Raw genomic sequence first — 144,179 nt, forward strand, 5'->3', positions numbered from 1 at the left:
ACATGCCATGGTACAGAGCCCGATTTTGGAGATGGATACTAAGACTACTGGGGACTTCCAAATCTCAGTGAAAGACGTGTTAAACCTGATATTAGGGGAAATAAGAGAGATGAAGCAATTTCAAAAGGCTGAATTGGCAGTAATTAGCAATCGGTTGGATAAAATAGAAGATTCAATGACTTCTTTTTCAACTCGATTTCACGAATCCGAGACTAGAATTTCAGGGTTGGAGGTTAATATGACTACTATGCAGAAGGAGGTGTCTACTATTTGCAAATCTTCAAAAGCCTTTAAAATTAAATTGGATGAGCTAGAAAATTACAATAGAAGGTCAAACCTTCGAGTGGTGGGCGTGCCAGAGAATATTGAAGGCTCGGATAAGATGCAATGGATTACTTCCTTCTTTTCTCGAGAGGTAATACCTGAGTTTAAGGGAGATCTAAAAATCACACGTGTGCACCGAGTTCCAGCACGTCCATTTCTTAACTCTCCATTTCCTCGGACAATTATTGTTAACTTTGCTGATGTACGTGTCAAAGAGACAATTCTATCGCAGGCCTTTAAGAAAAGACAATTTCATGTTAATCCCACTACTAAATGCAGGATTTTCTCCGACATGTCGGCCGCTGCTGCTAAACGGAGAAAAGAATTTGTAAAGATTCTGCAATTGTTTAAAGATAAGGGTGTTCAAGCTTCAATGGCCCAACAGGCAAAGTTAAAAGATTTGATAAAAGGCAAATTCCACTTATTCACTGATGTAGATGAGGCCCGTGAGATGCTTAACCTGTTGCCGCAGAATTAAGCCCAAATAAGACATTGTAGATATGATTGTGGGGAGGAGGGTAAGTGAGGAACAGGGGGATCACAGGGTTAGAGGCGCAACAACAAGGCGCCTTCATGAGGGGGGTGAGTGTCAGGTGGCCAGCGTGGGGAGGAGGTGAAGGTGTAGTGCAGGGCCACAGGGCTAGGAGCTGGAGGGGTGCACCTGAGGTGGGGAATGGGGTGGGGGAAGGGGAAAAAAGGAAAAAAAAATTGAAGTTCTTGTTGGATTTTGATGGAAAAATAAGTTGGCAAGATGTGTCTCTTAATATTAATGATTTATATAGATGTCTATGGTGGGGCTTAGAGTGATCTCTTTCAACGTTAATGGGCTGAATAATCGGAAAAAAATGCGAGCAATCGAACTTTGGACTAAGTCTGAGGGACCAGCTGTCGTATTGCTCCAAGAAACTCATATTTCTACTGCCAAAATTAACTCCTTTTCTATGTTCAAAACCTGGTTGTCATATAGAGGGTTTTCATGCGCACAAGAATCTAAAAGTGGGGTCGCTATTTTTCTGAATCAGGATCTAGATGCAGAAATTATTCAGTTCGAAGATGGAGGGGCAAGGCGGTGGTGCTGGGTCACGTGCTTAATAAAAAATAGGAGAAGACCAATTACTTTTGTCAGTTTTTACGCCCCAGTAGAAGATCGCGCCCCAATCTATGATGAGTTATTTGAATCTTTGTTGTTAGTTAGGGGGGACATAGTGATAGGTGGTGATTTTAATATCCTTATGGATGTAAAATTAGATTCTACCGGTATGTCGAGGAAACACTCTAAACCAAAATCAAGAAGGTCCATCTTGCAGTATATATCTTTGTTAGATTTAGGTGACCCATGGCGTACCAAATTCCCACAGAAAAAAGAATTCGGTTGTTGGTCTGGGAGACACAGATCCTCGTCTCGATTAGATTTTTTTTTGGCTTCAAGGCTATTAAATTTTACTTATCAAAAATCTTTCCATAATGGTTTTTCAGACCACGCAATGTTGTTAATTGAATTTGAAGTAGGCGAAGAAATTAAGTCTTCTAAAAGATGGATATTTAATAAAATGTATCTGCAGGATAATAATTGGATCTCTTTCTTAAACATTGAAATTGCCGAGTTCATAACACGTAACTTAGATACAGCCCCACTACATATTGTGTGGGACTCATTAAAAGCTTTTATTCGTGGTATTATAATCAGTAAAGACGCAGAAGAATGGCGTACTATTAAACAAACTAAGACCTCACTTTACCAAAAAATTAATTCCCTTACTCTAATGCGTCAAGTTAATCCTTCTAGTGATGTTCAAAAAAGACTAAATGAGGCTAAACGTGAACGCAGCAATTCTCGATTAAATCCCAGAGGATCTACGAGGAGAGTAATTTTTCTGGTAAACTTCTCGCATGGCAGGCAAAAGAACAGGCTGCCACAAATTTAATTCACTCTTTAAAGTGCCCTGTCACTCAGGCTGAAGTATCACAGACGGACGCTATTGGCACTATTATGCTGTCCCATTATAAACAGATTTATAGTCAACAGCAAATAATAGATCACTCAAGGCTTTCAAATTTTTTATCCAGATATAATATGCCTTCTTTAACTCCGGTAGATAGTGATTCAATGAGGCGTTTATTTTCTAAATTAGAACTAGAATTAGTGGTTAACAATTTACCAATCGGTAAAGCATGTGGCCCGGATGGTCTTCCGGCTGAATTTTTTAAGATTTTCTTTAGTGCTTTTTCTGATTTATTATTACAATTACTTAATTATATGTTAATGGGGGGTCAAGTCCCGGATTCTTTTGGGGAGGGGACTGTCGTTAGCTTTCCAAAGAAAGGTAAAAATGTAAAAGACCCTAACTCGAACAGGCCTATCACATTACTTAATACCGATTATAAGATCCTTACTCAATTACTTGCAATACGTTTTAACTCGATCGCAGCGGATCTTATTCACTTAGATCAGAATGGTTTTGTGGCAGGCCACAGTTAGCTACCAATACCCATTTTCTCACGGAAGCGCTAGATTATTTTCAGGTTAAAAAAATCCCAGCCTTAATTTTATTATTAGATGCTGAGAAAGCTTTTGATTTAGTGGTGTGGAGAACTTTATTTGTTATTTTAAAACACTTAGGTATCCCGTCACAAATTATTAGTTTAATCCAAAATTTATACACGGGTGCCAGAGCTAATATAGTTATTAATTATGTTATGGTAGGCACAGTATCGGTCTAATGGGGCACCACACAGGGTTGCCCCTTATCCCCTTATCCCCTATTCTTTTTGCTTTTTTTATTGAACCGTTAGCCACAACAATTCGCGAATATGTAAATATCCCTCCACCGATCGTATCTATGGCCAAAATTAAACTTTATGCCGATGATACCATGTTGATAATTAAGACGGATATCCAATCTCAGACTGCTGTTTTACAGCTTTTTGAAGAATTCGAGGCCTTAGGAGGTTACCGAATTAATAAAAACAAACTGAAATACTAGTGTGTGGTGGGGGGAGGTGGATTTACATGCGGATTTAGTTGGTTGTATTAATTTACGACCAAAGCGGTATTTAGGGGTTATGTTCTCTAATTTGGTATCCGATTTAGTTAAGCTGAATTTTTACCCACTTTTACGGAAGGTGCAATCCTTATTTACTAGATGGGATCCATTGCCATTCACTGTTATGGGACGGGTGGCACTTATAAAGATGTCTATACTTCCACTTTTTAATTTCTTATTCTCAGCTATTCCGTGCTACTTACCTAGTAGCTTTTTTTCTAAAGTAGAATCACTATTTTCAAGTTTTATATGGGCTAAAAAACGCCCCAGGATAGCAATGAAGACACTCTATGTGGACATCGAATTGGGAGGCTTATCTGTTCCCAACCTTAGAGATTATGATAGTGGATATTTCGCCCAATACTTAGAACGATTTAAATTAGGATCGCAAAATCCAAAATTATTTTTAATTTCTTTTTTGACCAAATTAGTCAAGAGGCTCAAACCCCAGATCCTCTGCATATCCCTAAATCGCCAAAACTTACCCAGTATAAAATGATGTATTGGTTTTTTAAACGGCGCAATGTTTTTCTAAAAAGGTATTCTCTCCCGCAGTTATCACCCCACACGTCCTCCCCTCAGAAGACTACATTCTACTGGGAGACCTCAACTTCCACCTCGAAAAGAGCAACGACAGCAACACCACCACCCTACTGGACAATCTCGCCAACCTCGGACTCAAACAACTAGTAAACATCCCCACCCACTACGCAGGACACACACTCGACCCCATCTTCACCTCCAGCAATCACATCTCCTTCAGTCACACCACAACTCTCCATTGGACGGACCACAGCTGCGTTCACTTTGAATACAAAAAAAACACAACCCAATGCCTCCCTCAACCCACTCTAAGAAGAAATTGGAACAAAATCACCATCGACCAGATCTCCACATCGCTTCTTCAAAACCCCCCTGCCTTTTCAGCAAACCCTAACCAAGCAGCCATTAACCTCACACAATGGCTCACCAACAGCGCCGACAACCTAGCACCCTTGAAAACACGTCAAATCAAACTAGGCAGAAAAAACGCCCCCTGGTTCAACGATGACCTTAAGAAATCAAAGAAACTCTGTTGCTCCCTTGAGAAGACCTGGAAAAAAGACCCAAACACTAGCACCAAGGAGGCCTTCAAAAACGCCACCCGTATACACCACCAACTGATCCGGACAGCCAAGAAATCCGCATTCAAAGACAGACTCGACAACAACACCCATAACAGCAAGGAATTATTTAACATCGTCAAAGAGTTCACCAACCCCACTGCTAACTCCAATGACATCACTCCCTCCCAAACCCTTTGCGACTCCTTAGCCTCGTTCTTCCACGACAAAATCGCTAACATCCACAACAGCTTCGACAACCAACCCGGAGACCAACCCACCCAACCTTCTGCCGCGCCTTCTCCCCCCTTGAACATCCTTCATGACTGGAACCCAATCTCCACTGAGGACACCATTCGCCTGATGAACTCCATCCACTCAGGATCCCCCACAGACCCTTGTCCTCATCACATCTTCAACAAAGCAGACTCCATCATAGCACCACACCTCCGTGACGTCATCAACTCCTCCCTCAACTCCGCCACATTCCCGGAAAGCTGGAAACATGCCGAACTCACAGCACTCCTGAAAAAACCCACAGCTGACCCCACCAAACTCAAAAACTACCGACCCATCTCGCTCCTACCATTCCCGGCCAAAGTCATCGAGAAAGCTGTCAACAACCAGCTCGCCTCCTTCCTCGAATACAACAAATCCCTCGACCCATCACAGTCCGGCTTCCGAGCCAAACATAGCACTGAGACCGCCCTTATCACAGCAACAGATGACATCCGAACTTTACTGGACAATGGAGACACAGTCGCCCTTATCCTTCTTGACCTCTCCGCAGCCTTCGACGCGGTCTGCCACAGCACACTTATACAACGCCTCAACAACATCGGAATCCAAGGAAAAGCTCTGGACTGGATCACCTCGTTTCTTTCCGGAAGAACTCAGAGAGTCCGCCTGCCTCCGTTCAAGTCAGAAGCCACCGAAGTCATCTACGGCGTACCACAAGGATCCTCTCTTAGCCCCACCCTATTCAACGTATACATGAGTCCCTTCGCGACCATCGCACGCCAACACAACCTCAACATCATCTCATACGCTGATGACACCCAACTGATCCTTTCACTCACCAAAGACCCTAACACCGCCAAAACAAACCTACATGAAGGAATGAAAGAAGTAGCAGAGTGGATGAAGCACAGCCGTCTGAAACTGAATTCAGACAAAACAGAAGTCCTCATCTTAGGTACCTCCCCCTCCGCCTGGGACGATTCTTGGTGGCCAGCCGCCCTAGGAAAAGCACCCATCCCAACGGACCACGCACGAAACCTGGGCGTCATCCTCGACTCCTCACTCTCGATGAACAAACAAGTCAACGCTGTCTCATCATCTTGCTTCAACATTCTTCGCATGCTCAAAAAAACATTTCGATGGATCCCCACCGAAACCAGAAAAACGGTCACCCACGCACTGATTACAAGTCGACTAGACTATGGTAACACCCTATACGCCGGCACCACCGCAAAACTACAGAAAAAACTCCAACGCATCCAAAACGCTTCAGCCAGACTTATACTAGACATCCCACGCAAAGACCACATTTCTGATCACCTGAGAGACCTCCACTGGCTCCCCATCAACAAGAGAATAACATTCCGCCTCCTCACCCACGCACACAAAGCACTTTACAAACTTGGACCCGATTGCCTCAACACACGACTCTCCTTCTACACCCCCACACGCCAGCTACGCTCTTCCAACCAAGCCCTTGCTGCTGTCCCTCGCATCAATAAAACCACCATGGGAGGAAGATCCTTCTCCTATCTTGCGGCAAAAACCTGGAACTCCCTTCCCATTCACCTCCGCCTCACGCAAAATCACCTTGCCTTCAGAAAACAACTCAAAACCTGGATATTTGACAAATAACTCCCCACCCTTCTTCAAGCGCCTTGAGACCCTCTGGGTATGTGACTTGACTTGACTTGAATTCTAGAACCCCTCTAAGGAATGCTCTCATTTTTATGGGAATTAAAATCGGAGCAGATATTGTTTCTCAATGGGAACAGGCAGGGTTTGGTACTCTATCAGATTTCTTAAGAGAAGGGGCCTGCCTGGCTGTTACCAGAAGAGATGCAGCAATTAATCTCAGGGAACTTTATGTTATTAAATTCTTATGTTTCAATGTTTAAAATACTGGGACAAGTTGAGCCAAGAATGATTGACTCTCCTTCTCAGTTGAGGGACGATTTGTTTTTGATTCCTCAGAGTAAGAAGCCAGGAGCATGGAAACAATGTTTAGCTCAACATATTGAAATAGATCTCAGTATAAGAGTCATTAAAAAATGGCACGATCAAGAAAATCATGTGCTTACTATGAATACCTGGAAATGTATAAATAAGATGAATGTTGGTGTTCTTCGAGGTTCTAATTGGAGGAGAATGTTTTTTTTAGCAAATGGCTCCTATATCGAACTCCTGCCGTCATTTCTAAAATGTTTGTGAATGTTAGTGACATCTGTTTTAGATGTCAGCAATATAGTCCTGCTAACTGGTCTCACACTATAGCTCACTGTGTTAAAATTGTGCCCTTTTGGAATGAAATTTTCGAATATTTATAAAAGTATTGTGGGATTCAGATTGTTTATAACGTTAGATTAATACTTTACGGATATGATTCTGATCTTGGATTGTTAGAACAGATGGGTAAATTATTATTTATTGTGATGGCAGTAGCGCGATCTCTGGTGCTCCAGAATTGGAAATTAACACAAGCTCCTTCGTTTAATACCTGGCTGCAGAAAATGAGGAATGTTAGAATTAGTGAATTTCGTTATGCACAGCGAATTGGGGGGATAAGGAAATTTGACAAAATTTGGAAATCGTATTTTGAGTAATATTGGAAAATGTATTCTGTAAACTATGATTTTGTACTCTTTGGTTGTTAATGTACGTATTATCCTTTTATTAACCGAACATGATACAAGAACTTCAATAATAAAAAGTAAAAAAAATAAAAATGAGTGGCTGAATGGATGAGTAATTTTTTGTCTGAGTACCTGTACGGGGGTCTGAGTGTCTGTGTGGATGGGTGAGGGTGTGTGTAACTGTATGGATGAGTGAGGAGGTGAGTCAGTGGCTGTATGGTTAGTGATTGCATGTCTGAAGGGCTGTATGGATGAGTGACTGTGTGTATAGCTGTACGAGTGCATGCGTGGGTGTGTCCGTATTATATGGGTGAGTAACTTTGTATGTAAAAGCAAGTATAGGTGAGTGATGGGGTATACAAGTAACTGTGTGGGTGAGTGAATGAATGTGAGATTGGCTGTATGGGTGAGAGGGTGCTTGTGTCAGTCACTGTATAGGTAAGTGAGTACATGTTAGTATTTGTATGAGTAAATAAGTGGGTGTTTACGTAACTGAATGGGTGAGAAAGAGGCTGTGTGAATGACTGAATGGTTGAGTGAGTAGGTGTGTGAGTAGCTCTATGGGTGACTAACTCAGTATGTGAGGGGCTTTATGGGTATATGAGTGGATATGTCAGTGACTGTATTAGAGAGTTGATGGGTGTATAAGTGACTTTATAGGTGAGGGAATAGATGTGTATGTAGATCTATGAATCAGTGAGTGGATATGGAAGTACTGGAATGGGTCTGTTCATGGGTTTGTGAATGGTTGAGTGGCTGTATGAAAGTTTCTATGGAGTGTGAGCGGGTGTGTCAGTTATTTTCTGGATAATGTCATCAGTGATGTCATTTGAAATGTCATCAGTGATGCCACCAGTGATGTAACTGGTCATGGCTAATGTAATATGTGAGGTCATAAGAAGTGCATTGTGGGGGCATGAGTTATAGTTAGCTCACTAACTGTAAAGGAAAGGTGGTAGAGTTGAAACACCCTAATCCCTAGGCCTGCTCAGGGGGTCCCCCCCCGGCCCAAAAAAAGCTTTTTCTTATAGAAAAAATTGGCAATGTTGCATTGGGTGCACAAATCCCACCAAACAAAATTACACATTTATCTCCCGCACTTTGTTTTCTTTAAGCCTCCGGAAGGGCCAGGTCCCGGGGGCAATCATGAAAAAGCATGCAGGGTCCTGTGTGGGCCCCTGTAGCCCCGGGGACCACCACCTCCTCAGGGCTTTATTTTTTTTAATGCATGGAGGGCTCCTGCCCCCTCAGAGCCCCAGGAACCACCACCTCCCCGGGGCTATCTTTAAAAATTAAGTGTGGGGGGGGGTTGACCACCACCTCCCCGGGACTATGCAGAAGATGGGAGGAGGCATGCAGCCCCACTCCAGAAGCCCTCAATGGCCCTGGGGACTGCCAACCCCCAGGGCCAGTTCTAACAATGTATTGGGTTTTTACCACCCCCGGGACATTGCATTTTGCTATGGCATGGCGGATGCACTGCTTCCACCATGCCATAGCAATCTCTGCTTTGCTTCATGGAAGCGAGAGCATGGAAAATGCTCTTGCTTCCAAGAAGGGAAGCAGAATTGCTTTTGGGCCGAGGGAGCCGCATGTTAGCAACACACTCTGCCCAAAAGCAATGCCGGCTCCTGCAGGAGGTGAGGAGCCAGCAGGGACCACAGGGGCCTTGGGGCTCCCCTCGCAGTCCCCAATGAGAGGTCAAGCCCCAGGATATGGGGTCCCTGGGGCCAAATATTGCCCAGGAGGAGGGCCACTCAGCCTCCATCCATTTTTTTATTTAAAAAAAATGGCCGGGGCCCTGGAATGAGGTCCCTGGGGCCCCCTTCTTTAAAATAAATTACTTAAAAAAAGAAAAGAAATGGTCAAGCCCTGGGTGATTGGGTCCTCCGGGCTGAAAATGGCCTGGGGGAGGGGGGCCACTAAGCCCCCCTCCCCTAAGAAAAATGTAAATAAAAGAATTGGTCCAGCCCTGGGGGATGGGGCCCCCGGGCATATAACGGCCTGGGGGGGACACACCACCACCCTCCCTTTTACATTAAATACATTTTAAAAATGGGTCAAGCCCAAAAGCGCCAAGGGAATAGGGGCAACACAGCCCCCTTTCCTAAAGAAAAAACAGATATAGGAACCGGCAACTCGTCGGAGGTCCCGCCCCTTTCTCCACTACTCTGCAAACACACCTCCTGGGGCACTTTTGGTTGGGGGAGGAAGTCCCCGTTGCTGCTCAGGGTCCTTAGGGACCAATTAGCCCACCAGGTACCTCTAGTAAGCCCTACACAGTGGGATTGCTGAGAGGTGGTCAAAGACCACACCCCTTTTTGCAAAATTTCTTGGTGCACTGCTGGTGGGGGATGAGGTCCCCTTGTGTCCTTAGAGCCTCAGGACTAAAGTGGACTTCAACCTCCAAGCAGCAGTGTACCAGGAGGCATGTTTGCAGATTGGTGGATAAAGGGTGTGTGGCCTATGACCACCTCTCAGCAATCCAGCTGTGTGGGGCTTAGTGGAGGTAACAGAAGGGCTAGTTGGCCCCCAGGGATCCTCAAGTGGCAAGGGGACTTCACCTGTATGCAAGAATGTGCCAGGAGATGCGTTTGCAGAGTGGTGGAGAAAGGGGGCATGGTCAGCGACCACTTCTCATCAATCCCACTGTGTGGGGCTTACTGGAGGTAACAAGTTGGCTATTTGGCCCCTAGGACCACTAGCAGTGAAGGCGTCTTAATCCCTCAGCCAAGAGCATGCCAGGAAGTGCATTTGCAGAGTGGTGGACAAAGGGAGCATGGCCTGCTATCAGAACTCCTGCTGTGTGGGGCTTACTGGAGGTAATAGGAGGAGTAATAGGCCCTCAAGGACATCCTTGGGGGCCAACTTCCCATGCTGTTACCTCCAGTAAGTCTCACACAGTGAGATTGCTAAAATGTCTTTGGAGGCCTCACCTTCTTTTTTCACAACCTAGTGCACTACTGGTTGGGGGAGAAGTCCACTTTATTCCTTAGAGGCCTTGGGGCCTAAGAAGCCCTCCTGGTAGCAACTGCATTTCCTATGCAGCAGAATTCCTGAGCACTGGTTGGATGCCCAGCCCCCTTTCTCCACCACTCTGCAAATGCGACTTCTAGTTAAAAATAGGCCTGGGCAGTGAACTCCGCTCCACTCGTGGAGTTTGCAGAGTTTTACCGCAGATTGCGGAGTTCCCAAAAACTTTGTTTCGCGCAGTGTAGCCAAATTCGCGAGCGAGGAAAATCAACTTACCGGCGAGATTTTTCCTCATTCAAGATCGTGAACATCAAGTTGGCTAGCAGGAGCGTGGTAAATAAACCTCCCAGCAAGATTTCTCAACGCGGGGGGGGGGGGTCAGGTTTCGCATTGCGAGTGGGCATGCATGCTCACAACTGCTCGCGTGGAGAAACTGCCTGTTTGCGTTGAGAAAGCTGCAGCTCGAGTAAAAAATCTGCTCGAGCAGAAGAAAAGGAAAGCCTGCCTGCGCTGTTCCTGTTGGTTTGTTCTCTTTTTTGTTTGCCCTGCACTAATAGTTTTACACCGATTTTAACTTTCACGTCCTCAGGTAAGGGTGGGCCTTATTTATGTCAGGTTGACCACCGAATAAAGTTTTTATGTGGGACACAACCAAGACATTTTTAAACACTACTTTTTCACACAACTCTCACAAAACCAGCTCCGCAGTATCCTGGCATTGAAGCACACCGGGGAGGCTTCTTCTGGTGGGCCCGATGATGAAGAATGTCATCGCCCAGGGCGGTGAGTGAGGGCTTCTTGAGCAAATCCAAGGAGTTTTGTTTCTTTTCACCTCTCTCCTTTTGCGTGCTTATACACACCAAAGGTAAGCCAGTCTGCACCTGTCCATGCCTGTCTGTGTCCCGACCAGCGCCAGGGACCCTGGCCCTCCAGCCACTCATGGCTACAAATCAGCTGACCTCCTCGCACTCAGCCCCGGAAAGAACAACAGCTACCATCTCTCTTCTACAAGCACCACCCATGGCCAGTTCTCCTGCCAACACTACCGGCAATCCTTCACAATCCTCCACACCCCCATGACAGCCCCACCCACACTAGAGGTTAGCACCACCGGAGACCTGAAGTGCATCCTCCTCAACGCGTGCTTGCTGTACAGCCATGCTGTAGAGATCTGGGACCTCCTCGACACCCTCTCGCCAGATGTCACCTAGACCAATGCCTCCTCTGCCCCCACCATCGCCACTGCCATTCCTAACAGATACAAGATCCAGAGGAAGGACTGCCCAAACCACCCAGGAGGAGGACTGGCCATCGCACACTAGCGCTCCCTCTGACCCTCCACCTCCAGCACAATCATCTTTCCTTCCCCCACCGAACACCTCCACTTCCAGATCTAGACCAGCCCCAGAACTACGCTTCATGGCACTCTTGTCTATGGATCCCCTCAGGCCTCGCGCTTCGTTCACCACCGGCATCACCGACCTCATCGCACCCCACGCCATCGCCACCATGGACTATATTATCATGAGAGACCTGAATTTCCACCTCGACAACCTCAGCGACCCCAACTCCACCGCCCTCCTGGACAACCTCGCTAACATCAGACTGAAACAGCTCAACACCAGCCCCACCCACAAGGCAGGACACACCCTCTACCCCAACTTTGCAGGAGGGAACAATATCTGCTTCAGCCACACCACACAGCCTCTCTGGACAGACCACCACTGCATACACTTCTATTTCAACACAAGCACCGCTCACAAACCCACTCCACGCCTCCAACAAATGAACTGGAGCAAGGTCACAGAGGAGCACCTCAAATCCACCCTCATCCATGACCCACCCCGCCTTGATGGACACAAACTCTGCCGCCAAGGAGAAAAGCTTGCATTCTTCCACAATCCAGACAGACGCCCATTGAAGGCCACCTGGTTCACCACCGACCTCCAAGAATCCAGACGCATCTGCAGATGGCTCAAAAAACAATGGAGGCACAGCAAAAGCACAGAAGATCAGACCACCTACAAGAACGCCCTGACAGAAAACCACCAACTCATAAGATCCATGAAAAAGACTTTCATCCGGAACAAAATCCTCAGTAACTCCAACAGCTCAAAGGAACTCTTCAGCATCATCCAGCAACTCACCAAATCCCTCAGCGAAGCCATGGACGTCAAATCCTCTAAGCATGGGCGGAAAATCCGTTCCGCTCGCGGATTTTGCGGATTTTCGGTAAATTCGCAATCCGCGAGATTCGTGAATTTCCCGCAAAATCCGCGAGCGGAACGGATTGGGTCAAAAGTTCAAGCTGACTTTTGTAACTCTTTTAGAATGGCGCCGGCAAGCTGCCAGAGCCATTCAAAATAGTTACAAAAGTCAGCTTCAACAGGAAGCTCTAATAGATAAAGTAAAGCAGGTGCTCGAGTTGAAGGTCAAATTCAGTTACACGATCATTATTCACCCCAAACTTAGGGTGAATAATGATTGTGTAACTTAATTTGACCTTCAACTCGAGCACCTGCTTTACTTTATCTATTAGTGCTTCCTGTTGAAGCTCTTTGTAGCTATTTTAGAATGGCGCTGGCAGCTTGCCGGCGCCATTCTAAGTGGGGCTGAGGGCAGAAGGGCACAAAAGTAGGACAGAAGGCAGAAGGGGACACTCGTTTCAGTGCCCTTCTGAGTGGTACAGAGGGCAGAAGGGCATAAAAAACGAGAGGGTGGCAGTGATTAACCAGGCAAAAAAAAAATAACGCGAACACGCAAAGCGCCCCGCGAACACCCACCAACACGCAAAGCGCCCCGCGAACACCCGCGAACACGCAAAAACTAAAAAATCTGCAAATTCTCACAAATTCGTGAATTTTGCGGATTGCGAATTCGCAAATCCGCAAATTCGCGGATCGCGAATTCGCAAAATTCGCCCATGCTTAAAATCCTCCCAGGACCTCTGCAACAAACTTGGCTCCTACTTCCACCTGAAAATCAAGGCCCGCTATGACAACTTCAGCGGACAGACTCCTGAAACCTCCCTTCACACCAGCAATGACAGCCAGCCCACCATCACAGCCTAGACCCCGGTCACTACCGAAGATAAAACAACAACTATGAAGTGCACCCACTCAGAAGGCCCCACATATCATCCACAGAGCAGCCTACCCCATAGCACCTGTGCTATATTGCACCATCTACGCTACCTTTGAATCCAGCACTTTCCCCGATGACTGGAAATGCGCAGAAGTCAAGGACCTCCTCAAGAAGCCCTCGGCAAATCTGACGGACCTGAAAAACTACTGACCCATCTCTCTCCTTCCCTTCGCAGCCAAAGTCACTGAGAAGATCATCAATTCCCAGCTGACAAACTCTATTGAGGAGAACGTCATCCTCGACTCCTCCCAATCCGGATTCTACAGAAACCTTAGCACCGAGACCACCCACCTCGCTGCCACAGATGACATCCACACCCTCCTAGACCAAGACCACACCACCGCCCTCATCCTTCTAGACCTCTCCGCAGCCTTCAATACCATCACCCACCGCACTCTCGCAGCCAGACTCCACAACGCCGCAGGGAACCGCTATCGACCGGATCCGCTCCTTCGTTGCCAAAAGAACCCAAAGGATAAGACTCCCACCTTTCCTCTCTGAACCCACAGAGATCAACTGCAGAGTTCCCCAAGGAACATCACTCAGTCTCCCTCTCTTGAAAATCCACCTTCCTCGCCACCATCGTCAGACAGCATCGACTGGGCATAGTATCCTACACCAACAACACTCAGCTCATCCTCTCGCTCACGAAGAATACCAAAGACACAAGGCTCAGCTTCCAGGAAGGAATGAAAGACGCCACAGCTGGGTTGTGGTACAAAAGGGGGTGGTGATGGACAGAGCATCTGAACCAATCAAACACTCACACCCAGTCAACAGATCTGGGTTTAATCCATCACCGTTCTTTAGCCCACTCTGCCACCCCAGTTCAGATATGACCATATGCAAATCAGTCTGACCCTGTGCCTCATGGGAACAGTCCAGCACGAACTGCCAAGCCATGCCTTCCCTGGACCAGAATCAAGCTTCCTAGGACCGGTTTCTGGCATTTCAGCCATCTTCAGCCAGGCTTGCTTGAATCCAGTGGCAAAGTGAGCAAGGGACTCAACGTCTGAGCACACCCTGCCAACTTATGGCGAACAAAGCGCTACAAAATGGTGTGGTGATGGACTTTGCTCCAGTAGGTGATGGCCCCTGGGTCTCAGGGGTGTCCGTGAGGCCCCACACATGAAAAATAATAAGCCCCAAAGAGATGATGGTCCCCGGAGCAGGCACGGTCCACAAGGCTGCCCCATAATATTGGCATGAGTCCCGGGAGGTGGCGGTCCCTAGGGTTTTGACAATCCTTAGGAGAGGGGCTACTAATGCCCTCCTAATATATTTATCATATCCAGTCCACGAAAGGAACCAACCTTGATCCCAACAAGCTGCACAGCCTAACATCATTTGAATCAAATAAATCAAATGTATATGTATATTTCTGTATTTTACTCCTTTTTCTTTTCATCCATTATTCTTGTCTATTTTTTCGATTCATTTAACTCAATTTCTGTTCAACATTCAAACAGGCACAGGAGTCGACAATGGGTTCCACCTGCCATGCTTTATTATCCACATCCCAATGCATTTCGGGAACATTTTCCCTTCGTCAGGGGCATCTATAAGTGCAAACATAATTATATCTTTATATTAACCATCCTGAATGACATTAGGTGATTTCAAATGTAAATATTAAAAACATTGGCTCAACATCCCCATGACCTGGACCCACCCGGGGGTTATTTAAAAGCAAAAAGTTGCCACACATTTTTGATGCTGTATCGGGGTTATATGGGCACCCCAAGACCATGGTATTCCTACTCTGACCTTTTCTTTATTTTCACTTATTTTTGGGGGACTCGGTGAAGTCTAGTCCCAAAATGGCTGTCAACACTTCCTGGTTGAAGTATTGACAGTCAATCACAGTGGTGCATTTCCCTGCACACGCTTGTCTTTTTTCGCAAAGGCTTTGCAACCAAAGATATATCTATCTTTTTCTTCTTAAATTTCTCAACAACTACAGAACAGATTTGCACCAAATAACAACAAAGCATAACAACATCTACCTTTCTGTCAAATTGTGTTTAATTCTGTCCAGCAGTTCAGCCTTTAGGTTCGACAACGTGTTCCTTTGGGAAATAACATTACAAATCAACCCTTATTTTGTGCCCCTATTTCTCGGTGCCCACTGCATGACTCACCCCCAAACTTTCCATGACACATAGAAGCTACCTTGAAGATTTCTTTCAAAAATGCATGAACATTGGGTAAACCACGCCAAAGTTATAGGCATGTCAAAATATGCTTTTCCAATGGAAACTAGGCCCTAACTATACAATGCCAGTAGGTAATGTATCTATATGACATTACCTCGTTTTGCAAGTATGCCGCGGTACCTAGTTCTGCATGAGTTGTCAGTTTCAAAATGATCTCTGGTGTGTGCATATTGACAGTGCCTCCAAACATTTGCATGCCTCAACACTGAGGCATTATGGGAGCAGAAGTCCCGGCCGATTGATTTGGACACTTATGATCAAACTGACTATGAGGCGTCTAGTGAAATATGTGTGGTGCTGCCATTTTACATGTACTATGTTTGGTAATTGACGTGAGTCCAATCCCGATATTGTATTCCATTTTCCGATTTTTCCATAATTTCATTTAGAGTTTAGAGAAACAGCCATACGTGACTTTATGAAAGTCTGTTCATGGGGCTTGTTTACACAACATAATGAATTGGTGATATATTACAGATTGTCTCCTTTAGACTTTCATTTTAATTTAATACCACGTGATGAGTTATATACATGTACCATTTTAATTGTGCAACCAGTGCTATGGTTTGATTTATTATAGAGAACAGTGGTCCCTGGTATTTGGAGGATCAGAAGAATATTAGACATACACTAAATAGTAAGTATGTCCTTTGTCCAGCCAGACAGGAGTTTATTTTGCAGGTATAGGCAAGAACACATGGATTTTCCAAAATGACAAGTGGGCATGACCCGTGACCCACAGTGAACAAGACAAAACAACGAACGTTTTAGGAAAAGGCGAACAAGGCGGTCGCCAGTAGGTAGTTATAGTTAGGACCTAGTTTCCATAGGAAATCTGCAACACTCTATTGGGAATAACTTTGGCGCCGGTGGATGAATCTTCGTGAATTTCTCAAAAAAGATGGCCCGCTTCGCTCCTTCCCTGAAGGTTTTGTGGTGATTCGTCAAGTGGGGGCTGAGAAAAAAGGGGGGACCCAAAACGTGTTTTCCCCATGTTATTTTGCATAGGACGATTAGACACGGCTACAGCCCGAACAGCTGAACGGAATTACAAGAAATTTGGCAAAATGTTAGAGTCTGATTCGCAGATCGCCTTTTTGTTTAAATGGTGTAAATCCCTCCAGTAGTTGTTGAGAAAATCGAATTTGAAAAATGTATATATCTATAAGCGCGCACCGTGCGCGCAGCCATGCGCGCACCATTGAGCGCGAGCAGAATTCTGATTTGCTGTTAGACGTCTGTCAACATTCGAATCGGTGGAAACTTGGAAGTGTTGCCCGCCATTTTGTCAGTGCGAGGCAGCAAAGAGGGCAAAATAAAGGTGAAGAACTTGAAAATGGGACAAGGTAGAGAGTCCCTGACCCCCTAGGCTTTCTCAGGGGGTCCCTGTAGGACCCCAAAGGCCCCAAATTTTATTATTAATTTTTTTTTTTAATCGCGAGGTGCGCGCACGGTGCTCGCACCTCCCGAGGCAAAACAGAGTGAAAATTAAAAGTGGAGAACGTGAAAAGGGGGTTGGGTAGAGTCTCCCTGACCCTCTAGGCCTTCTCAGGGGGTCCGTAAAGGACCACGGGACCAGGAAGGGCAAAAAAAACATTTTTTTTTTAAAATCGCAAGGTGCGCGCACGGTGCTCGCACCCTTTATCCGCTATTTTGTGTATGAGGCAGAAGAGAGTGGAAAAACAAAAGTCGAGAACGTGAAAAGGGGGCAGGGTAGATTCTCCCTGACCCCCTAGGCCTTCTCAGGGGGTCCCTAAAGGACCCCGAAGGGCAAAAGTTAAAATAATTTTTTTTTAAATCGCGAGGTGCGCGCACAGTGCGCGCACGTTGACAAAACCCCCCCCCAAAAAATACAGTTAAATAAAAAGCTTGAGTGTTTAGATGTTGGGTGGCTCTAAAAAGAGCTGTTGTATTCATTGAGTGTTTTTTGTACCTACAAGTAAGTACCAATGCAGAGTCTAAAGTTTAAAAGGAAGACTCTGTTCCCGTCATCTGTGAAATGTACACCATCTCTCGTATAGATGCCTTGCATGTTGTAACACAAGTTGTTGTGATATATAGAACCCATACCATAGTCTCTGAGGAAAGCAGAAACAGACTTATTCACATGTTTCCTTGCTTTCTCAATCTGCGGACAATATTGGTTGACCAGTTCCATTTTTGCCTTTGGCATATATTAGAATATATCAAGGCAGTTTGTGGAAAAAGTGACATCAATTGCCCAAAGGTGTCCTTTAACCCCTTGCCCGTGGCCGGAATTCCGCTCCTGTGCTGGACATTCCGATCGCGGGCGTGGTCATGACGGCCCCCAGCCGTCATCAGCACACGAGCACTGTGTGCCATGATGGCTGGGGGCCGTCATCAGCATGGAAGGGGTTAAAAGCATTTCCAGACCTACCCCAGTCAAAGTGCCTAGGTCATTTCCACCACAGTGCACAATTATGAGGTCAGGGCGTGGGAGATGCAAAAAGGATTTTACCAATGGCATCAATTGGTGACATCTCAATCCTCTCTGGCCAATCCACATAATATCCACATTTGGTAAATCAAGGTTGAGAAAGCATCTATTTGCTGCATACCTTTCACTCCAGAAAATATAGCTATGTCCTACAATCCATACTCTAAGCATCTTGAAGGCAGATCTGGTTGTACTCAGATGGGCTCTGGAGATGAAATGGCAGTTTGAAAAATAAGTGTTTAGAAATAAATGTGGTTGAGATTCAGTGCACTTGAAAAACATGAAATGATTGGTGGTTTCTGATAATTTAACATTGAAAACTAGGGTGCATACTACTGTTTTTTAAAAGGAATAATACTATTGGTTTAGAAAAAGTCATTGAAAAGAACATTGCACAGGATAAGCTGGAATATTGAGAAGTCAAACACACTTGCTGCTTTGGTTTGCAACATTGAGAGATGAACTTTTCACCTTTTGAGTTCAGTTAGGTGTTGTATGGAGAGTTACCATGGTAACAGGCAGAGAGAGCACTGGGGGAAGGTTGATAGTGTTGAAATGTACAACCAATTAAAATGTGAGTTTGGTTTTGAATTTGTGTGGGAAGAAATGTAATTGGTTATGTACATGGATATGTGTAAAAAAAATGAGAGGGAATCAGGGCCATTTGGTGGCTGCAGTGTCTGAGATACATTTCAGAGATTCTTCTTAAGAAAATCTGGTGTGTGATTGACACTGCAAAAGATTTAACATGGTAGCGCTGTGTAATACACACCAGCAGCCATATCTTAATAGGCCTCTGCAGATGCACATGAGAGGGTGCAGGCAGTGGGAGAGGGTTGGTGCAGACAGAAAATTAGATAATGCAGGCAGAGACTAAACTGGTACAATCAGAGGATAGATGGTGCAGGACTGCAGGAAGAGGGACAGATGGCGCAGTCAGAGAAAAGATGGTGCAGAGAGAGGGTGAAATGGTTGAAGCAGAGACACAGATAGTGCAAGCAGACACAGACATGGTGCGAGACTACAAGCAGAGAAGCGAAAGATTTAACATGGTAGCGCTGTGTAATACACACCAGCAGCCATATCTTAATAGTCCTCTGCAGATGCACATGAGAGGGTGCAGGCAGTGGGAGAGGTTTGGTGCGGACAGAAAATGAGATAATGCAGGCAGAGAGTAAACTGGTACAATCAGAGGATAGATGTGCTGGGCTGCAAGCAGAGGGACAGATGGTGCAGTCAGAGAAAAGATGGTGCAGAGAGAGGGTGAAATGGTTGAAGCAGAGACACAGATAGTGCAAGCAGACACAGACATGGTGTGAGACTACAGGCAGAGAAGGGAAAGATTTAACATGGTAGCGCTGTGTAATACACACCAGCAGTCATATCTTAATAGGCCTCTGCAGATGCACATGAGAGGGTGCAGGCAGTGGGAGAGGGTTGGTGAAGACAGAAAATGAGATAATGCAGGCAGAGACTAAACTGGTAAAATTAGAGGATAGATGGTGCAGGGCTGTAGGGAGAGGGACAGATGGTGCAGTCAGAGAAAAGATGGTGCAGAGAGAGGGTGAAATAGTTCAAGCAGAGACACAGAGGTGATGTAGTTGTAGAAAGTCCTATGCAGTATGTGTTTCAGTCCTCTTAATTTTCAAATTATGTTTATGCTGTGCAATTTAGATGCTTGGTGTGCTGTTGAAATGCAAAAGCAACTGTGTCTGTAGCATGTAGTAATAATTTCAGTGAATTTCATTTGCACATTCTCAGTCCCACCTTGACTCACTACACTGCTTTAAGTTCACTTCATTGTCTAAACCCTGAAACTCCATTCCTAGAAAAATATTCTAAACTCTTGTAACACAACTGCAGTGTTGTAAAACCTGAAAGAATATTCCCAGCAAGATTCACTTTCATTGTAGTAATCATTTTACTGAATAGGAAGGGATAGTGTTATGTGTCTAAGATCACAGTGTGAGTCAGTTTTCATTTCAGAGGAATGTGGCAGAATAATTTGTGTAGAGAATACATGTACTTATGAAATTGATAAAGGTAGTTTTTTATTATCTATAAGTGAAAATGATATAATTAAGTGTTTATATTTTTTGCAAGGTGCAGCAAAATTGTCATATTGCTCAAATGGATCAGGATCAGGAGAACTTTGCTGAAAAATTTGACATCTCATATGAAGTAATAGAGGACCTAAATGGACCTTTTGGAGAGGATATTAATGAAGAAAATTCTGATTTCTTTGATGAAAGTTTGGGTATTGAATTATTAGAAGCGGTGGAAGATATTGAATTTCAAGATGAAAATTTTGAAATTGAGGACAATGTTAATGAAATACCGGATGAAGTGATGTTGGAGGTTTTATTGGAGTATGAAATGTTTGATGAATACATTTATAATTTATAATTAAAAATTATTTGAGTGAGTCTTGTAATAATTTGATTCGTTGATGTGTTTAAAAGATATGGGAATACATGTTCTGATGAAGTAAGTCAGGGTTTAGGATATGTAGTACTAGAAACTGTTATGCAGTATGTCTGTCAGGCCTCTTAATTTGTAAATAGTCTCCATGCTGTGTACTCAAGATCCTGGCTGTGCTGTAGAAATACCATACCAACTCATTCTGTAACATGTAGTAATCAATTCAGTGAATTTCAAGGCCTAATTCTATCTTTTTTCATTTAGAATGCAAGTGAGTGTGTTTTTAAATATTGTGTCAGAATCACTTGCTCGGTGTATGTGTTTTAAGACATGGAAATACATGTACTCATGGAGTGAGTTAGACTTTAGGACATGCACTGCTTTTTACTCATAGCACTTGCCTGATACCATACACTGCGTACACACAACTGTATTGCTCTAAAGACAGAAACATCAATCCCACCATGACTCCCTACACTATCTAAACACCACTGCACTGTTCTGAACCCTGAAACACCATTCTCAGCAAAATCCCCTATAATGTTGAAACAGCACTGCACTGCCATGAAGTCAGAAACAGCACTCACTGCATGATTTCCTACTCTGTTCAGACACTGTTGCTGTACCTTAAACTTACTTATGCAGTGAACCAGTGTTTATATCATATAGTTGTTCTAATTGCTATGTAGTATGTTAGTAGTGGTCTATAACATGTTTTTTTTTCTTCACAATAGATTGTTATTATCTACAGAAAGAAAAACCAACATGCCTACAAAGGATGCCAAAAGAAGAAAATATAAACAGGCTTTCTTTTCCAAGAAAACACAATTACAAGATGTATCTAAACAACATTGTACAGAGAAGAAGAAGAATGCTCCTGGTAAGACAACAAAGGATTTTATAAGGAAATTAACTGTAAAAAAAACCAATGTGGACAAAGTGGAAAAGATAAAAAAATATCTGTAAGGATAAAGAAAAAGGAGTTAAAAAGAAAAATGTTGGAAAAGTGTGTGGCGATCAAATTCTCTATAGTAATAGACGAAAAAATCAGTTTGTTGAAATTCACAAGAGAATGTTTTATAACAGAGTTGTATTAAATTTATTGAAAAGTGGAAAGACTTCTAAAACGAAAACATTTTTTTATAAGCAAAAAAAAAGAATAGAAAGTTTTGTTGAAAAGGCGTTTGAATTAAAAAAGAAATTATTCATTTTAGTAATCAATAGACTTCGTACACTAGACAAGGCAATTAATCTTTTGAAAGCGAAAAGTAAGTGGAAAAGACTTATTAATAGAACTCATTTTTGTAATGTTTTTTCTGGAGAATGGAAGCATAGTTCAAGTTCTGAGCCATTTTTTAATGAAGAGACTTACTTTCAGACTAATGATTTGTTGCATGCAGTTGACACCAGTGGTCGAGCATATGAGGTGAAGGACGGTTGTCCGATTGAAAAAGAGAAAATTGTCCGAAGAAATACAGAAGAGGTGTTCGCTGATGAAGTTTTAGGGAGACGTCCTAAGGCTCCAGTGTACACTTGGAATTGTAGTAGTATTTGTAGTGTACGACAGGATTCAATTGATTTTTTCCACAATTTCTTACGTAAGTATACTAAGAAAAGCATTAAACAGAAGATTAAGATGTTGCAAGAATTAGACCCCTGCTGAGTGAGAGAAAAAACGGGTTTGCAAGGTCATTCTCTGGCTCGTCTTTCTAAAAAAGTATGCCAGAGTGTTTTTCACCATTTTAGGATGTTAGCAGTGCATCATACTGAAGTGAGGAAATTAGTGAGAAGGATGTATTATTCAAAAAGTCCAGCACTTAAGCTAAAACAGTTAAACAGTGCTCTTTTACATGGATCTGTATTAGATGTAAAGAACATTTGTGAAGAAATTGAGGTTATTCACTTTTGTGAAAAAGAGGACAGTGCAGAAACTGAAACAGTAATAGGAGAAAATGTGGAAGAAAATGTACAACATTTTAGTACAGAAAATTTTGACCAAGAAATTACAAGGTTTAAGGTCATTTCAGGAGAAAGGCCCAATTTTTCTGGTGTTTGTTGTAGAAGAATTCATTATAAAAATCAGACCAGGTTAGTTGATCTATGTTTAAAAAGTCAAAAGGAGAATAATAATGAGTGGAAGGAATTTGCAACTTATTTGTTGGTTGAGAATTGTTTTGATTTGGGTTCTGATCAACGTATTTGTAAATATTGTTATAATAAATTAAATGAAAACAAAATGCCAGGTAGAGCTGTACATAATAATCTTGAGTTGGTAAATATTCCTTCTGAACCGATGGATTTAAATACTTATGAGTCTATTCTGATTCAATGTGTGCATCCATTTCAGGCTATTGTTCGTATGGAGCCTAAAACAGGGAAATTGCCTCCTTCTGATTTACAGAGATGATTAAAGGGAAGCGTTGTATATTTTCCTCTAGATTTAAAGAAAAATATTGAAACAATTGGTTTTGAAAATGTGGAAGAGGAACTTCTAGTTATTCTAGTTAATGGCGTTCCTACAAAGAGTAAGAAAATCTGGCAAGAATTAGTGGATGTTAGGAAAGTCAAAAAGACAACTTTGTATTTGGTAAAAAACAATCAATACTACAAAAATGTATATGTAGGAGAAGAGGAAACAACTGTAGAAGAAGACAGTGATTTGTCAGCTGAACAAATTGAAAAAGTGGATGTGTATAGAAGTGAACACATTTATGAACAGTATAGTGTTCATCCACTGCATTCCAAAGAAGTAATGGGGAATGCTATTGAGTTATTCCAAATGAAAGAAGCAAAAGGAAGTCCCATTAGTGTATGGGAAGAAAGCTTGGAAGCCCGTTGTTTTCCTCAGTTATTTCCAACAGGTCAAGGTGGACGCTATGATGACCGACCTGTGCAGATACCAGCATCTGAATACCGGACATCAAGATTATATGCAGAAGATCCAAGGTTTCGTCAATGTATTCCATATTTGTTTCATCTTCTGTTTGAGAGTGACTTGTCTGGACTTTCTTATGCAGTGAACCACATACTAAAATGTGGAGTACATCTGCAGAATATTTCGGCAAGGGATTTTATGACTAAAGTCCAACAGAAAGACACTGTTTTGAAATCTCAGCTAATTAATCTCATGGCATGTCAGCGTGGTACTAACAAGTATTGGTACAGTCGTCATGGGGATTTGAAATGTATGCTAAGAAACTTAGGAACTCCTACATGGTTCCTTACTCTAAGCCTTGCTGAGTATGCTAGGGAAGATTTACTTCAATTTCTTCGAGAGGCAAATGCAAACATAGAAAATATAGAATACAAGACACCTATAGAATTGTGCTCTTTGAATCCAGTTAATGTATGCAGGTATTTCAATCATAGATTTGAAGCTATGGTGTCTTTTATCACAAACAAAAAAAATCCTCCTCTTGGAGAGGTTCTGGATTTCTTTTGGAAAAAGGAGTATCAAGCAAGAGGTGCTCCTCACATACATATGCTGCTATGGATCAAAGATGCCCCCAAATTTGGAACAGATTCGGATGACACAGTGATGAGTTTTATTGAACAGTAATCTACATGTGCTGTTCCTAAAAATACAGAACAAAAGAATTTAAAACATCAAGTCTTGCGCTTTCAAACCCATCGTTGTGGAAAATACTGTTGTCGAAAGTACAAATCAAAGGACAAGTTCTAAACCAAATGTCGTTTTGCATTTCCACGACCAGTAACATCAAAAGGAAGAGTGAACAATTTTATGTCATCTTTGCGACATACTGTGACACGAAAATCACCGAAAAATACCTATAACTTAAGAAGAAATGAAGAGTCAAAGTACATAAATGACTATAACCCAGTCATTTTGTCCATGTGGAATGCAAACATGGATATTCAATATGTTGCAGACAGCTCCATTGTTGTGGCTCGATATGTAACTTCTTACATTACGAAATCTGAAAAGACAGAACTAAAAGAAATGTGGGAAGAAATTTCTCATGAAAAGAACCTGAGCAAGAAATTGTACAGCTACAGTTTGAAGATGTTGTCTCATCGAGAAATCGGAGCATATGAATGTTCAGATCGCTTATCATCTGCAAGTCTATATGCCAAATCTAGAACAATCATTTGGGTGAGTTTAGATCTTGCAAGAACACGAAACCGAGTTTTGAAATCTGTACAAGAAATTGAGTATTTAGCAGAGAAAGAACCAAACAGTACAGATATTTTGAAGACAAATATGTTGGATACATACTATCCAAATAGAAGTAATCATCTTGAGAACGTTTGTCTCAATGAAATACTGCAAAGCTATACTTTTAAGAAGAACATTACAGAAGATATCAGTAAAGGAGTATATGCTGTGATGGGATCTGAAGGATGTCTGATGAAACAAAGAAAAGGAAATTTATTTAATCATCGAAAACTGAGTTGCGAAACTTCTGACAAAAGGGAATTTTACTATTTAGCTCTTTTGCAACTCTTTAAGCCATGGTGTACAGAACAGGAACTACTTGGAGATGTTCTCAGTTATGAAGATTCATTCAACACATCTAAAAATACTATAGAATGTCCTGTTTTTACTAATTATCTCCAAATGTTGAACGAGGAAATACAGCAAGAAGCTGCAATTGCAGCAGAGATTGCTAGAGACAGTTCTCAAGACAGTCAAAGTTCTGCTTCGTTGAGTCAGGATCCACTAGGAGGACCAATTATCCAAAATGAAGCAGCCACTGCCATGGATGAGGTGGAAAGAGCAATGGAACAAGCTCAGGAGGATGTAATAAACTTAGAAGAATTGGAAAAATAACTAAATGTTGAGCAAAAACAAACATACGATTAAGTGGCAGAGCAGATTGAGCATGGTTTATTTCATCAGAAAAAAGAGTGCTCATGTACATCATTTAAACCTGTCCGACAGAACGTGAGTGGAGAAGCAGGAACTGGAAAAAGTTTTCTAATTAAAGCAATTACAACTTATCTACAGAAAAGAACTGAATCGTCACTCTCTTGTGTTGTTACCGCTCCAACTGGGTTGGCAGCACATAACATTAAATGGATTACTTTACATCGTTTATTGATGCTGCCAGTAGAGCACGAAAATAAATTAGAATACCACAAGCTATTTGGAGAAGCTTGTTTTGAAGTTTCTAGAGTCCTGAAAAAAATGAAACTTCTCTTTATTGATGAGGTAAGCATGGTATCAAATTTAATGCTTGCCTTTGTGCATTTAAGAATGCAACAAATTCCTAAAACAGAGTATGATGTGTTATTTGGAGGCAAACACATCATCGTTTTTGGAGATCTACTACACCTAACTCCTGTGAAAGGACAACCAGTGTTTAAAACCGTTACACATGAAGATACCAGAAAGTGCCTGGGAAGCATTGGAAATATTAATATATGGTTTTATTTCAAATATACAGAACTCACTCAAAATATGCGACAGGCAAAGAATGCTGATTATAAAAGTATCCTTGAAGATATAAGAATTGGAAAAGTGAGTGAACATGGCAAAGAAGCTTTACAGGCACGATTACTTTCAAATTTGTTTCCAAAGGAAAATGTTGGTGCAGAGAATATAATCGAAAAATTGCAGAAAATAAATCAGTGATATGTTTAATGCCAACTAAGCAAGAATGTGCAATCTTCAATGAAAACATTTTGAAGTTAGAAAATCAAGAAATTATAAAATTGGAAGCTGTTGATAGAATAGAGCATGAAGGAGCTGCTATTATTTTGTCAGAAAAGTTAAAGTCAAAATTGGATTCTTCAGACAAATCAATATCTAAAACGGCTGGTTTAGAAAAGAATCTATATGTATGTTTAAATTGTCGGATAATTTTACGACATAATTTAGATGTGGATAGAGGTTTAGTAAATGGAGCAATGGGTCATGTTGTTGATTTTGTGAATTACCCGAATAGAGATGATATTGAAATTATTAAAATCAAATTTGATGAAATTGAAGAAGCACAACAATTGTGTCGTTGTTCAACTCGATTTTTGCTTGTAAAAGATTTATATGTCCGCCGAAAACAGTTTCCTGTTTGTTTGGCATATGCAGTGACTATTCATAAATCTCAAGGTTTAAGTGTAGATAGTGCTTTGGTAAATATTGGAAGTACTATGTTCAAGGAGGGTATGGCATATGTTGCTTTATCTCGAGTCAGAACTTTATCTGGATTATATTTGATTGATTTTGATGAGACAAAGATTAGTGCAGATCTAAATTGTGTGAAAGAGTATAATAGGTTAAGAAGAGAATATGCTCCAAATTTACCTCAATATCCTTTATTTGAAAAGGTTGTGGTAGGTCGAAAAAGAAGATTTGAGATAAATTGTAGTGAGGTTGTAGAGTAATTGCAATCAAAAAGAAAAAGGATAGTATTGAAGAGGTTGTTGGATTTCAGTTTGAAAACAGTTCTGGTGTCAACTGCTATGCTAATGTAGTGGTTAATGTTGTTTTTTTCCTTCAAACTTTACAGCAACAGATTGTTGAAAATCAGGATCAAAGATTTTGTTGTTTGTTGAATTCTGTCTTTAAGAAATGTAGCAGTGATAAAACAAAAATAGAAAGTGTTTCTGATATTCGAAATGTTTTAGACATATGTTCTGAAGTAAATCAATTTTCGCAGAATATTCAGCAAATTATTTTGTATTTTGTATTGTGAAATATATATTTATTCTCTTCCATAGATATTATATTTATAAGGTAAGTACGACAAACAAAAAATACTTATTCATCAATGTCTTACTTCTCTTTCTTTCTATCATTTCTTCACACTCTCTCTTACTCCTTTACCTTTCCTCATCTTACTCCCCTTCATTCACCTTTATACTCCTTCTCTCACCATCAGTACTCTTCCTTCACCCTCACTCATCTTGTCCAACTCCCTCTTTCCCCTTTCTGTCCCTCACTTGTCTTTTCTATCTTCCTCCATCACTACCCTTGTCTTGCTGTATCAATCAGTCTTTTCTCACTGCCCCCTTACTCTCTTTCCTTCACATCATTCCTCAGTGACCTTCATTCACTTCAATTCTTTCACTTCGTCACTCCCTTTCAGTGACTCCCCTTTCTTCCATCCGTCTCTAAGTCTGTTCCTCCGTGTCAGTCATTATAACTGATTTACTCCCTTACAGTCCGTCACTCTCCCTCTGTTTCTCTCTTTTACTAGCTCCCTCTCTCTCCGACAGTCTTCTCTCTCTTTCCATAAATCCTTCTCTCTCACTTACTTCTTTTTTCTTTCTCTTAATATGCTTCTTTTTCCTTCACTTATCTTCCCTCACCCTTACATCCCTTCACTCACTGTCACTGCCCTTCATTCAATCTAAGTCCTATTCCCCCACTTCATGTTCTCCTCACTGTGCATCAGTCCTATTCCCTTTCTCTTGCTTCTATACTCTCACTCACCCTCACTTTCTTTCACTTACTCCATCCGACAATATCCTTCCCTTATTCCCCTTTCACTCAGTCTAACCACTTCACTCCCTGTTAGTTATTCGTTCTCCCTCTCTTTCTCTCTTACTCTCTCCCTCTCTCTCTCTCTTTCACCCTTCCTTTCTTTCCCTTTCTGTTTCCTTCACTCCTACTTTCTTGTGTATTGTGAAATATTTATTATAACTCCATTTTTGTATTGTCTTCCACTGATACTATATTTTTTTTAAAAAGATTTAAAATCTTGTCATTATTTAAAAGGTAAGTTTGACAAACAAAAAATACCTTTTCATTACTCTACTATTTCTCTTTCTCTCATTCCCTTTCTTCACTCTCTCTCTTACTCACCTTCCTTTTCTTCATGTTCCTCCCCTTCCCTCATTCTCCTTACTCCCCTTCATTCACCTTTACACACCTTCTCTCACCGTCAGTGCTCTTCCTTCATCCTCACTCACCTTGTCCAACTCCCTCTTTCCCCTCTCTGTCCCTCACTTCTGTTTCCTATCTTCCTTCATCACTACCCATGTGTTGCTGTATCGCCCAGTCTCTTCTCACTCTCCCCTTACTCTCTTTCTTTCACATCATCCCTCACTCTCTTTCACTCACTCCACTTGCCTCACTCCCCCTCACTCTTTTTCCCTCACTCCATCTGTCAGTCCCCTTCCCTTACTCCCCTTTCCGCATTCACTTTTGCTAACTCCCATTCCTTTAGACCCACACTCCCCTTTACTCCATTTCTCTCTCCCTCTCTCCCTCTGTCTCACTCAGTCTAACCACCTCACTCCCTGTCGGTCACTTGCTCGCCCTCTCTTCCTCTCTCACTATCTCTCTCTGAATTTCCCTCACTCTTTCTGTCTTTCCCTTTCTGTTTCCTTCACTCCTACTTTATCCCTCAGTCCCCTTTCCTTTCTCTTAATCTCCTTCCTTCTCTCTCATCCCCCTTTCATCACTCATATACTCATTCTCTCACTGTTAGTGCCTTTCACTCACCCTCAGTATTTTTCCCTCACTCCCCTTCCCTCACTCTCCTTCCTTCACTCCTCTTTTCTCACTCCTTCACTCAATTTCATTTACTCCCCTTCGCTTATTCCTTCCCTCACTTTTTTTCTTCCATGTTTCTCTCCCTGTCTCCCTTTCTCTCACTCATTCTAACTGCCTCACTCCTTCTCAGTTGCTTGCTCTCCCTTTCTCTCATTGTGTCTAACTGTCACTGCCCTTCATTCACCATCACTCCCCTTCCCCCACTCCACTTTCTTCTGTCTGTAATTCTCACCCTTTCACTCCCCCTCGCGCTCCTTCTCCTTCTCTCACTCCCATTTTCTAACTCCCTCTATCCCCTCACTCTACTTCTCTCTCCCTCACTCCACATCTCTCACTTTCTCGTACCCCCCTTTTCTCAAACTCATACCCCTTCTCTCCCATTCCTTTAGTCTCTCACTCGTCTTCTGTACATTTTTCTCTCCCTCTCTCCCTGTGTCTCACTCAGTCTAACCGCTGCACTCCCTGTCAGTCACTCGTTCTACCTCTTTTTCTCTCTACTGTCTTCGTCTTTCTCTCTTTCACTCATTCTACCTCTCTTTCCTTTTATGTTTCCTTCACTCCTCCTTTATCTCTCAGTCTCTTTTCCACTCTTTAAATCTCTTTCTTTTTCTGTCATTTCACTTTCATCACCCTCAAACCCTTTCTCTCACTGTTACTGCCTTTCACTATTCTTCACTCCCTCACTCCTTTTTCATGACTCCCTCACTCCATCTCACTTACTCCGTTTCGTTCACTCCTTCTCTCTCTTTTTTTCTGTATGTTTCTCTTCCTTTCTCCCTCTGTCACATTTATTCCAACTGCCTTACTCTTTCTCAGTCCCTTGGTCTCCCTCTCTGTTACTCTTTCCCTCTCTCTTCTTTACTCTTAATCTCCTTTCCTCTGTTTTCTACCATTCCCCTACTCTCTCTCACTCACTTTCCTTCTCTCTTAATTTTATTTTTTCTCCCTCATTCTCCTTCCCTCATCCTCACACCCCTTCTCTAACTGTCACTGCCCTTCACTCATCATCACTCCCCTTCCCCCACTACATTTCCTCCTATCTGTATCTCACCCCTCTTGTCTTTTCTGCTCTCTTTCCCTCACTCTCCCTCACTCTCCTTCACTCATTTAAATCCTCAGTCCCCTTCCCTTACTACGCTTTCCAGAGTCCCTCCATTCCCTCACTCAATTTCTCTCTCCTTCACTCCCCACTTCTCACTTTCACTTACCTCCCTTTTATCATCCTCATACCCCTTCCCTCACCATCACTCCACTTCTCTTACCTTCACTCCCCTTACCCTACTTTATTTCCCCCTCTCCGTCCCTTACTCCCCTTCACTGTCTCCGCCCCCGCTCCACTTCTCTCACTCCCGCTCCCTCACTCTCATTTCCTTACTGCCCTTCCCTTACTTTTTCACTCCCCTTAACTCACTCCCCTACCCTTAGTCCCCTTCTTTCAGTCACTCTTTGACTCCCCTTTCCTCACTCACCATACTCCCCTTTCCTCACTCATTCCCTCAGTCCCTTCCTCCCCTTCACTCAGTCATTTCAGTCATTCATTTATACACTACACATTCATTAAAAAAATTAATGACACAGTGTGTAAGAAATACAGCTCTTTTTGGAGAAGTGAGTAAGTTCTGAAAAGAACTTTTTTTTGTTTTGTTGTTTTATATATTTTTTTGTTTTCTGAAAGTTTTATATATATATTTTTTCAAATAAATCGCGAGGTGCGTGCACGGTGCACGCACCACCAAAGCAAAAGTCACTCAAAAACAATAGTGGACAACATGAAAATGAGGCAGGTTAGAGACTTCCTGACCCCCTAGACCTTGTCAGGGGGTCCCTAAAGAACCCCGAAGGGCAAAAAAAAAAGTTTAAAAAAATTGCGAGGTGCGCGCACGTTTGAAAAAACACACAAAAAAAATAACAAATTTGACTGTTGCCATGTGGATTGAAGATGTAGAGTATACTTTTCAACTTTATGCAAATCATAAAAAATATATGTGCCGTTGCATATTGCATAATACAGTCAATGTATTACAATATACAAAGGCAGTTTGTTGAAAAATAAATTTATAAATAAATAATGATTTACAAATTAGCATTTTAAAAATATTGAAAATTCACTAGAAAATCATAGCTTTCACACATGTCATAGCTAAGAATTAGCATTTAAAAAATCTTTGAAATTCACTGAAAAAAACATAGGTTTAACACACGTTATAGTTAGGAATTAGCATTCAAAAAACCTTTGAAATTCACTGAAAAAACCATAGGTTTCACACACGTTATAGTTAGGAATTAGCATTTAAAAAACCTTTGAAATTCACAGAAAAACCATGGGGTAGATTTATGTTAACTGGCGCAACCCCAGGGATGCGCCAGTTAATGTGCGCCACAGTGCGCCACAGCTCCGCCACCCATGGTGCGCCGCATTTACAATGCAGCGCACCATGGGGCAAAAACGGCACAGATGCGTGACGCATCTGTGCCATAAAGGCGGCGCATTGCTGGAGTTGCGTCGCAAGCGCGACGCAGCTCCAGCAAGGCTCGGTGGGTGCCCTATCTGACCAATGCTGCATCAAGACCTACGCCTGCTTCAAGCAGGGCAGGCTTTTGACGCAGCATCGGCCTGAAAGTGACTGAGTGAAATCTTATAGATTTCACTCAGCCACTTTTGCGAGGCGCACCTGCCCCGGAACGCCCACCCTGCGCCGGAACGCCCACAAGCGGCGCAGGGCTTTACAACGTGACGCATCTGCCTAGATGCGTCACGTTGTAAATCGTTCGTAGGGATGCGCCACGTTTACGCCGCCTTGCGTGACGCAACAGCGGCATAAACGTGGCGCAAGGGCCTCATAAATCTGCCCCCATAGGTTTCACACCAGTTATAGTTAGCTGGACATTTCACTCATACAAAACAATAGAAATTCCCCCGTTATAGTTAGTTCAGCTAATTATAGCTCGCACGCCCGCAATGCACCGCTGATGACGTCACATATTACATAACTCATGACATGGTCAGTGACATCACTCATGACATCACTCATGACATCTCAAATGACATCACTGATTACATCATCCTTGTGAAAGAGTGGCAGACCTCCTCTCAGCGTAATATAACCTTTGATACACACATTCAAAAATAGAAACTAAAATGTTAAAAAAAATGGAGATACCAATACCAGTTACAACATTCTATTCAGTAATTCCACCATCTACAAACACATCCACTCATTCAACAACAGTTCTCTATAGTCACTCATACATGTACTCACTCATCATATGTACTCATACACCCATACATTCTGTTACACACCAACACTCATCCATAGAGTTACTCACACAGATACTCACACATGCAAATAAACTATCAAACATCCATTTATTTGCATATACAGCAGTACACACACCACTACACTTACTTTTACAGAAACATACACATACTTACTCTCTTAAACAATCACTTATAGAAACACATACTTAGTTATACAGGAACTCTTCCAATCTCTCACTCTCACATATAATCACTTATATACATCAATACTCACATATAGTAGATTAAAACTAGGTCCATCCGTGTAGCACAGCAAGCCCGGCTTACTAAAGACATTGCCTCAACGAACTTGGAAAATTAATTGAAATGCTTTTACACAAACCTGGCAACTGAAGCCCACTGTGGCTAATTAACTGTTTCTCTTCTAGGACCACATGTCCCTGCATACAGTTTGGCGCGTGAAGCGCGGCCCACAGGGGGCAACTAATTGAATATGCATAAACTAAGGAGAGTGTTCAGGTGCCAGGAATGAGAAGCCAGCCACTGACGAGAGGCGGACGGCCTCGAAATGCGTAGGGCTTACCAACAACACTCCAAGAAGCTGAGGCAGAGGTGAGCTGTTGAGTGACTCCTGAAAGCTTTGGGCACATTGGGATACAAATGACTAGCACAGTTGTTCGGCCGCGGAGGAGAGCACAATCTGAAGTGAGAGGCTACGGCTGGAAACTAGGTCCATCCGTGTAGTACAGTAAGCCTGACTTACTAAAGACATTGCCTCAACGAACTTGAAAAATCAATTGAAATGCTTTTACACAAACCTGACAACTGAAGTCCACTGTGGCTAATTAACTGTTTCTCTTCTAGGACCGCATGTCCCTGCATACAGTTCGGCGCGTGAAGCGCGGCCCACTGGGGGCAAGTAATTGAATATGCATAAATTAAGGAGAGTGTTCAGGCGCCAGGAATGAGAAGCCAGCCCCTGACGAGAGGCGGACAGCCTCGAAACGCATAGGGCTTACCAACGACACTCCAAGAAGCTGAGGCAGAGGTGAGCTGTTGAGTGACTCCTGAAAGCTTCGGGCGCATTGGGATACAAATGACTGGTGTGGTTGTTTGGCCGCGCAGGAGAACACCATCTGAAGTGAGAGGCTACGGCTGGAAACTAGGTCCATCCGTGTAGCACAGCAAGCCCGACTTCTAAAGACATTGCCTCAACGAATTCGGAAAATTAATTGAAATGCTTTTACACAAACTTGACAATTGAAGCCCACTGTGGCTAATTAACTGTTTCTCTTCTAGGACCACATGTCCCTGCATACAGTTCGGCGCGAGAAGCGTGGCCCACTGAGGGCAACTAATTGAATATGCATACATTAAGGAGAGTGTTCAGGCGCCAGGAATGAGAAGCCAGCCCCTGATGAGAGACGGACGGCCTCGAAACGCGTAGGGCTTACCAACGACACTCCAAGAAGCTGAGGCGGAGGTGAGCTGTTGAGTGACTCCTGAAAGCTTCGGGCGTATTGGGATACAAATGACTGGCGTGGTTGTTCGGCCGCGCAGGAGAGCACCATCTGAAGTGAGAGGATACGGCTGGAAACTAGGTCCATCCGTGTAGCACAGCAAGCCCAACTTACTAAAGACATTGCATCAACGAACTTGGAAAATTAATTGAAAAGCTTTCACACAAACATGGCAACTGAAGCCCACTGTGGCTAATTAACTGTTTCTCTTCTAGGACCACAAGTCCCTGCATACAGTTCGGTGCGTGAAGTGCGGTCCACTGGGGACAGCTAATTGAATATGCATAAATTAAGGAGAGTGTTCAGGCGCCAGGAATGAGAAGCCAGCCCCTGACGAGAGGCGGACGGCCTCGAAACGCGTAGGGCTTACCAACGACACTCCAAGAAGCTGAGGCAGAGGTGAGTTGTTGAGTGACTCCTGAAAGCTTCGGGCGCATTGGGATACACACACACACACACATATATATATATACATATATATATAGATATATATATATATATATATATATATATATTCCATTTTCCCCTTGCGGAGACTTGATTCCTCATGCACTCTTGTGTCCTTCAAAATACACCACACGTTTTATTCTCGATTATGCAGTTTATTTGCTTCAGCAAGCCAGCTACACCTTACGCGTTTCGGTCTCAACGGAGACCTTGCTCACAGGTAACTGAATCGACATTTTTTTGAAATTTAAATGAAGTGAAAAAGTGCTTATCTATTACATCACTTCCTGTCATATGTGCAGGATTTCTGGGACATGTAGTTTTGTAGAGAGCATTATTTTAATTTTTTCCTTTGTGTTACGAATCCTAAATGATATTTACATATTAACGCCCATTGGTGTTTTAACAAAAAAGGAACCAATTGTCAATCAATATACTGAAATTACAGCCCTCCAGTGGGCATTCCACGTATATTCAGAATACAGTTTAGCATCATATTTGTGCCCTTAATTTCTCATCTTTCATGTATCTCTGTTTCCCAATGCAGCCCTCTGGTGGGCTTTTCAATACATCTTATGGGTGTCAATATTGATCAAGAAAGTATCCATGACATACAATCTTTTACATGTCCTACAGTTTAAAGAGTCATTAGTGAAATTAACAGTGCAAGTTAAAATTATGTTCAAGGGAGGTAAGATTATTACTCATCATGATTTACTAGTCAATAATTCTTTAAAGATGGCAGTGTAATTCTTCGTCCTGGTTGAGCCCCAGAGGGCTCAAAGATCGGAAACTCATGATGTGTTTCGATTCTTTCTGTCTCATTATTTTTCCATGATCTCCCCCTCTTTGATTTGGTCCAACACTCTCAATTCCATAGAATTTTAGCTCTTTCCAATTTCCATTGTGTTCTTTTTCCATGTGTTTGGCCATTGCGTTGCTGCGATCTGAAATGATGGTGGCCCGGACATGTTCCAGGATGCGTAGTTTTAATTCCTTTTTGGTGCTTCCAATGTACTTTAAAGAGCACGGACATTCTAGAGCATAAATGACAAATTGAGTTTTGCAGTTAATTAATTGATAAATTTTCCATATTTTTTTGTTCGCCATGGTGAGTTCTATTGTATTTTTGGCAATGCAACAAACTTTACATCCAGAGCATTTGTAAAATCCCCTGGGTTTATACCAGCCTTCAGGTGTTTTTTGTTTTATTGGTTCTTGAAAGTGACTGCAGATCAATTTGTCCTTTAGGTTCTTGGCCCTCCGATAAGTCACATTGGGATGGTCCCCCACAATTTCCGCAACTTTTGTGTCCATATGTAAAATATGCCAATTTTTCTTTAAGATTTTAATTATTGATTGGTTGGAGTGAGTCGTGATAAATCGAATTTTTTGATCATCCGAGTTTGATGCTTGTTTTTCTTTGAGTAACTCAGTTCTTTTGATGCTGGAGGAGCGATTTAAGGCTATTTGTATACTTGCAGGATTGTATTTGCGTTTCTCAAATCTTTTGCTGGCTACGTTTTTGTTCATATTCCAGTCTTCTTCTTTGGAGCAAATTCTCTTTATTCGAAGGAATTCTCCGTATGGTATGTTTTGAATTAGGCTGGATTGGTGGAAACTTTGAGCATGTAGGACCGCGTTTGTTGCGGTACTCTTCCGATGCAATGTTGTTTGTATTGTATTATTTTCAATAAAGATTTCCGTATCCTAAAAAACTACCCTTGACTCGCTCATTGCATATGTAAATTTGAGACCGGAATCTGAGTTATTAAGGATTTTAAAGTAAGCTTCAAATTCCTGATTCGCTCCGTCCCAAATTAATAGTAGATCGTCTATATATCTTAGCCATGCTACGGTTTTTGATACTGCCTCATCATTTTCCGATCTCCATGCCCAGGTTTTCTCCCATTGTCCCATTGTCAGGCATGCATACGAAGGACTAAAAGAAAAGCCCATCGCTGTGCCTTTTGATTGACGGTAGATCTCTTGTCCAAACATAAATATATTTTGCTCAAGACACATTGAAATCATATCTAGAAGCATATCATTGTGATCTGCAAATTGGATACTTCTGTCCATTAGGAAGGACTTGCATGCCTCCAAACCAATTTTGTTTTTAATGTTAGAATACAATGATATGACATCCATTGTAATGAGTTTATACGAGGGTTGCCATGGATTGTCTTGCAATCTTCTCAACATGTCCCCCGTGTCTTTTACGTATGAAGTTAGCCCCTTGACATATGGTAGCAAAAAGACATCTAGGTAATTTGCAATGGGTTCTAGTAGGGCTCCTTTGGCTGAGATTATCGGTCTCCCTGGTGGTCTTGTGGGTTGTTTGTGGATTTTGGGCAGGAAATATATAGTGGCCATTTTTGGATGTGGCGTTTGAAGATATTTATGTTCATCACTGTCAATTAGATTTTGTTTAAACCACATATCTAGTTTTTGATCTAGTTCTTCTTTTAGCTTTGGCAGGGGATTCACTTTCAATTTTTCGTAATATTCCTTATTTCGAAGTTGAGAGTGTGCTTCTCGCATATATGCCTCCTTGTCCAGAACGATTACATTTCCACCTTTATCTGCCATTTTAATTTCAATGGTATCATCCTTCTTCAGTGTATTTAGCGCTTGACGTTCTTCTTTTGTTAAGTTGTCTTTTTTATGTGGAACTTTAAGTTTGTAAAGATCCTTTACTACACATTCATGGAAAAAGTCTATTTTGTTTCCTGGTGGGAGCTGTGTATAGAATTTGGATTGAGGTTTCATTTTGGAGATTCCTGCTCCTAATTGTACACAGTATGTTTGTACTTGTCTACCACTTTGTTGTGGTTCCTGACTTAGTTCCATGAGATTTACAAAATGTTCAGCATCTTGTATCAGTGTTTCCATTGTAGGTTGAGATATACTCCTTCTGTAATTGGCCATGTTAGGTTTGTCAATGAACAATTTTGCTAATTTTATCTTTCTGACGAACTTGTAAAGGTCTATATGTGTTTCTGCCAGATTCATTCCACTTGTTGGACAGAAGTTCATGCCCCGTTTGAGTAAATTAAGTTCCAAGTCATTGAGGGTTTTGGAGGATAGGTTGATTACTTGTAGTTCCTGGTCATTAGCTGTTATGTTTTGAACTTCACTTAATGGTTCCATTTCTTTCTCATATTGTGTGTCATGGTTCCTACGGGGTTTGCGCCAGAAACTTGTGCCGTACTTTCGCTTGCCTCTTCTGGTTTGTTTTGAGGCATACCTCCCCGTCCTTTTCCTCTCCCTCTCCCTCTTTGATTTTGGCTTCTCGGAGGGACCATTGTTTTTCCCCAAGTCTTTTGATTGAATGCTAGTTTCATTTCGTCTAAAAAAGAATTCCTTACTCTAGCTTCTCTTTGTTCTTCTTCCCCTCCACTGACGCTTGGTTCTGTTGATGCAAGAGAGGATACTGAGGACATACTTCCCATATTGCCGGACTCATTTTGTCTAAATTTCTCATATTTTCTAGCATATGTAAAGATACGACCATCCTCGTAATCCTCTTTGTCGCGTTGGAACTTTGTTTGTTTTCTCATACGTACACTTTCTTCGTGTTTCTCAATCTATTGTTCAAGTTCATCCTTAAATTTTTTCATTTCTGGATTTAATTCCATTGTGGCCAATTCTCTTTCCATTTCCTTGAGTTGTTTGGTGATTCTTTCTAAGGCAATCTCTATGTGTTTCACTAGGATCTCCATAAGCCCTAAAGATGATTTGAGGATAAATTCCCCCCATTCAGTCAATAATTCATTACTTGTGTCTTGATGACTTGGCATTAAACTAATGCATAAGCCTCGAGGTACACGTTTGACTTCTAAGTATTTCTTTAAGGCTGCCACTTCCCACCACTTGTTGATTTCTTTTTTTGATAGCTTTTCCCATGTGCGTAGTTTGTTTTTAAGATCTGTTTTTCGGGCCTCCCACTTTCTCCAGTGGCAGTTGTTTCCTCATCAAAACATGTCTGAATCAGAGTATTTCTTGATACCTCCCTTTTATCCATAGATGCGCTGGCAATGATGTGTTTTAAGCTGTATCTGAATTAAACAGTTTCCAACTGTGTGCGACGGGGCGTCACCTTTTTGTTATTTGTTTTGACACAACGCTGCTTGTATCCCTTTTGAAATTCAATAGTCAGGAAAAAAACAGTTCCTCGAGTATTGCTGTCACTCGTGAATTTATAATTACGTATTCAAGCATTTAGAGACCAACCGACAGATTGGCAATTGCACCTTCCGATATTGTATTGTTATTTTCAGATGCTGAGAAATATACTGATGTTGCTTACCAGCGCCAGGGTACTTCGGAGAAACCCGCTCCCTCCGGAACCGCTGCTTCCCGTTTCCAGCCTGTTGCCGATAAGTTTCCCTCAGTTTTCTCCACGGCACTCGTTATTCAGTGTCGATGCGATGTCGGCGTTCACCCGAGCCTGATTCAAAATTCTCCCGTTTGATCCAAGTTCAAGGCTTCCGGGTGCTCTGTGGCGGTGCAAGCGAGGCGCGGCAGGACCCGCCGCGTTTTTTTGTTAAAACACCAATGGGCGTTAATATGTAAATATCATTTAGGATTCGTAACACAAAGGTAAAACATGAATAGAATGCTCTCTACAAAACTACATGTCCCAGAAATCCTGCACATATGACAGGAAGTGATGTAATAGATAAGCACTTTTTCACTTTATTTAAATTTTAAAAAAATGTCGATTCAGTTATCTGTGAGCAAGGTCTCCGTTGAGACTGAAACGCGTAAGGTGTAGCTGGCTTGCTGAAGCAAATAAACTGCATAATCGAGAATTAAAACGTGTGGTGTATTTTGAAGGACACGAGAGTGCATGAGGAATCAAGTCTCCGCAAGGGGAAAACGGAATCAATTTCAAATGCGGCGGGTCCTGCTGCGCCTCGCTTGCACCGCCATAGAGCACCCGGAAGCCTTGAACTTGGATCAAACGGGAGAATATATATATATATATACATATATATATATATATATATGTATATATATTACCTACTGGTGGTCGCCAGTAGGTAGTTATAGTTAGGACCTATTTTCCATAAGAAATCTGCAACATTTTATTTGCAATAACTTTGACGCCAAATGACGAATCTTCACGAAATGTTCCAAACTCGTGGGGCGCTCCGGTCCGTTCATATCCTGAAAGATTGAGGGTGATTTGTCAAGCGGGGGCTGAGAAAAAAGGGAGGTCCTAAAATGTGTTTTGCCCATGCAATTTCCCATAGGAACATTTAGTCGCAGCTACAGCCCGAACTGCTGAACGGAATTACCCCAAATTTGGCAAAGAGGTAGCCCTTGGTTAAGACTCGTGCGTTTTTGTTAAATGGTGAAAATCTGTTCAGCTGTTTTTTAGATATTAAAGGAAAAAAGATATGTTTATCTGTGCAGGGCCTAACGACACACCTCATCGTGAGATCTGATTGGCTTTCAGCACTTCATCCAAGAATTGTTGTCAGCCATCTTGGGACCAATATACATCATAGCACCTCATTAAAGAACATTGCAGGTGATAGAAGGTTTAAAGACTTTAGTTACATTATACATCTTTTGTTGATGGTACCATACTCAGTTCAGGTGTGGTCTAAGGTGATTTTACCATGTGAAAAAGCCTTCTGCTGGGATATCATGAATCATGTTTGAGAGAAAACTATTTTCCCATACTTTTCCCACAGAGGTTTGGAAGGTGATCTATAGGCTAAACTGAGAGCATATTTTCTGTAAATTCACACTATCTTTCTCATTCATGTGAGAAGGAAGTCTGACATTCTCAGTAAAACATGTACATCCAACAAGGGCAGAGACTGTCAGTTGATACCTTTGTGTTCTACTGCAGCTTCTCAGACTGTTCTAAAGAACAACTAGAGTGCTAACAGCCTTACTTATGACAAATGTATAGCACAACTGAAGCCATCTTGATTGGAATAAAGTGGTAACTCTTAAAACATTTAATTTAAAAAGGAACAAAATGAGGGGGTTCATTTTGCCATAGAATGTATGATTAGTGCTGCAGAAAGAAAAATGAGGGCACATATTGAGTGACTTCTCAAATCCTCTTTTATTTCATTAAAATAAATTCTGACATGCAGACTGAAACATGCACTTTCAATACCAGCAGCAGACTTCCCTGGTGAGCAGTAGCTTTACTACAGTGATCTAATAAGCAACTAGAGTGCTAACATTCAGAATTCATGGCAAATGTGTGACACATCTGAATGCCTCCTTGATGGAATCAAAGTAAAAAAACTGAAAGTATTTCCTGCTCAGGAGACTGTAGTAAATGAGGAAATTAGGAAACTTCATAACAAATACGTCTCCCAAGATGGCCACCAGAGACAAAAGAGCCCAAATGTAGCACAAATATCACCCAGATGTAGCCCAAATATAGCCGAATGACAGAATGTCCCAGAGTGTTCTAAAGAACAACTAGAACGCTAACAGTCTTACTTATGACAAAAGTATGGCACACCTGAAGCCATCTTGATTGGAATAAAGTGGTAACACTTAAAACATTTAATTTGCAAAGGAACAAAATGAGGGGGTTCATTTTGCCACAGAAATTATGATTAGTGCTGCAGAAAGAAAAATTAGGGCACATTTTGACTTCTCAAATCCTCTTCTATGTCATTAAAAATTTTTGACATGCAGACTGAAACATGCACTTTGAATACCAGAAGCTGACTTCCCTGGTGAGCAGTATCTTTACTACAGTGATCTAATGAGCAACTAGAGTGCTAACATTCCAAATGTATGGCAAATGTGTGACACATCTGAATGCCTTCTTGATGGTACCAAAGTAATCAAGCGTTGAAACTGCAACAGGTTTCGCCCTCGTTTAAGTTAAAGCAATTCTGTTTGTAATTAGGTGGCTTTTTAGGTTTGCTTGTATTAGTGTTTTTCAAACTTTCATGTACATAACATGCATTTGTATGCGTATATGTATATGTAAGTAGATCAAATCAGGAGGGAGAAGGAAGATGTGATCCATTCAGCTTCCTATGTATCAAATCTCATAAATCAAATGGGGAAGGACCCAGGATCACTACTGCTTTTAACCAAGGTACAAACCTCCGGGTGGAGGTTGCATATCAACTAACCCAATGATTATTCACTCACGTGATTGAACTGCGGAGAACCAAGATATACCGCTCATCCAACCCACTCTACACGTGCATGAGGGTTTTTTATTTGGGACACATAAGTACGAGTCCTGTATACCCTGGTTATGCAGGACAAGTGATCCTTCCCCATTTGATTTATGAGATTTGATACACAGGAAGCTGAATGGATCACATCTTCCTTCTCCCTCCTGATTTGATCTACTAATGTTAAGCAGCGTGCAGCTGTCGGAGTTCCGATCAATTTATTCTGAAGAATTATTCAGAAGAGTCCCTCCACCAAAGATACCAAGAAAAAGGATAATCAAGGCAGACAATCTTGGCCTAAGTTATTCAACTGAGGAGATTGACGCAATACTTGCTAGACCGCCACTTTTAATGGACAGTGACCTCGCTCAAACCTTGGCGAACACCAACGAATGGGATGAACTGACAGAAATAAAAAGAGAACAGGTCAGGACAGCAGTCCACGGAATCATCATGACTGAATACCTAAGAGTTAACACGGCACCCAGAGGACTTTGGGTGACCAATGCACCTCGTATCTTCCTAAAAGACCTAGCATTCAGAAAAGACTGGTCAGCCATTTCAGGGAAATGTACCAGATACTATCTAGTCCTCATAATTAAGACGGCAACCAGATTAACAGATGAACTAACAATAAAAACTTACATTATAGAAACCAAACTCAATAACATGGTACATGTAACGGTCTACAAGAAGAGACTGGAAGAGATTAATAAAGAAATGAGTGAAACACAAGAATATCTCACTCAAACCAAGTTAAAAAAATTGGCAAAAGAACTCAAAAAATTCTCATTGGAACGCATTCATCCGAAAAGCAGCAAAGATTACAAAACAAATGACAATGCCTCTAATTATGGTTCCAACAGTGGATCATCAACAGACGGATCTGATTCGAGTAGAGATGAACTCCCTACTTACTTAACAGAAAAGGTAATCGCCGAGGATGCAACATGTGGAATGTACCACATTACCAAATGAATACACAAGGAATACCATTCCAGCAATTCAATCCACACTTTCAAGGTTGGGTGAACCCATATTTTCAAGAACCCCCACCAATGAATCCACATATGCAACATCAGCAAGGACAAAACTATCAACAAAGACTTCCCTTTTTTATGGAGAGGCCCGGTGACCCAGAGATCGAGACGGAGAGGAGTGACCTGGTCAGACCAGACATGACAAGTCCAGACCAGGAGTGTGACCAGAGCGAAGTCAGGGTCAAGCACAACGCCCTTGTCGTGAATCTCACAGACAAGATTTTGACAAAGAACCAAGAAAAATTCTGAATAAAGGCTTAGGATATGTTCCCACACCAAACCTCGACATTTTAAAAATAAAATGCGAGCTTGCAGAATTCTGCCGAAAATTAAAATTAAAATCCTTTTTCAAAAATCAAGAAATCCCCACCGCGGACGGAGACACTTCTCTAAGGAACAAGTCAAAATTCTGTCCTCTGAATTCGCAAGTGCCAATAGAGATTCTAACTTTCGAACAAGCGATCATGAAAGAGGTTGATGGATTGAGTAACATAACGAAAAAACCTTTCCAGAATGTGACCAAAGCAGAACAACAAGCCCTGAATGAGCTGAGGATTGATGGTCAGATTGTTATAAAACCGGCGGACAAAGGTGGAGGGATAGTCCTCCTGACAAAAGAAGGCTACGAGAAACAATGCATGGACCTCCTGTCTGATCATAAATTCTATCAAGTCATCACCACTGACCCAACAGCCCGACTACAGAGGACAATCACCCTCATGGTAGAGGAAGCAGAAACCAACAATTGGATCTCTAAGAAAGAAGCTGAATATATGGAAACAAGAACTCCCAATATACCTTACTTTTATTCCTTACGTAAAACCCATAAAGTACGTACCCCACCACCAGGACGATCCATTGTCTCTGGCAATGGGCCTGTATTAGAGCCACTCTCACAATTTACAGACCAGTATCTGAAACCCCTAACACACAGAACGCCTACCTATTTGAGAGACACAAGGGACCTTTTGAATCTCTTACAACATGTAGTCTACTCACAGGAAAGCATGTTCTTGGTAGGGCTAGATGTAGAAAGCCTCTACACTAGCCTACCTCAACAAAAAAACATGAACACCTTGGAAACACTGATCTTCAACATAGACTGGCATTACAAGACCCCAAGACATTTTGTACTTGAGTGTTGCAGACTTGCACTCACAGAAAACTACTTCCAATACAATGATACCCTGTACCGACAATGCCATGGAACATCGATGGGGAGTACATTCACCCCTAGTGTGACAGGATTATACGTCAGTAGCTTTGAAGAAACATATGTCTACAACATTGACAACCCCTATCAAAATAACATACTACTTTGGAAACGCCACATTGACGAAATTATCCTCATATGGGAAGGAGATATGGAAAGCTTTAAAGACTTCCACTCGTGGATCAACACCAGGGATGAGTGGCTTAAGTTCACTTACATGGCAGATAAACATAGTCTCGACTTTTTGGACATTACCATCTAGCGGAGGGCAACACTTTACAAACAAAAACGTTCTTCAAACCAACTGCAAAAAATAGTCTACAATCATTCCAGAGTTTCCACCCTCGTCCACTTAGGGAAAATCTCCCTTATAGTCAATTTTTGAGACTGCAAAGAAACTGCAGTGAAACCGAGGAGTATAAAACCCAAGCAAATGAGCTGTGCAAGAAACTGAAGGATCGGGACTACCCGAAAAAGGTGATCAATAAATGCAAAAGAAGAGCAAGGAATCAGAACAGAAGTGGCCTTTTGGAAACAATAGAAAAAGCTCCACAAGAGGATTTGATGACATGCGTCACCACCTACAGTGCTGTATCTAACGACATAAAGAAAATAATAAATAAGAACTGAAAGATTGTCACTTCTGCGATACTAACATGGCCAAAACCAAGGTTCGCTAATAAAAGAACACGCAACCTAAAAGATATACTTGTCCACACCAGACCACCACCAATGAAACAAAAAAAGACTGTCGGCCTATGGGAAAATCCACTATTGACAGGACATTTCCCTTGTGGTTCCTGTTCAGTCTGCGGACTGACGAAGAAAGTAAAAGAAATAGAACTCTTACCTAACCTAAAATGGACAATGAGAACACATACCAATTGTAACATCAGTCATGTAATTTACATGATCACTTGTCCTTGCGACATGCATTACACAGGTATGACCTGCAGAAAGGTCAAACAAAGGATCTGCGAGCACCGCAGCAATGTGAAGAGTCGAAAAAATACTACAAAAATGTCCAATCACTTCCTAGAGGCAGGCCATACAATTGATGACCTGAAATGGATTGTGCTAGAAACACTTCTCATCAAGGACCACAATGCGGAACGAATCCTTTTTGAAAAGGAACAAAGATGGGTGCACAGATTGAAAACAGATTCAGTGGGATTGAATGATAACATTCTGTGGCTGAGCATTAATAAATAATCTCCCTGCCAATACTAATCATCATGAGGTCACCAGACTCAGAATTGTCACATCTAAGGGGTCGGATTATTGCACCTATGTACATGTGATTTACCTACTTCTGAATCATAACACCTAAGAGGCTTGAATTACTAACCATTAGATGGACTTAGCGCGTAATTTCTTAATCATGGCTATTGTTAAATACACCAATATTTGCTATCTGACCACTAATATGCATTACAACACTAATGAGAGAAGATCTCGAAAATATAATTCGAACCAGTCTTTCTTCATGTCAAGCCTGACAACGTCCATGAGGCTTTAATTACTGACCATCAGATGGACGTAGCGCATGAACACTATATATATTTTTTACATCATTATATTTTTTTAATATTGACCTCTGCTGAATACATCAGTATTTGTAATCTGACCATTGACACGCATCGTAACACAAATGAGAAACGATCCCGAAAACAGAGTTCGAATTAGTCTTTCGTCATGTTATGACTGACAGGGTTAAAAACTTCCCCGCTGTATCACTTCTCCTAACCATGTCCAGAGAGGAAGTGTCAGCACAAGTCATGCACAAGGATCAAGCCGCAGGTAGCGGGATGAGAGGCTCCTCGCAGCGACAAAACCGTAAAGTACTACCTACCCCTGACAATTAATTTATAACTTTTCCTTGCAGTAGGCATCCCTGGCAACCCGCTGAAGCGTGAAAAATTTTCATAAGAGGTATGTGCTGAACCGCGCTATAAAATGTAATGGCGCTTAACACACGAGCACAAAAGGTATGCGTTACACCATGCTATTATATTTATGTTTTAGAAAACGTAACAGCGCTTAAGATATGAGCATTCTCGAGCCAGCTCCCCGTTGCGATACAAACTTAGTTAACCAAGGGATTCGAATGTTGAAATGAACACAAATATGCTGATTACAGGTCCTTTTAAAACTGTTAATCTATGCAAAATTGTAGATTTTCGCGCTTGGTACAACTAGTGAAAATCACAAAAGAAATGAAAGATATATCCCCACTCTATCAAAGTAAAATGAGTAGGGAAAGTTTGTCGCCACCCATTAAACCAAACTCTATGAATGAAAATGAGTAGGGAAAGTTTGTCAATTGGACTGGTGCCAAACGCCAATACCAGCGGCAAAAAGATGAACGGAAATGAGAGAGTGTTCATTGCCATGATTGTGTGTTGTTTGTAAAGTATTGCCATTTTCTAGTTGCAAGTAAAAGAGAATCTTTGAACGTAACTGTACTTAATTGTCAAATGTGTCCTTTGACCCATTCCCCCTCCCCCGTGTGTGTTTGTCCCAACAGGTACCACAAGACCCTTCTGATATACAGGGCTAATACGTCGCTTAATTCTCACTTCTCATTATATCAAGAAATTCTTCTATAGCGAGAATACCCACATTTAGATACCCACTGTCTTCACCTTCACTTCACCTCGGTCCTGAAGAAAGCCCACATGACCTGACAAGGCAACAAAGGGCTGAAACATGTCGACCTTTTTAAACCACGAAATTTTGAGTGCGTAAGAATCATAATCATTCACCACACGCACAACTTATAGTGTTGATGACAATTCACCCGAATCCAGACCCAATAAAGAAATAATCTGGCTGTCCGGGTATTTTAAAAAAACCTCACTCATCACTGATCACTACTGCTTTTATCCAAGGGTACAAACCTCCGGTGGAGTTTGCATATCAACTAACCCAATGATTATGCACTGACATGATTGAACAGCGGAGAACCAAGATATACCGCTCAACCGACCCACTCTACATGTGCATCAGGGTTTTTTATTTGGGACACATAAGTACGAGACCTGTATACCCTGGTTATGCAGGACAAGTGATCCTTCCCCATTTGATTTATGATATATATATATATATGTATGCATGCATTTATATTTGTATTTATATAGATATGCATTTTATATATATGTTTATATATGTTTCTATATATATATATATTCACTGAAAAAACCATAGGTTATAGACCATATATAGTTAGGAATTAGCATTTAAAAAACCTTATTTTACTCACACAAAACCATTGAAATTCCATATATAGTTAGTTGTACTAACTATATATCGCGCACCCGCAATCCACTGCTGATCATGTCACATATTACATCATTCATGACATGGTCAGTGACATCACTGATGACATCACTGATGACATCTCAAATGACATCACTGATGACATCACTGATGACATCTCAAATGACATCACTGATGACATCACTGATGACAACATCCAGTGACTGTATTTTTCTGTAAAGTTAAAATATGTCTTGAGTGGATGTATAAGTGTCTGGATGAAGGATTTAGTAGGTGCATGACTGACTGTATGAGTGAGTGATTAAATGTGTCTCACTGAGTGCATGGGTTAGTGACTAAACTGTCTTAATTTGTGCATCATTATGTCTGTTGTTCTGAAACTGCTGCATGTGTTGTTCAGTAGCTATATGAGTAACTATATGGGTTATTGATTGGTTGCCCAAGTATTTGTATGGGAGACTGAGTGTGTGTGTGGGTGGCTGGGAGGTGTATGACTCTGTGCATAGATGTGTGAGCAGTTGATTCACTAGATGTATGGGTTCAAAAGTGCATGTGGAAACAGCTGTATGGGCGGTTGACTGTGTGCATCAGTGTATTGGTGAGTGAATGGATATCTCAGTGCTACATGTCAAAGTAAGTACATATGTAAAACACAGTACATGTGAGACGTGACATATATAAATAACTGTGCATAAGAGCCAGTGAATGTGTGAGTGGCTGTATGCATCATTGTGAACTTGTATCCAGGATTGTATAAGAGAGTAAATATGTTTTAGTATATGTTTGAATAAGTAAGGTGTGTATAACTGTATAGTTGGGAAAATGGAGGTGTGATTGATTGTTTGCATGACTGACTAGGTGTGTGTGTAACTTCATGGATGAATGACAATCTGTGAGTCTGTGTTTACACTGAGTGTATCTAAGGTTATATTAGAGTCTGAAGAGGTTCATCGTATTATCACATGAATGATGTCATCAGTGATGTGATCAGTAATGTCAAATGAGATGTCATCAGTGATGTCATCAGTGATGTCATTTGAGATGTCATCAGTGATGTCATCAGTGATGTCATTTGAGATGTCATCAGTGATGTCATCAGTGATTTCATTTGAGATGTCATCAGTGATGTCATCAGTGATGTCACTGACCATGTCATGAATGATGTAATATGTGACATGATCAGCAGTGGATTGCGGGTGCGCGATATATAGTTAGTACAACTAAATATATATGGAATTTCAATGGTTTTGTGTGAGTAAAATAAGGTTTTTTAAATGCTAATTCCTAACTATATATGGTCTATAACCTATGGTTTTTTCAGTGAATTTTCAAGGTTTTGTAAATGCTAATTCCTAACTATATATGGTCTATAACCTATGGTTTTTTCAGTGAATTTCAATGGTTTTTTAATAGCAAATATCATAAGCTGTCGAATGTCAAGTACGTGGTAAGTAAAAATTTTTTCGTGTTTATGCACACTGATCTGCTTTGAATGCTGCCCCCCCTCCCCTCATTTCTATTAGGAGTACTCTCTCTTTGCAGATAGTGAAGGGTAGTTAACGCAGGCGTTTGCCCCCGTTGTAATCCGTCGTGCCTGCTTCTCTCTCCATTTCATTGATTGTTCTCTTTGGTTCATTCTCTATTTACAAACAAGCACAGAGTCGCAATACTCTGTTTAGTCTTTGCAGATAGCGAAAAATCGTGTAAAAAAACAAAAGGAATCGAGCAAAATCAGTAGGCAACTAATGGGATCTCTTTTTGACCTGGCTAAAATAGAAACATTAGGAACAACCTGTTGAAAATAGCAATGTGTATGTACATAAGCGGCGTTCATTTGTGTTCACAGTACCCCTTGTTGATTGTTTGAATCGAGCATTGAATTGTTCGAAGTTGGTTCTCTTAAGGATCTTCTCTGCCTGCAAACGAGGAAGAATAGGAATATTCTCTCTCCCTTTGCAGATAGTGAAAGGTAGGTAACGCAAACCTTTAACACGTCGTGCCTATTTCGTTCCTCATTGATTGATTGTTTGTCCGAACATTGACTGTTTGGGAATTGGTTCTTTTTGGAGGTATTCCCTGTTTGCAAATAAACGTAGGAAAATCTTTGCAAGTAGTGAAAGGGTAGGTAATGCGGACCTTTGTCCCCCGTTGTAATCTGTCATGCCTATCTACTCCCCACTGATTGATGCACCTGTTTCACCCGGACCATTTACTAGAGATAGGTCATCTGGCCCGACCAGAGAGCACCCCTAGTGAAAAGGACATATGCAATAATAACCAAGTGATCACTGTATCCTGTTAACAGAAACTTTAGCATGAAACAACCTGGAAAGAAAGGAATAGGAAAACGAAAATCAGTAGGCCACTGATGAACTTTTTATTAAATAACAAACAAAGAAACGATAACAATACGTAATGATAAAACCTATTATTGTCCTAGAAACAAGAAACGTTAGAAGTAAGCCCGTAATAAGAAACCTGAAAACAGTAAGAGAAACCAAGTGTGACATTGCAACGGCCACAAGGCAACGAGGCTTCATCGCCCCTCACTGCCCCAAAACGTGTCTGTCCCACCGCCTGCCACGCCCAAATAACGGCAAACTGGGAAAGATACAAGTCAGCAGACATCCGCCCCATTCTGGAAACTTCCAAAGTGCAACAGGTTTGCGGCTACGCCCAGCCGGAAGCAACACATATAAGGCGGGTCCTGCTGCCAACCGGCGGCCAGGAGATCATCACGTAGGGTGTAGCCGGAGGAGAGGCCGAGGCCAGCGGGACCCGGCCAGGGGGATTGACAACACTGGAGAGTTGCAGGGGGGGGAATGTCCGTGTCCTCGACCCTCCCCTCTCTCTCCCAGTCCGGCCACCATCAACCAGAGGCCGACGGGATCCGGCCGCGGTGGCGGTAACCCTGGAGAATTGCAGGTTAGACCCTCTCTCTCCCAGTCTGGGCCAGCATCCATGGAGGGCCTGGGAGTGGAGAGGCCACTGCACGAAAGGCCCAGGAGAGGCACCACATGCCAAGGCCTGCCCCACCGGATGAGCCAAGGAACCCGTTCATGGGGCCAGAGCAAAGGGCGTCCGGCCGCCATCCACCGGAGGTCCGGCCCAAAGACGGACGGGACATTTCTTCTTTCTTTTATAATGGCTGCGAAAACACTGGGGGGGGATGTCTTGCACATGCCTCCGACCCCCCCCCTCGTCTTCATCGCCTGGTCCGGCCATAACAAATGTCAAGCGAGACGCCGTGGGGTGCACTGGGTGGGAGAGACGGTGCGAACAGGCCTCTCCCGCCTCCCCAGGTGGAGGCTTCCCAGCTGCACCCTCAGCGCTCCAGGCGCCCGGAAAAGGGTTCTTCCACTGTGGCGATGCTGCAACGTCTCGCCCGGCAGGGTGGAGCCCGTCCGCTCATTTGACCCCGCGATCGCCAGTAGCTACCGAACTCTCAAAATGGTGGTCGACCTGGCAAGAGCTGGACCAGCATAAAGAAATGGCCCGGTCACTGGTTGACTCCACCACCATAGTCCTCCACGACCTTGAAGATTCTAGAGGAGCCGCGGGAGTCCCCGACCCCCGCAGACACCCCCGATGGGGAATGACTGCCATGATCGCCCGTGGAGTGACGAAACTGTTGCCGCGGGACGTCGGCGCTCCCATGCTGGCGCCAGCCTCAGTTTGAATGACTAGAAACCTGCAGACCTCAGTTCCGGTGAAAGCACAGTGTGACCCGGTAGGAAAAATTGTTGCACCCCCTCCCCTTTTTGACTGATGGTTCAAACCACCGATCCTTTCCTTTGCCCTTTTAACGGAACTTTGGACTGCCTCCCCCCCCCCCGCGGCGCCCCACGCCGTTATTTGCTGGGCGGCAACTTACTAGACATCACCTTCGTGCCATCCAGATTTCAGCGCGTTCTGCTGCCTTGGAACTATTCGCACAACAGACCGCTACTGACAACCCACCCCCCGGGACGCCCCACGCCGGATACCCAAATCAGTGCGGCACCCAGGCAACATCTTCTGAATTTTCATAATTTGAAAGAGCTAGTAACATGTCCTCATCAGGAATTTCCTCTTCAATCATCTCATCAGGAATCTCCTCATGAAAAGTCTGCAATGATGATTCTTGTAACTCTATGGTCTCCAAACATTCGATAAATTCGCCATCAAGAGATTGATCAAAAAAATCATTCAAGTCATCTCCTCCTTGTGAGAATATTTCATTATTGGTGCTGTCAATTTCATTAAATGTAGTGGATAATTCAAAAGAAATTGCCACGGTCTCTTCATTGTTTAAATGTTTTTACGGTTTTTGTTTTGTTGTATATATTTATAAGGTATTAAAGTTTTATATTCCTACTACTTTGTTGGAGTGCTATATATTTTTAATGTGACACATAATTGTAAAAACTTTGATGTACAAAGAGTCATCCCTGGAATCTTCCGCTTCAGGCTCGGTCCCCTCCCCAATCACAATACAGGATGGTTTTCAGATAGTAGGAACGCGTGTGGTTTGACGGATCTCATCGGGTGTGGGCCTTGATCTACTATAACTCCTTTGAAGAGGGGTGATTCTTTACAGCTGGGGCCATAAACTACATCTGCAGGGCTAGCTGATAGCCTGGACAATCGGACACAGAGGAAGAGGAGTGTCAGAGGGTGCGGTAGTGAATAGGGCGAAAGGGAGGTGTCGGGCGGGCACAGAGTGTGATTCTCAGGGAAGAGCAGCGCAGATGGGGGGAGGTTTATTGCCGATGCATAAGACAGAGAGCGGGGGTGACCAGTGCCTGGGGAAGATGCTTGCGAGGGTGGGGAGCCATGCTACGGATCAACAGCGTGCAGAGAGTGGGTCTGGTCAAGGCATCTAAAATGGCTGCCGTGCACGACAAAAGTGTGGCATTTCAAAAAAGGCAAGATGGCGCAGACAATGTTTTTCAACACTTCCTCATTTCCTTCGAATCGAACGTTAACAGACGTTGGTGCATATTACCAAAGTTAAGCGATATTTATCGCTAACGATGCTTAGCAACGAATTTTTTACCGCTAAGCATCGTCAGAAATTATCGCAGATAAACCTTGCTATTATCAAGGTTTATCGGAAATGCGATAAAAAACGGCCGCAATGCATGAATATCGCTAAAAAGTCAGCGATATTCATGCATTACCGAGCTAATGCTCTTAGCCATGTTATCCACCTCCCATTGGATAACATGGCTAAGAACTGCTCAGGGCAGGTGTTAGTTTTTGGAGATATTCGCGCTTAGCGCGAATATCTCCAAAAGTTGGTAATAGGAGATAGATATCTTGCATGTTGTAATGCAAGTTATTGTGGTATATGGAACTCATACCATAATCTCTCAGGAAAACAGAAACTGATCCTTTTGGGACCGCCTGAGAAGGCCTAGGGGGTGAGGGGTACTCTACTTTGCTCCCTTTTCACGTTCCGAACTATTTTATTTTACTCTCTTCTGTAATTACACAAAATGGCAGCGATAAGATGCATCAGACACAGACAGTGAGAGAAAGGAGGCCGGAGATGAAGAAGAGATGTCAAATACACATTGGAGATAATATTGTGGGAGAAGGAAAGTAAATATGAGTAAACGTACCATGTAACATAAAAATGTTGCACTCTATACTATAAGTCTCATTTTATACTACAATCACTTCGCTACAACCTCATAAATTAAAAATAAAAATGAATAATGTCTCAAACAATTTTTGATTTCTAAATATAAATTTATTCTTCTGAATTTTCAAAATTTGAAAGAACTAGTAACATGTCCTCATCAGGAATTTCCTCTTCAATCATCTCATCAGGAATCTCCTCATGAAAAGTCTGCAATGATGATTCTTGTAACTCTATGGTCTCCAAACATTCGATAAATTCGCCAGCAAGAGATTGATCAAAAAAATCATTCAAGTCATCTCCTCCTTGTGAGAATATTTCATTATTGGTGCTGTCAATTTCAATAAATGTAGTGGATAATTCAAAAGAAATTGCCACGGTCTCTTCATTGTGAGCCATTTTATTTTGAAATTGCTTGCTGTAAATTGCAGAAAAAAATAATCACTTTCATTTATCGTTTTTAGTAATACATAATATAAAACTAACTTTATCAAGTATTTAGTATAACAGAAGGACTGTAAATAAATAACAGAAAACATTTTTCAAATTATCTTAAAGTGTACAACATAGTTCCCCTTACAAATTAACAACTCACCTTTTTAAAAGTAGGAGAAGTGTTAGTACTGTGTAAATCAAACACCAGAAATTGAGCACCAAAAATTCCTCACAAATATACCTCAGACAGTAGTATCACAAAATGGCTGTGGTTTCCTCTCATTTTAGATATATACATAACCAATTAACTTTCATCACACACAAATACAAAACCAAAGTAACATTTTAATTGGTTCTAAATTTCAACACTTTCAAATGTGTTTTCCCCATGCAATTTTCCATAGGACATTTAGATACGTCTACAGCCTGAATGGCTGAACGGAATTACACCAAACTTGGCAAAATGGTACATCAAACCTAAGAGGTCAGGGAGGATCTACTATGCCCCCTTATGGTCATTTGCCCCTTCGCTTTGGCCTCCTCTTGTCTCTCGATCCTACCGAGAGACAAGATGGCGGCCGCTACGGACTGTTTGGAATGTTTACAGACGCCGGAGAACCAATCAGCTTCGCAAAGCTCCGTAACGCGAAAAGTACGCGTAGCGGAGCGCTGTTACAGATATCTATCTTTTTTTTAACGTTAATTTCTCAAAATCCACTGGAGCACATATATTGAGACCTAGCAAAGGCACATCGGGCTACCAGTCCCTAATATTTTGCCAAGTTTCGTGCAAATCCATTCAGCCGTTCGATTATTTTTTTTTAATTTTTTTTTGCCCTGCGGGGCCCTTTTAAAACCTCCACATCAAACCTAGGGGGTCAGGGAGGATCTACTATGCCCCCTTATGGTCATTTGCCCCTTCGCTTTGGCCTCCTCTTGTCTCTCGATCCTACCGAGAGACAAGATGGCGGCCGCTACGGACTGTTTGGAATGTTTACAGACGCCGGAGAACCAATCAGCTTCGCTTCACAAAGCTCCGTAACGCGAAAAGTACGCGAACTGGAGCGCTGCCCGGTCCGCTGTTACAGATATATATCTTTTTTTGAACGTTAATTTCTCAAAATCCACTGCAGCACATATATTGAGACCTAGCAAAGGCACATCGGGCTATCAGTCCCTACAATTTTGCCAAGTTTCGTGCAAATCCATTCAGCCGTTCGGGCTAAAAGTGAGGCCAACCGCCCTATGGAAAACTCAATGTTAAAAACACGTTTTGGGACCCCCCTTTTTTCTCAGCCCCCCCTTGACAAACCCCCCCCAAATTTTCAATGGCTGCTCAGAAACAAAATGTTCCATTTTCCTGAAAATTTCAGCCAATTCCGTCCACAAACGCCAAAGTTATTAGACATAGAATTTTCAAAAATCCCATAGAGAAAAAATCCTAACTATATATACCTACTGGCGACCGCCAGTAGGTAATATACACACATACATATATATAAATGCATATGCATATATATGTGCATATGTGTGCGTGTAGAGAGAGGTAGAGAGAGGTAGAGGGGTAGAGGTAGAGAGGTAGAGGTGTAGAGGTAGAGGTGTAGAGAGGTAGAGGTAGAGAGTAGTAGAGAGAGAGGTAAAGAGTAGAGAGTGAGTATTAGAGAGTAGAGAGTGAGTAGTAGAGAGTAGTAGAGAGTAGTAGAGAGAGTAGCAGAGAGTGAGTAGTAGAGAGTACTAGAGTGAGTATTAGAGTGAGTAGTAGAGACTAGTAGAAGAGAGTAGTAGAGAGTAAGTAGTAGAGAATGAGTAGTAGAATGAGTAGTAAAGTGAGTAGTAGAGAGTAGTAGAGAGAGAGTAGTAGAGAGTGAGTAGTAGAGAGTAGTAGAGAGTGAGTAGTAGAGAGAGTAGTAGAGAGTAGTAGAGTATTAGAGAATGAGTAGAAGAGAGTAGTGGAGTAGTAGAGAGTGAGCAGTAGAGAGTGAGTAGTAGAGTGAGTAGTAGTAAGTAGTAGAGAGTGAGTAATAGAGTTAGTAGTAGAGAGTAGTACAGAGCAAGTTGTAGAGTGTGTAGTAGAGTGTGAGTAGTAGAGAGTAGTAGAGAGAGAGTAGTAGAATGAGTAGTAGAGAGTGAGAAGTAGAGAGAGTAGTAGAGAGTGAGTAGTAGAGAGTAGAAGAGAGCGAGTAGTAGAGAGTGAGTAGTGTAGAGTGAGTAGCAGAGAGTAGTAGAGAGCGAGTAGTAGAGAGTGAGTAGTAGAGAGTGAGTAGTAGAGTAGTAGAGAGTGAGTGGTAGAAAGTAGTAGAGAGTGAGTAGTAGAGAGCTAGTAGTAGAGAGAAAGTAGTAGAGAGAGTAGTAGAGAGCAGTAGAGTAGTAGAGAGTGAGTAGTAGAGAGCGAGTAGTAGCGATTGAGTAGTGGAGAGTGAGTAGTAGAGACTAGTAGAGAGTGAGTAGTAGGGAGTGAATAGTAGAGAGTGAGTAGTAGAGAGTGGTAAAGAGAGTAGTAGAGAGTGAGTAGTAGAGAGAGTAGTAGAGAGTAGTAGAACATGAGTAGTAGAGTAGTAGAGGGTGTGTGGTAGAAAGTAGTAGAGAGTAGTAGTGAGTAGTAGAGAGTAGTAGAGAGTGAGTAGTAGAGAGTAGTAGAGAGTGAGTAGTAAAGAGTACTAGCGAGTGAGTAGTAGAGAGTAGTAAAGACTGAGTAGTAGAGCGTGAGTACTAGTGAGAGGGTAGTAGAAAGTAGTAGAGAGTGAGTAGTAGAGAGTAGTAGAGTAGTAGAGTAGTAGAGAGAGAGTACTAGAGAGTAGTAGAGAGTGAGTAGTAGAGAGTGAATAGTAGAGAGTAATAGAGAGAGAGTAGTAGACAGTGAGTAGTAGAGAGTGAGTAGTAGAGAGTGAGTAGTAGAAAGTAGTAAAGAATGAGTAGTAGAGAGTGAGTAGTAGAGATTAGTAGAGTAGTAGAGAGTGAGTAGTAGAGAGTGAGTAGTAGAAAGTAGTAAAGAATGAGTAGTGGAGAGTGAGTAGTAGAGATTAGTAGAGTAGTAGAGAGTGAGTAGTAGAGAGTGAGTAGTAGAGAGAGAGAGTAGTAGAGAGTGAGTAGTAGAGAGTAGTCAATCGGTGTCAGTCAGTTTCAGTCAGTCAGTGTCAGTGTCAGTCAGTCAGTAAGTGTCAGTCAATCAGTGTCAGTCAGTGTCAGTCAATCAGTGTCAGTCAGTGTCATTCAGTCAGTGTCAGTCACTCAGAGTCAGTCAGTCAGTGTCAGTCAGTCAGTGTCAGTCAATCAGTGTCAGTCAGTGTCAGTCAGTCAGTCAGTGTCAGCTAGAGCAGGTCTGCTGACCTGGTTCTCTGGCTCTAAAGCAGCTCTGCTGACCTCGTTCTCTGGCTCTAAAGCAGCTCTGCTGACCTGGTTCTCTCCCTCTAAAGCAGCTCTGCTGGCCTGGTTTCTCTGGCTCTACAGCAGGTCTGCTGACGTGGTTCTCTGGCTCTAGAGCAGCTCATCAGACCCAGTTCTTAGGCTACAGAGCAGCTCTGCTGATCTGGTTCTCTGGCTCTAAAGCAGCTCTGCTGACCTGGTTCTATGGCTCTAAAGCAGTTCTGCTGACATGGTTCTCTTGCTCTAGAGCAGCTCTGCTGACCTGGTTCTCTCCCTCTAGAGCAGCTCTGCTGACCTGTTTCTCTCCCTCTAAAGCAGCTCTACTGACCTGGTTCTCCGGCTCTAAAGCAGCTCTGCTGACCTGGTTCTCTGGCTCTAAAGCAGCTCTGCTGACTTGGTTCTCTGGCTCTAGAGCAGCTCTGATGACCTGGTTTGCTGGCTCTAAAGCAGCTCTGCTGACCTGGTTCTCCGGCTCTAAAGCAATTTTGCTGGCCAGGTTCTCTGGCTTTAAAGCAGCTCTGCTGACCTGGTTCTCAACTTCTAAATCAGCTCTGCTGACCTGGTTTCTCTGGCTCTACAACAGCTCTTCTGACCTGGTTCTCTGGCTCTAGAGCAGCTCTGCTGACCTAGTTCTTGGTCTCTAGAGCAGCTCTGCTGACCTGGTTCTCCGGCTCTAAAGCAGCTCTGCTGACCTGGTTCTCTGTCTCTAAAGCAGCTCTGCTGACTTGGTTCTCTGGCTCTAGAGCAGCTCTGCTGACCTGGTTTGCTGGCTCTAAAGCAGCTCTGCTGACCTGGTTCTCCGGCTCTAAAGCAGCTCTGCTGACCTGGTTCTCAACTTTTAAATCAGCCCTGCTGACCTGGTTTCTCTGGCTCTACAACAGCTATACTGACCTGGTTCTCTGGCTCTAGAGCAGCTCTGCTGACCTAGTTCTTAGTCTCTAGAGCAGCTCTGCTGACCTGGTTCTCTGGCTCTAAAGCAGCTCTGCTGACCTGGTTCTCTGGCTCTAAAGCAGTTCTGCTGAACTTGTTCTCTGGCTCTAGAGCAGCTCTGCTGACTTGGTCCCTTGGCTCTAGAGCAGCTCTGCTGACCTGGTTCTCTGGCTCTAAAGCAGCTCTGCTGACCTGGTTCTCTGGCTCTAAAGTAGTTCTGCTGAACTTGTTCTCTGGCTCTAGAGCAGCTCTGTTGACTTGGTCCCTTGGCTCTAAAGCCGCTCTGCTGACCTGGTTCTCTCCCTCTAAAGCAGATCTAATGACCTGGTTCTCTCGCTCTAAAGCAGCTCTACTGACCTGGTTTCTCTGGCTCTACAGCAGCTCTGCTGACCTGGTTCTCTGGCTCTAGAGCAGCTCTGCTGACCTGGTTCTAAGGCTCTAGAGCAGCTCTGCTGACCTGGTTCTCTGGCTCAAAAGCAGCTCTGCTGAACTGGTTCTATGGTTTTAGAGCAGCTCGGCTGGACTGGTTCTCTGGCTCTAGAGCAGTTCTGCTGACCTGGTTCTCTCCCTCTTAAGCAGCTCTGCTGACCTGGTTTCTCTGGCTCTACAGCAGCTCTGCTGAACTGGTTCTCGGCCTCTAGAGAAGCTCTGCTGACCTGGGTCTCTGGCTCTAGAGCAGATCTGCTGACCTGGGTCTCTTATTTTAGAGCAACTCTGCTGACCTGCTTCTTCGGCTCTAGAGCTGCTCTGCTGACCTGGTTCTCTGGCTCTACAGTGGCTCTGCTGACCTGGTTCCTCTGGCTCTACTGCAGCTCTGCTGACCTGTTTCTCTGCGCTCACGATGCACGCACCCGACTTCTCGAAAATATATTTAAAAATAATATTTAATTTTAAGTACAAATATATAATTTTTATGAATATCTTAGATAATCTCTTGCCCTAATATGTATATTAAAGACACATACATATAATTTTGGAACATAATTTTTTTTGCGGGAGTTGAGCACCCAGCGTGCCCCAGCACACATATGACATCACGCGGGACCCGCCATCGTGCAAGTGTCTCGTACCGTAATGCGCATGTGTCGCGAATGCGCGGGAGCAGGAGTCGCGGCTGGTCGCATACCAATCGCTCACATCACGTAATATTAAATGTATATGATGTAACTGAAAAACACGCAGCCTTCGCACACCGTACGTGGATCCATCACGACTTTTCTAAAATGGCGTCTAGAATCCATGCACCCACCGTGATGTATACGCTTTGAGTGCGCGACTTTTTTTTTTTAAGAAAATAATATAAATATATTAAATAAAAAATGAAAACAAAAAAATTAATCAATATTTCAGTTTGAATTTTTTTTAAATATTTTTTTGCAATTTTCAAAAAAATATATAATGTTATTTAATGAATAAAATATTTATAAATAAACAGCTAAAAAACTGTAGAAGATCAGTACACAAAATTGGTATAACTACTATCACACTTAAAAATTATCATTTAAAAAACCTTTGAAATTCACTGAAAAAAAATAGGTTTCAGAGACGTTATAGTTAGAAATTAGCATTTAAAAAACCTTAGAAAGTCACAGAAAAAAACATAGGTTTCACGGGTGTTATAGTTAGTTGGCCATTTCACTCGTACAAAACCATAGAAATTCCTCCGTTATAGTTAGTTCTGCTAACTATAACTTGTGCGCTCGCAATACACTGCTGATGATGTCACATATTGCATCATTTAAGACATGGTCAGTGACATCACTGATGACATCTCAAATGACATCACTGATGACATCATCCACGTGACAATCTGATACACCTCATCATACACAAGTATAGCCTTTCATCACTCACTGTAAAATATAGAGTACCATATTTGAAACCATTGACACACCAATACCAGTTTCTAAAAACCCACAAAGTGATTCCTACATCCACACACACACATCTAAACACTTACCTATAGATTCACTCATACATGCTGTCCATGATCAATAGAACACTATTAAATATACTAATACACCTACATCGACATTGCACACCAGCCTACATCCTATTCACTTATGCAGTCATTCTACTCACTTATGCAAACAATTGATCATACTTACATTTACTAAGCTACACACTTATACCAACACCACTTTATTTATTAGTATAGATAGTAACTCATACTTAGTGTGTTATAAAATTACTATTACAAGTGTTCAGTTTTTGATAGTCACTCATACAATCACTGAGTCTTATGTATACTTATTTATATACAACTGTCACATACACTGCCTTTTATATTTCTAGTTTGTTAGACATGTATCATTGAGAAATATATTTACTCATCACCATACCCATAAAGAGATTCACTAACCCAAACAACTCTTTCCACGTACAGTCTTAACCTCATATACCTAGTAAATCAACTATTTACACATCTTTGGACAGTCACACACCTCCCACTCAACCACACACACATTCACTATCCCATACAAATACTCACTTAACTAATTAATAACTAATATAGACTTTCACATAGCTAGTAACCAATGTATGTAGTAGTTTACACAACAAGAGATAGAGTGATACAGGTATTCACACAGTTTAATCACTATCCCATATATTTAGTGAAACACTTTAAATTAGTCACTTAAACAGTCAAACACATTGCTACTAAATCCTCCATTGAGGCACTTATACATCCACTCAGTCTTCAAGGCAGATTGATATATATATATATTCACTGAAAAAACCATAGGTTTCGCACACGTTATAGTTAGGAATTAGCATTTGAAAAATATTGCAAATTCACTGAAAAAACCATAGGTTTCACACACGTTATAGTTAGGAATTAAGCATTTACTTAGCGCATAGATGCATGAATGACTGACTCACTGTTTGTATGTGTTTTGAAGACAGCATGTGTGCAGGACTGTATGGGTGGATGAGTGTGTGTATGGGTGTGTAACTGAGTGAATGACTGTCTCAATAGTATCCTTATGAGTAAATACATATGTTTTAATATAGTATATGTGAGTATTGATGTATATAAGTGAGTATATGTGAGAGTTAGAGATTGGAAGAGTTCCTGTTTAAATAAGTATGTGTTTCTATAAGTGATTGTTTAAGAGAGTAAGTATGTGTAAGTTTCCGTGAAGTAAGTGTGGTAGTGTGTGTATAGCTGTATATGCAAATAAATGGATGTTTGATAGTTTATTTGCATGTGTGAGTACGTGTGTGAGTAACTCTATGGATGACTGTCGGTGTGTAACAGGATGTATAGGTGTATCAGTACATATGATGAGTGAGTACATCTATGAGTGACTATATAGAACTGTTGGTGAATGGGTGGATGTGTACATAGATGGTGGAATTACTAAATAGGTTGTTGTAACTGTTATTGGTATCTCCATTTTTTTGAAAATTTTAGTTTCTATTTTTGAATGTGTGTATCAAAGGTTATATTACGCTGAGAGGAGGTCTGCCACTCTTTCACAAGGATGGTGTCATCTGTGATGTCATCAGTGATGTCATTTGAGATGTCATCAGTGATGTCATGAGTGATGTCACTGACCATGTCATGAGTGATGTAATATGTGACGTTATCAGCAGTGCATTGCGGGCGCACGAGTTATAGTTAGCTGAACTAATTATAATGGGGGAATTTCAATGGTTTTGTATGAGTGAAATGTCCAGCTAACTATAACATGTGTGAAATCTATGGTTTTTCAATGAATATATATATATATATATATATATATATATATATATATATATATATATATATATATATATATATATATATATATTAAAACAGGGTTTCATCCCGGAGGAAAAAACAGTTGGTCACACCTGGAAGCCTCGTTTCAGTAGCTTTTAATGAGGTTCAAACAAGCAGCTTGTGGCTTATGTCCGACATGTTTCGTTCCGCCTGGAACTTTTTCAAGGTAAGCCTTTGCTCATGCGTCACACCACAGTCCGATTTTCAATGTCATTTTATTTGCCTCCAGTGGCATTCATTTGCGGAATCACTTCCTGTAAAAAATGCATTGTGGTACTTGTGGTCGTGCTCTGGTTACAGACCCTTCATTACATCGTCCGAGTTCTTCACAAATTGTTTTATTTGGTTTCGTGTCTCCCTCAGTGTTGTTTGTTGTCAGTTAATTGTTTTTTGACACGAGAGGTCGGACAGTGATTTGAAGAGCCTGTAGTTTATTTGAAAACCCTCCAGTGGGTTGAGCACTGCGCTGCTGTTCTAGCGACGCTTGCTTCAAAGTACCTCGGTAAAATGACCGGCTTCCTCGGGTCAGTCTGCATCAAGACTGACACCTCTCCAATGCCGAGATCCAGTCCTCGGTGGCGCCCTTCTCCCTTCTTCGGTTTTTCCGATTCAACAAGGTGGCTCAAGGCGGGAGAGAGCTGGCGCTCTTGTGGCGGTGTGAATCCATTCGGCTGAACCACGCCGATACGTATTAAAACAGGGTTTCATCCCGGAGGAAAAAACAGTTGGTCACACCTGGAAGCCTCGTTTCAGTAGCTTTTAATGAGGTTCAAACAAGCAGCTTGTGGCTTATGTCCGACATGTTTCGTTCCGCCTGGAACTTTTTCAAGGTAAGCCTTTGCTCATGCGTCACACCACAGTCCGATTTTCAATGTCATTTTATTTGCCTCCAGTGGCATTCATTTGCGGAATCACTTCCTGTAAAAAATGCATTGTGGTACTTGTGGTCGTGCTCTGGTTACAGACCCTTCATTACATCGTCCGAGTTCTTCACAAATTGTTTTATTTGGTTTCGTGTCTCCCTCAGTGTTGTTTGTTGTCAGTTAATTGTTTTTTGACACGAGAGGTCGGACAGTGATTTGAAGAGCCTGTAGTTTATTTGAAAACCCTCCAGTGGGTTGAGCACTGCGCTGCTGTTCTAGCGACGCTTGCTTCAAAGTACCTCGGTAAAATGACCGGCTTCCTCGGGTCAGTCTGCATCAAGACTGACACCTCTCCAATGCCGAGATCCAGTCCTCGGTGGCGCCCTTCTCCCTTCTTCGGTTTTTCTGATTCAACAAGGTGGCTCAAGGCGGGAGAGAGCTGGCGCTCTTGTGGCGGTGTGAATCCATTCGGCTGAACCACGCCGATACGTATTAAAACAGGGTTTCATCCCGGAGGAAAAAACAGTTGGTCACACCTGGAAGCCTCGTTTCAGTAGCTTTTAATGAGGTTCAAACAAGCAGCTTGTGGCTTATGTCCGACATGTTTCGTTCCGCCTGGAACTTTTTCAAGGTAAGCCTTTGCTCATGCGTCACACCACAGTCCGATTTTCAATGTCATTTTATTTGCCTCCAGTGGCATTCATTTGCGGAATCACTTCCTGTAAAAAATGCATTGTGGTACTTGTGGTCGTGCTCTGGTTACAGACCCTTCATTACATCGTCCGAGTTCTTCACAAATTGTTTTATTTGGTTTCGTGTCTCCCTCAGTGTTGTTTGTTGTCAGTTAATTGTTTTTTGACACGAGAGGTCGGACAGTGATTTGAAGAGCCTGTAGTTTATTTGAAAACCCTCCAGTGGGTTGAGCACTGCGCTGCTGTTCTAGCGACGCTTGCTTCAAAGTACCTCGGTAAAATGACCGGCTTCCTCGGGTCAGTCTATATATAAATATTCACTGAAAAAACCATAGGTTATAGACCATATATAGTTAGGAATTTGCATTTACAAAACCTTGAAAATTCACTGAAAAAACCATAGGTTAGAGACCATATATAGTTAGCTGGACATTTTATTGACATAAAACCAATGAAATTCCATATATAGTTAGTTGCACTAACTATATATCGCGCACCCGCAATCCACTGCTGATGATGTCACATATTACATCATTCATGACATGGTCAGTGACATCACTGATAACATCACTGATGACATCTCAAATGACATCACTGATGACATCACTGATGACATCTCAAATGACATCACTGATGACATCATCTAGTGTCTGTGTGTTTTTGTAAAGTTTAAATATGTTTCACATATTGAAGAATGAGTGGATGTATGGAAGACTGAGTGTGTGTGTGGCTGGCTGGGAGGTGTGTGACTCTGTGCATATCAATGTGTACTTGTATCAGTGATTGTATAAGAGAGTAAGTATGTGTTAATATATGTGTGAAAAAGTATGGTGTTCTGTGTTTAACTGTATAGATGAGGAAATCAAAGTGTGATTGATTCTTCACAGGACTGACTAGGTGTATGAGTGCATATGATAGTGTTGTAATAATGAGTGACTGTATGTATGAGTGATTGTATGGGTGAATGAGTGAATGTGTGTGTAGACGTGAGAATCAGTGAGTGCGTATGTAGTAACTGGTATTGGTGTGTCATGATGTCATCAGTGATGTCATTTGAGATGTCATCAGTGATGTCATTTGAGATGTCGTCAGTGATGTCATCAGTGATGTCACTGAAGTATGGTGTTCTGTGTTTAACTGTATAGATGAGGAAATGGAAGTGTGATTGATTCTTTACAGGACTGACTAGGTGTGTGAGTAACTCCATGGATGAGTGGCAGTGTGTGAGTGTCTGCATAGGTGTATGAGTGCATATGATAGTGTTGTAATAATGAGTGACTGTATGTATGAGTGATTGTATGGGTGAATGAGTGAATGTGTGTGTAGACGTAGGAATCAGTGAGTGCGTATGTAGTAACTGGTATTGGTGTGTAATGATGTCATCAGTGATGTCATTTGAGATGTCATCAGTGATGTCATCAGTGATGTCATTTGAGATGTCATCAGTGATGTCATCAGTGATGTCACTGACCATGTCATGAATGATGTAATATGTGACATCATCAGCAGTGGATTGCGGGTGCACGATATATAGTTAGTGAAACTAACTATATATGGAATTTCATTGGTTTTATGTCAATAAAATGTCCAGCTAACTATATATGGTCTCTAACCTATGGTTTTTTCAGTGAATTTTCAAGGTTTTGTAAATGCAAATTCCTAACTATATATGGTCTATAACCTATGGTTTTTTCAGTGAATTTCATTGGTTTTTTAAAAGCTAATATCTATAGCTGTAAAATATATTCTTTATTACGTGACGTATCACGTAGCCACGTGAGACGCCTCATGACGCGTCGCATAACCGTGACGTATCGGCTCTGCAGCGCAAACAAAACCCGTAACGTAAGCGTGCCGGAGCACGCTTACAGATATATATATTTTTTTTAACCTTAATTAGACAAAATCCACACGTGCACATATCTTGAGGCCTTGCAAAGGCACATCAAACAAACAGTCCCTACAATTTTGGCAAGTTTGCTGGAAATCTATTCCCTTCATTTTTTTTTTACTGTTTCTCTTGGTTTTCCCCTTGTTACGCTTACCGGGAGGCTACCCGGTACGCGAACCGGACGCTCCAAAAACACAAGATGGCGGACTCCCGTTACGCTGCCGGTTAGCTGCCCGGTTCGCGTACCGGGAAGCGCCTCTACCGCGAAAAATCGCGGGGGACTTTAATATCCCCCTCATCAATCCTAGGGGGTCAGGAGGGGTTTACCTTGCCCCCTTTCCTTCATTTCCCCCTTCTTTTTTCACCACATCTTGTCTCTCGAACCTACCGAGAGACAAGATGGCGGCCGCTCCGGACTGTTTACAATGTTGACAGCTACGCTGCCGGTTAGCTGCTCGGTTAGCTGCCGGTGAGCTGCCCGGTTCGCGTACCGGGACGCGCCTCTACGGCGTAAAATCGCAAAAAAATATGTTTTTTTATTTTTTGCCCCGCGGGGCACTTTAATATCCCCCTCATCAATCCTAGGGGGTCAGGAGGGGTCTACCTTGCCCCCTTTCCTTCATTTCCCCCTTCGTTTTTCACCACATCTTGTCTCTCGATCCTACCGAGAGACAAGATGGCGGCCGCTCCGGACTGTTTAGAATGTTGACAGACACCGGAGAGCCAATCAGCTTCACTTCGCGAAGTTCCGTTACGCGTCAGGTACGCGAACCGGGGCGCTAACCGGAGCGCTGTCACAGATATATATATTTTTTTTAAACGTTAATTTCTCAAAATCCACTGGAGCACATATATTGAGACATAGCAAAGGCACGTCGGGCAAACCATATCTACAATTTTGCCAAGTTTCATGTAAATCTATTCAGCCGTTCGAGCTAAAAGTGAGTCCAACCGCCCTATGGAAAAATGAATGGGAAAAACGTGTTTTGGGACCCCCTTTTTTCTCGGCCCCCCCTTGATGAAACCCCCCCCAAATGTTTAGGGGCTGCTCAGAAACAAAATGTGCCATTTTCCTGAAAATTTCAGCCAATTCCGTCCACAAACGCCAAAGTTATTAGACATAGAAGTTTCAGAAATCCCATAGAGAAAAAATCCTAACTATATATACCCACTGGCTATCGCCAGTAGGTAATATACATATATAAACATATATAATCTGCATATCTATATAAATATAAATGCATGCATACATATACATATATGCATACATATGCATGTTATTTACATGAAAGTTTTAAAAACACTAATAAAAGCAAAGCTAAAAAGCCACCTCATTACAAACAGAATGGCTTTAACTTAAACGAGTGCGAGATCTATTGCATTTTCAATGCTTGTTTACTTTGGTTCTATCAAGAAGGCATTCAGATGTGTCACACATTTGCCATAAATTCTGTATGTTAGCACTCTAGTTGCTCATTAGATCACTGTAGTAAAGCTAGTGCTCACCAGGGAAGTCTGCTGCTAATCATGGTTTGCAGCCATTTTCCCGCATTTTTTATCCCGCAGACTTTCAGTCCGCATACCATTATCCCGCAAGGTCATTGACCTCGCATACCATTATCCCGCATTTTTTCAAAACGCATGTGCATTTATCGCGTGGCCCTTTACAAAGAATTACGTTTTAAAGGCATGTATGGTAAATGCATTTGCGTTGTGAAAACCACGATGACGAGAGAGGTAAGTGGGTTTGTGTTAATTTTTTCGTGGGTTAGTGATTGTGTAGTGTAGTGTTGTGTAGTGTAGTGTTGTGTTAGTGTAGTGTAGAGTTGTGGTGGTTGTTTAGTGTAGGGTCATGCTGGGGGTAGTGTTTTAGGGTTTAGGGTTGTGTTGTAGTGTTTGCGTAGTGTAGGGTCATGCTGGGGCTAGTGTTTTAGGGTTTAGGGTAGTGTTGTAGTGTTTGCGTAGTGTAGGGTCATGCTGGGGGTAGTGTTTTAGGGTGTAGGGTAGTGTTGTAGTGTTTGCGTAGTGTAGGGTCATGCTGGGGGTAGTGTTTTAGGGTTTTGGGTAGTGTTGTAGTGTTTGCGTAGTGTAGGGTCATGCTGGGGGTAGTGTTTTAGGGTTTAGGGTAGTGTTGTAGTGTTTGCGTAGTGTAGGGTCATGCTGGGGGGTAGTGTTTTAGGGTTTAGGGTAGTGTTGTAGTGTTTGCGTGGTGTAGGGTCATGCTGGGTGTAGTGTTTTAGGGTTTAGGGTAGTGTTGTAGTGTTTGCGTAGTGTAGGGTCATGCTGGGGGTAGTGTTTTAGGGTTTAGGGTAGTGTTGTAGTGTTTGCGTAGTGTAGGGTCATGCTGGGGTGTAGTGTTTTAGGGTTTAGGGTAGTGTTGTAGTGTTTGCGTAGTGTAGGGTCATGCTGGGGGTAGTGTTTTAGGGTTTAGGGTAGTGTTGTAGTGTTTGTGTAGTGTAGGGTCATGCTGGGGGTAGTGTTTTAGGGTTTAGGGTAGTGTTGTATTGTTTGCGTAGTGTAGGGTCATGCTGGGGGTTGTGTTTTAGGGTTTAGGGTAGTGTTGTAGTGTTTGCGTAGTGTAGGGTCATGCTGGGGGTAGTGTTTTAGGGTTTAGGGTAGTGTTGTAGTGTTTGCGTAGTGTAGGGTCATGCTGGAGGTAGTGTTTTAGGGTTTAGGGTAGTGTTGTAGTGTTTGCGTAGTGTAGGGTCATGCTGGGGTGTAGTGTTTTAGGGTTTTGGGTAGTGTTGTAGTGTTTGCGTAGTGTAGGGTCATGCTGGGGGTAGTGTTTTAGGGTTTAGGGTAGTGTTGTAGTGTTTGCGTAGTGTAGGGTCATGCTGGGGGTAGTGTTTTAGGGTTTAGGGTAGTGTTGTAGTGTTTGCGTAGTGTAGGGTCATGCTGGGGGTAGTGTTTTAGGGTTTAGGGTAGTGTTGTACTGTTTGCGTAGTGTAGGGTCATGCTGGGGTGTAGTGTTTTAGGGTTTTGGGTAGTGTTTGCGTAGTGTCGGGTCATGCTGGGGGTAGTGTTTTAGGGTTTAGGGTAGTGTTGTAATGTTTGCGTAGTGTAGGGTCATGCTGGGGGTAGTGTTTTAGGGTTTAGGGTAGTGTTGTAGTGTTTGCGTAGTGTAGGGTCATGCTGGGGTGTAGTGTTTTAGGGTTTTGGGTAGTGTTGTAGTGTTTGCGTAGTGTAGGGTCATGCTGGGGGTAGTGTTTTAGGGTTTAGGGTAGTGTTGTAGTGTTTGCGTAGTGTAGGGTCATGCTGGGGGTAGTGTTTTAGGGTTTAGGGTAGTGTTGTAGTGCTTGTGTAGTGTAGGGTCATACTGGGGGTAGTGTTTTAGGGTTTAGGGTAGTGTTGTAGTGTTTGCGTAGTGTAGGGTCATGCTGGGGTGTAGTGTTTTAGGGTTTTGCGTAGTGTTGTAGTGTTTGCGTAGTGTAGGGTCATGCTGGGGTAGTGTTTTAGGGTTTAGGGTAGTGTTGTAGTGTTTGCGTAGTGTAGGGTCATGCTGGGGTGTAGTGTTTTAGGGTTTAGGGTTGTGTTGTAGTGTTTGTGTAGTGTAGGGTCATGCTGGGGGGAGTGTTTTAGGGTTTAGGGTAGTGTTGTAGGGTTTGCGTAGTGTAGGGTCATGCTGGGGGTAGTGTTTTAGGGTTTAGGGTTGTGTTGTAGTGTTTGCGTAGTGTAGGGTCATGCTGGGGGTAGTGTTTTAGGGTTTAGGGTAGTGTTGTAGTGTTTGCGTAGTGTAGGGTCATGCTGGGGTGTAGTGTTTTAGGGTTTTGGGTAGTGTTGTAGTGTTTGCGTAGTGTAGGGTCATGCTGGGGGTAGTGTTTTAGGGTTTAGGGTAGTGTTGTAGTGTTTGCGTAGTGTAGGGTCATGCTGGGGGTAGTGTTTTAGGGTTTAGGGTAGTGTTGTACTGTTTGTGTAGTGTAGGGTCATGCTCGGGGTAGTGTTTTAGGGTTTAGGGTAGTTTAGTTGTTTAGTGTATGCTAAAGGCATATTCGTTCTAAAAGTTTTCGTTATTTTAATTTGCGGCCTAATAGTACATGCAGGATTTTTTTTGCGGACTGATGGTATGCGGGATTTCATCATATATTCGCTAATCATACTTTCTATAGCAAAATGAACCCCCTCATTTTGTTCCTTTTTAAATTAAATGTTTTAAGAGTTACCACTTTATTCCAATCAAGATGGCTTCAGGTGTGCCATACCTTTGTAATAAGTAGGACTGTTAGCACTCTAGTTGTTCTTTAGAACACTCTGGGACATTCTGTCATTGGGCTATAGTTGGGCTACATCTGGCTGATATTTGGGCTACATTTGTTTTTTTTTGTCTCTGGTGGCCATCTTTGGGCTACATTGGGCTACATTGGGCTACATTGGGCTACATTTGGGCTCCAACATATATATAGCCCAATGTAGCCCAATATATATTTTTCAAAGTTAATTTTCGTAAAAACCACTGGAGCCTATATCTTGAGACATAGCAAAGGCACATCGGGCTACCAGTCCCTACAATTTTGCCAAGTTTGGTGTAAATCCATTCAGCCGTTCGGGCTAAAAGTGAGGCCAACCGCCCTATGGAAAATTGCATGGGAAAAACACGTTTTGGGACCCCCCTTTTTTCTCGGCCCCCCCTTGACGAAACCCCCCCCAAATTTTCAGGGGCTGCTCAGAAACAAAATGTTCCATTTTCCTGAAAATTTCAGCCAATTCTGTCCTCAAACGCCAAAGTTATTCGACATAGAATTTTCAAAAATCCCATAGGAAAAAAATCCTAACTATATATACCTACTGGCTATCGCCAGTAGGTAATGTATGTATATATATATATATATATATATATATATATATATATATATATATATATATATATATATATATATTATATATATATATATATACACACACACACATACATTCACACATATATCTTTCAGTTGTCTGTGGTAAGGAGAGACATACTTTACGTCACTTTACAATACACTGGCATGTTTCAGTTCTCTTTCATTCCAACTTAAGTTCTGATGTGTCTTTCTCTAATAATTACGGTGAATGTAGGGAAAACAAAAATTCCAATAAAAGGTGTTTAGTTCCTCATCATTGAAGAATATTGAATGTAAGTTCCTTAACATGCTTGTTATTTTGTGTCAGGGCTGGATAACATATTGCAAACAAGTACCCTTCTGTGTTGTTCTCTCTTTTATAAAATGTTCTGTCTGTTGTGTTTTTGATGCATGATTCAATTTTCAGTCGGAATGTCTGACTGAGTGTCATTTTTGCCGGGAAATTGAAAGGGGTTTCACAAATGGTTGCTCAGGTTTTCCCGTCACACCTTATTGCCTGACTAAATAACGCAGACTGATTTCTTTGGTTCACGTAAGAGTTTATATGAAACAAACATTCACAGTTTGTGTACTGTAGGAAAGTGCCGTTTTGTTTCGTATCCCCCCCACATTTTGCTCCAATGCTGACGATTATGACTCTGATAGTACACTGGAGTCTGCCAGGACCCCAGTGCCACAGCTCTTTTCCTAAAACTGTTATATGTAAATTGGCATAAACAATTGAAAAGGACTTTGCCCCCCTTGGAAGTCCTTAACATATAGTTCCAGGGGTACACAGTGCACGGGTGGTAAAGGGATCTCCAGGGCCTGTAGCACAGTTTATGCCACTCTCAGTGACCTAAGTAAACTACTGACACAAGACTAGCCAATATATACTGCAGGAGCAGTGCCAAAATACTTGAGTTTGATTCTGCCCTCACCGTGTGGGGCTGGGTATATAATATATATCAGTCACCCCTAAGGAACTGCTCCTAACGCCCAGGTGGCATGGTGCAAAATATTAGAGGTGTAGGCACGTAACTGCAAGCTTATATATTCCTATATTGCATATATATTAAAGAAAACTATAAGTGATAGACACCCTTAGTATAGCATGGGCTAGCACCCAGATAAACCTGTGGTTGTCAGCTCCATTAAGGTATTGCCTAAATATGTCATGTTTGTTATCAAACAATGTGCCTTCCCACCCCTGACATGAATCCTGTGTCAAGGGGGATGTGGCATGCACCAAGGTGGCTTCTTTAGAGGTTTCCCACCTGCTTGCTACAGCTTCTCTGTGCTCTAGCTGGCAGCTCGCACTTGCTGCCATCAAGACAGGAATGTGCCATTCATTTTGATCACTCCCAAGAGTCAGGATCAAAGGCCTGGGCAGGAAGGAGGTCATACCTCCTCCCTCCCAGGATGGCTAGTGAAGTGGCACATCAAGGCAGTGAGCTTTAAAGACTGCACCGGGCTGACTCCCAGAGGAGGAAACAGCCCTCGCCCTGCCCCAAGCACATTTGCACCCAGACAGGAAATAAGTTAGATAGTCAAGGAGGTGTACTCCCTCAGAAGCCTAGCCACACCTCCAGGGTGCAGAGGCCGGTCCGTACACAGAATAAAATCTGCTGCCATTCTTTGAAGTGGCAGAATAGAGTGTGCTGGGTAGAAAAGGTGTCCCACCTGTTGTCAGCTCTAGGGCGAATTAGCCACTGGTGCAAACAGCCCATTGGCCACTTACAACCACACCACTAACACCCCTAGATCTAAGATTCAAGGGCTACCCCTGACACCAGAACATTAGTTTTGAACAAATCTGCATCGAAGAGGACAGAAGGAGAGACCCATGTCTGCGACAACAGGACTTGCACAAAACGAAAGAGGGATACTCTGCACCTGTGGCAAAGCTTGTGGAACTGCCTGATCGATACTCTTCCTAGGCTTTCTCTCGGTTCCCTCAGGCAGAGGGACCCCTATGGAAACCTGAATGACCTTCAGACTCCCAATAATCAAAGAGTATCCCTTCTAGAGACCAGACGCCTCCACAAGGAAAAGGAGGGGGTATTGTATTATGTGCCACACCTCTGCAATACTCCTACTGGAGTAGGGAAGAGAAAGAACCCCATTTTTTATATACAACCCTCACCCACTCTAATAGTGGCATGCTTCATCATCGGGTCACCCCTGGCTCCTAAAGGTCAGGGTGGGCTCAACCATATTTCAGGGAGCTCTTATGAAGATAGTTATTTAAGGGGATTAATATCTGAGATAACATGTTCTCTTCCACTCTAAAGGTATCCATTTGTTAGTGGGGTGAAAGGTTAAAACAAAGACTTTGTAGGGGTATTTAGGATGTAATGGTCCTATGACCCTAATTTGCAAACATGTTTTAGCCCTATCCTCATGACCTGAAAAGGTCCCAGGCTTTCTTCGGGGTGGGTTCGTAAATATGTCACTCCCCAAATGATGTGTCTAATGCGTTTTTATTGTGCGGCATGTAATAAATTCAAAGCATGCATATAGTGTGTAATACTTGCCAGTCAGTGTTGTACCTGTTAATAAAGAAAGTATGTTGAGGACCTCAACATATTTTCTATATATAGGATTGGGCTGAAACATGTTGATAAACTAGGGTCATAAGACTGTTGCATCCTAAATACCATTACATAGTCTTTGTTTTTAACCTTGCCTTCCATCCCACTAATGAAGGGATACCTTGGGAGTGGAAGAAGAAATGTTATCTGAAAATTTATAACTACAGTTGTATGTATGCTATTTCGTTCATTTTGGTGTCTAAATTAAAATGAAAATACACTCTATTTTAATAAATTGGTGTTGGACTTCTGTTGAGTCGTGTAAATTACTTATCGTCCATATTGGTACTTTGAAATGCTCAACACAGGTTACTCTAGTAAAGCTCTTTGCCACACTAGCAGAATTGGGCTAAGGATTTATTAGTGTGAATCCAAGGACCATCTTTGGGGTTTGTGACAGTATTGCGATGTGAAACCTAACCAGCATCACCACATAATATTCCATCTTACTACATATACAGAACCAAGTTACAAGAATATTCACTGTAGCATGCACTGAAGCATGTATATCACCCGACTTGCATAATTCTAACAGTTATTACTGAACACTTTGTTTTATTTTTCAATATTTCCGTTACCTTTCTTCAGACGACAGTCATTTTTCACTTTTCAAGTGTAAACCAAATTAAATTTAGCTACAACGCGCTGAACTGGATTAGTATTAATTTTTGACGGGAGAGTTGATCTGTGAAATATATGTCTGACACTGATAAAATCATTTTTTGGCTCAGCGCATCCACTAGCTCGATTGTAAACGTGTTTTCTCCCACTGAAATAAATCGTGTCCATTTCCGCTACTTTTCTTGTTTAAAATCTAATTTTGGATGTCATTTGAAGAAAAGGAATGTGTGACCTTCAGGTGGATGCATTGTGCCTCTATTACATTGCTTTTTTCCATTAATGCAACAATAGGTATCAAAACCAAGAGTATCTGGATTTTTAGACTGCATTTAAAATTGTTTTGCACTTTGATATGACCATCTAGAACGTGTCTATGCATAAGGTACATATGTGTTGTACATTATGCATATGTGCCACCTGTTCATAATACACTTATATAGCACTCAAATGCCTTTGAGGTGACGTGTACGTCATGACTGTTTACACTATGCCTGTGGTTTCCAGAAGTGCGTCATGATGCAGTACATAAAACAAGTAATCACGATATAAAATAAAACAAATTATTATTATAGTAGCTTATTGAAGCTTCCTCCGGCTACTGCTCCTTCGGAAAATGTTCTTCTGTTCTTATAGTATTTTCATTAGGATTTCAAAATGTATTTCTCTTTTTGATTTTGAAAAAAATATAGGCAAATTAGCTGGGTGCTATATAAGTAAAACTATTTAGAGGAGCACAACAGTTAACACACTGAAGATGTTAGTGCTTGTGCATCAAACATGATTGAGCACACAGCTAGTTCTAAGGGCACTGTGCCCAAGGGGGGCTTGGGGGTCAGATGAGCACAGGGAGGTCTGTCCCATGGGGATTTCGGGGAAGTGGAGCAGTCGGCCAACTCCTCAGGGTTTGTTTTGGACTACATACGAGGCCTAGGGGTATATATGCAGCCATTTTATGGTAATAACCACCATTTTAACTTGATGACACGTTGGCTAGTTCCTTCTAGGGAACAATTTTGTCAAGTAAAAGGAGCATTAATTGCTAGTCAAAGTTAGCATGTTTATTCAGGTTTAGGTAGCTTTAGGTGTACGTCTAACTTACCTATGGGGTGGAGACACTGGTGTGGCCAGGGAGGGCAAGCTAGCCCTGGTGCTGTGGCTGGTGGCAATGTGCAACATGGTTAAGGAGGGGGGGGGGGTTTAACAGCAAGCAAACACTGTACGACTGGGACTCTGTGGCCGATTGCATCTTATCACCTTTGTGCCGGCCCCCTGTAAGACAGTGTTTAAGGACGAGGGCGGGGCAGCTCTCGCACTCAGAGAGTGGCACGTGAGATCCGAGATGGCCTGTGGGGCACCCGTGATCAGGCAGGGCCGGCCTTTGGCAGCTAACCACCATAGGGTGCAGTCAGGGTGGAGAGCGAGGCTTCAAGCCCCAGCGCGTAGTGGGACCTCGGGGGCTGCATTGGGCGAATGCTATGCCTCTTACTTGCCTACCGACAAGCAGTGTCTGGTGTGGGCTGGGCCATGGGAGAAGCTCGCTCATCCATGGGAAAGGGCAGGGAAAAGGGAGGGAAAAGGGAGGGAGCGCTAAAGGCAGGTGCTGGGATGGGTCCCTATTGGGCTCTCCAATTTTGCCCTCACTTAGCCGTGTCTTGTAGTAGGTGTAATGTTACTTGTTGTACTATATCTGGATGCAGGGCCAACAGCAGCAAAATACCAATCTGGTGGTACACTATGCTAAGCACAGAACCGCAGTTTACATGCCTTTGAAGCTGTGCCCCTTAATTGCACCAGTCATGCCCCCTTTGGAAGACCCCCAGTTTTTCACGCCACTAAAGCTTGGGGAAGCACTAATATCAGAGGCCCTCACCTTTAGGGGGCATTGATATGGGGCTGGTGGTATAGGCAGCTAGTGGAACGTCCTTGACTCGGTTAGGGATAGCGTCCTTGTATGAGGGTCAGCTGGGTTCTGGGCCCCGGGGTAAGGCTGGGAGCTGGAGGGCTACTTTGACAGGGTTTTACGTAGTTGACATGGAGGGACTGGGAGGGGCCTGAAAGAGTATGTTGAGGGGGTGATTACTGGGGTTGGGTGTAGGGGGCTCATAAAGAAGGTGGGGTTGGTAGTACTAGCAAACTGAGGACAATGTAGTTGTAGGCATTCTGTTTAGGTGGTACCAGCACACCGGGCCTGTAATGGCTTTACACAGGTCAATAGGTAACTGCAGTGGCAGACTTGGGAGAGCTTAGTGCAGCTTAAGGCCCCGAGGGAAGGAGAAGGTACGGCTCGTACAGCCAGCTGTATGGCGATGGTGGACAACAAGATCATCATCCCAAGAAGGTCTTGCATGGCCTCGGCACGCTGGAGGGCCTAATGCAGGCCTCAGCCAAATGGCATACAGGAGGAAATCTCCCACATCATTAGATTGGTTTGGCTGGCATGGAAAAACCCCAATATAAGTTGGTTACATCAGTTTCTGGTGATGAAACATGATATATATGCATGCGAGTGCCTGAAGATGAGGTAGAGGAATTGAGAGGGAGGATGAGGTACAATAAGAGGTGCCAAGTGGGGGGGTACTATTAATCCGCAACCAGGGTATTTATTAGAGGCAGTGAAGGAGCCTCCTGTGAGTGGGGAGGCCCGCCTAAATGGTGCCAGGGGGATGCCTACCTTTGCTGGGGGGGAAGGAGCTTCATCTGAGCGGGAAGACCCACCATAGCGATATACGTGGGGAGACCCGCCTAAGCTGGTATTGGTGAAGGGAGTCCTGCCCGAGCGATACAAGTGGGGAGGCCCGAGAAAGCTGGCATTGGTATGCGCTGGGAGGCCCTTCTCAGGAGAGGTTGCTATAGGGCACATAATACAGACAGTTGTTTCACATCGGGGTCATGGGGACCTACATGAGGAGGTATTTAGGACCGTAGGGTAAGTGGAGTCAGTTTCAAAACTATCTGGGTGTTCATTCAGGTGGCAGACAGGAGTGCAAGTTCAGAGACTGGGGGTGGGGTACATGGGACCACGCTGTGGAGTCAGGGCAGACAGGCTAATCATAGTAGGGAGTTACTACCACTTATGGGACTTCCAAAGCCGTTACTCCACACACTTTGCTATTTAGGGGAAGACCAGAAAAAGGGTGTTAGAGGAGACTCTGAAACAATTAACTAGGGCGCTAAGGTCCAAGAAGGAGTCGTAAGAGGAATATTTTGAGCTGCACAAACAGAAAGGGGCAGCTGGGTATAGAGACGTAGACGGCAACATTTTATCTATGCTAGTGTACTTTAAAGTCCTGGGACAGTTGCACTAATTTCACAGGCAGACATAATCAGAAAGCCCAAAACAATTAGGGATGTCACGCTTAGGTGGGGCAAGTCGACAAACTCAAGGCTAGTATGGCCTGTTATCCAGTGGCACATTTGGGTGACACTGACTGGGTTAGGGTATCATAATATAGGACCAGCTTAGTTAGATAAAAGCTATTACGGCTCGAGGTACACTGTTCATATACTGGTCATTACAGGGGTACCCCAACCCAAGAGGACTAGGGGGTGTGGCTAAGGAGGGAGTGGCCACTTTGCAGCTCATGGGGATTGCAGTGAATGGGCCTTCATGACAGAGCATTATAATGTGTGATATGAGCGTTACAAATGCACAGTCAGACATGCAAGGGCACATGGCTGAAGGCCGGGGTCGGACCTCTGGTATAGCAAGCCATGGGCGGCTTTAGTTTTCCACAGGCGGGTAGGCGTGGCAGGGTCTGTGGGTATAGGCTCTTATGCCATTCATTTTTAACAGATTGGAACTGAAGCTGTTCTACTGTGAATGTAAGGACGACAGAAGGCTGTGGTTACAAGGTTTCCTGTAGATTTAGTTTGGGAGGAAGGCCAGAGAGTGCAACACTGGCTGCCTACCTTGCAATCACAGGCAGGTAGTGAGAGGCAAAATGGGCAAAGAGATTTGATAAGATTGGATGGTGGGGTTCCTTGAGGGGGGCAAGGAATGAGTTATCTGTGCCACTCCCATTTTTGGAGAGGTACTGAAGAGGAACTGGGGCAGTTTGGTTGCTCTAGTACCTTTCGTGGCCAGATGGAGGGTTAGTTTTGAATGTAGCAGGGATTTTAGGTTAAAGAGTGGGACAGGGGGCGCTTATGGTGAAGAGCGGCATTAAGTCTGCCTGCCGTTTGTAGCCAGTACACCCTGATGACTTTCAGCTGTGTGAGAATCAATACAGGACAGATACCAGGGAAGCAAACAGCATCTACGGGGATGCTTCTTTTTGGGTGCTCTCTTGTGGTGCTTCAGTCAGTTCTTACAAATGGGTTCAACATGGTGCACGGGTCACGGGTCACGGACACATAACCATTACTTGTTTGCCATAAAGGACAAAGGAAAATCCAGTGCTGCGGACTGCCAGCGCAGGCTGGTAAGTTCCAGGAGCTCATTGGTGATTGGGTTTGACAGTGGCAGCGGCAGGATGCAGTGGGACCCAACACAGTCATGTTTTTATTGGTATAGAGCTAATGCAAGGGCTATGGAAACCTGGTTGCTAGGGGACAGGAGAGTTACAAGTAGAGGTTTCTGGAGACAATGTTGGGGCAGATGAAAGTGATAGGCAGGAAGCGGCAGATCCTGTTGGGACATTGAGAACCTCACATGCAGGGAATGCGGACGGGGTGGGCTGGGGTCAAGAGGTTGGGATATCTCGCTTGGGTTACCGTTTCAGACTGGCTACATAGGTGGCAAGTCTTTCTACAACTCATTCATGGAATTCTCCAAGCAGTATTGACAGACAGGGATTTGGATACTGAGATCGGAGTAGGAGCGGGGTGGGATTTTGCTTTTGTACCTTCTTGGAAGGGAAATTTGTGGTGCTGAGGTGTGGCCACCGATGGGGATGTGGAGTGGCCGTAGCATGATCTTCTACAAAAGGTTTTCCTTTGGGGAAATGGGGGTTCTCGAGGGGATCATTTGACATACAGGAGTTCAGTTTAGAATTGATGCCAGGTCAGCGGTGTGGGTGGAGAATGGGTAATCAGCAAGGCAGCTTTAAGTGTTGCTCTAAAATACAGGCATCTTGATATCATGTTGGGATCCAGGAAGGAACCAGGGTGGGGACCCTGGCATTGTTGATGCTCTGGCTAGTACACAGTGGGAGAGGTGACATGGTTTTGCCAAGGAGGAGGACAAGGTCAGAACCGGGATGACTCAGGATCTCTAGTCATTAAGGGGAAATGGATGCTTTAATTGATAGCCATTTTATACAGCAGTGTAGACGGGGATGGCTTAGGCCCAGGCCTGGTCTATCTTTAGCCGGTAGGGCCGGGGGAGGTCAGAGGACTGGGGTAGGATACAAGACATAATGAGATTTGAGGCTCTGCAGATATTGCCTTCACAGGCAAGCTTTGGTGGTATTATGCACCCTCTACATGTGATTGGGAGGAGAATATTTAGAGGGCGGTAAGTTGGCTGGTGATCCTAAAATGAGCCCTTTGTCATTCTGCCTTTCAGTGTGGTGCACTTGTTTCTCCCTAGGGAGTGCAGGGGGAGTGTCAATGTGGTTTTTGTTCTAAGCCTTTATGGCCAAGGTGTTTTTTCCTGAGTGTTTCAGGTCCATGAACGTATGAGGGATAGGGGGAGTAATGCCATTCTCTAGGAAGTGGCTGGTTGGTCCTTAGTAGGCCTGTGTTTATGGATCTACATATCTACGGCAGAGGAAAGGAGTGCAGGCAGAAACTGGTGGCTGTATTTATGTCACATAGTTAGGTTTGCATGGTTCACTGTGGTGCCAGGCATTCAGTTCATTTAGTGCTGGGTCAGCGCCATTTCAGAAGGGGAGGAGGGGGTTTCTTGAAATAATGGTTCAGGTTATCAACTTTGTTTCAGTTTTTCCCGGTTTTGTTTCCGGGCCGCAGGCTACGTGTTAGAAGATATGGATTTGAGGGCCACTCGTACGTCAAGAGACTAAAGATCCAGCAGTCATAAGGCATTTTTGTAATGTAATTCATCAGCTGGTATGAAAAGGGGGTAGGAGGCGGAGGGGGCCTGCTCCTTTTGTAATTAGACTACTATGGTAGGGGTAAGTGTCCTGTCATACTGCTTATACATTTAGGTGAGAACGAATCAGTGTTTCAGCAGGGTTGGTCAGTGTTAGCCCCCTAAATGAGGGCCTCTGGAAGATGCATGAAATATGGGATGGTTTCCACACTTTGTGGATGGAGTTTTGTTCCTCGATAGGTTGGGTGTTGGGCTGACAAGACAGCAGCCATAATCAGTGTTAGGGGGAAGAAGTTCTAGGAAATGTGCCCCCTCCTTTTTTGCAAGGACATTGTCCTGGGCAGATTGGAGCATTTGGATCTTCACTATGAGGACGTGGTATTTGAGGAGTTTGGGTTTGGTTTTCCTCCATAGGCATTGAACCCTGCCTGTTGCAGCTACAGCTGGTGTTGGTACTTAACAAGCGATAGTTCAACACTCTTTCCCTACGGGGTGGGGGGGCAGAAAAAGGACGTACTAGTGGGTCTCCTTTTTCTGGGTAGTGGTTGGCAGAGAAGCTGCCATGGTTTACCGAAGTTTATTGTTGTTGTCAGCGGCAATTCAGGCTGAAATGAAACAGGATGGCAAGTTCACACCTGGACAAGCTAGGAAGTTTAAGGTCCTGTAGGAAGTTACATTGTATAAGAGGTTAATAGGTTTAGTAAAGAGGGAAGGGAGTTTAAAGGTCTCAGTTGTAGTTGACCAACTGGGGCATGTATGACATGGCTGGCATGTTGTGCTGGGGAGACATTTTAGTGGTGGGAGGTAGCTTAGCATAGCTGATTAACTTGGTATAGAGAGGTTGTAGTTTAGTAAGGCAAAGGCCAAGGTTGTTTTGTGATGTGCACCTGTGTCAATAAAGCAGCCTTTTTCACACAAACCTGGTGTCAGTGGTCTGCGCTGCTCCCCTCTTCCCTAAAGAGGAAAATGACATTGCAGCAACAGAGCAAAGAGGTTTTCCAAGCACAGCAAATGTGTCTGAGCTTCCTGACACATGCATAGTGACAGCTCTATAAACATTGGCACTGGCTAAGCCACCTTGTGGCCTTGCTAAAGTAAAAAAAAAGACATAGTGGCTCTTGTCATTTTGTGTACGAGAGTATTACTCATGCGCACCTACAACATGATGCAGGTGCTTTTTTCTTTCTTAATTAGTTACCAATTCAAGTTGGTTCAGCAACAAAAAAGAAATTAAAATGTGCAATGGGGAGTGCAAGCAACAAAGGGGAGGGTGGTGTGAACAGTGTAGCAACACAGGGAGAGATGGAGAGGCTATGAAAGCGATGGAGAGGGTAAAAGTGAATGCCACACAGGGGTTGGGGAAAAATCAACACAGAGAGTTCAGATGGTTACACAATGGGAAGAAGTGCACGGGTGACTGCAAGAGGTAAGGGGCAGGAAGAAACAGTCAAGCAACAGAGAACAACATAAAGTGCAGAGGGAGATATATACAGGAGGGAGACAGCTTGAAAACATGTGCACTCTGTGCAGTGCTTCAAACAAACGGAAAAAAGTAGTGCTTTAAAACCAAGAAGTGGAAGCAGCAATGCCAGACAATCAAAAAGAGGTTGTATAGAAGAAATGCTCCATGGGTTGAAGAAACTCAAGACTGAGCAAGGTAATAGCAGGTAAATGAGTGTAGCAAAGAACACCAACCAATGGTATGCAATGGGTGGTTCTGAGCCCCTCTATATGCTTGGTAATCCTCAATAACAGACAGCATGTGTGCCCTAAATATACCTTCACTAGTAGCACAGTTGATAGGAGGAGATCATGAAGAGAAATTGCATTAGGGAAACGTACAGTGGAATAAAAAGAAGTGACTGCAGAGAGAAATTGAAGAAGATGTTAAAGGAAGAAGCCAGCAGCAAATACAAGAGCCTGAAGTCATGGTGAGTTAGATACAGAAGGGGAGGTAAAAAGGCAGCTATTGGACTTGGCCCTCTCTGCAGGGTCATTATTGTTTGCCTTCACCTTCATGTTTTTTTTAACCCACTTTATTTTGCTTTTAGGAATTTTTGCACTTCACCACTGCTAACCAATGCTAAAGGGCTTCTGCTCTCTCCTTTAAACATGGGTACATTGGCTTACTCACAATCGGCACATTTGATTTACATGCAGGTTCCTAGTTGAATGATAATGCATGTACCCAGAGCCTGTAAATTAAATATTACTAGTAGGCCTGCAGAACTGAATTTGCCACCCACTTAAGTAGCCTTTTAAAACATGTACAGGGTGTTTCATTGCAGCCTATGGGTGCAATTTTAAACTGTCAGTTCGACCTGGCAAAATAAAACTTTTGCCAGGCTTTAACCTCCTGCTTAATAAATATAGGTCACCCCAGGGTAGGCTGAAAACAGCTCACAGGGAAGGGTGCAGTGTATTTAAAATTTAATTTATGTACTTTTAAAGTTTGCATGTCCTGATAGTAAAAAAAAAATCCTACATTCTAATTTCTCCACTGTGAGCCCTACCTCTCCTTAGGATAACATTGGAGTTACCAAATTACATTATTAGACTGTAAATTACAATTAGGAGCAGGTAAACAGGTCAAGTTTCCTCTCTAAATTATGGTAATCAAAAGCCCTTTTTGATGGAAAAGGGGCTTTTTTAATCACAATTTTGCAAATGCCACTTTTAAAACGTTCAAAAAGAACAATTGATGGACAGAATGCAGAGCAATGTCTGTCATACATTCACCACAGTATGGAGATCTGGGCCTAAATCCCTTGTTTTTTCACTCCCCATGCCATTCCAGTTTAGGCCCAGCCATTTGCAAATCAGTCTTGACCCTGCACCCAAGGGTAACAGTCTAGCCTGAACTGCCGGGCCAGGTCCTCCCTGGACTGGAAACAAGCATGCTAAGACCAGTTTTGGGCTTTCAGCCCTCATCAGGCAGGGTAACTTGACTCCAGTGGCATGGAGAGCACAGGACACACTTCTGGGCATACTAGTACCACCTCAAGTGGGACGGGTATGCCAAGACGTGAGTCCCGTGCTCTCCATGCCACTGGAGTCAAGCTATCCTGGCTGATGAGGGGTGAAACCCCGAAACCTGTCCTAGGATGCTTGTTTCCGGTCCAGGGAGGACCTGGTTTGGCAGTTCCGCCTGGACTGTTTCCATGGGGTACAGGGTCAAGACTGATTTGCATATGGCCAGGTCTAAACTGGGGTGGCATGGTGAGCTAAAGAATGAAGGATTTAACCCAGATCTCTTGACTGGGGGTGAATGTTTTGATTTGTTCTGCATTCCATCAATCAATTAAGTGTCTTTTGTTTTCTCGCCAGGTATGTCCAGACGTGGTCCTGGGCTCACTGTGCCACTGGAATCAAGCTATCCTGGCTGATGAGGGGTGAAACCCCGAAACCGGTCCTTGGGTGCTTGTTTCCGGTCCAGGGAGGACCTGGCTTGGCAGTTCGGGCTGGACTGTTCCCATGAGGCACAGGGTCAAGACTGATTTGAATATGGCCATGTCTAAACTGGGTGGCATGGTGAGAAAAGAATGAATTATTTAACCCAGATCTCTTGACTGGGGGTGAATGTTTAGATTTTTTCTGCATTGCGTCCATCAATTGTGTGTGTTATACTTTTAAATAGTTGGCATTTTCTTGTCCTAACCATTTGGGGCCTGCAGCCTTTATCCTGGGTCACAGGCCTAGGTGTTTCTGGCAGTTAGTCTTAGTGTATTGCTCCCAGACAGTTTGGCAAAGGGAATATAGGTGTTGGCCAAATGGGCCACTCTCAATTAACAAGGGGGAGGCGCTGTTACATACCTTACTTGCACATCACAATGGCTCTGCCTGAGCACTCTCACAAAGGGTTTGTCACTATTCTTTTTTTGCCCACTGCCAAGCGAGGCCAGGGCAGACAGGCAGGATATCCAAGACACCTCTGAAGGAGGGGGACTCTAGAAGCTTCTCCCACATAAAAAGTGGCCACCAGATATAAATATTCAGTACACTTCTGGACCTGTGGAAGACTTAGAAGAAGGACTTTTGTGCTCTGCTGAAAGAAGGACTGCTCTGTTGCCCTGCTGCTCTGCTGACTGAGTGGTCTTCTGATTAGGCCTTCACCTAGAACTCATGACCACCAGAATGACTAGATGGACTAGTTGGCTGGCCTCCTGATCAGAGCAACAGGGACAGAAAAAGGCTCCAACCATCTTGAACCCTGCACCTGCACTCTGCCTGCTGTGAGTCTTAACCCCTCAAGTGGTGCCCCTCCAGTTCTGGACCCTCGGAAATGGGGCCAAAGGTGCTCTGCCCACCCAGTTTGGTCTCATTAGGACTAAAGTAGCTCGAAGTAGACCCAACATAGCTCAATGCAGCACCTTATCGAAATCAATGCAGCACGATGAAGCCTTGGTGCAAGCCCATACCGCAGCCTGCACAGCTCATTGGAACAGTCACTGTGTGACGCATCCTCCATGTAGACCTCACAGCCTTTCCTTGGAACTGTCCTTGAAACTCATCAGAACCACTGTGGTGTGAAGCATCTTCAACACTCATCTCACATCACTTCTCAGGTGCACAGCTAGGTAACACAAAAGCTCAACAACTAGGATTTAAGGTACATTTCTCAGCGAGACTAACTTGGTCCCTGCATGTGGCCTATGCTCCATCATGTTTAGCCTGAGCTTGTGACTTGTCCTGGTCCGGTGGTACTAGAAAACAGCAGTTGGCACTTAGTGCTTCTGAGAACAATTTTTACCTAAACCTTTAAAAAAGCACATCTTTTATTAGATTTTTATTGTTTGGATGTGAAATAATTAATTAACTGGTCCATGCATCAAGCCACAAACCACTCGCAAAAAATAGTGAATTGGTAAAATAGACCCTTAGCGCCCGCAAAACACCAGTTTCCAATGTAGCATCCAAAATACCGAAAATGTCAAAAAATCGCTAAAATCCGGTCGCTAAATCCGCGAGAAACAAGATTGCGAATTTGCAAAAAGCGGAACATACAACAGCAACGGCTAATTACGAATAGCAATTCAAAGAATCGCTATCCAATGCATTTAAACGCGCATACAGTGATTTACCTGAAATTTGCTATTTAGCAAGTGCAGAATAAGGGGAATCACAATCAGGTGGTAAAGTAAAAAAAAACAACAAAAAAAAACACACAGGTGCTACTCATCTGAAACCCCTTAAAAATGACTCCGGAGACCCCTGAAGACCTTCACAATGGCAGCCCTCTACGTGCTGGCAACGAGGATGAGGATCAATGCAGCAGCGCAGGAGGAGGGTACAGGAGGGGATTTTTCGTGTGTGTATCACATTGCTTGGCCAAAATGAGGATGAAATATACGATAAGTACAGGCTGAACTGTGCAATGATCATGCACCTAATTGCAGAGCTGGAACCCCTATTGCAGTACCAGACCCGTAGGACCCATGCCATACCCGCACATGTACAGGTCCTATGTTGCCTGCACCTACTAGCGTCAGGCAGTTTCCAGGGGGTAGTAGCCACTGCCGGAGGGGTATCACAAAGCTACACTCATGCTTCTTCAAAAACTTTCTTGAAGCCATGATGACCCACCCCCACATCACCTTCCCCACAACCCCACAGGAGTTGAATAAGACAAAACTTGATTTCTACCACGTAGCACAATTCCCTCATGTGATCGGATGCATAGACTGTGCGCAAGTCCCTATCTGTCCCCAGCAGCCAACAAATACATCTTCAGGAATAGGAAATCCAATCACTCCATTAATGTGCAAGTTGTGTGCAACACTAAGCATATCATCACGGACATCGTGGCACAATTTCCGGGAAGCACCCATGATTCCTATATATTACAGCACAGTGGCATCCACAGGCGTCTGTTCAGGGGTGAATTTGGAAAAGGACATCTACTTGGTACACACATATACCTATTTGCTACATCAATCAAACAAATGTAATTGCATATCTGTGGCTAACCCTGGGCTTTCCACCCTGTAGGTGACAGCGCATATACCATGTGGGACTACATCCTGACACTGTACCTCAACCCAGCCACACCACAGGAGCAGAGGTACAATGCGGAAGACATAAGCACATAGAATGTGATAGAGCGCACCTTCGGGATACTGAAAAGTCATTTTTGCATTCTTCACAAGACTGGTGGAGCGCTTCAGTACAGGCCAGAGACCTGCTGCAGGATTGTGGCTGCATGTGCCATGTTGCACAACATTCCCAGCAGAAGAGGCATACACCTCGAGATGTCCGACACGGAGTCTAATGGGGACGACCAATCACCCGCACAACACCGACAGGTGCATGTGAAGAACTTAGCAGAAGGCCAGAGGAGACATGCACACATCACCCAACATTATTTCTGAGGTACCTAGTGCAAGGGTGCCTGCGATGAGGGGAATAGTGTTTATGTGCAGGAAGGTGTCCCTTCCTGCACATCAACAATATGAAATAGCTTTTTGAAACTTCCATGTGTACTACTTAATGCAGCACACATAGAAGTTGCACAACATAATTTTTTTATGACTGCTTATGTGCAGGACGGGACACCATCCTGTACATAAACAATCAATGGTGTTTTTCTGTTTCTATGTGTGATGCACAACGCAGTTCTTAGCCATGTTATCCAATGGGAGGTGGATAACATGGCTACGAGCATTAGCTCGGTAATGCATGAATATCGCTGACTTTTCAGCGATATTCATGCATTGCGGCCATTTTTTATCGCATTTGCGATAAACCTTGATAATAGCAAGGTTTATCTGCGATAATTTCTGACGATGCTTAGCGGTAAAAAATTCGTTGCTAAGCATCGTTAGCGATAAATATCGCTTAACGTTGGTAATATGCCCCTATGTTTCCACTTTAGAGTTGGCACTTTTTAACTTTTTAATGCGTATACCTATAAATAGCCTCCCTCCGATTCCTCAGCTTTTGTCATGTGTAACCACCCATGGTAAACTGTAGCCCATGTCTTTTTGGCCTATTCTGCTTATGCCCGTGGCCATGCCTCTTGGGTCCACAAATTTGGGAGAGATGCCCTTTTAATCAAAAGCGACAGTATCTAAAAGTTAATTAAAAAACAGAAAAGGATCCCTTTTAAGTCACTTACTCTCTGATTCACACCATTCATTACTGTAGATCTTATATAATTAAAGAGGAAATTCCCCTTCCTACTGCCATGTATAAACACTCTCTTGACACGGACCACTGTGTTATGGAAAAATATGTCCGGTTTATTACAGATTGAGCTATAAATACAATTAAAATATACTCTATACAATATTTTATTACAATAGATAAAAAATCCAAAGTCACACACTATCTATTATATGTAAAAACTCAACACAAATACATTTCAAAATAATTTTATACTTCTAAAAGCTGTGGGTGGCAGTAACACCAAACTCTTCAAATACAAAAATAATTATAATCAAATCACATAAAAATACAAAACTTTGCCTCAACTTGTCGATGCAGCTTTTAGGAGATTTTTTAGAATCGTTTATTTATTTATTTCATTTATTTAACATTTGTATGGTGCATTGTATCATCCCCGGGGGGGATCTCACGGTGCCTAGGCATGACAACAGACAGAGACCAAGAGCAATGCAGACCCCTAAAACATCCAGGTTTTTAGGCTTTTTTTTAAGTGTCCCAGAGAGGTACAACGACTTATCTCTACCGGCAGCCTGTTCCAGTGGAAGGGGACCATATAGGAAAATGCACGCCCTCCCACTCTGGATTCATTAATTTTACAAGGCACTAACAGGTTTTGATTACTTGACCTGAGGAGGCGACCGGGAACATAAAGCCTCGTCTTCTTCCTTAAGTAAGCTGACCCCAGTTCTCGAGTTACCTTAAACACCAGTGTGAGGAGTTTGAAGACTGCTCTTTTTTTTACAGGCAGCCAATGTAAGGCTTGAAGCAAGGGTCGCGAAGGGGAGCGTCTGAGTTTGTTCAAGACCATTCTTGCTGCTGTATTTTGCAGCACTTGGAGCCTAGTGAACAATTCTTCCTTGGCTCCGACCTATAGGGCATTACCGTAGTCCAACCTGCTTACAATAAGCGCCTGAATCAGGGTCTTTCTTGCACCCAGGGGAATCCAAGAAAATAACTTTCTCAACATCTTCAGAATTCCGAAGCAAGCGCCAGAAAGCGATTTTATGTGGTCTTCCGACGATAATTTGCTGTCCAATAGAACTCCCAGATTCCTGACCTGGTTTGTAGGGGAAGGGGTTCCCCCAGCTCTGTAAGCCATCAGTCCGGTGACCAAAGTCCCGCCTTCCCGAACAGGACAATCTCCGTTTTGCTGGCGTTCAATTGGAGAAAATTGTCCCCCATCCATTCAGCTATGTTCAACATGCAGTTCCTAAACTTGACTCTGGTCACAGCAGGGTCTGAATCAAAAGGAATAATCACCTGTGTGTCGTCTGCCTAACAGATGGTATCAAAGCCATGTGCTCTTATGATAGCGGACAACGGAACCACATATATGTTGAACAGAGTGGGGCTTAGGATGGAACCTTGAGCTACTCCCTTGTCACGTGAGGGAACTGATGACACAAAAGCATCTAGTTTAACATACTGAGATTTCTCTATCAGGAAGCTCTGGAGCCAGGCCTATACCAGACCTCCGACACCAATATCCTGTAATATGCATAGCAGGATGTTATGTGATATGGTGTGATATGGTGTCGAAAGCCGCTGAGAGATCGAGGAGCATTAGAATGGTGGGAATCCCTTAATCTAAGGACATCCTAATGCTGTCCGTGACTTCGATTAAGGCAGCCTCCGTGCTGTGACCTGCACGAAAGCCTGATTGGGCAGGATCCAGAAATCGGTGTTTTTCTAGATAATCAGTCAGTTGCTTATTGATCATCTTCTCCATGCCTTTCGAGCAACAGTGCAGCAGAGATATCGGCCTATCATTTTTCATTTCTGCTGAGTCTGCAGAATCGTTCACTCCTCCTTCTTCAGGACAAACAGTTATTTAAAATGTATAGGTTTATCTAAAAAGTGAAAGTACAATAGTCAAATATTCAATCCAATTTAAAAATTATAAGGCACGTTTTCATAAACAGGCTAAGTGTGTTGTTTCTTTCTGTTCTCTAATAGCAACCAATACATCCCCTCATCCATTTACATAATCATACTGTAATCACTCCTCACAATTAGTATTCAAAACTCGCTTGTCACTGATGGTCAATGCCTTTGCAAAATTCACTGTTCTTTGAGTCACATGGGTTCTGAGTCACTTTCTTTTTTATAAACTACTCTTCACATTCAATAATCTGGGGTTCACGTTCTATATATTCAAATCCTTTGGGGCTCCCTATTCTAAATCCCCATATATTATCCATACATTGCAGACATCAAACGTGTATTATGCCTACCTAAAAGGGGCTTACTTTCTACACTCTTTTTCTATTTGGTTGTATCCTCAATTAAGTCTCTAGAGAAAGAAATAGATCTATTAGGTGTGCTAATCATGTTAGGACTTTCAAGAACAAAGCCTGTAGGAAAATACACTTACTCAATATATAGTTATCCCCTGTCTGAATTACTGCATCCGGTAATCCGGTGACTGTCCTAGTTGTTTTTTACAGGATGTTCATATGCTTGGTTCCCTGTCAATCAATTTGATCACAAACCTATATGGTCCAAGGATCCTAATTACTCATTCATATCTGCTTAATACTACATTCATCTCATTCATCCTTAATTCAGTTTTCAATGCTGGGGTATAGTCTGCTGACAGTTCTCATTACTTCTTTATTTATAATTCTAAAGAAGCCTAATTTCCCTTTCATGCTCTTTTTTTTAGTTCACTATAAAGAGGGGATCTCAGTTAGTATTTTCCCTCACGATCCGTTAGGGTTGCAAAGACATGTGATAGTCACTATCCCTTCAGGTAGCTAATTGTACATTTCCTGTATTTTACTTCAATCATCCCAATTACTTCCCTTCTCACATTTTTATATATAAAATGTTCCCAACTACAATGTTCATAAAAGGTGTGTGCTTATTTGTTGCCACCTTTATGCAAAGTACTAGGTATGCGCAGTCACGCCACTAATATCATGGGCGTCCGCAGACATTTTTCCAGGTGGGGGCAAAATGTTAACGTCATCACCATCCTCCGACATGATGTGTGTCAGGTGGGGCACAAGAAACACTGGGGCGCAGAACTGGGATAGACTCAATTAAATGCCAGAAATCCATGATATGTGACTGACCCTGCCACAGGCCAACAAACACCACCTGTAGGGAAAACGCGAAACTTTCTGACAAGGTGCCTTATCTCTGTCTGCTAGGTGTGCAGACTTCCAGGTCCTCGATCCAACACCAATCAAGGCTGTCTTCAGCACGATTCGATTTCATCAGAACACTTAAAAAACAGCCGATGATTAAAGCACCAGATTAAATATACTGTATGCACAGTGTATGTTAGGGATTATTTGTAGCACACATATTTACCAATATTGGCTTCTTGGTGCTAGAATTCATGATAACTTTTATCCAAATTTAAAGCACAACGTCAAAATTAGTAATAAATAATGCATCAATCACACACCCTAGTGATTCGCCAATGGGTGCTCCCTTTACTAAAATTCCCCGGGCATTGCTAAATTTTACACACATTCAATTGATTTATACAAAATAAAATGTATAGGTCCAAATGTTTGCTATATTTTTTTTAAAGAAACTTAGAGTCCCTCTACGTGTAGTGAATGTCAAACTGACAACGTGCCCACGTTTAGGGATACAATAATGGCCAGCTCCCTTATGCGGAAGCCCGGCACAGTAAATGTGTGGCACATGCGGCGCCCGCAGCGGCGGCAAATCACAGGTCCAGGGATGCTGAGTCTTACACAGTGGTCAAAGTGGGGGAAAAAAGTAGGGGAACAGTGGGTGGAGAATCAAAGGGCGGGAATAACCCAAGGATTGGATCTGTGGGTGGAGCCAGAGGTGTGGCCAGAATGCGCAGACATCCCAATTTTTAGTATTTGTTTGGCATTTCACTGCCCAGTTTAATCAACCAATGGATACACATGATTATTTAAGGTTATAATGTGTTATTGACATTAAAATATATTCACAAATTAGGATATGCTTCTAATCACAGAATGTACCAAATACGATAAAATGTGGAAACACAAGCCATTTGTCTCCGAGCCATGGAGTTTCTGTCATCAGCACTACTCTCTTTTTCCACAACAGCAGTTCAAACATGAATGGCAAAATATCCTAGTTTGCAAATGTTTTCTCTAAAATTACGGCCATATTTGCTGCATGGTCTGACCATTTAAACTAATAAATTGTTTGTAGCTCAAACATATCAAAAGTTAATATAAAATGTGACTTGTGTTGCTGCGGAGTGGATAGCCTATTGTAAAGGTTGACTGGTCACCTTTCTAACTGCTGTGTTTGTATGTTACACTGGTACTACTAAGGCAAAATCTTTCCAGAGACTGTTAGCATGTGTACACACGTCAAAAAAATATCTGAAAATTAACTGAATTACGCGGCAGCCTTTTTTTATGCATAATTTAGTCAACACTACGGCATAATGTTGTCATCCTTTGCTGCATAATTATTTCCAGTGGCCCCACAGCAGGCAGCACATGTTAAAAGTGCTTGTGAATGAAGCCGGGTGACTGTAAGTTTGCAAACTTAGTTTGGAGTGCGTGCAAATCGTGCATTGCCAATCCCTGGTGAGTTGCACGTACTACTGATGAAACAAGGCCAATGGAGGTACCTATGGGTGAGGCAGACTGACCTCAAGGGCAGGGGCAGCCATAGCACTGGTGGTGTCCTGTGCATTAATGTTTGTTAGTGCCCCCCAATGACCACCTCTGCCATGGATCCCCTCACTACCACCCTTTAACTGTGCCCCCCCAAGTTTCCATAACCACTCTCTCAGTTGCCTTTAATTTGATTTACAGCGCCACTCATACCATTGTAGGGTGTCAGAGCACTTTACATCACACAAATTACACAGAGACAATCAATATCACTGTATAGAAAATGTAACATAAGACTAAGGACTACAAGGTGTAGGAGTCATATGACAACCATACTAGTAGCCCGTATAGTTTTATAGTGAATGGTCTGGAGAAACACAATACCCGAAATTTAAAACGTAATACCATGGTTGGGGGCTCTCCTTAATAATCAGAATTGATTTCTGTCCAAAAGAACACTTTTTGGGACATTAGGATAATCAAAGAGGGGGGGAGGGGCTAAGGAACATAACACTCTGATTTATACCATGCAGTTTCTATGCAGCTCTTAGATGACAGTTAATAGCTCACTGTTCTAAGTTAGGATTTTAACTTATAAACTGCAGGTAACAAAAGGATCTCTCTGACAAAAGCAGTAGCCCTCAGACCTATTTACATTATGTGCACTTTGTGATCTGCATGGCGCATGTTCTTTGCAGCCGGTACATTAACCCTCTGAGCTACCTTTCTATGAGTCAAAACTTCCACTAGGCAAAATTCTGATCTCTCTCTAGGAAGAACATTAATCACCAGAGTCATCATGACATTTTTATTGTTGCCAAAAATTGCTGGAGGCCAGGAAGGAGGCAGCAAGCGTTTTTAAAACCATAATATACTTGCAAACATGATGCCTCCACCTAAAGTCAGCACCCAGTGCGGTCACACTGGTTGCACCACCCTAGAGCTGGCCCTTCTCAAGGGTCCTGTGACCTCAGTGACTGTTGTTCTAGGGTGTGCTGCTTCATAGGCCTTCCCCCAAGACTGGAGGTGAACTTCAGTATGGATAGTGGTGGACAAGCCTTGAAGGTTAACCTACACTTGTCATGCTAGGGTCCACCTGCTGGTGCGAAGACACCAGGACTTCCAAGGTGTTGCGAAGCCTTCTAAGGTCTAGCATGTGATTGTGCTCTAGCAGGAGAGTGGTCTGGTGGGCTGGTTATTAAGGCTGAACCTGGGTCCCAGTTCCAAATTCAGCAGCTCTGACCATAGTGCCACATCCTCTCCCCCACTGAACACCGTACTGCCCCACTGAGAAAAATTCCCACTGGCTTCAACTACAACCCAATTGTTGCCCGCTATATACACCTGGATGCGGCTCAATTTAAATTACGCACTAGACAAGAGCAATATGCGGCCTACAAATAAAAAAGTAACAACATCCTGGAAAAAGCAAGCACTTATAGGGAATGCAAAATTTAGCAAACCATGGGAAATGTAAGCAGGAACAACATGGTTACCTTAATGCTTTTGCACTCACTATTCAGAAATCAGTGAGTGCTTTTGCCTGAAAAGTTAAGGACACGACTACAGGGCCCTGAATGGACCCATTTCAACGGCCATTGCTTATATCCTTACAAACGTTTGTCCAGTTTGCTAACACTCTGTCTTACTTTATTTAGTTATTTATCTATTTTTCATTTTCTTGGACTTTTATTCCCAATGCTGCACTTTGGAATTAAAATTTCAGAAAAATATGACATTTCCAGCAAAAACATCTTTCTTTTTTGGATCCATTTCACAGGGAAGCAAATAAAATAAAAGAGATGAAAGAGAGTGAAGTCACGGTTTTCATGGGCATCCGCAGGGGGGGCAAGGAGGGTCGCTCCAGGGGGGTGGCAATCGCCCCTCCTTGCCCCCCCTACGGACACACATGACTAATATCCGTATTCTTAGATCAGACTCGGAGAAAACAGTGTAATTTTTGTGGCTTTTTTATACAGTATTCTTGTATTGTATATTTGGTGATTAATTTTTTAAGTATGTATCATTCTCTAAAATGATTTGCAATTATATTTTTTAAATATTTTTTAAAGAGCGTATGTTTTAATTTTGTGAAAGGTTCAACATTTGGTATTTAAATTATGATAATACCAACAATTGAGGAGTACCCCCTGTGCAACAGTACAGAGAAAAGCCTCTGTTGTTTAGAGCTTAGTGCTCGGGTTAGCACAATGTGCCCCAACCTGTTACTGGACAGTGAATGTCCTTTATGAAGACCCCTCACTCTCCAACCTAGTTGGAGACATGCTTACTCATCGGGGTCCCACCCCGTAGGCCGAATGCCCGCAGGGTGTGCTGCGACACCTGACTACAGTGGAACGGGTTTTTTTCTTTTATATGTGCATAAGATTTACAGTGAAAATGTATTAAAAAGGGTGCCAAAACTACTCACTACAAGACTTTATTCTTGAGTGCTTGGACCCCTGGATAAAAACAGTGTGGCACCTGTGCCTAATTAGGTAGGCTTCAGTGTCTCAAGAAGTGTACTGGTTTAAAAATAGCGTAGTGTGCTATGTGAAAAAGAAAATAGGGTCTACATGTTTCAACCAAAATATAAGTGTAAGGTTTTCATCAGGACCGTGCTGATTGAACTGGGTGGTCCGCACACGCTAAGGTGCGCCCTAGCCCTCGCTCAATATTCAAGATCGCAAAAATGCGATCAGGTGTAAAAAGGTGTGTCTCTTCCTCATTCAGGAAAAAACCTGTAATAGAAAGTGGGGAACAGGGTTGGGATAACGTACAACGATGAACAAACAGGGTTGAACACTTAACATCCATTGTGCCTATCATGGTAGCCTAGGATAGGAAACTACATGGGATACCCATGCTCAAGTGTCGCATTAATCGAGGTGTCGCATTAATACGATCAAAATGTGCTCCAGTGTATTACCGGAACGAGACTAGGTATATTAACGCCCAGCGCCGTGATGAGGTGTCGGTCTGGCAAGGCGGCTGGGTATCTGGACGATGCAGATAGGTGTTTGGAGAGTGATCGCACACATGCTGCGAAATGCTGGGAGGATATAACCTATACTGATTCCAGGCTATACCCGCGTGGGCGGATAAGTAGAAGCTAGCCACCGGCGCCCTAATGGCCACAAAAGCGGCAAAAATACATAGCTTACACTCGAAGCGGGTACTACCGGCTTCATGGGCAACCAGGATTCCAAGACGGCAAATGTATGTCACCTACAATGGTTAATGTAAAAAACACACACGCTAAAGTTTGGCGGGTTTTGATCGGTGTGAGAACTTCTCACATACCAAATACGAGTGCTTACTGAGTTCGGAGACTCGTACACATACTCGCAACAGAATCACTTACTTGCTTGTTCTGTTCGTCTGGCCTTGAAACCTACTTGGTTACAGGTCTGGATGCCCCGTGGAATGATCGGCGGTATGCCCGGACTGGTAAAGTAAAGTAATCGTTACTTCCTGGTTTCCAGGGGGCGTGTGTCACGTGGGACGGGAAAGCCAATCAGTGGTTGCCCCATGGAGGGGTCGCACTTCATCCCGATCACGTGAACTCTCTCGTCATGAGAGCGGCTTGCTTGTTACTATGACTACCGCGTTCAAGGCTAGAGCGGGGACAGCAGTAACATCAAGGGCCGCTCCTACCGGCACGTTCATTTGCCGATCAAGCGGCGGTGTTGAATAAACAGAATGGGAGTCTCTGACAGACTTTCAAGGACAGTGCAGGACTGGACCGGTCATGGAGACCGAATTCGTGTAAAATAAAGCAGTTCTGTAAAGCTTATTAGGAGGCTTGTGTGTTGGTTGAGAAACAGAGCATCAATGAAGGCGTGTATATATAAAGTCTAGTGACGAGGGACCTAGGTATTACAACACATCTGGACCGATGGTTGTGGACAGGGGAAGGCGATCTTATCCCATCACAGTGTTCCACGGGATATTGTCGTTAAGACCTTTTCTGTGTGTAGAAAGTCTATACACCCACCTCTGTTCTTTTTCGAAAAGGCGTTGGTTCAGATTGTTGCCTAATGTTGACCTGCTCAATGACCGTCCATTGTATATCTTCAGGCGTGTGGCCCATTGACAGGTAATGCTCAGTGAGTTTTGTGTTCGCTTTCTTGCACCTGATTGTGCTTCTGTGCTCTCCAATACGCATTTAAATTATGATACCTTTTTACAAGTCTTTATGTCATTTATCTAACTTCACACATTTTTAATGAATACAATTATTATATATGTTTGATTTTATATCTATTTTGTACTTTATTTGTTAAATATCTTTTAGAATTATATTTTTGATATTTTTAATATTTTTGTATTATAATAATATTCGAAATGTTAGTTTGTTTTTGTATTTTTACATTGTTTGCTTAGATGATTTTTTGTTTGCTTTTGTTGGCAATTTTGTAATGGTATTGGTGAATATAACTCCTCCAAATCCAATACATTTGATTAAGTGGCTAAAACTGGAGTTGAACTAGTATACATTATTGGCTGGCCATAACAAAGACAACATGCAGTGCAGCCATTACATAACTCTGGGAGATTGTCTCCATTGAAATGCATTGTAGTGAATGGCAGGTTTTGAGTGCCACAAAAAGGAGCACATATAAAGGATGATATCAGATTTAGTTACAATATTTGTTGGTGGTACAATATTAATTTTCGGAATTGTGGTATGTTCTAAAGTGTTTTTACCTTGAAAACAAGGAGAGGGGGCTCTATATACCAAAAGGATGTAGCTCCCAGAAACTATAAAGTTTATAAAAAGAGGGTTCCCTTTGGTCAACTTCTATTTTATATCAGTCACATTTCACAAATACTCAACACACCAGCATTTATCATTCATCATTCAGAACGTTTTTAAAGCGCTTACAAAAACCAAATTTTCCAAAATATATATCTTTTAATTAAAAAAAATAGTACAACCATGCAATTTGTATTGTCACATAAATGTTAAAAACACATTAAAAACACATATTACAGTTCATCATGAACGCAATGTTCCTAAAGGAGAGTAAATGTAGACAATAAACTCATATACACACTCACACCCCCATGTAACCTTTCATACATCCACTCCAACTTCTATGCAATCATTATAACATACGCGCAGAACATATGCAGCCATCTAAACACACACACGCACACTTACAACCCATGCAGTCATTGAAATACTGAGACACACATATGCACTAATAAAACACTCAGGCTCTGCTCATGCACTCATGTAATAATGTAGAGACTTCCATTGTAGTAAACCTATCACCCATAGTGTCTAAAAACGGCATATTCCTCAGTAAAACTTGTAAATACATGGGTTTGTGGTTGAATACAATACTTCCTGGATGATTGAATGAGTGTATACGTAGTGCCTAGGTGATTCCCTGAGGATACACGTGGTGCCTAGATGATTCCTCACTATGGCATAACTCCATGAGTTATTCCATATCTGTATACTTACTACCTGTGTGTTTGCATGAGTATACCATTAGTATCTGTGTATTTGGATGAGTGCATGAGTACAGCCTGAATGATGTATGTGACTAATGCTTCAATAATTCAATTTATGCTGAGCTACTGGTAGGATGATTAAATTAGTGCAACTCTAATACCTTGATAATTGCAAGAGTGCTTAAGTAGTATACATGTGATTTGTGCAGTGCATGGATAGTGCATACATGATTGTTTAAGCCCATGTAGAGCATCACCCACTTCGATGAGTGGATGAATAGTGTTTCAGCGATTGGATACTGCCCACTTCTTTTTGGTTAACTGAACAGGTAGTGCCTGGATGCTTACATAACTACATGGGTAGTGCCTGGAGAATTGAATATTTGCATCAGGAGTGCCTACCTACTTAGATGAGTGCATGCCTAGTGTCTGAGTGACTGCAAGATTCCATCGATAAAGATTGAGGGATTGGATTACAGTAAGTATACTGCTGGGGTGATTTTATTAGAGCAAGATTATTAGCTCAGTAATTAAATGACTGCATAGGTACTGGATGAGTAATAGGTTTACAAGAGTTGTACTCCCTACTTAATTACATGAGTGCATGAGTAGAGCCTGAGTGTTTCATCAGTGCACTTGTTTACCTCAGTATTTTAATGACTGCACGGGTTGTAAGTGGGTGTTTATATGGCTGCATAGGTTCTGCACAAATGTCATAATGATTGCATAGTTACAGCCTTGTCAATTGCATAAGTCTTTAGTTAGTAACTAGGTGATTAGATAAATATATACCTAGTGCCTGCATGCTTCAATGACTACATAGGTTCTGCCTATCTGATTGCCAGAATACATATGTAGTTTCTGGATAATTGAATATCTCAGTGGAAAGAGAATCACTGATTTTATGACTGCCTAAATAATGGCGTGTGATTCCATGAGTGCCTGACTACTGCCTGACTGACTGAGAAAGTACCTTCATTGTTGTGGGATACATAATAGTTGTCACTATATCTCTGATTCATTGGTTATCTCCTTCTGTCAGCAATACTCTTTTTTACTGTGTACATGTTTTTCTTCTTTAAATATTATTTACATATTTTCTCTATCCTTTTATTTGTTATTTTTAGATTAAAAAAATGTTTGTCATTAATAACTTTTAGGATTTATGCTTTACTTTTTATTTTGTATTATTTATACTTAAATGTTGTTTTGCCTTTGTTGCAATATCAATTTTTTTAAATAATGTTATTGCTTACTCTTCTGTTTTCATTGTTTTGTGTCATTATCTGATAGTCTTGGTTCATGTATTATGGAGATACAATGGTTAAATATGTGTTGGTTTATTTTGTGTATAATCAGATATCTATATTGTATTTGTTGCTAAGTTTAAGTTATGTTTAAATTCAGTACTTACTTTGTAATTGTAAGTGTTCTATTTTTTTAGAGTGATGAGGTCTTTCTGTTTATCAGAGTGATGAGGTCTTTCTGTTTATCATTCAGTCTAGCTGAGCGATGTTTGCCTGGAGAGAAGCCTTATTTTGCATCAGTTAACTGCTTTTGAATATTAAACTGTTTTTTAAAAATTAGGAATGTGGTTTTATTTGTAACTGTATTTAGGTTGCAAGGTTAATTGTTTTTTCAAATCTTATAATCTTATATGGTAAACATTAATTATACATTTTTTTGCTTGTGCTTGCCTATGTTTACTATGTTTAAAAATAATGTAGGTAAATATTTTTATATTGAATTTTAATTATATTTATTGTGAATTATTTTTGGGTTGTTTTGTTTGGTTCATGTTTCATAGTTGTTAGATCGAGCATCAGCACTCATGCGTTGTCTGCAAGACTGTTGTATTCACTATACACCTGCTGCTTATCATAGGTTCACTCCTGCGTAGGTCTTCTTTACTGGCTCCTCATTGATTGGTGTTCCCTATACATCACTTCCGCTTTTCGTGCAGGAGCACCGGCCAACTACAGTTTCCTTACGCTGTAGATATGCATATTTCCCAGCCGCGGCCCATGGAGGCAGTTGCAGTGGGGCGAAAGGCGGGGCGGGGGAGGGGCAGGGTGGGGGATGCTAAAAACCGGAGCATGGATAATAGGAGGTAAGTAAACAATTTAATTAATTAAATGAATTTCGTAGCGCGGGCTGCATCGCATTTTGCCCACTTACATGCATGAAGGTAGGGGGTCCGAGGTCTTCATCCAAGGAGACTAGGCCCTTAGGAATTTTAATATATATGACAGGTCTTCCACTGCTGTTAATCAAGCTATTTATTCATCTGTCCTAACCCTGCAGTGACATCATTCATACCCGAACCACTCTTCTTCCCCATAAATCGTCACATGCGTGGTAATCACTTGACAGTAATGACGCTCAGAGCCCGTGTTGTTTTGGGGACTGCATGCTACTATGTATTCATCAGCCACGTCTGTATCTACAGTTTGCGCAGCCATATTGCTTCTACATTCTAAATATATGTTTTTTCTATATTTTTTTGCCTGTACTTGGGTCTATATTTTACTCTACAAATGCAGGTAAAATGCTCCACCTTTATTTTAACAAATAAGAGGTACAAAATCCCAGCACCAAATTTGGGGGCATATTATCAACAGCTAGCGATATTTATCGCTAAAGAAGCTTAGCAACATATTTTTTATCGCCAAGCAACACCGGATTTTATCGCGGAGATAACGTGCTATTAGCAACGTTTATCTCCAATGCGATAAAATAACCGGCGATAGCGGGGAAATGCATGAATATCACTGGAAAACCAGCGATATTCACGCATCATTGCCAATAGGGTCTTAGCCCTAATATCCACCTCCCATTGGATATAATGGGTAAGAACTGGTCTGAGCAGTTTTCAGCGATATTTGCGCTTTGCACAAATATTTTAATCGCTATGCCTGCGTTGATAATAGGGGATAGCGATGGTAGCGACTGCTTTCAGTTGCTAACAGGTTGGGTACGCCCACTTTGCATGTCATCAGCGATAAATATCGCTGACATGCAAAAGGGACCCAAACCTCTCGCTATCGCCTACAAACTGTCGCTAACTGCTGTTAGCGACAGCTTGCTAATAATTTCATATCGCCCGCCTTGATAAAATGCCCCTTGGTTCCGTTACAAAACCCTGCATATATATCCCACTCACATTTAAAAAACGCCATCCCGACCAGACACAAGTGTAAAGGCATGAACTCATGTCAACGTCAAACAACAACACAGGAAATGTAAATACACAAGCACAGGGAAAGAAAGAGGGAAAACTAACATGCTCTTGTGTATACAATGCACCTCCCCTTTTTTCCTTATTATAACATTTTATTTTTTATATAAGAAGAAAATTCTTCAACCTAATATGTAGGTAACATGCTCTTAACATTCTGGAGTGTTCCCTGATCATTACCTATTATTATTTCTTTATTTTAATGTTTTATAGAGCGTGAACCTGACCCGTTAGGGTATCAGAGAGCTTTACACGATATACAGTGGTGGACAAACAAAAAGTTTAAAGTGCAGAGATATACAAAATCAAACAATCAAAAGGATGGCGAGGGGCCGGGATGCTGAGAACATAGGAGAAAAAGGGGATAGAGGTGTAAGGTTACAATCACAGTTAGAGTCAGTTAAAGAAAACAATGGTCCCATATATTCTCGGCGGGGATAATTGGTGATCCGGGGTAGGAGTGATAGTCTTAGATTCATCTGGCACAGTGGGTGGTTGAGGGCAGGTGATTAGATGAGGAATTTACCCATGAGAAAAGTTTTGGCCTCCTTATTGAAACGTGCTAGAGAAGAGATTCTTATGATGTCAGTGGGAAAGAGTTCCAAATTCTTGGTGCTGCTGAAGTGAACGCCCTATTGTAGGTTATTTTTTTCTGAAAGAAGGCAGGTTAGAGTAAGAGGTTTCTAGCGGACATGGAGTTCCTGCTTCCTCCCGATACCACTAGTTTCTGTGCCAGATAAGCAGGGGAGTTTGTGTATAGAGCCTTGTGTTTAATGCAGGTCAGTTTGAACTGAATTCTGGCCTCTAGAGGGAGCCATTTCAGGGATTTCATATGTGGGGAGATGTGGTCGAATTTCCTGGTGCCTGTGAGTAGTCTGGCGGCTGCGTTGGGGCAGGCTTTTAGAGGTGCTAAAGAGATCTTGGGTAGTCCTGTGAGGGTGGCCCAACCATATTCCAGTCTAGAGATGACTAGTACTTGCAGTGCCATTTTTAGGTCAGTAGCCTCGATGAAAGGTTTTAGCTTCCAAAGGTAGCTCATGTGGAATCTGGCTGCTTTATCCATTGAGTTAATGTGGTCTCGCATGTCTAGGTTACAGTCGAGGATTATGCCCAGGGATTTGGCTGAGTCCACAATGGTCCGTGGGCAGTTCAGGGCTGTGATGGCCTTAATCCACACCTGGACCTCCGGGTTGGCTTTTGAAGGGGAGATTAGGTGAAATTAAGTTTTCTGTGTGTTAAGTTTGAGTTGGTTATCGGCTAGCCATTGGACGGTGAGTTTCATGGTCTCATTCAGGGAGAGGATTTCCTCGAGCGAAGAGATATTGATGTATATTTGGGTTTCATCCGCATACATATGGTAGGAGATCTTGGCGGAACGAAGAACTTCGGTGAGTGGCTCTAAGTAAAGATTAAAGAGGGTGGGGGACAGGGTTGAACCTTGGGGAACACCGACTGTGACTGGGGTCGGAGCTGATAGGTTGCCATTGATGAGGTATCTCTGAGAGCAGTTGTGGAGGAAGGATCTGAACCATTCTAGGACCACGCCATCCACAACCATCCTGAATTAGAGGCGTTCGAGTAGTTTTTCATGGTTGACCATATCGAAGGGGGAGGATAGAACAAGGAGGATTAGAAGGCAAGTTTTGCCTTGGTCTAGCGCTTGGAGGTTGTCGTCCACGATGTGGAGCATAGTAGTTTCAGTGATCTGCCCTGGCCTGAATCCAGATTGGAAGTCATCAAGTAGGTGGAAGTTGTTGATGTGCTGACTTAGTTGCTGTTGTACACACTTCTCCAATACTTCGACTAATAGCAGGATATTGGAGATAGGTCAGAAATTGTCAGGGGAGGCTGGATCCAGTAATGTTTTTTTCAAAATAGGGAGGACTTGGACGGCTTTTAAATGGTCCGGAATCGAGCCCTGCTGGAGAGAGGCGTTGATTATTGAAGTCCAGCAAAGAACAATGGATTGGGAGGCGGCAGCGAGGCAGTTGGCGGTAAGCGGGTCATTAAAGTGGTTATTAGGGTTTACGGTAGAGAAGATTTTGGAGATAGAGCCTTCGTTAGAGTATTCAAAGTCAGTCCAGTGGGCTTGGTTTTTAGGTGAGGCCAGGAGGGGTGGTGCGGAAAGGGGGGATAGGTCAGGAAGGGGTTGAGAGTAGCTGGCGGTACTGAGTTGAATTCCTAATGCCGTGATATTATCAGTGAATAAGGAGGAGAATTCCTCTGATGATATTAGAGATTTGGGTGATTCTTTCAGTGTTTTAGCCAGTTTATTAGATGGTGTTTGACCAGTTCAAAGAGCTTGCAGGGTCTATTCTTGGCGTTCCCCTGTTCCGATCTGAAATATTCTTTCTTGAAATTGAGGATGTGCTTGTAGGTGTTTCACGCCTGGCGGAGATGTTTTAGATGCCTAGCAGAGGGGTGTTGTCTCCAGATTCTTTCAGTTTGCCTTAAGGATCGCCTCTCCATGTTGAGGGAACGAGTGGACCATGGGTTTCTGTCTTTGATTTGTGTTCTTTTTAGTTTTCGAGAGACAAGGTCTTCTACAATGACGACGAGTAATGTTCATTGAGGTCGCTGACCATGGTTATATGCAAGGGGGAGGTCAGATTTGCAGCGATCCTCCAGTTTCATAAGGTTGAGGTTCTTAGTGTCTCAGGTCCAGTGTTTGGGAATCACCGGTTGTGGTGTCTTTGTCTTGTAGGACCCAGGTAAAATGAAGGAGATGGAGTGGTGGTCAGACCAGTCACATGGGTCTATGGAGATAAGTTTGAATGAGGATTCCTTGGAAATGATCCAGTCAAGATTTGCCCCTTTTGAGTGGGTTGGCAGAGAGCAGGCTTGAGTCAGGGCTTGGTCAGATAGGAGGTCTTTGATGGCGTTGACGTGTTGATCTTTAGTGTCATTCCAGTGTAGGTTGAAATCACCCAGGAAAATCTCTGTGGCATTGAAGGAAATCTTGGTTGTGATGATTTCCAAAAGGGGATCGGTGAAAGAATCGTTAGAACCTGGAGTGTGGTAAAAAATGTGCAAGTTGCACAGGTTGGAGTGCGAGGTATTCACATGATTAGGTGGAGTCCACCAAGAGTTCTGTGATAAGAGGGAGGATTGGTAGATGCAGGCAATACCTCCTCCTTTCCTGTTGGAATGTCTGTCCAATCTGGCGATGTTTTAATTGGGATTGGCTAATAAGTCCAGGCTCTGGAAAAAGTATTCATTGAGCCAATCTTCTGTAAGTATAGCTAGGTCTAGGTTTTTTTTCAGGATGAGGTCAGCAATATCAGCCGCATGCTTGACTGCTGACCTACAGCTGATTAAAAGTCCAGATGGGGGGGTCTGGGGGAGTGTCAGGAGTCTGGACAGACAGAAATACAGGCGCGATGTTGCTTTTTACCACACTTCTATTATGGAGGGTAGCTAGCCTGTTGGGGTTGATGGTGACCGTGCTGATGGGGTGTTCAAGACTCATATCTAGAGGATGGGGAAGGCTTGGACAGAGTAATGATCTTGGAGGATGGCAAGGATTTTGATTCCCGTGAGGTCTAGCGGATTAGTGGTGGCAGTGGTAGCGTTGTAAGAGAGTGCAAGAGCTCGGGATTCTTCCTCTCAGAGGTGGCAAGGTAGTTTGCCTGGGCGAAGATGTCTCAGAGGTAGCAGGAGTGGGTGCTTGGGAGGCTCAGTGTTCAGTAGGGGGAGGAATGAGGTTGCTTGAGGTTAGCAAGGGAGAGATGGTCAAGGTTAAGGAGATTCATAAGGTCTAGAATGGAGCTATGAATGCTCTGGGTGAGTTTAGCCAGAGTTTCAAGATCAATATAAGCTGGGGATGCTAGTGGGCAGGGGGACAGAGGTTCAGGAGCAGTCCTGGGGCATGTAAAGGTGGAAGGGGAGATAGTTTGGTTAGTGCAGACTCCAGGGTCTTTGGAGGAGTCCCTAGCTCGCGATATTGGTGAATGGTTGGAGGGGGGTGGTCGGAGGTCTAGGGACAGCTCTGTTAGAGGTGTCGGAGGATGAGGTACAACGGTCAGGGTGATCAGCCGTGGGAGCCATTGGAGGACCAGGGGTCATTGGGACAGTACCCAACTCTCGGTTGATGGGGGGAGTTGGGAGGGGGGATAAGGGGTATAGGGGAGTGTCCATAATCGGAGTCAGTGGGCATGCTGGGGGGATAGGGAGAACTACTGTGGGAGCCCTGCGAAGGGGGTATGCCGGTGGCTGGGCGCAATAGGCTTGCAGGATGGTGGATCATTGGTGTAGGAGTTGGATCCCCTATTTGAGTTATGCACATGGTTTCTGAGGTGGGAGAAAAGGTCTGCGAATTTATTTAGATCATTGGTTGAGGTTTGGATCAGAACAATGCCATTTTTGTAGAGGGTGATGGTGAGGTAAGCTCGCAGGGTGGAGGATGGAGCAATTGTGAGTTTTGTGCCATAAGGAATGTTTTTAATTGAGCGAAAGTTAAGAAGGTGCTCCAAGGATTTGCGGCAAGCAGCCTTTCTTCTGGAGTAGAAAATGAGGTCATTTATGCAAATGCCTCTGTCTGTGTTGAAGCGCAGGTCGGATATCAACGTCTCAGGGTGTCTTTTTAGGGTGGCGTATTAGGATGATTTAGCAGCAGTTTTGGAGAGGTTGGTGGGTAGACTAGAGTCTAGTAGTTTTCCCCAGACCAGGTAAGGTCAGGACGCGACATGATCATTAAAAAACGGGGTAAGAAGACTGCGGAGGTGGTGAGTCTCAGGGTACAAGGTGTGGTGGAGTTATGGTGACTGAGGTCTGTATCACAGGGCGTTTCTTACTAGTCACTAGTTAGGTAACCACTAGTTAGGTTGAGACTACCATTATCGTCATGTGAACTGTGAAGTTATACTGGAAGGTTTACGGATAATAAAGTTTTGAGGAAATGCCATCTTAAGGGCAGGCACTGTGAGGCTATACAGGTTGTCTTGGAACGTCGCCATTTTAGAGTCAGGCATAGGATGGACAGGTAGTCTTCGTGAGTTAGCATACACACAAGGGCAGCAATACATTTAGTTTTAGGTGGCATTTGTAGAGCTGCTTCATTAGAGGAGCAGGAGTGGTGGGGAATGCACTTCAGGGCGCTGCCATTTTAACAGCTTGCATGAAATTGCTTGGGACACATTGAAGATTTAAAAATGATTCGGTGCTGATAAAACGTACCTGGCGCGTGTTTTGAAGGTTTACTCCTCATCTGGTTCTGCCTTCTGCATGAAGAAGATTGATGGTGGAAGCATCAGGGGCTCAGCCTCACAGGCAAGCAAGGCTGGGTCGTGGTAAAAAGATCGTGGTGGGTAGCACTCACTCAACCCCCCCCCAATCGGTGAATGAATGAATTAATAAAATATTTAATAAAGCGCACTGCGGCCAAGCGGCTTCCTGGTGCTGGGGACCTGATCAGAACTCAACAAAGGAGACCCAGGGAGACTAGGAAGGGAATGCCTGAGAAAAAAGGAAGGTTTTGAGGGCTTTGCGGAAATGAGTGTAGATGGGGATGGAACGGATGGAGAGAGGCAGACTGTTCCAGAACTGGGGGGCCTGGACTGAAAACCGGGTGCCCCCCGGTCTGGATTTACGGAAGCGAGGGATATGAAGAAAAGAAAGAGAGGAGGAACGAAGAGTGCGACTAGGGGCATGAGAGGAAACGAGAGAAGTGATGAACAGGGGAGCAGAGCGGGAATGAGCCCGAAAAGCAAGACTGGCCAATTTGAAGAAGGATCTGAGACGGACAGGAAGCCAATGAAGGGACTTGAGAGCCGGGGTGATATGAGAAGATTTAGGAAGGGAAAGGATAAGGCGGGCAGCTTGGTTTTGAATGGCCTGTAGACGACGGGATTCGTAGGCAGGTATGCCCACGTACAGGCCATTCCCATAGTCAAGGCGGGAGGTAACAAGGGCCATGACTATGGTTTTGAGTGCAGCGGGGGAAAAGAACCGTGAGATTTTCCGAATTAAACGGAGGGACAAACGAGCTGGAGGTAATCTGCGTAATTGTACACAGAGACCCCCAGCTCAAGGAGAGAAGTGATGAGGGGATGGATATAAAGATTGAAAAGAAGGGGGGAGAGAGAGGAACCTTGGGGAACACCACAAGTGACTGGGCGGGGAGGGGCAGAGAAACCGGGGAGATGAACTGCCTGGGACCTATCCCGAAGGAAGGACGCAAGCCAGGCAAAGGCCGTGCCCCGAATGCCCGCTGCGCTGACACGGTCGATAAGGATGGAATGGTCAACCGTGTCAAACGCAGCGGACAGATCGAGAAGGGCCAGGGCTTGGGGGAGGTTAGAGTCGGCCTTCCCCTTGAGCTTGTCTAGGACTGCGAGGACCACCATCTCCGTGGAGTGGCCCGGGCGGAATCCCGCCTGATGGGATGCGAGGAGGCCGTTCTCCTCTATATAAGTGGAGAGGCAGGAGGTGACATGGGCTTCAAGGATCTTGCCGAGATAAGGAAGAAGAGAAATGGGTCGGAAATTAGAAGGAAGAGAGGGATCCAGACCGTTTTTTTTTAGAATAGGGAGGACTATAGCGGATTTAAAGGAAGAGGGGACAGAACCAAGAGCCAAAGAGGAATTAAGAAGAGCAAGAGGGGGGGCAGGACAGTTGGTGAAAAGAGTTTTAAGAATGCGTGCCGGCGCGCAATCCACGGGAGAGCCAGATTTGACCTTGACCAGAAGTTTTAGAAATAGATCGGTGGAGATGGGGGGGGAAAAAGCGAAAAAGGAAGAGGGAGGGGGGAAGGGACAAGTGGAGGGACAAGTGGGACTGGGTTGAAGCACAGTAGGGATGTTGGCCTTAATCTTCACGATCTTGTCAATGAAGAAGTCATTGAGTGAGGAACAGAGGGACTGTGAGGGGACCAAGCTAGGAGTGGAGCGATCAGAGGTGGCAAGGTTGTGAACCAAAGAAAAGATTTCACGGGATTTGTTGGCCGAGAGAGCTACTCTCTCAGTGAAGTATGCGGTTTTAGCCACTAAGATCGCTTTTTTATATTCAATGAGGAGTAATTTATATTTGGCGCGCAGAAAGGGACAGTAGTTCCGTCTCCAGTGGCGTTCCGACCGCCTGAGGTCGAGTTTGAGTGTTTTAAGCTCTGGAGAGAACCATTTGTGCGCGTCATAAGGGCGGACCGCCTTGATCTTTCTGAGCGGGGCGACTGGATCGCACGAGGAGGAAAGCCATGTGCCAATGGCGTTAACCTGGGATTCGAGAGGAAGATTAGTGAGGTAAGGAGCAGAGGAAGCCAACGTGAGCGAGAGGGAGTCGAGGTCGGTCCGGTTCCAATTGCGGGCTAGAATGTTTTTCGGAAGGGGGGGCTTGTCGACCGCTCCCAGGTGGATAGAGAAAGAAATAATAAAATGATCCGACCAGACACATGGGGATATGAAAGGAGGCAAAACAATAGGACGAGAGGACCAGATTTGGTCCAGGATGTGACCCTGGGCGTGAGTGGGGACTGAGACATAAGACGTGAGGTTTAAACATTGGAGAGTGTCAGAAAAATCTTTCGAGGGAAGGTCTTCCCTAGGGTCGCCCGGCCAATAATTAAAGTCGCCGAGCAGAAGGACGGAGGAATTGTTGACCACAAGAGTGGCCAAAAGGTCCTGAAGGGAGGCTACAAAGGAAGGCAAAGATTGAGGGGGACGGTACACGAGGACAGCAGTGAGGGGGGCAGAAAGGTTGAGAGAGCGGGCCACCAGGTAGTCCACGTTGGGTATGGGGGGGTGATTAAGAAGTTGAAATTTGAGGGTCGACCGAATGATCATCACCACACCTCGCCCCACCTTACCGTCCGGACGATCAGCTCGGAGGGCATAATGGGTATCGGGGAGAATGGCTAGAAGGTCGGGGAGGGAATCGGCGGTGAACGAAGTTTCAGTCAGGAAAAGGAAATCAGGGGAATCAGTGGTCAAAAGGTTGAAGAGTGCCGTCTGATGTTTGACAGCAGAGCGGGTATTAAGCAGATAAGCGGAAGCTACAGTAGGGACAGGGGCGAGGGGGGGACAGGGGATAAGACAGGGGTCGACAATGGAAGGAGTGGGACTGGGAGAGACCGGGGTCGGGTGAGAAGGGGAAGAAACAAGAATACCAAATGTGTCAAGATGTCGCAGAAGTGAGGGTGAAGGTGAGGAGACAGCAGTAAGAGCCATGAGTTGAACTGAGGTATACACCAAAGAGGGGGCAGAGTGCGTGGCCCCTGGTCCCGGCCCGTCGCGGACGGCCGCAGACGGGCTTAACTTAGGCGCAACTTCGGCGCGCCTTCGTCGCGCCCGCTGCGCGGCCGGGATTGAGTAACCATAAAGTCGGGACACATGGGGAGGAGGATCAGGGGGCGTGGCGAGGGGGGAGGGGCCAAAGAACTGCAGCGCAGAGCCCAGACTCGCCCAAGATGGTGGAGCCGCCCGTCCCACTCCAAGAGTCAGGCAAAGAGGGGGCGATCAGCGGAGGCGGTCTGGGTCGCGTGCAGGACAGGGGGCAGCCATGAAGGATCAGAGCGCTAGGTCCGGAGCGCAAAGAGCTGTGCAGGTAGGCGGCTTTAAAACTTTCCAAGTGAAGTCTCTAAAATCAACGTTGCTCCCGGAGATGCCTCGGGAGATCTGAGATGGATGCAGGATAGGCGCGCGAGCAGCTGACCGCCTAAAGTACTTTGTCGAGGGGGGAGGGGCCAAAGAACTGCAGCGCCGAGCCCAGACCCGCCCAAGATGGTGGAGCCGCCCTTCCCACTCCAAGAGTCAGGCAAGGAGGGGGCGATCAGCGGAGGCGGTCTGGGTCGCGTGCAGGACAGGGGGCAGCCAGGAAGGATCAGAGCACTAGGTCCGGAGCGCAAAGAGCTGTGCAGGTAGGCGGCTTTAAAACTTTCCAAGTGAAGTCTCTAAAATCAACGTTGCTCCCGGAGACGCCTCTGGAGATCTGAGATGGATGCAGGATAGGCGCGCGAGCAGCTGACCGCCTAAAGTACTTTGTCGAGGGGGGAGGGGCCAAAGAACTGCAGCGCCGAGCCCAGACCCGCCCTAGATGGTGGAGCCGCCCATCCCACTCCAAGAGTCAGGCAAGGAGGGGGCGATCAGCGGAGGCGGTCTGGGTCGCGTGCAGGACAGGGGGCAGCCAGGAAGGATCAGAGCACTAGGTCCGGAGCGCAAAGAGCTGTGCAGGTAGGCGGCGTTAAAACTTTCCAAGTGAAGTCTCTAAAATCAACGTTGCTCCCGGAGATGCCTCGGGAGATCTGAGATGGATGCAGGATAGGCGCGCGAGCAGCTGACCGCCTAAAGTACTTTGTCGAGGGGGGAAGGGCCAAAGAACTGCAGCGCCGAGCCCAGACCCGCCCAAGATGGTGGAGCCGCCCGTCCCACTCCAAGAGTCAGGCAAGGAGGGGGCGATCAGCGGAGGCAGTCTGGGTCGCGTGCAGGACAGGGGGCAGCCAGGAAGGATCAGAGCGCTAGGTCCGGAGCGCAAAGAGCTGTGCAGGTAGGCGGCTTTAAAACTTTCCAAGTGAAGTCTCTAAAATCAACGTTGCTCCCGGAGACGCCTCGGGAGATCTGAGATGGATGCAGGATAGGCGCGCAAGCAGCTGACCGCCTAAAGTACTTTGTCGAGGGGGGAGGGGCCAAAGAACTGCAGCGCCGAGCCCAGACCCGCCCAAGATGGTGGAGCCGCCCGTCCCACTCCAAGAGTCAGGCAAGGAGGGGGCGATCAGCGGAGGCGGTCTGGGTCACGTGCAGGACAGGGGGCAGCCAGGAAGGATCAGAGCGCTAGGTCCGGAGCGCAAAGAGCTGTGCAGGTAGGCGGCTTTAAAACTTTCCAAGTGAAGTCTCTAAAATCAACGTTGCTCCCGGAGACGCCTCGGGAGATCTGAGATGGATGCAGGATCGGTGTTGGAGTTACCTACAAAGTTTTCCATGTAAGAACAAAATCCTTCAACCTCATAGGTAAGCAACATACTCTCAACCGTCTGGAGGATTCACTGACCACTTTCCCTCCATTGCCCCTCAATAAACCCTTAGCACCCAATTTCCTGGAGAGACAATCTTCATGCACATCTAAAAAAACATTTGTGACATGTTCATCATTAGGCCGTAGTCTACCCTTGAATAATGACACTCTGCTGAGATGCCATACACCACGACCCTCCACACGCAAAACCTCAATACTTTTGTACAGAGTCAGACCAATTGGAAAACCTCTTGCGTACCATGGTACCTTTCTTTAGACGCACCATATCACATACTTGCACAATTTGCTTCCCTCCTACTCTTTTCATCCTCTGCAAATCATCTTTTATTTTGGCTTTATAAGCTTCCATTTCAGAGTAAATCTCCTTCAAATCTAGTTTAACAACATCACCTTGTGCCATTTTCTGGTCCTTCAACCACCACAGCACTAACTTAGTCCTAGGTTTACGACCCCTCAACAATTCAAAAGGACTTACAGATGTAATGACATTGGGAGAGGTTCTATAAGCTAGTAACATGGATTGCAATGCATTTTTCCAACTTAGACCCCTTTTTATAGACAGCTGAATAGCCTCTTTGACCACATGGTTGAATTTCTCAATCTGTCCATTAGCTGCCTGATGGAATACTGCAATCCTGTTGTCAAAAATGCCACACTTATCCAAATAGTTCTACATTTGCTTGCTCACAAATTGAGGCTCCTTATATGTAACAAGTTATTGGGGAATCCTTGATCATTTTAATCTCAGGCCATTTGGAAAAGTAATCAATTAAAACAATACCAAAGGACTCTTGCCTTGGCAACACAGAGAACGGACCAATGGAGTCAAGACCTAATATGCACCAAGCTGAAGATGGTAAAGCAACAGGTTGAGGATCAGTGGTGAGTACCTTGGTGGATTTATCACTATTGGCACAAAGCTCACATAACCTTTCTTGATGTTTCACAAACGCATCAATGCCAGGCCATCATAAATTAACCTTAAGTCGTCTTCCAGTAGCTGACATACCAAAATGACCCTCATGAGCAATATCAAAATAAAATGTACTCAAACCAAAAGGAGGAATAAACATGTCCCCCTTCACAACAATACCATTTTCTTCTGCCTGTTAAATCATGCACCTTGAAATAACTCATAAACCTCAAGAGAGTTTCCTTTCTTCTGGCCAACCCATCAAAATACAGTTCTTCACACATATAAGCACTTGGTCGCAATCAATCTCCTTGTGCCACATCACCTCGTGAAGTATAGGACAATCGGTACCAAGTAAATTAGCATCCCACACAGTATAAGCAACTTCACAATCATCTGTATCAACCACATCAGACTCTTGAATTGGTAGGGGCAACCTGGACATACAGTTAACATACACATTGGTTTTACCCAGAACCTATTCTAAAGAATACTGAAAACTCTGCAATCTAGAAGCCAATCTGGAAGACAAAGTGCACCCACCACTCAGTGCTAACATGTGCACCAAAGTTTCAGGATTAATTTTGATGCTGAACTTTGTGCCCCATAAGAAACATCTAAAATGCCCCGCACCCCATATACATGCCAATAACTCTCTCTCAACTGCAGAGTAGTGTTTCTCTGTTTTCCACAAAGTTCTCGAAGCATAGTCCACAATCCATTCTTTGCCATAGTCTTCATGGATCGAAACAAGAGCCAATCCACAACTGCTGGCATCTACCATGACAATACAGTGCTTCCCCACCACAAATGGTTTGAGATGCAGGGCATTCACAATTAAGTCTTTTACAGCAGCAAAAGTACAAGACATGCTGTCAGTCCATTCAAATGTTGTGTTCTTCTTTAGTAGACACCTAAAAGGATCTATCATTGCTGCATAAAATTCAACCAAACCCAGGATAGCTACTAAATGCTCCTTGCAATTATGAATGGATGCTTTACTGATATTATCAACATGAAACTTCTTGGGCTTAACACTATGACCACTATTGCAATGCCCCAAATATTTCACCTCGCGTTTCCTGAGCCTTCACTTATCTGAACGTAGTATCAAACCCTTGGTCACCAAAGCACCCAAAACGTTATCCAAGTTGCAATCATGCTCTCTATCATCCTTAACAAAAACCAAAATATCATCTTGGAAGGACACAGCATGACTGAGTATTTCCAGCGTCTCCTTTATTGATCTCTGAAGCACAGAAGCCACACGTGCTAGGCCAAAAGGCATCCTCCAAAATATAAACAGTCCCTCAGAGGTAATAAAGGCTATTAGCTTTTTAGACTCCTCCTGTAACACCACTTGATAGTATGCACTAGCTAATTCAAGATATGAAAATGCTCATGGCCCAGCCACAGTAGATACCATTTCATGCAAATTAGGAAGTAGGTGAGCATCCACCCAAATGGCTCTATTGGAGCTGCGTGAGTCTATGCAAAGACGCAATTCCCCACTAGATTTAACTGAAATCTCCACTGGAGAAATGCAAGGAGATTAATCTACTGGTTCAATGATTTTTTTTTACCGCACAAGTATTGTACCATATCCTTTAACTTGTTTCATTAGGACAGCGGTGCATTCCTTACTCTGTGACATGAAAGGACAACATTTTCATGCAATCTAATACAATGTTTAAAACCTTGATATTGCCCCAGTTTGTTACTGAACAGCCCAGGAAACTTGCGCTTTAAATTTCTCACAAATTCAGGATCATTCCCCAAATTAATAGTGTCCGAGATGCAATTAGATGTTTCAATAGAATAAACAAGTGGGTCAGCCTTCGGGTCCAACCTGATCCCAAGTCTCTTTTGATGTGGCCAACCCAATAAGGATTCAGATACATCTTACCAAACATACTGCATTCCTGAAACACTATATTGACCCACAAACATCCAAACATTTGGATCTTATGTCCAGTGTTGGACTTGGCCCTTTTTGCAGGGTCATCCCTAAACTTCTTGCCTTCCTCCTGTATTTTTTCTGACCTGTTTTTGGCTGTTGAATGCCTCTGGGCATTTTACCTCTGCTGATCAGTGCTAAAGTGCATTTGCTCTCTATGTTAACTTGATGTACTGAATTAGTGACTCTGTGATTGGCTTATTTGATTTACTTGTCAGACCCTAGTACAGTGCACCACATGTGCCCAGGACCTGTGAATCAAATGCTGCTGTTGGGCTTGCAGCACTTATTGTGCCACCCATAGAAACAGCTTGTAAAGTGTGTCTCAGGCCCGCCATTGCAGAGCCTGTGTGCAGTCTAGTACTGCCATGTTGACTTGGTTAGTGCACCCACTTGCCAGTTCCTAAACGTTCCCTTGTCTACATATCAACCACACCTAAGGTAGGCCCTAGGGCAGGGTGCATTGTAGGTAAAAGGTAGGCCATGCCCTGATGTGCGTGGCATGACCTGGTAGTGAATTACAGCCTATTTTGTTTTTCACTTCTGCAAGGCTACCTGTTCCCAGAGGCCTGAATGGGCAGTTGGATTATAACACCTTATAATCCTAACTGACAAAGGGAACATGGTAGAAATTCGAATTTAGTATGCCTGGACTCAGAATGTAAAATACATCTTTTAGTAAAGTTGGTTTTAACATTTTGTGTTTGAAAATACCACTTTTAGAAAGTAGGTATTTTCTTACCTAACCATCCAGCCTGCCTCTGCTAGCTTTTGTATTGTATGTCTGATTTGCGAGTGACAGGGGCTAAGGTGGCTCCAGGATACAGGGTGAATCAGCCCAAGGCTGAATAGACCTATGTGCATGTAGATGGGTGGGAGGAGTAGCACCTGGGTCTGAATAGGTCTGTGCCTGCCTTCCACGCTGCTGGCTCCACCTTCTATGGTGTGTCTGATTACCCTGGTCCACCCTGCCAAAGGAAAGAAGGAGTCTAGTAAACAAAGTGCTCCAGGACTGCGCAGAACTGGTTAGGACTAGGCACAGAAACTCTCTGCCTTCCGAGAACAAAGAGAATAGTAGTATAAATATTGGGGCCAATCCCCAGGACTTTAGATAACGTCTGGGAAAACAAGACAAACCTTTGTCAAGGAGAAGAACCAGGGAATCTGCAGGATTTTGGACTGTCCCTCTGCCAGTGTGATGTTTGCTGGGTTGGCCTGCAGTGGTCTCTTCATTGCCAAGGAAAGGAGAAAGAACTTTTTAAGAACTTTCATCATCTTGCAGAATATTACTCCAAGGGCTGGATTTGAGCTTGCCTCCTGACTAAAGTCTCAAGGATACCAGACTTTACCCCTTCTGTTTGTCTGCATCAGGAACTTGCTGTTTTAGCTGCTACAGAAGGAATTCTACAACACCGATGCCGATGAGCGACTTGCAACGTAGACCCGACGCCGGCCGTTGTGCCTCATTGACGCCAGCGATCGCCATCGTAAGCCTGCCATAGCCGTGAGCGCTGCTCTGACTTGCAACGTAGGCCCGACGCCTGCTGCTGTGCTGCATCGACTCCGAAGCCGACATCATCGCGGAGCCGATCATTGACGTGGGAGGTCAAGAATCCATCAACATCGTGACATCGTACGGAACCGTGGTTTCTGCGCCATCGTGACGTCACCTCATCTCCGGTCAGGAACCGATGCCTCCACTGCCTGCGCTAGCATCCAGGACACCAATGTATCATCTCCCCCAAAGCAAGGAACCGATGCCGCAACCCACCAATGACGCAACACATCCCCGACCTCGTGAGCTGTCTTTGCTTTGGCTTTCCAAGGTACTGTTCTCTGTGGGTCTGTTTGACTCCAGGCCCGTCGCCGTGCACCTCGCAGTCTGCACCATACCTTGGGATTTCTTTGACCGTGAATTTGTGATGACTCCCATTGGGGTTATCTGTTGCTAAAGACTGCTTTTAAGTGAAGAACCTATTTTTAAACTATTTCTACCATCTTGAAGAATTATTATTGACTACAGTTTTGTGGATTTTTCTCATTTATGGTCTTGTGATAAGTCTACGTTACGTTACGTTAAAAAGTATTTATACCGCGCACGTTCACCAAGCGGTTTCATGGCGCTCTTGACAAAACGGTAGCTTGGGCAACAGGTTTACTCAAATGCCGAGTGAAACAGAAGGGTCTTTAACAGTCTGCGAAAGTGGTCGTAGCTGGGACAGAGGCGCAGCGCAGTAGGGAGGGAGTTCCAAGTGGAAGGGGCCATGGCAGAGAAACTCAAACCTCCATGCTTTTTTCGTCTAGTTTTGGGGACGACAAGTAAGTTGAGGGATGCAGAACGGAGATCCCTGGGGGGAACATAACGGATCAGACAAGAGGAGATGAAAGCAGGGGCTAGATCTGATAGGGCTTTAAAAATAGTACAAGCAAGCTTGAAGGTGCAGCGTTTGGTGACTGGGAGCCAATGGAGACTATGCAGAAGGGGGGTAACATGCTGATGTTTAGGCTGGTGGAAAATCAGGCGAGCTGCCTGGTTCTGTACCAGTTGTAGCCTGTGAAGGTGGACAGCTGGAATCCCAACATATAAGGTGTTGGCATAGTCGAGTCTGGAGGTAATGAGGGCTAGGATGACCAAAATCAGGGCATCTCTGGTGAGGAACCTACTGATTTTACGGATCCTCCTTAAATAGAAAAAGCAGGATGAAGTAACTGCGTTGAATACTTATTTTTATAAAACCTGTGTGGTGTCCATCTGTGGTGCTTTCACTGTATTACTGTATGTGTCACAAATGCTTACATTGCTGGCCAGCGGTGAGGATTCTGGACTTGCATTTGTGACTCATATACAGTGATGGGTGTACACTACTAGTGAGTGCAGACCAAATGGAACTACATGCTGTTTTTCTGTTTTCTGGTGTCCTCCTGGAAGTATTTTGGATACTATGACTCTGGTTAGTTGTTGCAAAATGGAAATCGACTTCTGGCACATGTTTGTCTAAACAATGAAGGAGCTACGTGTGTTTTGCCAAGAAAGAGGGCTGCCTGGGAAGAGAAGGTCCGGGGGCATCCCTATTTCAGTATGAGTTACCCTGCTGGAAGGTAACACTACCAGTTGAGTCTAAGGAGAAGAAGTTCTCTAAAAGTGAGGAAGAAACAGAAAAAGATGCCTGGTTTCTGGCTTGTGACCGGAGGCTAAGAGAGATCAATGAGGGGCTGAGAAAGCTTGACGAGGCCAAAAAAAGCCTTAGCCCAAGAAGTAGAAATTTGTATAGCTCAAGAAGTGAGATTTGCTGAGTTGGAGGTGGCATCCAGCTCAGATGGTGGCAGCAAAATTGAATTTGTTAGTGCTGAGAGTGTAGTACACATACCCAGAGATGTGGTGCCTGACTTGAAGGAGGGGGTTAATATATACCAGGAGGTTCAAGGACATGAGGTAGCTCCAGTGGTGCACAGTATCCCTGAGGTAAATGGGGAAATTGACGCAGGGGTTCATGGTCCTAGTGGTGGGAGGGACACTCTACTAAAGAACAGTTATTTTTATAAATTGTGTGTGGTGTCCATCTATAGTGTTTTCACTGTATTACTGTATGTGTTCACAAATGCTTAACACACTGCCTCTAATATAAGCCTGTCCGCTCGTGCCAAGCTACCAAGGGGGTGAGCAGGGGTTATCCAGGAGTGTAATCCCCTTTCCCTGACTTAGAAGCAAGGGTCCCTATTTGGTCAAAGGTACCTACCTCTTCCAACTAGAGAACCCCAGTTCTAACATCCATTATAACCACAAGGAGTGACATCTGGTGGGAATGAGTTTTTGTTGGGCCATTTAGTTTTAACTAATTTGTGACCTAAAATGGTGTACCAAGAACATGAGTCTACTAAGACTTGTACACTCACTCCATTAACTACCATATCTCATGCAGGAAAACATATTTAAAATAGTGTTCACATCGTATTCACATAGAATTATAATCCTCTCAACTATGTATTGTATTAACTCTCCTTGGAGCTGATCTACAAACCTTAACAAAATGCCCCTTTTTGTTATATCTGAAACATTTCTTGGTAGTGGCTGGAAATGCTTTTGAATTCCCCAAATGGAAACCACTACCACACTTGAAGAAAAAACATTACTCTTCTTCCCCTCAGGTTTTTGCCATTTTACTTAATCTTGTCTCCCTCTCTTGCAACTACATGCACCACAGTTTTGTCATTGCCTCTAATTTCTTTTACACATTTTTTAGACTGTTCAATTACTTTAGCTATCTCAATCATAAAGACATGTCAGATGTAGTCCACAGTCTTTGCTGTATCTTTTTATTGTTGGTTCGCATGATAATTTGATCCCTCAAAACTTGCTCATACATAAATATGCTCAAAATCACAAGTCACAGCTAATGATCCAAGTGTAGACACATAACTTTACATGGACTCACCTTATCTCTATTTCCTGGAATAAAATATGAACTGTTCCATAACCACATTAGTTTTCTTCTCATTTCTTGATGAAAACTGTTTAGACACTTATTGGTAAGAATCAATGTTGCCAGGATTCACCAATATAGGTAAATTCTTGAATTATTTTAACCTAATGCCATCTAAACAATATTTTAATAATACCAGTTTCCTATTATGTTCACATTCCTCCCCTTCAAAAATGTTAATATAAATTAAAAACATAGCTACCCATGTTTCCCAATCCATGGGTGGTTCTCCTGGTAATGCTAGAAATGATGATGATGGGACAATCTCAGACATGTTGGCACACTAATATAGAAGTACTGATAACTAAGTTCAAAAGAACGAAAGACAAGCAAAACAACAACAAAAAATAACAAATGTGGCCACTGTTGTCCAACTTTTGCAAAATGACATGTAAAGGTTTGAAGAAATATGCAATAGTCTTACTTCAGAAATACACTTCCATAGCAATCATCTTCCAATTATGTGAAATTCTTGTAATACCCCAACGCTGCACCTGGAACCGAAGAAAAGCGACCGCTACTGATACAAGGCGCAACTGAGTGCGTATCACAGATTAAAGGTCTTCAACTCAGCGCCAGGACTCCATTGGGTAGCAGCAGCGCTTTACAAATGCAATTAACATTAACATTAACAGAAACCAGACCATAAGGTTAGCCGTCAATTATGTGCCCAATTATGTGGATCCACTTAAAACTCGGGTGAAAGACACACCCTATCGGAGCAGCCGACATTTCAAAGAATAGGAGTGATTCTACCAAAATAGAATGATAAATGACCCAATGGCAGGCGATTCACAGCAGATAAGATGCATACCCTAGGGTGAAATGCCCAAAAAGGTGCTACTTCCTTGCTCCGGACAGTAACCAATAATTGCAGAGGAGCGGAATAAATGCCCAATGACACTGTCCTTCCTTGATCGGACTGAAATTCTGTTGAATTTGCCAAACTGAACATCAAGCTCGTTCCCAAACAACACCAGTGTAGAAGAAGCATTTGCAATGCAGTAGGTCTCGCATTTGGGAGACTTTGAGCTACTGGCATTGTAAATGACAAACCTTTTATCCGTGTGTTGGTTTTAAAAACAGATATATAAAAGGCATTGTCATTTACAATCAACAAAACAATAAAGACCCACTCCACCGGCGTACGTCCAGATCAGTGACTAGAGGGGGGTGTTCCAAACGTCCTACTCCCTACAGTTCTCTTACCAATTTTGTAAGAGACACTATGCACTGTTCTCCGCCAACATATAAAAACCTGTTCTCCCGGGCCACACACCAGAACCCACACGTTCGGTGTACCCGAATATCGAGAAACACCACTGCATCCACACCCAACGTTGGACACTGCTCCTACTAGAGCAAAAAATGTGAAAGACGCAAGTGACACCTCACGGAAACACCACCATCGGGGTAACTGGTATACAATTTCCAGACAGGCCCCTGTCTCATCATCGGTTGTCACCTGCGTCTTAAAGAAAAGTAAGATGAAAGGAAAGAAGTGTCCAAAACAAGCAACATATAAAGTGACAAACTCGTGAAGGCGCAGAAATATCTGCTAGTGACCAACACATACAAACAAAGTGAAAATAATGTAACAAAGTGCATAAAAACACACACGACAATCCGTCCCTTACCCAATTTTATTCATAGGGCGGAGATTGTGTGCTTGTATAAAAAGGCTGGTAGTTAATCATGCCTACCACAACCTACTGCCAGTGCCGACATGTTTCACTGCTATGTTATATTGAAGCAGTTTCTTCAGGGCTGCACTCTGGGAATGTCACTTCACTGTTTTGGACACTAGTTCTGTAGTGTGCTGCCAAGAGAGAACAGGTGAAAGAACCAATTAAAAACATGCAGACCTGGACCAGGAGACAACGCAGCCTGGATCTACTGAGTGAGGTATGGGATGTACAATGTGGAATATTACCAGGGGTCAGCCAGGCCATTCATACCGGCCGCTCCTGTTTCTTCTAGGGCAACAAACACTTCTCATGTAAGTCTATTCCTTATTGCTCCAGTATAAAATCTGTGAAAGGTGATAAAGTATATGCATTTGTATCATGATCAAACTGAGACATAGTCTTCATATTGCTGTCTACTCATTTGCACCAACATACTCTGCTAGTTGTTGCACCGGTGTCATACCCACGGCGTGCCTATATCTGGTGTTAAAACCGCTCTCTCAACGCATACTCCTCATCCTTTTTAGTGGCAGGCTGCAAAAGATATCGTGATAACAAATAACGCTATCCTTACACTTTGAAAGCCACTACTTCACTCGTTAGGTATAATGCCCCTCACTACCGAGTAGCGTATTAATAAATGGTGCCAACATCATCTATGCCCCACACAGCACAACTCCGCATAGCCAGATTACTTCCCTGATCGGATTCTCTCTCACGGGCCTCCTCTCACCGTGCCGTGCTTGGAAGACGCCTTTCCTCAGCCGTGCACACAATGTGAATCTCGAGGCTACAAGACCGCATTGCCGGTCGGGTCCCGCCCCTCCCTGTGTACCACGGGACACTGATGTTACGTGTCGGCCATCTTTGCCTAGTGGCCTAGAGTTGTTTAGTGCATGCAAATGTACGAGTATATACAAATACACTGCCTCCTACATTCAAATAAGAAATAAAAAATTGAATAAAAATATAAAGAAACGCACTGCTAGAGTAACGACGGCCATTGCCATTCAGGAGAAGAGAAATCCTACGTGGCAGCCATTATAGCCTAGTCAGTAGTGATCACTTATGCCCATATGTCTACATTATCAAGGCCCTCTAGGGCCAGGCTGCGTCCTTGCCGGAATTTCGAAGTATACCAACTATGCTAGATGGAACTGATCCCCACCCCACTTGAAGCTGGATCTAGTGAAGTAAGCGCTTTATAAAAACCTCATCCCTCACTTCTTGTGTGTCAAAAAACCAAGGCCTTCAAAGGGACTCGGCATGGATAGTAATTCGGGGTCTGACTTTACTGCTCAAACCTGTCTAGGCCTGTTTCATACATATATGTACAACCCTCCATCATTCCTCATTGTCCAAAAGGGGGTGGCAATCACCTCTCACCGTCTTGCCAATAACACCCAGGTGTTCCATAGGGGGTAAATATCCGGGCCATCCGCTGTTAATTGCCCACCACATACAACCAAGCACCCTTTGATCAAATTTATAATGTGACAAACATTTCAGAACCTAAGGTCAAATATGGAGTTTACAGTTTGATACGGTTCCATTCAATAATTTCGTTCAGACCCGTTCTGTCTGTTTTCTCATTATAAATCCAGCGTGATTCTTTGGCTAATAAGATCTCCTCAAGGTTTTGGGGGGAACCTCGGACCTTCTCAAGGATGGTCCACTGGAAAGTGTGTTTCATGGAAAAACAGTGTTGGACCAATCTCGTTGTAAGTTTGCCAGCCCTAAATGGTACTCAAATGTTCTTGTATACGTACTTTAATTTTTCGACTGGTCAGGCCGATGTATTGTAAACCGCACTGGCATGTTAACCTATATACCACTTGAGTGGAGTTACAATTGCTAAATTGGTTGTGGAACCACTCCTTACCAGATGTCAATGTCACACTTTTGCTCTTTCTAGTCAATGGGCAAACCGAGCATGTTCCGCATGGGTAGTGGCCTTTAGGTATGGTGGATTGTTGGTCAGTTTGTGTAGAGGGTGCCCTTGAATGTACGAGTTTATCTTTTAAATTACTTGCCCTTTTGAAAGCAAATCTGGGGGGAGGCATATTGAAGTTGCTGTCTGATAAAATTGACCAGTGCTTCCGAATGGACTGCCTGATTTTTGTGGCCATGGGGTCAAACGTCATAACCACAGGTACACACTCATCCCTCTGTTTGACAGTTTTTTCTAAAAGGGCACTCCTGGGTGTGTTCAGTGCTCTCTTTTTTGCTTGTTTCACCGTCCTTGTAGGGTAATTCCTTCTGATTAGTTTATCCGTCAGTGTTTCAGATTGTTCAAGAAAGGTGTTTGTATTTGAACAGTTTCGTCTATATCTCAGAAATTGCCCCACAGGCAAGTTGTCCCTCAGAGCCCTGGGGTGGAAAGAATTGTATAACAACAGGGAATTCCTATCTGTGGGCTTTTGATGTACACAGGTGTTGATAGTGCCCATATTGTACTCAATATCCAAATCCAGGTATACTGCCTTGTGTCTATCGTATGTCCAAGTGAACTTGAGGTTGCCATCTTGGACATTAAGCCAATTGAGGAATTCTACGAGGCGCTCCTCTGTGCCGGTCCAGATGCACAGCACGTCATCTATATATCGTTTCCAGAGCCTAAGCTGACTCTGGAACGGGTTGTTATTGTGATAGATGACGTGCTCCTCGAACTGTCCAACATAGATGCAAGCTATGCTGGGTGCCATGGTCGCCCCCATAGAGGTCCCAGACACTTGGAGGTACAGCTGATCTTTGTAGCTGAAATAGTTCCTGGTAAGTGCTAGCTCTATGCACTGTAGTACAAACGCCTGGGTAGTGTCATAGAACCATTCCTGATTCCCCAGGGCGCGCGCCGCTGCCACCAGCGCTGCGTCCTGGGGAATGCAGGTATACAATGATTCGATGTCAATGGTGCCAAAAAATTCATTGGTTGGATCATAATGTATGTCCTCAAGCATATTTAAAATGTCAGTGGTATCTTTGACAAAAGATTTCTGGGTCACAACAGATTCTCTGAGGAAGTAGTCTGCATATTGGGAAAGTGGTTCAAGGATGGATTGGATCCCTGCGACAATGGGACGCCCCGGTGGGGGGCGTTGGGGCTTATGGATTTTGGGTAAAATATAAAAAGACGGAGTCCTGGGGTTGGTATTCATCAGGAACTCCGCCTCTTTAGCTGTAATCCATTTCCTTTCCTTAGCTTCTCCAACCATGTCGCGGATGATCTGAGATAATTAATCCACAGGATCCCTGTTAAGTGGTTGATAGTTAGTTCTTACATTGAGGAGACGAAGCACCTCAGCCTCATAGTCGGCAGTGTTGAGAAGCACAACAGCCCCGCCCTTGTCGGCAGATTTTATGGTTATCCCGACGTTATTTTGTAGGCTTTTTACGACTTCCCAATCTTCTTTTGTCATATTCTTGCGATGATATTGGCCCTCGGACTGCTCAATTTTGTCTATATCCCGTAGAACCAGGGATTCAAAAACCAACACTTCAGGGCCTATTGCTGAGGTCGATGGACAAAAAGTGGAAGGTTTCCTGAGATTGGAGGTGTAGGTGATATCTTCTGGTTGTCTGTTATCCTTAAAAAACGTTTTCAGTTTAATTCTCCTCATCGTCTCATGAAACTCAATTCTGCATTTATATGCATCATGATTAGGCGTAGGGACGAACCCCAGGCCCTTATTGAGTACTCTTCTTTCACTGGTGGTGAGGACGTGATCCGAGAGATTGACAACAATGTCCCCCTTCATTTCTGAGTCCTCCCCCTGCTGCGAGTCAGCCTCGGTGAGAACGTCTGCCATTGTTGGCGTTGTTGGTTTGGCTGGTTGTTTTGATTGCCTCTGCCTCTTCCGCCACTTTGACCGCCCCCCCGATTGGTGGGTCACTGGCCCTGGGCTAAAAAAGACCTAAGCAGGGCCCCAAGATCTTCACTACTCTGATTTTGCTGCTGGAACCTCACTCTGTTGCCTTGAGGTGTCTCTTCTTCCTCCTCACTCGATGTATTGTCGAACGTCCACTGTTTGGGCGTCCGTCTAGGTTGTTGCCTACCTCCTCGACCTCTCTGTCTTCCTCCAAAGGCTTGTGGCTCTTGTGGTGTTGTATAATACTCGTCCTGCACGTAAGGAAAAGCCCACTCGTGCGAATATCTTTCTAAATTGCGAGTAAGGCCCTTTAGTTTTTGGGTGACCATATAATTTCTATATTCAGAGAGGTCGTCCTGGATTCTTTGAAGTTGTTCCTTTGTATCTACTAAGGTGGTGTCTCTCTGTATAGCTTCTTCTAAGTCCAGGATCTCTTTAAGCAAGTCCTCACTGAGCCGTTTCGCAGTACTGATAATTAAAATAAGCCAGTCTCTCGTGCACTTATTCGCAATGAAACTCCAGTCACGCCTGAATCTGCTGTCATCTAGGAATATGCGGGGCTCTATTCTCACCAAGAGGCTAGCTGGTGCTGCGCCTGCCGTGTAGTATTCAGTCATAAGCGCCCCATGGAGCGCAATTCTGACCTGCTTCTTTTTTAGGGTACTAAGCTTTTCCCATTCTTCCCTCGCTTTAGTTGTACTCAACAACTGGTTGTCAGGTAACAGTGAAGGTCCTGCCAGGATCGCAGCTATTTGTTCCTCTGTGAAAGCTAAGCAGTTTCTATCCATTGAGAATGTAATGGCATGCGTTATCAACAGTATAGTATGGGACCACGGGTCCAGATGATCAATAACCCAGAAATCCTTACCCCCACACTCACTTGTCCCAGTAATCCAGTTCCTAGCCAGTCACAATGTCTACATGTAAAAACTTTTGATAAAAATAGGGGTTTTAACCTCCTCACAAGTTGAAGGAACCACACTCTCACGGCTGGGCCGCCGTACTAAGTATTCAAACAATTATAGGAGCAAAGAGGGATACTGGAGCGGGTCGCCCTCCACTCAAAATCAACAAAACAATAAAGACCCACTACACCGGCGTACGTCCAGATCAGTGACTAGAGGGGGGTGTTCCAAACGTCCTACTCCCTACAGTTCTCTTACCAATTTTGTAAGAGACACTATGCACTGTTCTCCGCCAACATATAAAAACCTGTTCTCCCGGGCCACACACCAGAACCCACACGTTCGGTGTACCCGAATATCGAGAAACACCACTGCATCCACACCCAACGTTGGACACTGCTCCTACTAGAGCAAAAAATGTGAAAGACGCAAGTGACACCTCACGGAAACACCACCATCGGGGTAACTGGTATACAATTTCCAGACAGGCCCCTGTCTCATCATCGGTTGTCACCTGCGTCTTAAAGAAAAGTAAGATGAAAGGAAAGAAGTGTCCAAAACAACCAACATATAAAGTGACAAACTCGTGAAGGCGCAGAAATATCTGCTAGTGACCAACACATACAAACAAAGTGAAAATAACGTAACAAAGTGCATAAAAACACACACGACAATCCGTCCCTTACCCAATTTTATTCATAGGGCGGAGATTGTGTGCTTGTATAAAAAGGCTGGTAGTTAATCATGCCTACCACAACCTACTGCCAGTGCCGACATGTTTCACTGCTATGTTATATTGAAGCAGTTTCTTCAGGGCTGCACTCTGGGAATGTCACTTCACTGTTTTGGACACTAGTTCTGTAGTGTGCTGCCAAGAGAGAACAGGTGAAAGAACCAATTAAAAACATGCAGACCTGGACCAGGAGACAACGCAGCCTGGATCTACTGAGTGAGGTATGGGATGTACAATGTGGAATATTACCAGGGGTCAGCCAGGCCATTCATACCGGCCGCTCCTGTTTCTTCTAGGGCAACAAACACTTCTCATGTAAGTCTATTCCTTATTGCTCCAGTATAAAATCTGTGAAAGGTGATAAAGTATATGCATTTGTATCATGATCAAACTGAGACATAGTCTTCATATTGCTGTCTACTCGTTTGCACCAACATACTCCGCTAGTTGTTGCACCGGTGTCATACCCACGGCGTGCCTATATCTGGTGTTAAAACCGCTCTCTCAACGCATACTCCCCATCCTTTTTAGTGGCAGGCTGCAAAAGATATCGTGATAACAAATAACGCTATCCTTACACTTTGAAAGCCACTACTTCACTCGTTAGGTATAATGCCCCTCACTACCGAGTAGCGTATTAATAAATGGTGCCAACATCATCTATGCCCCACACAGCACAACTCCGCATAGCCAGATTACTTCCCTGATCGGATTCTCTCTCACGGGCCTCCTCTCACCGTGCCGTGCTCGGAAGACGCCTTTCCTCAGCCGTGCACGCAATGTGAATCTCGAGGCTACAAGACCGCATTGCCGGTCGGGTCCCGCCCCTCCCTGTGTACCACGGGACACTGATGTTACGTGTCGGCCATCTTTGCCTAGTGGCCTAGAGTTGTTTAGTGCATGCAAATGTACGAGTATATACAAATACACTGCCTCCTACATTCAAATAAGAAATAAAAAATTGAATAAAAATATAAAGAAACGCACTGCTGGAGTAACGACGGCCATTGCCATTCAGGAGAAGAGAAATCCTACGTGGCGGCCATTATAGCCTAGTCAGTAGTGATCACTTATGCCCATATGTCTACAGTATCAAGGCCCTCTAGGGCCAGGCTGCGTCCTTGCCGGAATTTCGAAGTATACCAACTATGCTAGATGGAACTGATCCCCACCCCACTTGAAGCTGGATCTAGTGAAGTAAGCGCTTTATAAAAACCTCATCCCTCACTTCTTGTGTGTCAAAAAACCAAGGCCTTCAAAGGGACTCGGCATGGATAGTAATTCGGGGTCTGACTTTACTGCTCAAACCTGTCTAGGCCTGTTTGATACATATATGTACAACCCTCCATCATTCCTCATTGTCCAAAAGGGGGTGGCAATCACCTCTCACCGTCTTGCCAATAACACCCAGGTGTTCCATAGGGGGTAAATATCCGGGCCATCCGCTGTTAATTGCCCACCACATACAACCAAGCACCCTTTGATCAAATTTATAATGTGACAAACATTTCAGAACCTAAGGTCAAATATGGAGTTTACAGTTTGATACAGTTCCATTCAATAATTTCGTTCAGACCCGTTCTGTCTGTTTTCTCATTATAAATCCAGCGTGATTCTTTGGCTAATAAGATCTCCTCAAGGTTTTGGGGGAACCTCGGACCTTCTCAAGGATGGTCCACTGGAAAGTGTGTTTCATGGAAAAACAGTGTTGGACCAATCTCGTTGTAAGTTTGCCAGCCCTAATGGTACTCAAATGTTCTTGTATACGTACTTTAATTTTTCGACTGGTCAGGCCGATGTATTGTAAACCGCACTGGCATGTTAACCTATATACCACTTGAGTGGAGTTACAATTGCTAAATTGGTTGTGGAACCACTCCTTACCAGATGTCAATGTCACACTTTTGCTCTTTCTAGTCAATGGGCAAACCGAGCATGTTCCGCATGGGTAGTGGCCTTTAGGTATGGTGGATTGTTGGTCAGTTTGTGTAGAGGGTGCCCTTGAATGTACGAGTTTATCTTTTAAATTACTTGCCCTTTTGAAAGCAAATCTGGGGGGAGGCATATTGAAGTTGCTGTCTGATAAAATTGACCAGTGCTTCCGAATGGACTGCCTGATTTTTGTGGCCATGGGGTCAAACGTCATAACCACAGGTACACACTCACCCCTCTGTTTGAAAGTTTTTTCTAAAAGGGCACTCCTGGGTGTGTTCAGTGCTCTCTTTTTTGCTTGTTTCACCGTCCTTGTAGGGTAATTCCTTCTGATTAGTTTATCCGTCAGTGTTTCAGATTGTTCAAGAAAGGTGTTGGTATTTGAACAGTTTTGTCTATATCTCAGAAATTGCCCCACAGGCAAGTTGTCCCTCAGAGCCCTGGGGTGGAAAGAATCGTATAACAACAGGGAATTCCTATCTGTGGGCTTTTGATGTACACAGGTGTTGATAGTGCCCATATTGTACTCAATATCTAAATCCAGGTATACTGCCTTGTGTCTATCGTATGTCCAAGTGAACTTGAGGTTGCCATCTTGGACATTAAGCCAATTGAGGAATTCTACGAGGCGCTCCTCTGTGCCGGTCCAGATGCACAGCACGTCATCTATATATCGTTTCCAGAGCCTAAGCTGACTCTGGAACGGGTTGTTATTGTGATAGATGACGTGCTCCTCGAACTGTCCAACATAGATGCAAGCTATGCTGGGTGCCATGGTCGCCCCCATAGAGGTCCAAGACACTTGGAGGTACAGCTGATCTTTGTAGCTGAAATAGTTCCTGGTAAGTGCTAGCTCTATGCACTGTAGTACAAACGCCTGGGTAGTGTCATAGAACCATTCCTGATTCCCCAGGGCGCGCGCCGCTGCCACCAGCGCTGCGTCCTGGGGAATGCAGGTATACAATGATTCGATGTCAATGGTGACAAAACATTCATTGGTTGGATCATAATGTATGTCCTCAAGCATATTTAAAATGTCAGTGGTATCTTTGACAAAAGATTTCTGGGTCACAACAGATTCTCTGAGGAAGTAGTCTGCATATTGGGAAAGTGGTTCAAGGATGGATTGGATCCCTGCGACAATGGGACGCCCCGGTGGGGGGCGTTGGGGCTTATGGATTTTGGGTAAAATATAAAAAGATAAAGCTAGCACTTACCAGGAACTATTTCAGCTACAAAGATCAGCTGTACCTCCAAGTGTCTGGGACCTCTATGGGGGCGACCATGGCACCCAGCATAGCTTGCATCTATGTTGGACAGTTCGAGGAGCACGTCATCTATCACAATAACAACCCGTTCCAGAGTCAGCTTAGGCTCTGGAAACGATATATAGATGACGTGCTGTGCATCTGGACCGGCACAGAGGAGCGCCTCGTAGAATTCCTCAATTGGCTTAATGTCCAAGATGGCAACCTCAAGTTCACTTGGACATACGATAGACACAAGGCAGTATACCTGGATTTGGATATTGAGTACAATATGGGCACTATCAACACCTGTGTACATCAAAAGCCCACAGATAGGAATTCCCTGTTGTTATACGATTCTTTCCACCCCAGGGCTCTGAGGGACAACTTGCCTGTGGGGCAATTTCTGAGATATAGACGAAACTGTTCAAATACCAACACCTTTCTTGAACAATCTGAAACACTGACGGATAAACTAATCAGAAGGAATTACCCTACAAGGACGGTGAAACAAGCAAAAAAGAGAGCACTGAACACACCCAGGAGTGCCCTTTTAGAAAAAACTGTCAAACAGAGGGATGAGTGTGTACCTGTGGTTATGACGTTTGACCCCATGGCCACAAAAATCAGGCAGTCCATTCGGAAGCACTGGTCAATTTTATCAGACAGCAACTTCAATATGCCTCCCCCCAGATTTGCTTTCAAAAGGGCAAGTAATTTAAAAGATAAACTCGTACATTCAAGGGCACCCTCTACACAAACTGACCAACAATCCACCATTCCTAAAGGCCACTACCCATGCGGAACATGCTCGGTTTGCCCATTGACTAGAAAGAGCAAAAGTGTGACATTGACATCTGGTAAGGAGTGGTTCCACAACCAATTTAGCAATTGTAACTCCACTCAAGTGGTATATAGGTTAACATGCCAGTGCGGTTTACAATACATCGGCCTGACCAGTCGAAAAATTAAAGTACGTATACAAGAACATTTGAGTACCATTAGGGCTGGCAAACTTACAACGAGAGTGGTCCAACACTGTTTTTCCATGAAACACACTTTCCAGTGGACCATCCTTGAGAAGGTCCGAGGTTCCCCCCAAAACCTTGAGGAGATCTTATTAGCCAAAGAATCACGCTGGATTTATAATGAGAAAACAGACAGAACGGGTCTGAACGAAATTATTGAATGGAACCGTATCAAACTGTAAACTCCATATTTGACCTTAGGTTCTGAAATGTTTGTAACATTATAAATTTGATCAAAGGGTGCTTGGTTGTATGTGGTGGGCAATTAACAGCGGATGGCCCGGATATTTACCCCCTATGGAACACCTGGGTGTTATTGGCAAGACGGTGAGAGGTGATTGCCACCCCCTTTTGGACAATGAGGAATGATGGAGGGTTGTACATATATGTATCAAACAGGCCTAGACAGGTTTGAGCAGTAAAGTCAGACCCCGAATTACTATCCATGCCGAGTCCCTTTGACGGCCTTGGTTTTTTGACACACAAGAAGTGAGGGATGAGGTTTTTATAAAGCGCTTACTTCACTAGATCCAGCTTCAAGTGGGGTGGGGATCAGTTCCATCTAGCATAGTTGGTATACTTCGAAATTCCGGCAAGGACGCAGCCTGGCCCTAGAGGGCCTTGATACTGTAGACATATGGGCATAAGTGATCACTACTGACTAGGCTATAATGGCCGCCACGTCGGATTTCTCTTCTCCTGAATGGCAATGGCCGTCGTTACTCCAGCAGTGCGTTTCTTTATATTTTTATTCAATTTTTTATTTCTTATTTGAATGTAGGAGGCAGTGTATTTGTATATACTCGTACATTTGCATGCACTAAACAACTCTAGGCCACTAGGCAAAGATGGCCGACACGTAACATCAGTGTCCCGTGGTACACAGGGAGGGGCGGGACCCGACCGGCAATGCGGTCTTGTAGCCTCGAGATTCACATTGCGTGCACGGTTGAGGAAAGGCGTCTTCCGAGCACGGCACGGTGAGAGGAGGCCCGTGAGAGAGAATCCGATCAGGGAAGTAATCTGGCTATGCGGAGTTGTGCTGTGTGGGGCATAGATGATGTTGGCACCATTTATTAATACGCTACTCGGTAGTGAGGGGCATTATACCTAACGAGTGAAGTAGTGGCTTTCAAAGTGTAAGGATAGCGTTATTTGTTATCACGATATCTTTTGCAGCCTGCCACTAAAAAGGATGGGGCGTATGCGTTGAGAGAGCGGTTTTAACACCAGATATAGGCACGCCGTGGGTATGACACCGGTGCAACAACTAGCGGAGTATGTTGGTGCAAACGAGTAGACAGCAATATGAAGACTATGTCTCAGTTTGATCATGATACAAATGCATATACTTTATCACCTTTCACAGATTTTATACTGGAGCAATAAGGAATAGACTTACATGAGAAGTGTTTGTTGCCCTAGAAGAAACAGGAGCGGCCGGTATGAATGGCCTGGCTGACCCCTGGTAATATTCCACATTGTACATCCCATACCTCACTCAGTAGATCCAGGCTGCGTTGTCTCCTGGTCCAGGTCTGCATGTTTTTAATTGGTTCTTTCACCTGTTCTCTCTTGGCAGCACACTACAGAACTAGTGTCCAAAACAGTGAAGTGACATTCCCAGTGCAGCCCTGAAGAAACTGCTTCAATATAACATAGCAGTGAAACATGTCGGCACTGGCAGTAGGTTGTGGTAGGCATGATTAACTACCAGCCTTTTTATACAAGCACACAATCTCCGCCCTATGAATAAAATTGGGTAAGGGACGGATTGTCGTGTGTGTTTTTATGCACTTTGTTACGTTATTTTCACTTTGTTTGTATGTGTTGGTCACTAGCAGATATTTCTGTGCCTTCACGAGTTTGTCACTTTATATGTTGGTTGTTTTGGACACTTCTTTCCTTTCATCTTACTTTTCTTTAAGACGCAGGTGACAACCGATGATGAGACAGGGGCCTGTCTGGAAATTGTATACCAGTTACCCCGATGGTGGTGTTTCCGTGAGGTGTCACTTGCGTCTTTCACATTTTTTGCTCTAGTAGGAGCAGTGTCCAACGTTGGGTGTGGATGCAGTGGTGTTTCTCGATATTCGGGTACACCGAACGTGTGGGTTCTGGTGTGTGGCCCGGGAGAACAGTTTTTTTTATATGTTGGCGGAGAACAGTGCATAGTGTCTCTTACAAAATTGGTAAGAGAACTGTAGGGAGTAGGACGTTTGGAACACCCCCCTCTAGTCACTGATCTGGACGTACGCCGGTGGAGTGGGTCTTTATTGTTTTGTTGATTTTGAATGGAGGGCGACCCGCTCCAGTATCCCTCTTTGCTCCTATAATTGTTTGAATTGTCATTTACAATGCCAATAGCTTAAAATGTTGCAAATGTGAGACCTATTGCATTGCAAATGCTTGTTTTTTCTTGCCACTGTTACTCTACCAATGGGAAGGCACGGAATAACCCCCACAAGTATGTACTTATTACATTTGATTAAAAATAAATGCGCAGCAACATTTGTACACAAGTTTCATCATTTTAGATTTTTTTAATGGTGTTTTTTAATATTTCAAATTCCCTTTTCCTTTCAATTGCCTTGCTTTTATATGGCATACATATATAGATAATGGATTTGGAACAGCTCCAGAAAGAGCCCAGAAGCTGTCCATGTCTCAAGTTGACACATGAGGAGTGCTGATGTCCTTTTTGTAGCCATGGGTTCATGTGGTAGATAAATGTGCACAATGGCGTGAGATAGCAAATAATTTACGGCATCCTGTTTTTAAGCACAGCCTTGCAGTAAAATACTGGTAATATACTGATGTATTTATATCAACATCTATGTCTATCCAGTGTGTTGGAGTGTATAAAATAAATACTGGTGTGCACGTATTACACAGAGATGTGCTTGTGCAACATATTGGTTTGTAGGCATACTCTATGTGTTTGTGCCCTAATAGTGCACTGGTTCATATGCATAATATTATGGTTTACGTGCATACACAACGCCTGTGCATCCTGTACATGTTTAATGTTTAGATGCACAGCATGTTGGTTTGACCAACTAATGGGTAACGTTTTTCATGCATGCATATCATGTTGCTTTGCAGATGTAATCCACCGGTGAACATATTTAATGTAGCAGTAGACATCATTTACATTAATCTCTGCATTTTGCATTGGTGTGCTGTGACTAATCGAAGGTTTGACTCATTGGCTGCAGAACCAATGACAGGGTTTCTACTCCTCGGAGAAGCCGTTTCTTGTGAAGCACCTGAGATAGCCTAAGGGACAAGACCTTTAAAAAGACATTTGTAACGTTGCATTACATTTACTGATAGGTCAACCTTTACTCTGCGCGTCTAGACGTACTTAAAAAACAACACACGTGAGTAACCACTCCGGGAACTCTGTTACTCTGATACCTTTCTAAGAGGCATTGTGAAACCCTTCTTTAATGCCCCTGACTTGGGCATGTACAACTGGATCCAAGCTAGCCTGGCTGATAACCAGAAACCATTCCCAGGATGCTTGCTCCGGTCCAGGGAAGACATGGCTTAGCAGTTCGGGCTGGACTGTTCCCATGAGGCACAGGGTCAGACTGATGTGCATATGGCCATGTCTGAACTGGGGTGGCCGAGTGAGCTAAAGAATGATGATGGATTAAACACAGATCAGTTGACTGGGGGTGAGTGTTCAACACTCCGTCCATCATCCCCTTTGGTTTTACTTTGTTCGCCCTTAGTTGGCAGGGTATGCCCAGATGTGGGTCCCTTGCTCACTTTGCCACTGGATTCAAGCTAGCCTGGCAGATGATGGCTGATTAACCAGAAACCGGTCCCAGGATGCTTGTTTCGGTCCAGGCACAGGGTCAGACTTATTTGGATATGGCCATGTCTGAACTGGGGTGGCGGAGTGAGCTAAAGAATGATGATGGATTAAACCCAGATCAGTTGACTAGGGGTGAGTGCTTGCAATATTCAACACCCCGTCCATCATTCCCTTTCGTTTTGCCATGTACAACAAATGTCAGAGGAAGTGTGAGATTACATTTCCAGCTACTGTTTGTGAAAGAGTTCTGTGTAAATGCAATTACACTCCCTGCTGAATTTAGAAGCAAAATGCAGGTGGATTGGGGCCATTGAAGGGGCTACCTCACGGGCCAATGCTACCCTTTGATCCACTGGCTGCTAGACAACAGTTGCATCAGGTTGAGTGTTGCTTGTGAGCTTGTGATGTGTAAGCTGCTGGGCAGGATCTTTTTCTGGGTGCCTTACAGGTGGAGTGGTCCATATGACCTTAGCCAGCTAGCCAAACGTTCATTTCAATAAAAAAAACACTTTAAAATGACACCGTGTATAAGAAGCAGGGCTGCTAAAATTAGCTGACCACGCTGCAAATTAATTAAATAAACGAGCACAGACGCAAAAATGAAAGCGGCCCGCCAGGCAAGACTTGCGGAAAATTAATGACATAAACAACAAATTAATTAAATAAACAAGCGCTTTCCCTAAATTGAAAGAGGACAGCACAGCAAAACAATTAAATAAAGAAGCACAGCTGCAAAAGTGAAAGCGGCCCGCCCGGCAAGTTGCACGGCAAATTAATTAAATAAATGGCAAATTAATTAAATAAACAAGCGCGGTCCCTAAAGTGAAATAGAACCCTGCTGCCAATAACAAAAAAAAGTGCCTACTGACTTATGGAGAGGGTGTGTGTAACGCCGCTAGTAAACAATCAAGTCCGGATGGGCGGTCCCAAAAGGAGACAGAGTGGTAAGAAAGAAGCCTCGTTTTCAATCACAAGCTTTTACCATAAACTATGACGCCAGCCAATAAAAACGATTGGCGGGACTGCAACTCCACTTCTGAAATCTCCTCTAATACGATATGCCTCGCAGAGCGAGCAGCACATGCGCGCTGCAACGCTAGACAAGACCTAAAAAGTGCCTGTGCTGCACGAACATCCAAATGAAGAACAAATGCAGGTAAAATGCCCCACTTTTATTTTCACAAGTCAGAGGTACAACATCCCAGCACCGAATGCCGGTTCTGTTACAAAACCCTGCATATATATATTACCTACTAGCGGTCGCCAGTAGGTAGTTATAGTTAGGACCTACTTTCCATAGGAAATCCACAACATTCTATTTGGAATAACTTTGGCGCCGGTGGACGAATCTTCACGAATTTCTCCAAGAAAATGGCCTGCTTGGTTTCTCTCCTTCCCTGAAAGTTTTTGGGTGATTCGTCAGGTGGGGGCCGAGAAAACAGGGGTTCCCAAAACATGTTTTCCCCATGGAATTTTCCATAGGGACCTTTAGCCAGGGCTACAGCCCGAACGGCTGAACGGAATTACACCAAATGTGGCAGAGAGGGAGAGTTCGGTTAGCAGATTGTGCTTTTTGTTAAATGGAGTAAATCCGTTCAGTAGTTCCTTAGAAAATTACAAGTAAAATCATAGCGATATCTAGAGACGGTGTACAGCACGCGTACGGAAATCCGTACAATTACGACCACGAACTGCATGCTGGTTGGCTGTCAACTCTGCGTGAACACTCCAAACCAGGAAGTGTTGGCAGCCATCTTGTTCGTCGCTAGAAGCGACTCACATGAAAACAGTAAAACAAAGTTGAGAAATAAGGAAAGAGGGCAGCGTAGAAACATCCTGACCCTCTAGGCTTGCTCAGGGGGTCGTACATGGATCTTTAGGCTCAATTTTTATTTTTTTTAAAAATAAAAAATCGAGGGTTACGCGTATGGTATACATACGTGGTGGAAAAGGGAAAAAAAATTGAAGTCCGTTTTGTTCATTAGGTCCCGTGAGGGCAAAATTCGGGGGCAATTTTTTTCATAGTGGGGGCTTGTAAGGTGTCCCGAGCACAGGGAAACGCCACCCCTCTGTGGTTTTATTTTGAAGTATGCGGGGGTTACAATCTTCTTCCCCTCAGTCTCGGGGACCCCGACGAGGCTTTTTAAAAAAAAAAAATGTTTTAAGGTGTGTTTTCAGCTCTCCCTCTCTCTCTCCCCGTACATGTCGCGGGGACTGCCACCTACCTGGGGCAGTAATATGTAAAATGACCTTCCAGCCCCGGGTACCTGCACTCCCCGGAGTTTTTTAATGTTGGGAGGGGGTCGCGCTGCCCCCATCCTGGAACCCTTGGTGGCCCTGGGGTCCACCATCTCCCAGGGTCGGTTCTCGCAGTGTCTTGGGGTGCGTACTTCCGGGACACTGCTGTTTGGTATGGTAGGGCGATACCGTCGCCGCTTTCACTTTACAACAGGAAACCGCTTTCCTATTTGAAAAAGAGAGCTAGTTAATATGTTCTCTCTTTCAAGAAAGCAGATTGTTTTTCGAAAGAGAGCAGCATATAAGGTGATGTCTCTGATAAAGCAATGCGGGCTCACGAAGGACGCGGGGAGCCGTGTGCGATTGGGGGGCCATTGGGGCTTAAAAAATAAAGTTCTCTTTAAGAGCTAACTTTACGGGTCAAAAAAGAAATATATTTTTATGATAGTATGTAAAAGTTTCCAGGTTTTTTTTGTGCACCAGTTGTACTCTCTACGCATGCGCAGCCTCGTTTCCAAGCCGACTTTTTTTCTTTTTCTTCAAGTTCGCCAAGCAAACATCTCCTCATTTCAGGTATTAAATTTGCCGCTTTCTTTTTCCCAGGCTGTGTGTGTCATGTGCTGCTATACTTTTGTAATATATTAATAAACATATTGTATCTAAATTTATTTGAAATGTAGTGTCGAGGCGCGAAACGTTGATTACATACTCCGTCCACCGCCATTTTAATAGTTTTCCTATTACTTTCATTTTACCTTCCGCATATTTTCTCTGTGATCGATGAGATTTCCTGCCACAGACACCACGGTGTTTGTCCTTGGCCTCCGATCTTATCAGACTTGGTTACACGTATACCTAGAAACTAATTTGAAGGACGTAAGCCACAGCCATTACAACGTGTGTTCGTCAACACAAAGACATTATTAAGATCATGGGGCCTATTACGATTGTGGTTTTGCCACATCCTCCGGGCCGGCAGAAGCCACAGCCGGCCTGGAGGAAGCGGGAAAACCGCCGCGGAGCCTTGAAAGACCCACCGCCAAATTAGGATGGCTGGTGGGTCTTGCAATCTGTCCGCAGCTTTTCCGCCGCGGTCGCCTTCCAACTGCGGCGGAAAAGCTTTAACATGGCTGGCGGTGTCTATCAGACACCGCCAGCCATATAAGGATGGTGTAGAATGTTGGCTTTTCCACGGCGGCCTTTCCGCCGTGGAAAAGCATATGAACCTTCACTTCAGGGGCCCGTTGCGGGCCCCCTGGGTGAAGGGGGGTGGGGGGTGCACATGGGGGGTACCGATGGTACCCCCCTGCATTTGCGTGAACAAAGCAACAGGCACCGCGCGGTGCCTGCCGCTTTGTGCACGCAAATGCGGTGCATGCATTTTTAACATTACGGCGGGTGCAGCTTGAAGCTGCACCCGCCACAATGTTAAAGATAGAGGATGTGACCGCCACCCTGGCAGTCACATCTAAATCTGCACGGAGGGAACGTCGCCGCCCATGCGGACGTTCCCTGCTACTCTGGGGTCGCAGACGGACTCAAGTCCGTCCGCGATCCTAATCGACCCCTATGTGTTTATCATGCGTGGTAAATGCATACAAGTTGTAAAAGCCTGTGTGGTAATGCCATAGGCGTGCTAATGGCTTTTTAGTGATGATCAGGTGCTGTAATGGCTGTTTCCCCCCCAGAACACTGCAGAAACCTGGTCTGGGCGTGGTGGACTCCAGGGCACCAGGTGGAGGGCCACGCAGCCCCTCTCATACAATATAGAAGTGTTTGTGGGATTATTGTTTCCGTGGTTTGAGGGGCGTCATTGAGGTGCACACACTTAATTTTGTAGGGGGGTAGGCATTGCATGGGGAAATGTCGCAAGATGTTTGTAAATGTGTTACACATTGTGTCGTATTAGTTTGATTTCTTTACCATGTTGTAGTGTATCCAGAGAAAATATAACTCAGTACTTTTCAATCCTAGTCTTGAACATATTACTATAGTACTTCAACATTTTAAATTTTATTTTTTATTGTGGATCGTCACCCCCCCACAAAGAAAAAGTAGTATGTACTTTTGTTTATTAAGTTTTATTAAAAGAATAACTGTAAACGAAACGTAATGATAACTATATAATAAAGAACTAGAAAAATAACTTTAAAAAAAACAATAGTATTAACAAATTGTGAAGTTGACTCCAAAAGGCGTACGATTGGTAATCTGCAAAACAAAAAAGAAAATTAGAGTTTAGAATTATGTAGATGTGAGTAAATGAGCTGAAGCATTACAAGTCAAGGTAACACTACGATTTTACGTGTGCAGTGTGCCTGGTACATTTCACTTCTGTTATAGTGCCGCGTTCAAGTAGTGTCTATATGGAAGTGCCTATTGCGTCACTGACACAAAAGTTGCACAATGGGATTGTAAATATAGCGACTTTTTTCTAAAGCATTATAATGAAGGCATTGTATATCTAGGCCTCTGTGCTTACCGTTGTACAAACACTGCGGCCAGTGGAATTCAAAACTTGAAGACTTCTTTGCTTTTACATGTGAAAGCAGACAGCATTTTCTATAACTTTAAAAGAGAAAGAGAAATGATGTCACAGAGAGTGAGAGAGAGAAAACAACATTAAAACTATCTCGCAGAGTCTGGAGTTGAGATTTTTTCTTGAAAAGTTAGACGTAGATTTACAAGCTGCTTGCGACAGTTTTTCCCATGTAAAAAGTGACACAAAAGTGGCATAATAAGCTTGTAGATCAGTTTGTCAGACTGTTGCAGCCTATCTATTGTCACTGCTCGGAGGTAATTATACATTTCAACACAGTGAAGCTGGTGCACACTACCCACTGTCTCCTTTCACAAATGAAGGTAACACTATAGTTTTACGTGTGCAGTGTGCTAGTACATTTCAGTTCTGTTATAGTGCTGCGATCAAGTGGTGTCTATAAGGAAGTGCCTACTGTGTTACTAACACAAAAGTGGCAGAACGGTATTGTAAATATGCCGACTTATTTCTAATGCATTGTAATGAAGGCATTGCATATCTAGGCCTCTGTGCTTACCGTTGTATAAACAGTGCGGCCACCGGAGTTCACAACTTGAGTTCAACTGTTGTTCTAGACACCAAAGCAGACAGCAGTGTCTATAAGTTTAAAAGAGAAAGAGAAATGATGTCACAGAGAGTGAGATGAAGAAAGAAAGAGAGAGAGAGAAAACAACATTAAAAGTGTCTCGCAGAGTCTGGAGTTGAGATTTTTTCTTGAAAAGTCAGACGTAGATTTACAAGCTGCTTGCGTCACTTTTCCCATGTTAAAAGTGACACAAAAGTGGCATAATAAGCTTGTAGATCTGTTTGTCAGACTGTTGTAAGCTTTGTGTTGTCACTGCTTGGAGCTAATTTAACCTTTTAGACAGTGAAGCTGGTGCACACCACCCACTCACTCCTTTCACAGATAATTTGTTGTTGTTTCGGAAAAAAAATTGTTTGTCACATAGTGCCATTGGCGTGATTGAAACATGGTGCTCTACGTGTGGAAGAACCCTTCACTGTAATCAAGAGAGTTGATCATTTCAATTCAGATAAAGAGTGGAGATAGCAGCGTCCAAATCTTTAAAAAAGAAAGAGAAATGATGTGAGAGAGTAAGAAAGAGAAAGGGAAAAAAGGATATTAAAACGTGGGAGAGACAAACACGACAGGGGAGGGGTACGTGAAGCCAGAGGCGCAACTAGTCAAAAATAACGGGGGTGAGGGGGCTACAAAAAATTTGGGGTGGGGGCTTTAGTTCAAGCAAAAAGAAGAGTGGAGCTGCAGGGGCTATAAGCGGAGGGAATTATCAAAGCCTCATTAACAAGCAAAATGTCTTTAAAAGACCTATCACATACTCGGGTGCGAGTGTGTGCGGGCCCAGGAAGCTATGTCATCCTTGCTGAAGACCCGTTAGCCCAATGTTTTTTTTAGACTGCTGCATACTACATATTCTCTCCTTTGACAGATAACTTGTCGTTGTTTCAGAAACAAGCTTGTTTGCTCACCTTGTGCTATTGCCGTTGTCCGTGTTACATAATCCATTCTGAAGCTGAACATCTAACAGATATTAAAAGAAAGATGTTACTATTGGCAATTCTTGCTATATTAATTTGGAGTTAGATAATATCGCGCTTTTATAGACATTTGATTGTCGGATTTCTACGAACTGTTTGTGTTGTGAATATATTGTTTTGCTGTGAATAAAAACGTTACTGCTATTGGGGAAAAAAATTAAACATATAGATTAATACATTATGTGGCAGTGCGTTCATCTAAAATACTAAGTCATATTTTTGTATGTAGTCAGCTACAACCCTTTGACTCCTTGTGATGCATACTGAAGTCTCACTGCTCACCTTTTCGTGGAAAAGACACCTTCTTCATGAGGTAGTTCCGATTTCCAACAAAGAAGTCTCATATATGGTGCAGGGTCTTGATATCTCTATGGCTAACGATATATTCGTGCTCCCATCATCATGATCGCAGGTTCTTCACCCACTCAGTGCTTCGGGCACCACTAACTCAGTGACCAAAGAGGCCCCTGGTTCGGTGCTTTGGGAACAACTCTAAAATGGAGTAGAACACATGCGCTACGTCTTTTTTATACATAGGGTCACGTGTGTAGTGACGGATGTGCTGGATAGGTGTGGTGTGGGTGTATACCAGCCATGAGAGACTGTGTGTCGATCTGACAACTAGACCTGAAACTAAGTAATCACTACAATGGAAATCTGGGCTTTGTACTGTTGTTGTGTTTTTCTGGTAGCGTAAGCACAGTACGCTATACTAACGTATTCAGTCTCGATTAATTTACCACCTCCCCCAGGGGCTTTTAAATGTTGGGAGAGATGTCAATAATTGTGTTGACTTTTCTTCTTTAGTGTGCAGTACTATATTGTTTTATAAAATGTATAAGTCTTCAAACTATCTTAACTCTTACGATGTACGTGCGATATTTCCGTAATTGATTTTAAAAGTTATATATGCTTTTTTACAGTTTAAAAAAAGTATTTTTATGATTATCCCAGATAATGTTTTCACTTAATATGTACATTAAATACATAAATATATGTTTTTGAATAATTAGAATCTTACGTGGAGTACGTGTACGGGGCGCCATGTATGACATCACCCGGGATATATATTTTTTTTTATTAAAAAGACGCAGGGTACGCGTTTTGGGTGAAAAAGAAAAAACGTGAAGCCCGCTTTATTGTTAATTAACCTCTAGTGGGGTTAAATCTCTGGGGCTATTTGTTTTTCATAATGGGGGGCCTAGATAGCCTCCCCTGCGTGGGGATCGCTACCCCCGGATGTTTAACTATATGTATGTGGGTCGACTTATGGCCCCCCAGAGTTCCGGGGACCGCTTTCTCGGCCACTCGATTCCCTCTCCCCTCCCCCTCCTCCGTGGCCTTTTTTTATTAAGAAAAACTGTGCAAAGGTGTTGCAAATGTGGTATTTTAGTTTAGTTTCTGTCTTGTAGAGGATCCAGGGGAAATATAAAGTTTTTTTGTAGAGCCACTACCTTCCTGCCTGTTACCATAGTAACAGTTCATGGATCACTTGCGTGAGTAGAGAGGTTAGAAGTTCACCACAATATGTTGATAATTGAAATACTTACTGTGCTGGAGATTTATATATTTTTTTTTATAGGAACCGTTAGTCGTAGAAGAAGTTTGTGGAAACGTTTTATTAAGGATTCCTTCCTGTTCGGGGAGTATTAGGGTAACGTGCTCCAAGCGGTACTTTACGAAGTTTAATGTTCATTGGCTGTAAAGTATTGAAAGTAGAAGGCTTAGCAATCATTCCTTGCTCGTCTTTGGAGAACATGGTCATTTTATTAGCTAAAGTGTTCCGAACACAGGTTTGCTCCTTATTGGGTGGGAACGGTTCACTGTTGTCAGTGATATTGTGATGCATTTTCCAAAGGAGTATGGGGAAAGAAAGTAGTACAGGGTAAGTTAGGAAAACTATTAACTGTGTACAGTGCCCATAAGGTGGTGGAGAGGAATTATGAGGTAAACAATTTTTTATATATGTTTCAAGGGACATTTATATAATTGCCGTGTGGTGTATAAATCACGGCGGAAAAATGATAGTGTTTTGCACTGTTTTCCATTTTCAAGTTTGTAGGTGACGTACTTCTTAGTACTACTATTTACTTATAATGTGGTGTTTACTTTTATGATGGGGAGGTGTGGTTGCGCGGCAAAAAATTCAGTCTAGGTTTGAAACAGTTTTTATTAAGCAAATACAAATAAACTTTCTTCAGAAACTGTTGCAGTATATATGAAAGGGGTGACAATTAAAAATGGAATTTCATATAATATCAGTTAAGCGTGGCTATATAGATCATTTTTGTGCTACAGTTCGTAAAAGTGTAGCCCCACATTCTTGTTGATGTGAGAGGGCATCAGTTATTTTTAGTTGAAGTAGAAGAGAAGTGCTACAACAAACACTCCCGCACTACATTATCTCAGATCAAGAGAACAAGTAAAACGGTAAAATCTCAATTGTTTCACATTACATAGAAATGCATGCATTAATATTTAAAAAATGTGTATTCTGTACAATTCAGAAACATGCTGTCGTAGTGTTTACAAGTTGCAGACTGTTCCGCTAATAAATCACATACTCACTAAAGAATATATAGAATGTTACTCTTATAATATATAGTACAGGTCCTATATATTCTTTAGGGAGAAGGTGAATAGGAATCGCAAATAAGAATAGAAATTAGAAAATAACATTCAGAAATGTAGGGTTTATTAAATATTTAAAGTAAGAAAGTATGCATGATAGCTATATTTTAATACATATAAAAATAGCTGATCAAGTTTTTATAAATATTTGATAATTATATTACAGACGGTGCTGAAAAATCTCCCATTCCTCTTCTGTAGCAATAGGACAATCTATTATAATATAACGATTGATACCATTGTTACAGTAAAAAGAAAAACTAAATAAAGTTATGTATTTTACAGAACATCCATAATGAAATAGTTTTGAGTGGTAATTATTTACTGAACTTCTTTTCTCCGGGAGGTGAAAAAATTCGATCTTCATGGCGACGGGTCATAAACTCCTCTGAGATCATGACGGTGAGAATAATACTATATATATATTCTCACAGCATATGATCACAAGGGGAAAATAGACTGAAAGCCACAAGTCGGTAACGTTGCTTACTTATCGTTACTCTTTGTGACGACGGATCCTGAACTCCACTAAGATCACCAAGACTGTTAATGTTATAATATACATATTAACAGTATGTGATCTCTAGGGGAAAACACAATAATAAGTGGAAGATGGTGACATTGATTGTAAATGTTTAGGGTTTGCGTCGACGGGTCACTAACACCTCTCGAGCGAAGTACAGTGTCAATATTATAACCCCTTCCATGCTCATGACGAGCTCAGCTCGTCATGCAGTACACTGCTCGTGTGCTCATGACGAGCTGAGCTCGTCATGAACAATGGGATTTAAGGGAGATCAGCACCAAGCGAGAATTGCTGTAGCATTGATAGTGATAATATAAAAAGTCACTATATATAAGGTAAAAGGAGCCAGAAAAAGAGTAATATTTGTTATAATATATCTGTTTCTAAGAACAAGCTGCTGACATTACAGAGAAAAAGGGAAAAACATTCAATAAAATTTTTTTCTACATATAAATGTTTAAATATTGACAAATAGTCACAATTTATAACTAAGTACTATGCCTATGCCATCTTGAAACAACTTACAACTCCGGAGTATGTTGACGCAAAAAGAAAATCTGATGCTGGAGAAGGGAACCTGCAACAGAGATTGGCGATTTAGATATAACTCGGGAAAACGAAACTAATTGCACAGTAGGTGTGGTTTATATCGTTTTTTGTTGTTTAGTAGTCTATGGAAGGAAGATGTGGGCCGCCTATGTAGATGGCACGTTTTGCAGTTTACACGTGCTCACGTTTTAACTGTTTTTCATCTGCACGTGTTCGGAAAAGTTTCAAACTGTAAAGCTGTAAAGGTTTTGATTTTGATAGCAACACGTATTAGATATTATTATCTACATACGTTGGAGAGTTTAAAAAGTGTTACTTGGTAAAATGTGTTCTTTGCATTTTCATGATTAAAAGCATCTAAATAGAAGAGGTATACAAAAATATTGTTATCATTAGAAGAAAAAAAAGTTTTAATATTTGTTATTTTTATGGTTCTTAATTTAAAAAATGCCAGCATTTGTAGATCGTAATCCTACCCTCAGAAAGGTGTGTTGGCGCTTGGGGCTTTGGGAAGGTTATTAAATAATAAATGCCCTTTTCTATGCACCTGTAGACTTGGCTTTTAAACTTTCAATTGCCTAATCTGTATATTTACACTTCCTCCAAACATTTTGGTACTGCTATTTTAGTATTGCAGTGAGCCATTCAGCAGTATGTGTTTATGTATACATTGTTCTAAAAGTGAAGCTGCCTTACATTTTGCCAGACACTCTCCTGGAGAATTGTAATAATTCAGCCAGTACCCAAGTAGTCATGGTGCAAACTGGGCCTTAGGGCATGGACTGCTTCAAAGTCCTATACACTATGCAGGCACTCTTCTATGCACGGGCAAACTTGTCTTTTATAGCTTTTATAATCCAGTCTATGTTCTTGCACTTCTAGCAAACTCTTTGTGATTGCTGATTCACTATTGTAGTGAAGTATTCAGCAGAAAGCCCTTATGTATGCACTGTGCTAAAAATGAAGCTCTTCCAAATTCAGACAGACACTCTTGTTGCAGAACTGTAATTATGCAGTCAGTACTCAAGTAATCATGGTGCAAAGTAGGCCTTAGGCCATGTACTGCTTTAAACCTGTATAGATATGCTTGCACTCTTCTATGTAGGTGTACATTTGTTTTTTATACATTCAATTGTCCAGTCTGTATCATTAGATTTTCACAATCACTCTCACTCTACTGTTTCAATATTGTAGTGAGCCATTCAGCAGTATTTCATTATATATGTACTGTGGTAAAACTGAAGCTCTTATAAATTCAGCCATGCACTCTCTTTGCAGAACTGTAATCATGCAGTCAGTATCCAAGTAATTATGGAGCAAAGTAGGCCTTAGTATATGGACTGCTTTAAACTCCTATTTACTATGCATGTACTGTTCTATGCACCTGTAAATTTACCTTTTATATTTTGAATTCCCCAGTCTCTATCATTACACTTCCAGCACACACTCTGTCATTCCTCTCATAGTTTTGTAGTGACTCATTGATCAGTGTGTAGTAATCCATTCTCTACATTGAAACAGTAATCAGGAGATGTACAATAAGTGGTACGCTCCCAGAGATATGGCAGTGATTGTGCACTGTGATATCAGCACAATGGATGCACCGTATTGACAATGTAGTGTATTATGGAGCAAAAAGGGCACAGACATGTGATGTATTTGTGTTGTGAAGGTGGTGCATTGCTTGACTTGCGTTCCAAGTGCAACGCAGCTCCAGCAATGCTCTTGGGGTTCTATGCTCACAAAGCTGTGTCAATCCTTACACCTGTTTCAAGCAGGAGCAGGGTTTTGATGTAGCATAGCACTAAAAGTGACTGAATGAAATATTACAGATTTCACTCAGTCACTTTTAGGAGGTGTTCCCATGCTAGAACACTTGCACCCCCCCCCCCCTCTCTGTGCAGGAAAGTCTCTTTCTAAGCTCAGGGAGGGCTTTAGAATATGATGCACCTTCTATATGCATCACATTGTAAATATCAGGTACTATGGTACATCTTTTGCAACACCGCAGCATCACAAAAGTGACGGAAAAGATGTGTAAAAGAGGTACAAGGGGGTTGTAAATTCGCTCCTAACACATACAAATTCACCCAGGCAGTTTCACTAGCAGTGCAAATTGAAGTATAGACTTCTAACATGTTGATATGGATGTGTTACATTGAAGTGCTTCGGAGGTACTACAGTATAGTATAGGTAAGCACCTTATACATTTATGCTGTAGCACTCTCTTATACTTTTTGCACTTTCACATTCACCATGCACCACTAATTCATTCGTTAATTTATGCACTACACATTCATTCTGACAAAGTTTTACACACTAATATAGAAATATAGTTCTTTTTTAAGCCAGTGGAGGTAGTTCTGAAAAGAAGTGTTTTTTTTCTTTTTAGTTTTCAATTTTTTTTGTATTTTTTCAGGAAGTTTTCAGTTGTTTTTTTTTAAACCAAAAAAATTAAACTGGGAAAAAAAAAACTGTGGAACAGAAAGAAAAAAGAAAAAAAATATTATTGTTTTGGGCAACGGTGCTCTTCTTTGCTCTTCACAATGAGGTGAATAGACTGCTCACCGTAACAAAGGAGTTCTCTGCAAAATTTACAATGAATT

The sequence above is a fragment of the Lissotriton helveticus genome, chromosome 4_1 (assembly GCF_964261635.1).
Source record: "Lissotriton helveticus chromosome 4_1, aLisHel1.1, whole genome shotgun sequence".
NCBI lineage: Eukaryota > Metazoa > Chordata > Amphibia > Caudata > Salamandridae > Lissotriton > Lissotriton helveticus.